The 143,638-nt window shown below is 45.3% G+C and overlaps 2 protein-coding genes and 1 long non-coding RNA gene across 18 annotated transcripts in view; all 3 read left to right on the plus strand.

Moving 5' to 3' along the window:
- LOC118014426 (quinone oxidoreductase-like protein 2) overlaps nt 1-17,968 on the plus strand; it is a 42,164-nt gene extending 24,196 nt beyond the window's left edge. Inside the window, exons 9-11 of one of the 10 annotated variants that reach the window (XM_035010723.1) lie at nt 2,638-2,685; nt 10,105-10,242; nt 17,206-17,968. In XM_035010723.1, coding sequence (XP_034866614.1) covers nt 2,638-2,685; nt 10,105-10,242; nt 17,206-17,325 — 306 coding nt within the window. In that variant the 3' untranslated portion in view covers nt 17,326-17,968. Of the gene's footprint in view, nt 1-2,637; nt 2,686-6,790; nt 7,266-10,059; nt 10,243-10,760; nt 11,244-13,927; nt 15,853-17,205 lie in introns of those variants that run through there. The other 9 variants (XM_035010725.1, XM_035010724.1, XM_035010728.1 and 6 more) reach the window with 9 other exon arrangements.
- Nucleotides 17,969-20,580: 2,612 nt separating this feature from the next.
- On the plus strand, nt 20,581-78,861 carry SEC16B (SEC16 homolog B, endoplasmic reticulum export factor). 7 transcript variants are annotated; one of them, XM_035010717.1, is made up of 26 exons: nt 20,581-21,013; nt 39,284-39,622; nt 41,390-41,502; nt 42,925-43,015; nt 43,773-43,881; nt 45,593-45,737; nt 46,393-46,544; nt 46,914-46,975; nt 48,536-48,671; nt 49,141-49,371; nt 54,705-54,802; nt 56,873-56,954; nt 61,596-61,713; nt 62,921-63,032; nt 64,721-64,826; nt 66,457-66,597; nt 67,750-67,893; nt 68,966-69,038; nt 70,340-70,609; nt 71,401-71,468; nt 74,701-74,853; nt 75,025-75,120; nt 75,430-75,532; nt 75,668-75,747; nt 76,818-76,916; nt 77,778-78,861. In XM_035010717.1, exons 2-26 carry the CDS (start codon nt 39,342-39,344, stop codon nt 77,844-77,846), a joined length of 3,132 nt encoding a protein of 1,043 aa, XP_034866608.1. In that variant the 5' UTR covers nt 20,581-21,013; nt 39,284-39,341; the 3' UTR covers nt 77,847-78,861. The 7 variants fall into 7 exon arrangements, with proteins under 7 accessions (XP_034866608.1, XP_034866611.1, XP_034866612.1 ...); XM_035010720.1 differs by lacking the exons at nt 20,581-21,013; nt 39,284-39,622 and having other exon boundaries at nt 41,041-41,502; XM_035010721.1 differs by lacking the exons at nt 20,581-21,013; nt 39,284-39,622 and having other exon boundaries at nt 41,421-41,502; nt 42,918-43,015.
- Nucleotides 78,862-110,771: 31,910 nt separating this feature from the next.
- On the plus strand, nt 110,772-114,948 carry LOC118013721. Its single transcript, XR_004680101.1, has 3 exons — nt 110,772-110,795; nt 114,200-114,464; nt 114,825-114,948. It is a non-coding gene; the product is annotated as an uncharacterized LOC118013721 (long non-coding RNA).
- Nucleotides 114,949-143,638: the final 28,690 nt, after the last annotated feature.

Here is a 143,638-nt window from a genome sequence, read left to right on the forward strand (position 1 = left end):
TGCTTTGGTGTGGTACATTTGCTACAATTGATAAACCAATATTGATACATTATTATTAACTGAAGTCTATAGTTTACATTAGGGCTCACTCTTTGTGCTGTACAGTTCTATAAGTTTTGCCAAGACAAATGTATAATGTCATGTGTCCATCATTATAGTATCATACAGAATAGCTTTATTGCTCTAAGGTATTCCCTGGGCTCCACGTATTCACCCCTGCTCCCTACCCCAACCCCTGACAGCCACTGATCTTCTTACTATCTCTATAGTTGTGGCTTTTCCAGACTGTCATATAGTTGGAATCATATAGTATGTATCCTTTTCCGACTGGCTTTTTTACTTAACAGTCTGCACTCAAGATTGTCCCATGTCTTTTCGTGGCTTGATAGCTCATTTCTTCTTATCACGGAATAATATTCCATTGCCTGGATGTACCACAGTTTATTTACTCATTCACCTACTCAAGGACATCTCTGTTGCTTCCGAGTTTTGACAATTGTGAATAAAGGTGCTATAAACATTTGTGTGGACCTAAGTTTTCAGTGTATTACCTAGGAATGTGATTGCTGCATCACATGGTAAGATTATGTTTAGCCTTGTGGGAAACTGCCAAATTGTCCTCCGAAGTGGTTGTACCATTTTGTATTCCCACCAGCAATGAATAAAAAGTTCCTATTGCTCTGTATCCTTGCCAGCATCCACTGTTGTCCGTGTTCTGGATTTTAGCTATTCTGAGAGGTGTGTGGTGGTATCTTGTTTTTGTGTGCATTGCTTTAATGACGTATGATGTTGAACATCTTTTCGTGTGCTTTTTTTGCCATCTGTCTGTCTTTATGGATGAGGTGTCTGTTCAGATTTTTTGCTGCTTTTTTAATTGGGTTGTTTGTTTTCTTACTGTTGAGTTTTTTTTTAAATAAAGATTTTATTTTTAAGTCATCTCCACACCCAACGTGGGGCTTGAACTTACAACCCCGAGGTCAAGAGTTGCACACTCCACTGACTGAGCTAGTCAGGCACCCGATCTTATTGTTGAGTTTTTTTTGTTTTTTAAGATTTTATTTATTTGACAGAGAGAGAGCACAAGTAGCCAGAGCAACAGGCAGAGGGAGAGGGAGAAGCAGGCTCCCCACTGAGCACGGAGCCCAACATGGGGCTCGATCCCAGGACCCCGGGATCATGACCTGAGCTGAAGGCAGCTGCGTAATCGACTGAGCCACCCAGGCACCCCTTATTGTTGAATTTTAAGAATTCTTTGTATATTTTAGATACAAGTTTTTTTTTTAAGATTTTATTTATTTATTTGACAGAGAGAGACACAGTGAGAGAGGGAACACAAGCAGGGGGAGTGGGAGAGGGAGAAGCAGGCTTCCTGTCGAGCCGGGAGCCTGATGCGGGGCTCGATTCCAGGACCCTGAGACCATGACCCGAGCCAAAGGCAGACGCTTAACGACTAAGCCACCCACGTGCCCCTATATACAAGTTCTTTATGAGACATGCATCTTACAAAGATTTTTTCCCAGGCTGTGGCTTGTCTTTTCATTCTCCTGAGTGTTTTTTGCAGAGCAGAGATTTATAATTTTATGATGTCCAACTTAGCAGTTTTTTCTTTTATGGATCATACTTTGGTGCTCACTGCCAGATCCAAGGTGATGTGGATTTTTTTTTTCCTGTTTTCTTCTGAAAGTTTTATAGTTTTGCCTTTTACATATAGGTGTCAGATTGATTTTGAGTTAACTTTTGTGAAAGATATAGGAACAGTGTGTTGATTCATTTCTTTTGCATGTGGATGTCCAGTCATTCTAGCACCATTTCTTGAAAAGACTATCCTTTCTCCATTGAATTCCCTTTGCTCCTTTGTTAAGGATCAGCTGCCTCTACTTGTGTGGGTCTATTTTTGGGCTCTAATCTGTTCCATTGATCTGTTTATCTATTCTTTTGCTGGTATCACACTGTCTTGATTACTGTGGCTGCTTCTTAATTTATGTTTTATAACCTTATACTTCTAAAAAATAGGATTTGAGATAGATTGCAATTTCGGTTATGCTGGAAACAGGACAATTTTTTTTTAAAAGATTTTATTTATTTATTTGAGAGAGAGAGAGCACATGAGGGGGGGAGGGTCAGAGGGAGAAGCAGACTCCCTGCTGAGCAGGGAGCCCGATGCGGGACTCGATCACGGGACTCCAGGATCATGACCTGAGCCGAAGGCAGTCGCTTAACCAACTGAGCCACCCAGGCGCCCTGGAAGCAGGACAATTTTAATAAAAAGATAAAAATTGTAAAATGTTAAACTATTGATTCTTCTGGCAGTGGGTATATTCCTTCAAAAACTAGAACACACAGAAATATTATGATAGAGCATGGACAGGCCTGAGGACTTCTTCCCTGCTGTCATTTATCTGACAACATTGAAAAATATACCTTAGACAGAAAAATTCCAAGGTTGGGTTATTCTTAAATTTTTTTTTTCCTATGAGTTTGTGGTGATTAATTATTTAGTTAGTATGGCAGAGTTAGTTGCTATAGTTCATTGGAGACACATCTTAATATTTTAGCTATTTTAAGACTCCAACTACCAACAACTGTTTGTTGAAATACACAAGTGTGACCACATTTTTTCTTTTTGAAATTTTTTAGGTCAATGATGCCTTCCTTCATGTGATACAGCGCAAATCCACGGGCAAGGTGCTTATCTCCCTTAAATAAATCCTCACCTCAGCAGCCAACTCAGCTTGTCCAAATCCAAACTTACCATCTTTCCAAAAAACCTTATTTCCCTCCTGTGTTTCTAAAGGTGTTACCACTTTCCTTATTAATCCAGGTTCAAAGTCTTTTTTTTTTTTTTTTTAAGATTTTATTTATTTATTTGACAGAGAGAGACACACGAGAGAGGGAACACAAGTAGGGGGAGTGGGAGAGGGAGAAGCAGGCTTCCCGCGGAGCAGGGAGCCCGATGCGGGACTCGATCCCAGGACTCTGAGATCATGACCTGAGCCGAAGGCAGACGCTTAACCAACTGAGCCACCCAGGCGCCCCTAGGTTCAAAGTCTTTTAAAAGAGTCACCTTTGATTCTGTTTTCTTATTCCTCATAATTAGTGTGACATATACTTTATTGCCCTAACTTGGACGTCTTTGAGAGTGAAAGGGTGCTATTAGTAGTTAAACCAGGAAGGCAGGTGTCCCAGGCAAAGCGGGATGTATGGTCATCCTGTTCATAATACACTAGTGGCCAGGTTCTGTCATCCCCACTCTAAGATATCTCTGACCTCCATATCCTCTTTTCCATTCTGCCTAATTATGTCTCATCTGCTAATTCCAGTAATTTCCTAACTGGCTTTCCCACCTTTAAACTACCCCCACTCCTCCATCCTTGTGATGCACTGTTCCCATGGTGACCTTCCCAAAGCACAGCTGTAACTGTGTTTGACTCAAAACCCACAATGGCTGCCCGTTGTCTACTTGGTGGAGTTCAGACTCTTTGAGCTGGCATTTCTTTATGTCCTTGATTTTGCCCCACTCTGCTTTGCAACCTTAGGTTACACGCTGGAGCCCCTCTTTACGCACTTACATTTTTGGCCAACCCGCCTTTGCTCTGCGCAAACAATTACCTCTACTCCCTTATCTCTGTCAAATATAAGCCCTCCTGACCTCCAAGACTGACCTCTGCCATGAGCTTGTGGCCTGAGGAGGGCGGTCATTTCTTCCCTCCACCTTCCTATAGCTTTTCCCCCAGGATTTGTCACATTCTGCCTTGCACCAAAGGGAGCAGCTGGTCCCTAGAATGAACACAAGATTCTGCATCTACGATGTGGGTTTGAATCCCAGTCTCACCTCACTTTGGAGGTGCTTATTGAAGGTCCTTGAGACTTCCTTTTCTCCCTGTAAAGTGGATATTACAATATCTTCCTCATAATGTTGCCATGAGCAATATGTGCAGTGATTGGGGAAAGTACCTGGTGCATGGTAAGCTATTAGCAAATGCTAGTCACTTTTACTTCTTTCTTTCCTCCTTTCCCAGTATAGCGTAAGTTCCTCGAGAGCAGGTACGATGTCTGATTCACCTTTGTACCTCCCACAATACCTAGCACAGTGAGTTGCCCTTATTAAATACTCAATAAATGGAATTGATTTTAAATTATCTGCAAGTCTAAATTGTGGGAATAAGTTAAGACTACGTTACCTTGGTAACCACCCAAATGTCCTTCAACAGATGAATAGGTATACAGAATGTGGTATATCCAAACAATGGAATATTATCCGGTCTTAAAAAGGAAGGATGTTCCGGGCGCCTGGGTGGCTCAGTCAGTTAAGCGGCTGCCTTCGGCTCAGGTCATGATCCCGGGGTCCTGGGATCGAGCCCCACATCCGGCTCCCTGCTTGGCGGGGAGCCTGCTTCTCCCTCTCCCTCTGCCTGCAGCTCCCCCTGCTTGTGTGTGTTCTCTCTCTGTCAAATAAATAAATAAAATCTTTAAAAAAAAAAAAAAGGAAGGATGTTCCGACACATGCTACAACATGGATGAACCTTGAAGACACTATGCAAAGTGACATAAGCCAATCACAAAAAGACAAAGATGATATGATTCCACTTACAGGAGCTACTGAGAGGGGTCAAATTCCTAGAGATAGAAAGTAGAATGGTGGTTGCCAGGGACTGGGGGAGGACACAATGGGGAGTTACTGTTTAGTGAGAACAGAGTTTTAGTTTGGGAAGATGAAAAAGTTGTTTTTTTTTTTTTTAAAGATTATTTATTTATTTATTTGACAGACAGAGAGGGAATACAAGCAGGGGAAGTGGGAGAGGGAAAAGCAGGCTTCCCGCGGAGCAGGGAGCCAGATGTGGGGCCCGATCTCAGGACCCTGGGATCGTGACCTGAGCCGAAGGCAGACACTTAATGACTGAGCCACCAGGCTCCCCAATGAAAAAGTTTTTGAGGTGGATGGTGGTGATGGTTGCATGACAATGCGAATATACTTAATGTCACTGAACTGTCCATTTCAAAATGGTTAAAATGGTCATTAAAAAAAAAGATTTTATTTATTTGAGAGAGAGAGAGAGAGAGAGAGTACAAGCTAGGGAGAGAGGCAGAGGGAGAGGGTGAAGCAGACTCTCTGCTGAGCAGGGAGCCCGATGCGGGCCTTGATCCTAGGACCCCAGGATCATGGCCTGAGCCGACGGCATGTACTTAGCCAACTGAGCCACCCAGGTGCCCCTAAAGCGGTCATTTTTTGTGTTACATATATTTTACCACAATAAAAAATGTTAAAAAAAAGCACAACATATTACCCTCACATCTAAGTGAATCCATTAGGAGAAGAGAACAGAGTGTGAGTAGAGCGCCCAGTGGAGGTTGAAATAAGCTCCAGTCGCTGCTTACAGTCTCTGGTCTGTGGGGCGAAGTCCTCTATATTTCTTAGTGCTAAACTCTGTTCTCTACTCCTCCTGCTCCAGGAGTGATAAATTCCCAGAAAGGAGAGTGGTGGGGTGGTGAGAAAACGGACAATTGACACCACAGGGATGGGTGTACCTTATCCTTGATGAGGTTTTCTTCCAATAAATGTGGTAAGAGGCTTTGTTTTCTGCTAAGTACCTCAGACCATTTGGAAACACCAATCTTCTTAGGATCTCTTCACCAAAAAAGCTTTTGGAAAAATTGAATTGTAAAATAGGAAGTGAACATTTGGGGAAAGAATTTGAAAACGAGAAAGTAGCAGAAGGAGGGGGAGGGGAAACCACCCTTGTGTCTGTTGTGGGCCCACGTGGTGCTTCCGTGAGGCTCAGAGTCCACGCTGCGCCTCTTCCATGCCTTCTCGAGCTGCCTGCCCTGAGGTTCCATTTAATGGTCTGCCTCTCCTTACCTGCTCCCCTGACCCCCGCAAATTACTTCTTCTTAAAATGAGCTGTTGTGTATTTAAATGAAAGTTGGTTTTCAAAAATATCAAGACACAAACTCTGAGGCTAATTTAAGAATTTCCTGACACCCTGTGGGATAACTGAAGACATGCGGGGCAGATCCCAGAGAGATCGGGAAAGGTGCGAAAGCCCAGCGGGGAGCCCCCTTTCCATCTGTTCAGAGCTGATCAGTAGGTGTCACTAGCCATAAAGATCGATTGTCCTCAGCTCACTAATGTCAAAATGACTTAGATTGAAAGAGGCAGTCATTAAGGAGAGTGAATTTCTTCGGGTTTAACCAGTACTGGTCAGAACCCCTAATGACCTGCTCTCTGCTTGCCGTGTCCCTGCTTCATTGGCATGATTTGGAAGCATTTGACTCATATTTTAGTCACCGTTTGGTTGTTCCACCATCTGAGCCGTTAGTCTGAAAAAAGAATCAGTGCAGCTCCAAGTGCCAGCCATTTATTCCATGTTCACAGACTTTTCCCAGCGCTTCCTTGCAGGCTGGCTGCTGGAGAAATCATGCCCACACACCTGCCTCTTCCGGTTTCCTGACTGTGGGCCTGTCCACCTGCACACACTTCTCAGCAGCCGAGGGAGGTTTCATGCTGGTAGCTGTGGAGTCATCTTGTCTCCACATCGCCAGTGTATCTGTCCCTGCTCCTTCTACAGTCTGTGGCTTCAGGAAGCTCTCTTGTCCCTTGGAGCTATGGTGAGGACCACAAAAGATTTGTTACTTAGCAGGCGAAGAGAAATAAAGGTGTCCTCGCGTAACTACTTGTATTCAACAACAACAAAAAAACTCAGAAAAATGTACGCTGTTCCTTCACTTATCTTCCTTCTCAGATTAAGTGAATCAAAGAGCAGTGATTTTTCAAAATACTTATTGTTTATAGAAGTCACGTGAAGGGAAGACCCAGATGAAGCAAACAAATGCTGGCCTGCCTGATTATTCTCTTCCTCTGGCATCTTTGTCACAGCCTATGCTCGACTGAAGCTCTGGGCTGCAAGTGTGCTGGCCTCTGGAACTTGCTATTGTTGAGGAATCCCATACGAAGTGATAGTTATTATTTTTATTTTTTGCTGTATTTAGAAACCGTTTCCTAAACTTCAGTGAGTCGCCTCATTATTTTTTAAAAATGGATTTTGTTAAAATCATTAAAACAATACCACGTGGCCACTGAAAAAAGTCAAAGCAGCAAGCAGTTTATTAGATATTATTATGCTATTTTTCTCTAACCTGTCTTATTCCCCTTCTCCAGGGAAAGCACTGTAAGCAGTTCGGTGCTAGTCTGCAGACCCTTCAAACACATACACATGTATGCATACACAGAGGGTTTTTTGTTTGTTTTAAGATTTATTTATATATTTGAGAGAGAGAGTGCGTGCACTGGGTGGGGCAAGGCAGAGGGAGAGGGAGAGAGAATCCCAAGCAGTCTCTGTGCTGAGCATGGAGCCTGACATGGGGCTCAGTCTCATGACCCTGAGATCATGACCCGAGCCGAAAACAAGAGTTGGATGCTTAATCAATCGCACCACTCAGGCACCTCTAGAGTTTTGTTTTGTTTTTTTTTTAAAGACATACATAGGTTTTAAAAATAACTGATCATAGTATGCATACTATTGTGTAATGTACAGCTTTTAATCAATAATATGTTATGAACACCATTCCATATTAGTAAATATAGATGTCTCATTTTTTAACAGCTGCTTATTACTGTTCCATAATGAGGATGTGTATCATATGCAACCACTTCCTTGTTAGTGGGCTTATTCATTTATTCACCTTGACGTAATAAACATAGCTGTGCCTCTGGGTGCCAAGCTCAGCACAGCACAGGGAATATATGACGGTGAGCAGAAGCTTATAAATCTAGTAGGGGAGACGGACATTAATTAAAATCACAAAACCATGTCAGATTAGTGCCCTGCAAGATGTAATGGGGGAACGTAACTCAGGGAGGTCAAGAGAGGTTTCCCTGAGGAAAGACCCTTCAAACTCTGTCTGAAGATGGAGGCTTCTGGAACATTTAATTCTAGGAATTTAAGGACGGAGGGAAGAAAGGGAGGAATGTTCTAGGGCCCTGTGGCAAATGAAAGCATGTGAGGGAGACGGGCTAAAAGAAGGGCAGTGGGGCTGGAGTGGGAGCAATGGAAACAGGTGTCATGAGATGAGGCTGCAGGCAGGCTGATGAGGCTGATGATGGGGAAAGAAATGGACGGGATAGAGAGCTCTGCAGGAGGCAAAAGTGGAAGGACTTGGTGTTAGATTGGATACGAGCAGGGTTGGTGGAGGGGAGAGGGAGAGAAATGTCAAGATGATTCCTAGCTTCCTGGAGAGGTATTTGAGAGGAGGAACATCAGAGGAGAATTGGGTCTTGGCAGTGGCAGGGGATATGATGGGGTCAGAAGATGAGTTTTTGAACATATTGCGACATCCAGATGTCAACTGTGTAGTTTTATGTACTTGTCCGGTGCTCGGAGGAGAGGTGTGGCCTAGAGATACAAATTTGGGTGTCATGTGCATGGAGGGTACTATCGGTACCTGTGATAAGATTGTAGAGACAGCATGGAGAGAGAGGGGACGAGGGTCTAGACCAACCGTGAACGTCCTTCCTCTCAATAGGGCTATAGAGTATTTTGTGACTGCACTGAGGACCACCGAAAGGGACTTGGAGAGGGCTAGTTGCTTTAACAGAAATCACATGAGGTTATCAGGAAGGCTGTATTGTATTGCACAGTGGATAAAGCACGATTCTCTCATTGGACGACCAGCAACTCAAGCTCTACTTCCAGCTGTTTGACCTTGGACTAGACTCATCTTTTCAATTTTCTCATGTAAAAAATGAAGATCATAATACGTTTTTTCTACCTTGCATGGTTCATGTGATGGTCAACTGAGATCATGTATGTGAAAGCGCTTTGTAAATTGTCATTTTCATGATAGATTATGAGGTTGTCTAGTACCAGCCTGTTGAAATTCAATTCAGAGTTGAAGCAAAATGTATCTTTTTTCAGCATATGTTGGGCTGACATGGAGCAAAGGAATGGTTTGATTTTTAAAAGTGTCTCTCAAATATTTCTACACTTTATTTTAGCTGAAGTCATTGTGCTCTTTTATACAGAGTAATGGAAAAGTGATGGGCGCCAATGATCTGATGTACCTCAAAGACATACAGAACCTAACAAGGTCTAGGGAAGGATGCCTAAATTGATCCAGAGGGTAGAGACGGTTCTTTTGTGAGGGATGATAAAAGAATTATGGCTCTTCATTCTGGAAAGACAGCCTGAGAGGAGAATATGATTGAAATTTATAAAATAATGAAAATCATAGAATAAAAATATGAACTTATTAAATCCCAGAGCTAGGGAAGCTTTATCATTTTAAAGAAATAGTTTTAGGGCAAAGTAAAAATAGCAGGTTTTTACATAGGAATAGCACACATATGGAACTTACTACTCTCAAAGATTGCTAGGACCAAAATCAAATATTATAAGAGAAAGATGTGTATTTCTGGAGGATAGTTTCATAGAAGATTATAAAATGAAATTAAAACAATTTGGGGGGGCGCCGGGGTAGCTCAGTTGGTTAAGCGTCTACCTTCAGCTCAGGTCATGATCCCAGGGTCCTGGGATCGAGCCCCGCCTAGGTCTCCCTGCTCAGCAGGGAGTCTGCTTCTCCCTCTCCCTCTGCCCCTCTCCCAGCCCCCTCTCGTGCGCTCTCTCTCTTGCTCTCTCAAATAAATAAATAAATTAAAAAAAAAAAAAACCAATTTGGGTAAATCTCCCTGATCTTGGAGGATGGCACCATAGAGAGTGGTCACGAAGCTTCCCTCTTCCCAACTGGTGTCCTTGTCCAGTTCAAGATTCCTGAGTGGATATGCTGGAGAGGGCAGAGCACAGAATTAGAGCTCAGTGGGCCTGGCTGCAAGTATTACCTCTCTGACCCTAGAGAGTCACTTCTTTTTTTTTTTTTTTTGGTACCTCAGTTTCCTAATCTTCAAAAAGAAAAAAAAAAAGGTAATAACATTAAAACCTGCCTAATTATTGTGAGAAATTCAACTGAAGGGATGTCTGTGGAAGTGTTTTGTAATTGATAAACATATCCGTATAAGCGTGAGAATTTCCACTTTTATTGTTGCATTTCTAATTCTATTTCCTTCAGGTGGGTTGACCTTCACCCTGTTCTTTCTGATCCTGGCCTTATTAGGGAGCAGTGTTTCCCAACTCAGAAATGAAGGAGAGCACTGAGGGCAGGGACAATCCCCTGTCCTCAAGGGAGGTGGAGAGAATGCAAATCTTTCTTCTTTCACCCCCTTTTCCTCCCTGTGAAGGTGGAGAAATAAAGGTAAGGAGAACTTTAAGCATCTCTCTTTCCACTTTGGCTGTTTTGGGTGGTAAGATGCCACCTAAAGACTAGGGTGTACCTGGCTGGCTCAGTCAGTAGAGCATGCGACTCTTGATCTTGGGGTTATAAGTTTGAGCCCCACATTGGGTGTAGAGATTGCTTAAAAAAATGAAAAAAAAGGTTTTTTTAAAGATTTCACCTATTTATTTGACAGAAAGAGAGATGGAGAGAGAGAGACAGAGCACAGGCAGGGGGAGCAGCAGAGGGAGAAGGAGAAGCAGGCTCTCTGTTGAGCAGGGAGCCCAATGTGGAGTTCGATCCCAGGACCTTGATATCATGACCTGAGCCGAAGGCAGACACTTAACCAACTGAGCTACAGCTCTTGCAGATCTTAGGAAAACTAAAAAAGGCGAGTACAGGGCTAGATGAGAAAACCATGAGGATTGGTTTCTTAATGGCATCTGTAGGTTTAGAATTTAAGGGAGAGAGAAAAATAATGACTGAAATTTCCTTTCAAGACGGCCACTGCAGTTCACTATGCCGGAAAGCTGATGGAGATCTGGAGGGAGAGACTGTGTCTTGTCTGGAGGGTCCTCTGAATCTCCTGTGTACCCTAAGGAATCCGACTTTGGCAGAGGAGATCCAGGAACAGCAGGAAGAGAGAGCTGATAACAAATAACTTCTTATTTCCACCATAGCAAATATGAACTGCTTTGCCTGGCTTCCAAGCACTCCACCCACCGTACCACCTCCCCTGACCTCATTTCCCATGGGGTAGAATGGAAGGAGAATGGCCCAGAAGCCAAGACAGCCCTCGATTTGAATTTTGGCCTCAGCACTCATTAGCTGTGTGAGTTCAGCTTCGAGTCCATAAAACGGTGGTAATAGTAACCCCCTTATCCTTGAGTTGCAGTGAGGTCCGATGAGGTTATATTTGTGAAGCACTTAGCATAGTGCCTGGCACATCATAGGCCCTAAATAAATGTCGGCCTTTGTCATGACTCATCAGTACTCTTTATTCTAAGGAGATGGACTGCTAGATAATGAGCTCCGTGAGTGCGGGGACCAAGATGTGCTTTGCTCACTATGTGTCTGTGGTGTAAGTACACAGAGCCTAAAGAAATGAATTTCTCTGCACCAAGCCCCTCTCATTCCTTTTCTGTGCAAGTTATATCCATTCAGGGCCCCGCTGAAGGCTCATTTCCTCTGGGAAACCAGCTCATATTGATCTTGCTCACTTAGGAACTCCTGTAGCACATAATTCAGCCCCTAGAGAGACATGGATTTGCATAGTTGTCTTTTTGCATTGTATATGTTAGTCTTAGCCTTCAATGACGTTCAGCATCTAGTGAACATTTGCTATGATCAGGGCCTTGGTTTACAGATGCAACCAGGGAGAAGTTCCTTCGTCTCAGGATCTTTATCTGAAGACACTTACCCCTGCATGGGACCCAGCGTAGCAAAGTGCCCATCTTGCTGTTCTTATGTGCTGCTTTGGACACGTGACACAGTGGGATGCTTTGCAGGAACTTCTCCCTTTGAGGTCCTGGGAGACATATGTTCTGGCACTTACTGCGTCTTCATTCCTGGTATCTTTCCTGATGGGAAAGCTGTGCAGGGGGTTTGTATTATGGCTCATTTGTCTCAAAAGACATAAAGCAATACTCAGAATACTTTTTTCTCATAAGAGCATCATTCCCATATCAAATGGTGTCATTCTCACTTTACCCAGGGCAATTGCTTAAAAGATTCCTCTTCCTTTCCTTTTGTTCTGAAATATGCAAAACACCAGCGTAGAAGCTGGATGAGGCCCACCTGACTCTCTTTCTCCATTACTTTTCTGAGGAAAGAATCAAGGGCAATGTCTTTTTTGAAGGCAGGTCTGGGGAAGATGTCTCCTGCCATTGGTTTCTGCTCCTGTCTCAGACTTACTTTCTGATGTGGTTTCCAGGCCACCTTTCTCGGTTCTGATGGAGCCGGGGACCACTGTGATCCACCAGGGACCCCTCCCTGCAGCTTGCAAGTCAGGGTCAATCACCTAGCTGTTCCCATTGAACAGTTCCCTTTTGACTTCAGCTTGTAAAATTTCTGAGATATATATATATTTTCATTTTTATCCTCTCCTTTTCTTTAAAGGTTATTTTAAAGTTAAAAATAACCATAAGGAGACCTTGTGATCCTCTTCTCACTGACCCAGATATTTTAAGAGTTTAAAACAGCAGCTCCACATCTGGGGATATAGGCTGGCTCTCGGGAGCCAATTAGCCAAATGTAATAATAAAATATTAATCCTATTTCCCACACATAAAACACTCCTTGTTTTTCCCTTGCTGATCCAAACCCTACTCACCCTTCAATGCATTGTACAAAAAGCCATGGACTTGAGGATAAAAAACTTGGGCTTGGTCCCTAACTTAGAAACCTGCAAGCTGTCTGACCTTGTTCAAGTCACTTTATGTGTGTGGACATTGGTTTCTTCCCCTGGAAAACCGAGATGCTAACTGTCTCACAGAGTTAAGGTTGAAGGCTTTGGGTCCAGCCTAGTGCCTGGGGTCCCCAAAACAGATTCTAAGGAAATACTTATCAAACTCCAGGAAGCCCAATTTGAGTAATCCTGGGATCATTAATCTCTCCTATTTAGGGATTTCTGTATTACTGAGTCTGTCTACACCATAAATTTAACAGTTGACTAGACCTTGTCTTTCATCTGTGGCTCTAGTGTTTTCACATCCTCAACTGCTGGATAGGTTCCTTTGCAGGATGGTGCCATGTGTTTTATTTTTCTCGTGTCAATGTTGCAATAATAGGCACTTAATCCTTGATAATTGATTGATAGAGTACATCACCCATCTTACTAAATTTGGGTTCTGTAGCACAAGAGAGGTTATTTTCATTGTCTTTATCTCTCTAATTTCACCGCCTGATGCTAGTGGTGAGATCGTAGGAAATCTTTTAGGCTTTCATTATCTTGTCAATTTTGGCTTCTCATCACATATGTGCTATCATTTGTTCAGGATACTGCTGATCTGTGATGAACACAAAGTTTGTTTGAATTGCTTATCCACTATAAGGATGGGTTTTCCGCTGAATCGGCTTTGTTTTTTCACTCAGGCAGGGTTGAGGTCCTGGTGAGACCACCAGCTTTCACTGCCCTGGAACTGAGGTCTCTAAAGCAGGCCTATAGTTGCCCTCTTCTGTGGTGACAGGCTCTCAGGGGAATTAGAGATTTATTTATTTATTTATTTATTTGAGAGAGAGAGAGAGCATGAGCAAGTGGGGGTAGGGGCAGAGGGAGAGAGAATCCTGAAGCAGACTCCCTGCTGAGCATGGAGACTGCCTTGGGCTCCATCCCAGGACCCTGAGATCACGACCTGAGCCAAAATCAAGAATTGGCTGCTTAACCGACGGAGCCACCCAGGTGCCCTCTCAGTGGATTTAAGAGCAGCCCCAAGAGCCTGTATTCTTGGGTAAGAACAGTGCCCCGGCTGTCATATCCCCTCCATGAATTGCCCCATGAATGGTTGTGGGTTCAGTTGTGTCCCCCCCAAAAAAAGGTATGTTGAAATCCTAGCCCTCAGTACCCATGACTGTGACCTTATTTGGAGATAGGGTCTTTGTAACTGTAATCAAGAGGAGGTCACACTGGATTAGGATGGCCCTAACTCCATGATGGTTACCCTTATAGGCAGAGAGAGATTTGGACACAGAGGAGGATGGCCATGTGAAGACAGGCACAGAAAATGGAGTGATGCAGTCATGAGCCAAAGGATGCCAGGGATTGATGGGAGCCACCAGAACCTGTGAAAAGGGAAGGAAGTATTCTCCCCTAGAGTCTTCAGAGGGAGCATGGCCCTGCTGACACCTTGATTTTAGACTTTAGCCTTCAGACTTATGAGAAAATAAATTCCTATTATTTTAAGCCACCAAGTTTGTGATAATTTGTTACAGCAGCCTTAGGAAACTAATATACCACCCAAGAGTCTAAATATAATACAAAAGGGAGGTTTTAATTGAAGTCAATTACCCATCTTCCCCTAAAAGGCCTTGCTACTAATCCCATTATGCCTTGTGATTACCCTTGTGATTCCCTCAACCCAGCGCTCCTGGGTCTCCTTCCCCATGCAGCTCGGTACACATCCTTATTTGACTTTATCTCCCACCCTCTGCCCCCCACCCCCTCCCACTATGTCCTAAGCCTCTTCTCTAAATGTCCCTCTCACTGTTCTGCTCTGACTGATACCCAACTCACTCCTGAGGACATGGAGCTACCCCTCAAGAGTCCTAGGGCCTGATGGTGCGGCCGGTGTCTGCTTTGCTCATCATGGCCGCTCCCGGACCATTGCTCCTCCCTGCCCCTTCCCCACTGCTCTGAAGAACAGGCCATCCAATCTCCATAAACCTCCCATGCTGGGCCAGCCACCAACCCGAGGTCACTCCTCCAGTGCAGCCCAGAGCCCTGCTGGCTCACGTCCATGCTCTTCACCACTCCTCTCCTCAGGCCTGCTGGTTGGCCTGCTTAGACCAGTCAACTCCAACCCTGGCTGCACTTCAGAATTGTTTGGGAAACTTTTAAAAAACCTCGGGCACTGCCACCCCCACCTCTGAACCAGTTGAGCCGGAATTAGAGGATCGGAGGCCCATGTATATTTTAGGAGCTCCCCAGGTCATTCTAGTATGTGGCCAGGTCTGAGACCCCTGGTATGGGAGATCAACAATGCCTTCTCAGCCAACTAGTCTTACAGTAACACTCTGTTGCTCGTTAGTAGGACTTGTACTAGTACTAGTACTTGCGGATTTCTGGCACCCCTCTCTGGCTGCTACCTTCTCACTTCCAGCTTGTTCCCTCTGGAACCCCACTCCAGCCATTGTTGGGTCTCACTGTCTCCACCAGGCCATCATCCCTAGACCTTGTCACCGTCCATCACGGCCCTCAGGCCTTGCCCTCAGACACTCACCTGAGTCCATGGAGCAGGCTCAACGCCCTTGCCTCTCTCCCCTCTACTGCCTTTACCTGCCAAACCCCCAGAACTGGTAACACTCTACTCACCTGCTCAGGTCTGCATCCAAGCACCAAATCTCCAAATGTGGCTAGATTAAAAATACGAAGCAGGCTTGCAGGTCTTAATTTTATGAACTCAGAGCTCGAGTGGATTCTCAGCGGTGCCTGGCAACACTGTCTTATTTCCCCAGTTAATTCACTTCCCTATTATTCAAGAGGCTCTCTTACACCTTTTCTCTCCAAACCAGCTCCCACCAGAATCCAAACTTCTCACTCCTCCGCTAGGCCAACCTTGTTCCTGTCTCAAGACATTTGCACTTAGAGTTCACTCTACCTTCCACATTTTTCCCCGGATCTTGCCATAGAACACCCCTCATTGGTTTTATCTCACCTTCTCAGGGAAGTATTCCCTGATTCTTCTACCTAAAATAAGCCTCCCACCTCGATCCTGACACTCCATCTTCTGACTTGTTCTTATTTTCTTTATAGCACTTACCATCATCTGATAGGACATGATGGGTTTATTTTTGTTTGCTTATCTGTTTCCCTAAGAAGCATACAAGCTTTATGAAGGCAGTTCCCTTCTTTTTTTTTTTTTTTTTAAGATTTTATTTTTAAGTAATCTTTATCATGGGGTTCGAACTCATGACCCTGAGATCAAGGGTCACATGCTCTACCGACTGAGGCAGGCAGGCACCCCTGAAGGCAGTTCCCTTCTGATCTGCCTAGTTCATGTCTAGATCCCCAACACCAGGTCCAGTGCCTGGCATGCTGTAAGCTCTTAGTGAATGAAGGAGTGAATGAACAAACAAAGGAATGGGTCTATGTTGTGTATTTTTGAACTGCTGACTTGGGAGGCTGTGAAAACAGTGATTAATACATGTGCTGGATCCAAAGTCTGGTTCGACCAGGGCTGGCTGTGGGACGTGGAGTGCATTACTCAGTCTCTCTGAGCTTCCATTTTCTGATTTGTAAAGAGGGGAGGATCTTCTTGGTTGGTGAATATGTGGAGATACAGGGGGAATGGCATGCGGAGAGAGGGCATGGAATAATAATAATAATAGTAATAACTAATATTATTAGGCTGCAGTTATAAACCATAGACTGTAGCACTTTTCTAAGTACTTTACCTGTAATGACTCAGTTGCAGTTGACTCTTGAACAACATGGGTTTGAAATGCATGAGTTCACTTATACATGGATTTTTTGGATAAATACGGTACAGTGCTGTAAATGCATTTTCCTTATGATTTTTTTCCCTTATGATTCTTTTTATTTTTATGGTTTTATTTATTTATTTGACAGAGAATGATACAGTGAGAGAAGGAACACAAGCAGGGGGAGTGGGAGAGGGAGAAGCAGGCTTCCTGTGGAGCAGGGAGCCCGATGCAGGGCTCGATCCCAGGACCCTGGGATCATGACCTGAGCCGAAGGCAGACGCTTAACTGACTGAGCCACCCAAGCGCCCCTTTCCCTTATGATTCTTAATAACATCTTCTTTTTCTAGCTGACTTTATTGTAAGAATACATATCGTAATATAATAACATACAAAACGTGTTAATTGACTTTTGTCGCTAATGCTTCTGGTCAGTGGTAGGCTATTAGTAGTTAAGTTTTGGGGGAGTCAAAAGTTATACATGGAGGGGCGCCTGGGTGGCTCAGTCGTTAAGCATCTGCCTTCAGCTCAGGTCATGGTCCCGGGGTCCTGGGATCGAGCCCCACATCGGGCTCCCGGCTTGGCGAGAAGCCTGCTTCTCCCTCTCCCACTCCCCCTGCTTGTGTTCCCTCTCTCGCTATGTTTCTATCTGTCAAATAAACAAAATCTTAAAAAAAAAAGTTATACATGGAGTTTTGACTGCGCAGGAGGCTGGGGACTGGGCACCCCAACCCCTGTGTTCTTCAAGGATCAACTGTACTCTTCCCAACAACCCCTGAAGTAGTTACTATTAACCCCATTTTACAGATTCAGAAACTGAGGTCCAGGGAAGGGAGATGCAGTGATTTACCCGACATCAGTGGATCCAAAGAGTGGCAAAGTCAGGACCCCAGCCTGGTGGTGTGGCTTCGGAGCCCGGGCACATGACTGTTGCGATATACTGCCTCTGCTCAAAATCTTCTTGCATAATCTCTCCTGGGGAGTTCAAGATGTTTTCCCACCACGTGACAGTCTTGTGGTGGGAAAACATAAGATTTTGGGGCTGCTGTATGTAAGTAGTTTAGTTGAAGGGATGGAGCTTACAGTTCTTTCGAGTAGAAACATTTGTACTTGTTTCCTGCCATGAATTTTGGTTTTAGTAAAGTCAGAGCCAATACCTTCAATGGGTTGCTGATATTTGAAAGAACATGCCTATGAGACCCGAAAGGTATGTATTTGGGACCTAACAGTCATTGCATTTTTCCACATTGTATTCTGTTGTTTAGTTACATACAGTTCTATAACTTCTCCAATTTACCCAAGATATCTGAGCCAAGGAAAACACAGGTTTATGAATATATGGATGTATGCTTTTTGCACATTTTCCAAATGTGTCTTTTTTAAGTCAGGGAAAACAAGACTGCAAGATTGTCATCAGATCAGGGTCACGAGTCCTGTGTCACTTAAGGCCCAATATCATCAATACTAGCCTGAACAGTAGAAGTATTCTTAAGTAAGAAAGCTCATAATTTGAGGGGTGCCTGGGTGGCTCAGTCGTTAAGCGTCTGCCTTCAACTCAGATCATGATCCCAGGGTCCTGGGATTGAGCCCTGCCTTGGGCTCCCTGCTCAGCCAGGAGCCTGCTTCTCCCTCTCCTGCTCCCCCAGCTTGTGTTCCCTCTCTAGCTGTCTCTCTCTCTGTGTCAAATAAATAAATAAAATCTTAAAAAAAAAAAGAAACCTCATAATTTGAATATTCTTTCATATTTCTTTTAGTATTGATTTCTTTTCTCACCCCCCTCGAAATTACCTTATGCTTCTCTCCCTCTCCTTTTCTCTTCTCACATTTACTACTGACATTCCACATTGGGCACTTATTTACATTCTCCTTTTTATGGATCTCTCTATGTATCCTTCGTTTCTTATAGTCGAATGATTATTATCAAGATAAAAGACAGTACACTAATCGTAAGACAAGGTGGCAAATGCAGTTCATATTTAACTATTCTTTGCGTAAATCTAAGGAGGTGTTCTTTGCATACAAAGCAAGAATATGGTAATTAGGAGTGTCTTCTCTAGTTATGACAAGTCACGTTAGGCAGGATCTATCCTTAATATTTACAGCACAATGTTGTGGGATAATGTCTGAGAACCAGAGCCCTAAGTTCTCCTTGTGTGACCTTGGACAAGTTATTTAAGCTCTCTGAATCTCCATTTCTATCCAAAATGATGGGTGGAAATAAAAATCCTTTTAGGATTAAAAAAATTTGACTCTACTGTGGGTTATTTTTGTAGTTGAAAGTGAAAGAACATTTCTTTTTAAAAAGTTGTTTTTAAGACAGTTCTATAATTCAGAGATTTTATCTAAATCAGTCATTTTCCTCATTTAAGTTTAAAATCAGGAGCTTCCCCATTTCCAGGATAATGAATAAACACCAACAAGATATGCCTTCTGATTCATACACATATCTACTTGCTACACAGCCCTTATGGAGAGGGGACATCCTGAATTTTCTATGATTGCCCCAGTTAAGAAAAACTCTGTGTTGTTGTTTACACAATAAAGATAATTTAATGTCTAAGTATATTCATGTGTCTTGCTTTATTTTAATCCAGAAAATGGGGCCAGTGACTACCTAGTGACCTTTTCCATGTTTTAATTATGTAAAATGTATTGGTCACTTGGTCACTGATCAATAAGTGCTCATTTCCCAATCTCTGGCTTTGTTACTGAAATGTAGGGATTGGTTGGTCAATTCCAGCTTCTTTCTTTTTCTCAATAATTGGCATGTTCATAAATGATTCTGGCCATCACTACAGGCATCATCTGGGACAGTATGGATTACAGCATTCGGTAACATCGCTGTGCATGTGTGCACTGTGGAAACTTCCCTCTGCACCCACATCATGGAAGGGGGAAGAAGGGACCCACCTCTGACATCACCCTCAGGGAGAGGAGAACTGTGTGAGGTCTGGGCTAAAAAGTATTTTACATTTCTCTTTGGCATGGCTTCTCTTCTCCAGAGAAGCACGAGAACATCTTTAGAATTCTTGAGTGTTTTGGGGACACACAGAGAAAAAAAAAACAAACCCAGATCTATTTAAGATTCAGCAGAGGGGCTGAATAGTTCAGCCCCATAATAGTTCAGGCAAGATACCACTTGTCATAATTTTTACACAATAAAAATAGCTTTATTGTTTCTTCTGATGATATAAATAAAAGTTTTTCCTTGAAAAAAATCAAAGTATTGGGTGCCTAGGTGGCTCAGTCGAAGCATCTGCCTTCGGCTCAGGTCATGATCCCCGAGTCCTGGGATCGAGTCCCGCATCAGGTTCCCTGCTGGGGCGGGGGGTGGCCTGCTTCTCCCTCTGCCTGCCGCTCCCCCTGCTTGTTCTCGCTCTCTCTCTCAAATAAATAAAATCTTTAAAAAATTGAAGCATATATAAAATGATAGAGAATAAAATCAAAGTCAGATGGCATTCCAACACCTGAAGACATCTAATTAACACTTTTGTGAACTTAACATGTACTTCTCTTTAAGCACACACGTCATTCACATACATACAATTTTACAGGAGTGATGTAATAAATGCTGCTTATTGTGAAGCCTTTAAAAAAGTTACTTATGCCCTTACCCACTGCCCTTGCACGTTCTCTCCCTCAAACAAAGGAAGTATTTTAACTGCCCAGGATGTACCTTTTATATTCTTTTGTCTATGTAGATACAGAAATACTCATATAATTATATATACATATATAATAACATATAGGATAATATATTCCTTTTCGCTCAAAAGATTTCATAACAACCCCAAATGGGATAATATTACATACTTTTTTTTGCTTGGTTAATATGCCATAGAAACCCCTCCAAGTGAACTGCTACAACTCTAATTTACTATTTACTAGATATCCTAATATTCCATGACATAAATGTCGCATAATCTATTCAACCATTTCCCTATTCATGAGCATTCACTTTCTTATTTTTTTGAAATGAAATTCACTTTTTTGAAAGGAAATTCATTTCACTCCAACCTCATGATTTTTAATTATTTATTTTTTAAAAAGATTTTATTTATTTATTTGAGAGAGAGAGGGAGAGAGACACGCAGACTCCCCCCTGAGCAGGGAGCCCGACACGGGGCTCAATCCCAGGACCGTGAGATCATAACCTGAGCTGAAGGCAGATGCTCAACTGACTGAGCCACCCAGGCGCCCTCCAAGCTCGTGATTTTTTAATGAACTAAAATCTGTAATACTGAATCAACGTCTCTAAATTTTACTCTTTCATTTTCGAATCCTGCCTTTTTTGCTCAGTTGTTAACTTGCTGTCATGATTGTTTAGAAAGTCGACCCGATATATAGAGCAGGAAGGGGTATGTGTGGTTTCTTTCTCTCATCTCGGGTAGTGGCCTCTTTTACTAAGACCTTCTCAATATGGCGGTCAGATCATGTTTCCAGCCTCAGGGTCCACACAGAGAATCGTTCCGTTGGGAAACTGCTGCTCAGGCAGAAAGGTTCTGGGCGGCTGACGTGGCATCCCAGTTTCCAGGGTCTACCAGCTGTGAGAAACAGCAGGCTGTCAGGATGGGCTATAGCAGCAACAGCAACTCCTGATTTAGGGGCAAGAGATGTAAGTACTTACTTTCGCCACTAACCAAACCAAACTCAAACTGAGGAATGCTGAGAGGGAATCCAATTCCCAGCAGAGACTCTTCTAACAGATTCATTTGAGAAGCATTTGGTCTTAACCAGAGTAGAAAGGCATCAAGCTGGCACAAGGTCTGCAGCCAAATGAAGAACCTCCCAGGGTCTTGTTTTACAAAGCAAACTTCAGCTGCGGCTAATGTCCCTTTCCAACCCCTTAAAGGGCCTGCGTGCCACTGCAGGGGCTGTCCCCCGTGGGATGGCATGCGTTGCTAATGTGTGAAAAGAACATGGGATTTCAACTTCCATAAAAATTTTAGGCAGGTTCGATTATGGGACGATGAAAGGAGCCTCCGCAGTTACAGTGTCGGGGGGAGAGGAGAGAGCCTGTTAAATATTTTAAGGAGGCTTCAAGTTGGTGAAAGCTGACTTGGAACGTGGAAAGCTGAACGTGGAAAGTTCTGCGTTCTCGGGCTCTGGCTTGGGGTGTGGTGTCTGCCAACTCAATGACAAATGAAACCCTGATGTGGATCCTTTAGCAAGCAGTGGCTCTAGGGCCCCTGCAGGGGCGGGGGGGGGGGGGGCGCGCTTCCTTTATGAAACCTACCTCATGTATCACCTTCCACCCTGGAAGGCATGTCCAGAATCTCTGGTGTTTTCCGAGTTCACAAACCATGTGTTTATGGGATGGTGATTTCTCTTTCTTTCTGTTGAGACCTTTTACTCTGATGTTTGGCTCTGCATGAAACCTCATAATGACCAGTAGCAGACTGCTCTGAGTGTGGTTAACTGACTAACAGATATTTTTGCTTGTTGCCTCTATGCTGGGGATATCTAAGTGAACAATATGGAAGAGGTTTCTGGGCCCGTGGGGTTTGCTGTCCAGCAGGAGAAACAGATGTTATGACAGGACAAATGAGCAGTGGGTGGAGAGTCAGGAGACCTGGAATCGGGTCCTGGCCTTGATCCCAATGAACCAGACAGCACTCTGGGCTTCGGTTTATTGCTGTAAAATGAATGGGTTGGGGAGGATGGCCTCTTCAGTAATTGATTCCTCACCTAGTGTGAGTTTTTCCCTTGCTGAACAGATTTTCACACAGCCTTGAATTTGCGCCACATCCAATTTGGGAAGGGGGCAGTTTGGCGGTGGCGGCGGCGGGGGGAAGCGGGGGAGGCTTTCTTTATGAAACCTACCTCATGTATCACCAACCAGTCTTCATCAGATCATGATTTTCTTTTTTTTTTTTTTTTTTAATATTTTATTTATTTATTTGAAGAGAGAGACACAGCGAGAGAGGGAACACAAGCAGGGGGAGTGGCAGAGGGAGAAGCAGGCTCCCCGCGGAGCAGGGAGCCCGATGTGAGGCTCGATCCCAGGACCCTGGGATCATGACCTGAGCCGAAGGCAGACGCTTAACGACTGAGCCACCCAGGCGCCCCCAGATCATGATTTTCTGTAACAGAAACTTGAAGGACAATATCTTTGGTAGGAGGAAAGTTTGCTTCAAAGAAAGAAGTCTTAAAGGTAGCAATTGCATACAGACTCATCTTAAATATCTGAGTTTCTATTTTCAAATGGTTATTGATTGGAACAAGTACTTTTCCAACTGCTGCTGATTTTTGAGGGGAAAAGACACAAAAGTCTGACACTAAGGAAAATGAAAATTGCTTGAAATAGGTGTGATTCACAGGCTACAGCCTGAAAGAAATTAAACTGAGTAAAAAATAAGCCAGGCTGTGGTTTCAGATAGAATAGAAAATACCATAAAAAAAAGAAGAAGAAAGAAAAAAATAAAAATACCCATCTTGGTGACTGAGCAGTGCATCCTCAGCGTCCAGAAACTTATCACCATCAGCTCAGTCGTTTTTGGCTTTGAAAATTGTGGGAGTTTCGTTGACGTGTTTTAATAGAATGATAGATAAAATCAATTCCTTTAATATAATTAGCATGCATATTTTCTTTCCCCATCAGCCTTGCTTAGCCTAGGTCACCAAATTATCCACACGGGCATTCATACATCCCTCGCTGCCCTTTACCTTCTCAATGGCATAAATGTACTTCCTGACCCCTGAGTAATCCCTTCTCTTGGGCTATGAACTCCATACCCACTGGCCTCCTGGGGGGACCACATCCATCAGTCATTACCTTTACTAACCCATCTCTTCTCTAATTGGCTTTCCACCATAGTGTCTCCCGTTTTATACCAAACAACCAACCAACCAACCAACCAGTAAGCCGATGAAAACCCCTCATAGTTTCTCCTTACTGTCCTATCCCTTTTCAGATCATTCCACCAACCCTATGGAATCCAGGGGATACTTTCAAGTTCTTATATAACTTGATCTCTTACTATATTTTTTCTTTTTTTTTTTTTTAAAGATTTTATTTATTTATTTGAGAGAGAGAATGAGATAGAGAGAGCATGAAAGTGGGGAGGGTCAGAGGGAGAAGCAGACTCCCCGCTGAGCAGGGAGTCTGATGCGGGACTCGATCCCGGGACTCCAGGATCATGACCTGAGCCGAAGGCAGTCGCTTAACCAACTGAGCCACCCAGGCGCCCTATATTTTTTCTCTTTACCTCTTCCTCTTTCTTGACACACTCTCCTTCCTTGACTTTCTTTTTTTTTTTTTCTTCTTCCAAGATTTTATTTAAATTCAAGTTAGTTAACATATAGTGTAGTATTGGTTTCAGGAGTAGAATTTAGTGATTCATCACTTACATATAACACCCAGTGCTCATCACAACACATGCCCTTAATGCTCATCACCCATTTAACCCATCCCTTCACCCACCTCCCCTCCAGCAACCCTCAGTTTGTTCTCTTTAGTTAAGAGTCTCTTATGGTTTGCCTCCCTCTGTTTTTTTTTTTTTTAAGGTTTTATTTATTTATTTGCCAGAGACACAGTGAGAGAGGGAACTCAAGCAGGGGGAGTAGGAGAGGGAGAAGCAGGCTCCCCGTGGAGCAGGGAGCCTGATGCGGGGCTCTATCCTAGGACCCTGGGATCATGACCTGAGCTGAAGGCAGGCATCCAATGACTGAGCCACCCAGGCATCCCTCCATCTCTGTTTTTATCTTATTTTATTTTTCTTTTCCTTCCCCTATGTTCACCTCCCTGTTCCTTAAATTCCTCCTTCCTTGACTTTCTTGATGCTGTTCTAACTCACGCCTTCACAGTCCACATGGACTTGTCTTTCTCTGTCTTTTACCTTAAGCTATTTTTTAAATTTATTTTGAAGTCTGTGCTCTTCCTTGACAATCTCATCCACATCCATGATTTTAATGATGAGTTGTGTGCTGATAACACTGAAATCAAAGCACATACAAATCTTCAGGAAAGAAGAAACGTATAAACAAATAAATCCCACCCACCACAAATGTGAGTTCGTGCAGACTTCTCTCAGGAGCTCCTGACTCATTCACTGCCTGAGACAACTCTGGTACATTGTCCTGCAGGCAACTCAACTTACCATGGCCACCTGAACTTTCCTTTCCACACAAAACCTGCTTCTTCCAGTAAAAGACAGTTCAGTCTTGATCAGGGACATGACCAGGCCAGAGCTGTGTAAATTCAATTACCCTCTAAATCTCATTTATTCTGCTTCTTTGTTCTGTCTTGGATCTGATGCCCACCCCCTGCTCACATTTGTCTTTCCTCCAGAGCTTTAGTTTGGCTTGCATTGACTTTAACAAGGAAGATGTTGGCAACTGCATTTTAAGGCTCACTCTGCCTTCAGTCTGGCACTCCCCAAACCATTCTCTACATGGTGCCTTGTGCGATTTTTTAAAATGCTCTTCATAGTATTTAGCAAAAATTCCAGATCTTCGTGATTCATTCCCAGCTTGGCCATACGGACTCCTTTCTCCCATTCCCCTGAATGTGCATTAGCCTCTAGTCTGATTGAATATGGTGGGTCACCAGAGCCTGCCCAACTGAACATCCCCTCCATGCCTTTGTACTTACCGATTCCTCTTCTGGAATCATAACCATGCCCCAATTCACCCTGGTTAGTGCTAATTATCCAGCAAGGTTCAGTGAGCGTTTCTACCTCAGGAAGCCTTGCCTGAGTTAGCTATCCTTCCCAGATGACCTATTAATTTTTGTAACAATTATCACATTTTATTAAAGTGATTCATTCACTTTATTTGCCTTTCCAGTATGTGGTGAAAATCTAAGAAACAGAATTATGTCTTATTTCTGTATCCCTAATGCCTACAACAGCATGGCACATAATTGTTATTCAATAACTGCTACTGAATGAATGAATTGTGGACAGACGGCTGCCTGAAGCTCCAGGTTGATATTCTATTATTTCAATCAACTCAAGGAGAAACACACTTCTTTCTCAGTAGTCCAAGTGTAAGTTCAGAGAGGATGCTTCTTGGACATGTCCCTGGGCATGGGCTAACTGCTGAATTAATCACTGTGGTCAGGGAGCTGTGAGACTCTTACTGTCCAGGTATGAATTTTGTGTTGATTCTTAGAAGGGGGGTTGTGGGGGTCAGTCCTATATGTGCTATATAAACTGAGAGGGGGCAGGGAAGTTCATCAGAGGTTAGGATGCTGGGGAGGCAGACATAACAATGTTCACCATCGTGTGTGCAAACAGTGTAGGTACTGGGGAGAGCTAGGGAGACCGTCTGCTCCACGTGGCTGGCTAAGGCAGCTAGGACAGTCTCTTCAGTCTCAGCTCTTACCACTGCTGTCTTAGTCTGCTCGAGCTGCTATGACATATTCCACAGTCTGGCTGGATTATTAACAATGGAAAATTACTCCTCACAGTTTTGGAGGCTGGGAAATCTAAGATCAAGTTGCTGGCAGATTCAGTGTGTCTGGTGAGGTCTGCTTCCTGGTTCATAGATAACCTGTGTCCTTGTGTCTCTCCATGAACTGTGTCCTCACTTGGCAGAAGGGGCGAAGGAGCTTGCTGGGGCTCCTCTTAGAAGAGTACTCATCCCTTTCAAGAGAGCTCTATCCAATGACCTAATCACCTCAAAGGCTCTATCTCCTAACACCATCACATTGGGGATTCGATTTCAACATACAAATTGTGGGGGGACGCAGACACAGTCTTCAGCAACTTCTTTTTGTGCCTGAGGCTCCAACCACACTGCACATAAAACCCAGTGATCTTATGCTGAATACACAGGCCCTCCTTTACGTCTGAGCCCTTGTCATAGGCAGCTTTCAGTGGGGAACACGTTCTCTCTTGCTCTCTTGCTCTCCTTCCCCTCCTTCTAGGCTAATGTACTCAGTTTCTCACCCATTTCTTGGTTATTAAATAGGAGCAGGGACTTTTGGGGATCCTCTTGCTTTATCAGAGAAAGTATGTAGAGTCAGCTTACATAGGAGAAAATATTTTAATTACAACAAATAATGAATTAATATTTGTCTAACATATTATTTGTTGAATGAAGGAAATAATTTTATTTATTTATTTATTTATTTATTTATTTATTTATTTATTTATCAGAGTGAGTGAGAGAGAGAGAGGGGCAGTGAGAGAGGGAACACAAGCAGGGGGAGTGGGAGAAGGAGAAGCAGGCTTCCTGCCGAGCAGGGAGCCCGATGCGGGGCTCGATCCCAGGACCCTGGAACCATGACCTGAGCCGAAGGCAGTCACTTAACCACTGAGCCACCCAGGCGTCCCTGGAAATAATTTTTTTATAATTTTATTTTATTATGTTATGTTAGTCACCGTACATTACATCATTAGTTTTTGATGCAGTGTTCCATGATTCATTGTTTGCCTATAACACCCAGTGCTCCATGCAGAACATGCCCTCTTTAATACCCATCACCAGGCTAACCCATCCCCTCACCCCCCCTCCCCTCTAGAACCCTCAGTTTGTTTGTCAGTGTCCATAGTCTCTCATGGTTCGTCTCCCCTTTGATACCCCCCCTTCATTTTCCCCTTCCTACTATCTTCTTCTTCTTTTTTAACATATAATGTATTATTTGTTTCAGAGGTGCAGGTCTGTGATTCAACAGTCTTACACAATTCACAGCGCTCACCATAGCACATACCCTCCCCAATGTCTGTCACCCAGCCACCCCGTCCCTCCCACCCCCACCACTCCAGCAACCCTCAGTTTGTTTCCTAAGATTAAGAGTCTCTTATGGTTTGTCTCCCTCTCTGGTTTCATCTTGTTTCATTTTTGGAAATAATTTTTTTTTCACTCCAGGGGTAAGGCTATATACTCCAGTCAGTTTCACTTAATGACATCATTCATTCAATAAATGACATTCAGACCAGCACCAGGTCATGGTGGCATAATGTCAATGTCATACAAAGTATTGTATCTTTAGTGAGAAAGGAAATATTCTCGGGAAGCTTGTACAGAAACCACATCGCAGAAGCAATGTTGGGAAAGGCAGTAAGTAATTACTCAGCATGCCAAGAATCTCTAACATTCGTTTATGGGATCCTCCCAGAAAATAATGAACTTTGGCCATCTCCCTTGTGATACCTGCAGACATCCATGCTTAGAAAAGAAACTTCTCCATCATCTTGACATGCCCTTCAATGTCCTCCAGAAAATGAAGTTTGAACTTTGATTTTTGGCATCATAAGTGGCTCCTATGGAAGTTGCCCTGATGTGCTAAATTCAGCATTAGAACAGCGCTCCTGGGGATCTTTGAATAAGTGACTACTTATTCCAAACTGAGAGAACAGGGATGTGAATGCCACTAAAATCTGTGTGTGTACAGGCATAGGCTATTTCTGTCCATGGAACAGTGGGCAGAGGAGGAGAACCAGCAAAGGATTGTGCACCTTTATTGACCAAAAAGGGGACAAGGAGAAAATACAGAAATTAATCTGAGTTCTTATTTTTATGATTATATATATGCATATATACACACATATATATATATATCTCGGGTTGAATGAACCTATTTACACTGACTGATAGCTTTGAAGATTGTAATTATTGTATTCTCATGGAATAGCTTTCTAAATAATTGCATTTTTTGCATTAAATGTGCCACATGGCTATTCCTAACAAGTATGCTTTTCTGAACAAAGCTTTTTTTCTTTTTAAAGATTTTTATTTATTTATTTGAGAGAGAGAGAACGATAGAGAGAGAGCATGGGAGGGAGGAGGGTCAGAGGGAGAAGCAGACTCCCTGCCGAGCAGGGAGCCCCATGCGGGACTCGATCCTGGGACTCCAGGATCATGACCTGAGCCGAAGGCAGTCACTTCACCAACTGAGCCACCCAGTGCTCCATGAACAAAGCTTTGACTGGAAGTCCTGTGGTTGATTTTTCCTCCACTTGATGACATACTGACACTGTGTGAATTTGGTGAAATCTCTTACCCTTTCTGGTCTTGCTTTTATTGTCCCTAAATTGACGAACTTTCATTACCACTGGGTAATGAAAACAATGAGCCAAGGATGGGCATAGATGGGGAAGACAAGCTATGAATGTAATGGATAATTATGATGAGAGAGAGGGCAGAATAAAAACGGAAACCAGTAACCTCAGATTAGATTCTAAGCCAATAATAAGGGACAGCTAGGATAAAAACTAGATATGAACTGCAATGATGAATGCTCAGTAAGAACAAATACCTGAACAGCCCAGAAGCTAATTCTACTGCTGTGCTCTTTTAAATAGCAACGTTCACAACAAGCATTTGTCGAACACTTGCTACATGTAGGTGCTATGCTAAGAGATTTTCCTAGGTCATGCATGGATTTATTCAACTATTAATCGAGCACCTATGAACAGTACATTATCTCACTTATCCTACAACAACCTTGTGAAGATATCTGTTATTATACTATCATTTAACACATGAGGATGCTTAGCCTGAGAGGCTAACTAACTGGCTTGAAGTCTCCCAGCTAGTCATAGAGATATTGGGACTCAAATCCAATTCTGACTGCCAAGCCTGAGCTCTTAACCGCTGTTCGGCACCATACTCATGAGCTGTGCATGCAGTTTAGCTTGTCACACCTTTAACAGAATGTAAGGAACCTAAAAGAGGAAAGGCAAAGATTTTTTGAAAACCGACTTCCCCCATTTAACAGGCACCTTGGTGTTTGTCCTTGTATCATTTCATTTCACCCACATTACAGCCCTGTGGGGGTACTTTCTAGATTTCATTTCATTTTAAAGATGAGGAAACTGGGTCTCCTAGATATTGAGTGACACATGGCTGGGAAATGGCATAATTAAAACGAAATCCAAATTTCAATTCCTATTTTCTTTCCCCTGGGCCTTTGCTACTCAAAATGATTGAGGGAAGGACATTTTATAAGGAAATATCAACGTGATGGGAAGGAGAAGGCTGCTGAGCGCCATAATGGCTGCTTTCGCCTATTCAAAGAGTTAAACGAGAGTTTGAGTCACACATGTGTGTTAGACAGGAAGGGCATCTTTTTTTTTTCTTTTAAGATTTTATTTATTCATTTGAGACAGAGAGATACAGAGAATGAGAACATGAGCAGTGGGAGAGGCAGAGGGAGAGGGAGAAGCGGGCTCCTCGCTGAGTCAGGAGCCCGATGCGGGGCTCAATCCCAGGACCCTGGGATCATGGCCTGAGCCGAAGGCAGATGCTTAACCATCTGAGCCACCCAGGAGCCCCAGGAAGGGCATCTTGACTCTAAAATATTGGGGCATGTTTCTGTAAGGAGCCTGAGGACCCACCTTCACTGGAGAGACAACACATCCTGCCCCAGGTAAACTGAGAGAGAGTCCCTGGGCTCCTGGGTCTCTCTGGTGTTTTATGCAACAGAGAATCTGAGTCCAGCAGGGGAACTTGGAATGCCAGGGGTCTGCAGATGCGAAGAGCTGAATGTGAGTGAGGACTTCGCCTGATTCTCCCTGGCTTAGATATTGCTTCACCTGCAGGGATGGATGCTTTCTAGAGATTCTTTCCAGCTCATCAGTTAGGTGTCTGAATGTCTGCTCTTGTTCAGAATGAGTCTCTTACACATTTCTAGCAAATGGCAGGAGTGATCTGGGGGGTGCAGGGTACGTGGGTGTGAATGTGTGAGTGCATGTGGGTGTCTATTTGTCCCATTGCAAGTATGAAATTTCTTTGAAGTCTCATGCTTCATAGTAAAAAATTAATGCAGATTTGAATTGTATTCCTTAATACTCAATAATACCATATTTGCATTTGTTTAAAATTAAAATACATTTAAAAATTGCTTATACATTAAAACTGGTGCCTATTCTGTGGCATCCTGCACATCCTTCCTGGGGCTGCAGGTACTTTGGTGTGAGAAACACTGGGCTGTACTTTGTCGGAGTTTCTAATTCTGATGATCTTACCTTAATCCATTCTTTTTTTTTTTTTAAGATTTTATTTATTTATTTGACAGAGAGAGGCACAGGGAGAGAGGGAACATAAGCAGGGGGAGTGGGAGAGGGAGAAGCTTCCCGCCCAGCAGGGAGCCTGACGCGGGGCTCGATCCCAGGACCCCGGGATCATGACCTGAGCCGAAGGCGGACACTTAACGACTGAGCCACCCAGGGGCCCCTACCTTAATCCATTCTTTTTGTCCTATGTAGTATTTGACATAATTTCCCCTGATCTCCTGGCTCAATGGGGGGTGGGCGAGCACTGGATTAAGAACCTGTGGATTTCCCAGCAATAATGGATACTCAATTAATCCCTTCCTGATGACTTGGGCACACACAGTTCCTAGGCACTTTATAGCTTTTCCACGGAAATAACAGTTAACAGCTATTGAGCATTTACTATACCTCAAACACTTTGGAAGTGTTAATCTAATTAGACCCTTATAATAACGCTGTGAGGTCACTTCTCTTCTTGTCCCCATCTTACAGATGACGACAAGGAGACGCAGAGTAACTTGCCAGTTCACTCAGCCAGCAGATCGTGAAGCGGGAGCTGAGATTCACTCCGAGGCAGGCTTATTCTGGGGCCGCTGGGATAAGTTGTCCTGCTCCTCTGAGGAATTTATGTCCTATCAGCCTCGCTGGCTCAGAGAACGCTCTGAGGATATGACAGCCCTTTATGTTGTGCGGTGGCTGTGTGAGTCACCTCAGCCCGTTGGCACTTGATGTGAGGTCAGAAATCACAGCAGCATCTAGATGCCACCCACTCATAAAATGGGGGGTGGTAAAGTGAGGGGAAGGTGGGCCACCTCTGCCAGCCCGGGGCTGCTAGGGAAGAATGGAGTCATTCTTTTTCTTGAGTGATGTGCTTCTGCCAAGAGCTAAGAAGTAGGATGCAGGGAGGGCGGGCTTGCAGGCAGCCAGGTAGGTGGCATTTAAAGGACTGTGCATACACAGTGTTCCTCGGTCCTGGAGGAAATCTACTCTGTGCCCAAACGTCCACTTCTCAGAGCCACAGTCCCAGGGTTGGCAGGTGGCTGATGGTGCCTGTCCCAGCCTAATTGTCTCTGGCCCTCAGACCATGTTTTCCTGGCACACTTCTCCCTGTTAACTGGAACTGCTGACTGGCACACATGCTCTGCTTCTTGCCCGGCACCCGGCTTGCCTGGAGGAAGGGGTCAAAGCCTTGGTGGCCAATGACTGGCCGAGCCCATGAGCCCCAGATCTCCAAGGCTGGCTCCTAGTGGTGGCTTTGCTGGAGTCAAGAGGCTGCTCTGCCCTAAACCTTCACCCCTTGACTCATTCTTCGAGTCAGAGATAGGCGATGCTTGCTCAAACGTGGTTGGAAATGCAGGTGTGGACGTTATCCAGTCATGCCCACTGTGACTAAGAGGTTTGTTTGTTTGTTTGTTTTTTTTAATTGTGATTTAATGTTCTTTCCCCCCCCCCACCATCCCCTTGGAGCATGTCTCTTAGATATATGTAGGGACCTCAGTTTAACAAGGTGTGCAGATAATTTGCATCTGTTTCTGTCTCGTCTCCACATGCCATCCCTTTAGCCACTCTCTGGTCAGTCCCCTGAACTTACTGCCTCAACATTTTCTTTTCCTTTCTCTAGAAACTCCATGTCAAAGTTTGGTTCTATGCTCAGGAAGTGAAAACTACTGGCTAGAATCAGACGGTTAGACTGCTGCTGTCAGTGCGAGGTGTCCGCTCATCTATAAATGAAATCTTTGCTGAGCCTGTGTCGCATGTCAGGCACCGTGCTGTGCATGGTGGGCGGGTGTAGCGTGGAACGAAGCGCAGCTGGGCAGGCTGCCCGTGGAGCTTCAAGTTCATCTAGGTCTCCGGTAACAGCTGCATTTCCAACCCGCTTGTTCCTCTGAGCACACGTTCGTGAGAAAGCCCATTCCCACCTTCCACGCAGGCTGATCCAAACCCTCATTATCAAGTCCCTTACCAAATGCTCCCCAATCTCTAGCCAGTGGAACTTGGCAGTTTATTCCACGGAGAATTCTCCATAGCTGGTGCCCATCTGTGCTCAGCTTCACCTCCCTATCCCTTTCTTAAAGAAGAGGTGTCCTTCCTCTTAGCTGGGTTCACTTTTTGCTCCTATACTCCGCATCCCATATAACCAGCCTCTTTGGGGATTTACTCCTTCTGTAACTGTTTCTTTTCTGTATCTCCATGGGCATCAGCATGGAACTCTCTTTCGTCTTGTCCACACTAGCCTGGTTCTTCCAAGCTGAGCGTCCCGTAGCAGCCCCAGCGATTGCCCCTGTTCTTCACACCCAGGAAAGTCCCAGCAGTCTCCTTTTCCTTACCTTCCATTCTCTGCATAAGTGACTTCTTCTTCTTTTTTTTTTTTTTAAAGATTTTATTTATTTATTTATTTGAGAGAGAATGAGAGACAGAGAGCACGAGAGGGAAGAGGGCAGAGGGAGAAGCAGACCCCCCGCCGAGCAGGGAGCCCGATGCGGGACTCGATCCCGGGACTCCAGGATCATGACCTGAGCCGAAGGCAGTCGCTTAATCAACTGAGCCACCCAGGCGCCCTGCATAAGTGACTTCTGTGCTGAATTCCTCACTCCCTTGGCCATCGTTTGGTCAGGTTATGATCATCAAATCTCCTGGTTGCTGAATCCACTGATGTGGAGAACACTTCCCGCTGGTTGCCTTTCTCAACATTTCCAGAAGTTTGGTGTTACTGAGCACGCTCCTGTTTTAGGAGCCATCAGCTCCCCTGGCTCCCAAGACACTATCCACCCCTGGCTCTCTGCCTATCTTCCCGGCCCCTCCCTGTTCTCCTTCATGGGCTCCTCTTCTGTATCCAGCTCTTAGATGTCAGCGTTCCTCACTGGGACCTGTCTTCTAATACCCAGCATTTTTTAGGCAACGCTACCCATGCCTGTGGCTTCAGTCACCCTGTTTCCCTCCTCAGACCTTTGTCTTGAGCTCTAGATTCTTAGCGTCTACTTCTTCTTTTTTTTTTTTTTAAAAGATTTTATTTATTTATTCATGAGAGACAGAGAGAAACAGAGGGAGAAGCAGGTTCCCAAGGAGCGGGAAGCCCGATGCGGGACTCGATCCCAGGACCCTGGGATCATGACCTGAGCCGAAGGCAGACGCTTAACCATCTGAGCCACCCAGGCGCCCAGCGTCTACTACTTCTTGACCACTCTTACCGCTGCCCACAGACCCCTCAGTTAGCAAATCCAACACAGGAGGTATCTCCCCCGCCAAAGTGGCTCCTCTTCCAAGATTATTATTCCCACCCCCCCCACAAAGGCAGCATGGTCCCCTCTCGACAGCCTGGAAACTTGGCATTGTTTTCCATTTCTCTTTCTTAATTTTCTACATTCAACAGAGTATCATTTCATGTCAATTCTGTTTTATAAACAAAAATACATATATATGTACGTATGTTACACACACACACACACACACACACAGCCTGTGTGTATATATGTATTATTTCTCCCCTCTTCTCCATGTCTGAATGTCTACTGCTCCACTGGACTGAAAGCTTCTACAGGGCAGGGATTATACCTTATTTATCTTTATCTCCTATGCATATGACAATGCTGGGCATATAGTGGATGTTTAATAAACATCTGTTTAGTGAATGAATGACTTCTGGAATCTTCTTTCCAGAAGAGCAGGCTGAGCACAGTTAAGCAATCTTGGACACTTTGGGGAGTTACTGCCCCATTTTAGCATAATTGTTGCATATGGGTGCATAATCGTTGCTGACATGACAATGACACTTTTGGCTTGAATACTGATTAAAAATAATGTCAGTTGATTTTTTTTCTTTAAAAATAACATGTTTATTGCGGAAGAGCTAGGAAATATGGACAAGGAAGAAGAGAAAAATAAAATCATCCACAATCCCGTGACCCAGACAAATAATTGCTGTTAACTTGTTGACATAGGACCTCTCAGTCTGTTTTCTAAATTTTTATTTTTAGTAAAGGAATGGGGTCAAGCCTGGGGCACGTCTCAGCCGGTGGGTTGTCCCTTGCAAGAGTAAGCAGTCATCTATTCACATCTATCAGCACTAGTCCGGTGGGGAGAGATTAACAGCGTTACTAGCAGCGATGATACTTTTGTTAGACAGGTGTCAAATCAGGGTAGTTACTCCTATGTGAAGCAAGACTTTCATCAGTGGCCTGGCGTTTGGAAAGGGGAACAGAGATTGGGAAAGGAAATTCACATCAATTAGCAAGCGGCCCGGGTTCCAATTCCAGTGGATAGTTAGAATGAAGAGCAGGAGTCAGACATGAGGACAGGACACCTGGGGAAGGGGATAATGTGAAAACTGTAGCTGTTCCAGCATGAGGAAACCTATGGGATCATGCAAGGGCATTGCCACCAGGACTTGGGGTGACGGGACTAATTTTAGCCCACCTCCTGGTGGGGACAAGCTGCTAATGTACTGTCAAGCTGGGAAGATTTGGTTAGAAACCAGGAGGAAATGAGCTGCTAGGTTAAAAGATTTAGTAACTGTAGGTATGTGGGGCTGGGAAAGGCAGAGATTGATAAATCCCAAACCTTTGAAGCGGTGAGATCCCACCACTATTTATTTCATTCCATGACCCATATAACTGTTGTATGCCGTATGTCAGTATGAAATAATTAAAGCTAATTAAAATTAATTTTGGTTGGTGAGTGTTTGAAGAGTTTCATAATAACTCTTGAGATAATTAGAGATGCTTTGGGATGTCACAAAAACAGCATTTGGAATAACTGGGCTAGATATTTAAACGAGAGATGTGCAATGAAAGCTAGTAACAGAATGATAATTCTGTAGTTGGAAGAACACTGAATCAGGAAGGAGGACTTTGGGGTGTCCTCAGTATCCTGCTAAACTGGCCCTCTGAAATCAACAACAACAACCTGGCTTTGTAGCATTTGGGAGTTTCTGTGTAAATCCTCCCACCATGGTGGATTCCAGATTAGCGGTAGTTTAACTACTGGCTCACACCATTCCTGAATGTTCTTAAATCGGCTCTTGGAAGCCCGGCGCAAGGTAACTCCAGCATACCACCGTAATCCTGACTGAGCCAGTTAGCTTTGCGGTCTTGGGTAAATCACTTCACTTCTCAGGATCTTAGTTTTATCATCAACAAAGTGAAGTCACTAGAATAACCTCAAGGTCCCGCCAGAGTTAACATTCCAGGATTGTAGCTAGCTGGTGCTCAGGGCAGGACCAGCACCATGTCATAAGCCAGAAGAGTTACATCAGATTTTCAGGAATATTATTGTGATATACTGGAAAACATAATTGGATACCTGGGTCTGGGTCATAATCAGCCCTCTTCTGATTCCTGCTGCTAATGTGCGTGTCCTTCTCTAGTACCTCTTCTCAGGAGGATTAAAGAAGCCAATGGCTTACCAGTGGAGTAAGAAACCATTCCTGCGGTCAGAGAATTCTACACCCAGCTGCCAGGCCCTAGGAGTCAGCTGGGGGTCTGAGACAAAGTCTTATAGTTTAGGTATGTTACCTTCTCTGACCATGAGACCCACCCAAGCTGGTCTTCCCTGAACTAGTAGCAACATGAGAGGTTAACTTGTTTCTGCTTTTTGAAGTCAAGGACTGTGTCTTTCATAGTTACCTGTCTCAAGTCCTGGCAGGTAATAGGCCCTCAGGAAGTGTTTGTTGAAAGAATGTGTGATTTAGGCCCTTTGAGCAAATTCTGAATTCTATTTATTTTCCCCCCACCTTTATTGAGATATAATTGAAATATAACATTATGCGAGCTTAAGGTGTCTAACACGATGATTTGCTGAATTTTAAAACAGTGATTCAAAAGTGGACATAAGCTTCTCTATGTTTGCCTGAAGAAATGCATTTTTAAAATGCAAACGATGATTTTCTTTTTGTAATAGAAAACTTCTCAGTGCCTTCAGTGCAATATCGGGCATTTGCCTCCCATCTGCTGCCACAACCAGAACCCAACAGAGAGAAACACGAATGAGAAAACCCCGAACCAGACAAACCAGGTGGTTACCACCCAGCAGTGAGGGCTCTGCCTGCCTCCACCAGTGGAATTAGCTCATCTTTTTTGAAAGGAAAAGCATCCTACTTATTTATAGAGCATATGTATTTCTATATCATGTGCCAATTTACTAACATCCAATCCTCATAATGACTCTCAGAAGCTAAGTACTGTTACTCCTTTTTTATTTTACTTTTTAAAAGATTTTATTTATTTATTTGAGAGAGAGAGAGAGAGAGATCATGCGGGGGAGGGGCAACGGAAGGGGGAGAAGCAGACTCCCTGCTGAGCAGGGAGCCTGATACAAAGCTCCATCCCAGGACCCTGAGACAAAGACCTGAGCCAAAAGCAGACGTTTAACTGACTGAGCCACCCAGGCGCGCCCCTCTTATTCATCTTTGAGAGAGGAGGAAGCGGACTCCGAGGTTGAGCACTAGAACCCGCAGTGGCCGTGAGTCAACACCCCACAGGTGGTGCGCTTCTCCCCAGGCCAGGCCGCCTCAGGCTTTCTGCATTTCCTCTCCCTGCTGTCTCTGTTCCTTGTTTGCTCTGGGATTTGGATGCCAGCGACAAGGGCTCAGCCCATGACCGGGCAAATAGATGCACCAGCCTCCGGCGGGGTTCTGAGCAAATGCGCCAGGTCAGGCCTGTCCCAGACTAAAGTAGTGGGGCTGGACTTCGCCCTAGTGAATCAGCTCCGTGGAGGCTGGGCGGTTGCAACAGGCACCTGACGGGCTGGAGATCTGAAGGCCAGGTAAGTCTCAGTAGATGTGGCACCTGGACTTTGACATTCCCCAAGAGGAGAGAGACGCTCTTGGGCCTGGAGAGTGCTGGAGGAAGCGGCGCTGGAGGAAGGGGGGAAGCCACCCAGCAGGTGTGTGGGGACGCTAGCCCCCTTGCTCTCTTTCTCTTGGCTGTGCTGTACTGTCAGATTAGGAAAAGCAATTTCACCCTTGCTGGGGCCTGGGAGGGTCACTTACGTGAATGCAAAAATGTGGCTTGTCACCGTAGATGCGAGGTCTCCACTTTGAGAATCGTGGGTGCTTTTCATTTGGGGTCCTTAATAACCTGAGGCCTAACCTATGGGAGTTGATATGTCAGCAACAGAATGATGTGATTTCAGCCAAGGGATCGGGTATTGTGCCTTTGAGACTGAAGAAGGGCTGTCTAGTGAAAATATCTGGGGACAAGGCAAAAGAGCCTTTCTTCTTGTTGAGCTTACTTGCGTCCAAATGGTATTAAGTTCCACGGACCTTCAGGAAAGACCCATGTGCCCTTTCACTGTGTTGGGGCATTTGGCTTTTGCTGGGATTCGCTGGAAAAGGCTTGTAATGCACCTGGCTATTTTCAAGGGAGGGGGCTGACACAGGAAGGAAGGTACAAGTTTTTCTGAGCTGTAATTGATCTTGAGGTGGAAGGCACTTCTCTTCTCCTATGTTCTGCTTACAGCTTTGGCTCATAGCTTCATAGCTGTGGACCCTGGCCCCGTGGCATTCAAGCACAGTGATATCTTGATATCAACATATACCCTTTGACCTTTTGTTCTGATACAATTTTTTTTATGTTAGACTGGGAGTTTCAGGAGTGAGAGCAAGTTAACTGTATTTGATCAGAATCTTTCAACCTAAAACAGTTCCCAAGAGAGAAAAAACATGGGGTCTGACTGAGCTAATATATTCTCCTGAGGTAGGAGAATCCCCAAGCTTTCCCTCTGAAGGCAACTGGCAGTAGGTGCCCCTCTGTGATATGGAGCAGAGGAACTTGGAAGACGATATGTCTTCAGAGCTATTTCTCATGTTGAAGAATAAGTGGGGAAAATTAATTTGATGCTGGGAGACTTCCAGATTTAAAAATTTCCAGCCGGGAAGATCATGGAGATATGGCTGGCTAGCGGGTCATGAGAGCAATCCCAAACTTGATTCCCTTGGAGGAGGGGCAGCCAGGGCCACATTATAGAGCCTTGTTCTTCTAAGAGGTTAAGGATTCAGAAAAGATGTCTCTTGAGGTCAATTTAAGCTTCTTTTTGTTTAGGAAATGTCTTCCTCCATTCATACTGCCCTAATCTTAGCTCTGATAACATCAACTACTGTTACAACCAACAATTACCATATACCAGGCAGTGTGTTGGGCGCTTTTCATAAGTTATCACCGACTCTGACAATATCCCTGCAAAGCCAGTCCTTCTGGTCCCCATTCTATTTCTCAAGGAAACTGAGGCTTGAAAAAATTAGTGAATAAGTGGCAGAGTTAAGATTTAAACTCTGGCTAAGCTCTCAGCTCACCTGTTTCTCTGAGAGCCGAGGGCCTCCGCAGTAATTGTTGAAGGAATAATTGCTGGTGGGATAAATGAACAAACACGTATTTAATTAGAATACTTTGATAGTGTTTTAGAGCTTTATCTCTGTTTGTTCTCTGTCTCCCCTGCCTCCCACATCTATTGTTGCTCCAAATATATATATATGTATATTTTTTTTTTTAAAAAAGATTTTATTTATTTATTTGAGAGAGAGAGACTGAGAGAGAGAGCACATGAGAGGGGGGAGGGTCGGGAGGGTCAGAGGGAGAAGCAGACTCCCTGCCGAGCAGGGAGCCCGATGCGGGACTCGATCCAGGGACTCGATCCAGGGACTCGATCCAGGGACTCCAGGATCATGACCTGAGCCGAAGGCAGTCGCTTAACCAACTGAGCCACCCAGGCGCCCCACTCCAAATATATTTTTTAATTTTTAATGCAACACCAGTATAATTGTCTAGCCTGTTATTTCATGTATCTGCTTGACATTTTTTCCCAGATATCTCTATATTAGTATCTGTGTGTTTTGTTTTAGATAAAAGATTTGAGGACCGTAGGTGCTTTTTTCGCAAAACCTAATCAGTCATCACGTTTGGATATAAGCCTAAAATGGTGACCTTTTTATTTTATTTTTTCGTCTGCAGGAAGAGAAAATAACTACACAACCGATTAAAAACACGAGAGTAATTCTGAGGGTCAGGGATGGAATTTTGGGCTCCCCAGTGGCCACGGCAGCCATGGGGGAGGCCCACAGCACCAGCAAAGGATCCAAGCCGAGGGCTTCGGAGAGATGGAATTCATCGGCCCGTTCCTCACTCTTGGCACAATGGAGAGAGGTACCACGGGAGCCCCCCGTCACAGCAGGACCCCAGGACAGACCACCAGCAGCCCTGTTATGTGTCCAGGCCTGGGGAAAGGCATCATCAGCCTGTGTCCAGGGTTGACTATTATGAAGGTGGTTATCCCAGTCAGTTGTATTCAAGGTATGGTTCTAGAGCTTGGAATTCACCCAACTCCTAAGTGCTTCTGAATAGACTATTCCTTTCCTTCTTCCTTTTCTTTTTATTCCTGCTCTTTTTCTTTTATTTCCTCCTCTACCCGATTACATTGACTTCGCCAAACACTTTCCTCTCCCGCATTGGAGTTATGTGACGGAAAATAGTATTTCTCTCCTCTATGTCCCCTCGTGGGGCTTCTTGAAGAGGCTATGACAATGTGACTGGGTGTTGGGGCCCGGGCAGAGGGTAGAAAGAATGGTGGATTCAAGGCAGCAGATGAGCCCCTCTTACTCTGGGATTGCAAAAGGTAATATTTGTAGATTTCGGAAAAGTTTGTCCTAGAAATTCCTATAAAAAGTTCTTAGCATTGTGAGCGTTGACACCACCAGAACCAAGAAGAGACCCTGTGCCTAGAACAGAACTTAGGGTGTGATAGACACACAGAACACATATGTATTGGACGAATGCATGGAACATTTTAGAAAATGAAATCAACCTCAGAGAATGCAGGTCTAGGGTTGCAGGCTCCCAGTTCAGAACGAAGAGGTATCAGTGAGGTGATTCTAGAAGAATCTGGAATTCCTACTCCCGAATTCTAATTGACAGCAGAAGATTTAATATTTTATGGAATATTTGAAGCCATCTGTGTTCCACTTTGGCTTTTCCAGGTGGGATATTCACCTGCCTACAGATTTAGGGTTGAAATAATGACAGTTACTGGAAAGCATTTGCTCCTATTAAATACTAAAGAATTAGTAATTGATAAAAAGACTAACAGCATGATATTCCTTTCCCCAATCTTTTTTTTTAATATATATATATTTTTTACAGATTTTATTTATTTATTTGACAGAGAGAGACACAGCGAGAGAGGGAATACAAGCAGGGGGAGTGGGAGAGGGAGAAGCAGGCTTCCCACTGAGCAGGGAGCCCGATGCGGGGCTCGATCCCAGGACTCTGGGACCATGACCTGAGCCGAAGGCAGACGCTTAACGACTGAGCCACCCACGCGCCCCTCCCCAATCTTTTTGTATTGAATTCTCAAAGGAAAGTATGTTAAGGGCAGAGGCAATAAAGGCAATCAGATTTAAGAGAGTCCAATGTGACTTCTTCATCTCGTTTCCATCTGTATGTAATATGCGTGGGAATTACAGTGGTGTATCGGGTACCTACACAGTCATCTGAGGAAGGGGCATTCTAAGATAACATCAGGGCAGGGTAGGGGCGCCTGGATGGCTCAGTCAGTTGAGCATCCTACTCCTGATTTCGGCTCAGGGCGTGGTCTTGGAGTTGTGAGATCAAGCCCTGCATCGGGCTCCGTGATCAGCACAGAGTCTGCTTCTCCATCTCCCTCTGCTCCTCCCCCTGCTCACTCTTTTGCTCGCTCTCTCTCTCTCAAATAAATAAATAAATAAATAAATAAATAAAATCTTTTAAAAAATCAGGGCAGGGTTTTCTAAGATAACATCGTGTATTGTTGGATGTATTTGAAGAGTAGGAGGAATCACGGGGAAGGAGAGTGAGACACTTGGCTATGGTTTTGCTATAAAAATCCCAACCTTGTTCTGAAACAAAGGCCCTACTTCTGCTCTGATTCTGCATCTTCTGTTTATAGGATCTAGAATTAACTGTGGTTTTAAAGCGGGTTCTAGACTGAGGTCACAGTTTTGTCCTGTGAAGTTGTCCAGTCCTCCACTGGTTTCTCTTTACCATCTCATCCTTGACTGGCTGGCCTTCTTTGCGGTATTTTAGGCCAGGCATGGAGGATCTGTATCGGAGCTATCATTCTTCAACCCTAAGGGAAGAATATGCTTATGGAAATTATTACTACCATGGACACCCGCAGCAGCTGCAGGAAGAAAGAGGTATGGAATAATCTCCACGGAGCCTTTGGGATGGTACAGCTGATCTGGTAGGCAGGGCCTGCTCAGAGCCTCACCTTGGCTATCCTGCTCCGCTGAGGTAGAGCCCCTGTCCTCACCTGCTTCTTTCTTGGCCAGATGAGGCCACAACAGGTCACAGCAAAGACACTACTGCTAGATGTCTTGAGAAGAGACTGAAAGGAGCCATTTTTCTTGTACGTGTCGGTGATAGTACTGAACCTACCATTACGTTACCAGGATTATGGATAGTTCACACTTCAACCCCATTTTTTCTTCTGCTCCTCCTATAGCCAAGATTATAGTCTCTGACCAAGTAACAGTGAAGTCATTTCTTCTTTTTAAATTTAAATTCAATTAGCCAACATAGAGTACATCATTAGTTTTAGATGTAGTGTTCAATAATTCATCAGTTGCATATAACACCCAGTGCTTCTCACATCACGTGCCATCCTTAATGCCCATCACCCAGTTACCCCATCCCCCTACCTACCTCCCCTCCGAAACCCTCAGTTTGTTTCCCAGAGTCAAGAGTCTCTCATGGTTTGTCTCCCTCTCTGATTTCTTCCCATTCAGTTTTCCTTCACTTCCCCTTTCATTCTCTGCACTATTTCTTATATTCCACATATAAGTGAAACCATATGATAATTTTCTTTCTCTGATTGACTTACTTTGCTTAACATAACCCCTTCCAGTTCCATCCATGTCGATGTAAATGGTAGGTATTCATCCTTTCTGTTGGCTGAGTAATATTTCATTGTATATATGAACCACATCTTCATAATCCATTCATCTGTCAATGGACATCTTGGCTCCTTCCACAGTTTGGCTATTGTGGACATTGCTGCTATGAACACTGGGGTGCAGGTGCCCCTTCGTTTCACTACATCTGTATCTTTGGGGTAAATACCCGGTAATGCAATTGCTGGGTCATAGGGTAGCTCTATTTTTAACTAGTGAAATCAGTTCTTAGCAATGCGGTTGTCCAGTGTGGCTGGGCTGTGATGAGTCTGACCATCATCGACCTTGAGGGTGGCAGATATGCACCAACAGGAATTTATACCCATTACTGATACTAAGGTTCTAGGGATGTGCTGTTGGCAGCTTCTGACCTGCCAGCCAAGGGAAATCTGTTTCAACACTGAACACACACACACACACACACACACACGATCTCCATGCTTATACAATTGTATTGAGCCATGCTCATTGGTTCAGGGAGGACTGAGAGGTGTCTTGTTGGCCTCCATCATTAGCTCTCACTTCTCTAGCGTATCCAATTTGGCAAATACGTTTTCATACCTATGGTGCTCCAGTAACTCAGCTTCACAGCTCGAGGCTGGGAGGCCTGATCTTTTAGGAGTAGGAAGTGACCTGCCTTCATTTTTGTTTTCTCTGAGGGTGCAGTGCCAAGGGGAGAGAGTCCCTATATCTGGCAGGAAGATCACCGAGATCAGAAGTACCGCAGTGAGCGGCATCACGACAACCAGAGTCCTCTGTAAGTGTGAAAGGGGAGGCCAGCTCAACATGGTGCGGCCAAACTCAGGCTATGTGAGGCAAGTCTTATGGCGTCTGGTGCTTGTCTCTATCTTCAGAACCCTGTCTGCTTCTGTTCTGGCCATAGGGATGTGGAGTAGCCCAGGGTGACCCAGGCCAGCTTTCAGTGGAGTCTTAACTTTGACAGGCGGCTCCCAAACGTGGGGTCATCTGAGTCCTGGTGAGGTTACTTGAGGTCCACCCCACAGGAGGGCCTTAATTCTATGTTGGCCTCAGAGCAGAGGTGCCCTTGCAGAAGTTGTCGGAATTGGGTCCTGGCCGAAGCTGGGGCATTTCTCCTCTGCCCACTCCTGTGCCCCGAGAATGGGATGTGCCCTGGGGTAAGGTGGGCAGAAAAGAGCCTTTTGCACAAGCACCTGCCCCGATGACCTTAGGCCTAGTGCCTTTACCTTGTCTGCCCAACTCGCCAACCCAGCTGCTCTGATTTAAGTCAGTCCAGGATGACTGGCTGTAGGGACCAGCCCCTTTCCACAGGGTTTGGGGTGACTTCTAGTAACTGCACTGTGGAACCCACGAGCTCCTGTTTTTCTCGTATTCATAGATCAGGGGAGCAAAGGGAGGACAGCCCTTTTCCCTGTGGCACTCAGGACAGCCTGATGCTGCCCACACTTTGCAGCCCAAGAGCCTCCGTGGAGAGCAGCTCAGGTTTGCTAGCTTACCCAGGACCCCCCTTACCTGCTGCCGTCATTTTGCTGCAGATCCAAGAGTCAGAACCCTTATAAAGACAGCGCTGCTTCTAACACTGGACAGGAGCGGCCTGAGGACCTAGTTCCGGAGAGGCTGCCACCTGGAACCCAGAAGAATAAGGTAATCTGAAGTGATGTGGGGGCTGTGGGCTGTGACAGTCACAACCGACACTGAATCAGTGGCAGGGCGGGGCCTTTGGGAGGGGGTTGTCCAGCGGCCAGCAGTCTGAGGAGTCCCATCCTCCCCTCTTTGCAGAGCCTCCCCTCAGACCTCCACCTTTTCCTGCCGCCCTGTTTCAATCTTATGGGTCTGGGGCCCCGATCTGGCCCTTTTGCATTTTTGTCAAATTGACTGCAGCAGGAAATGTCACCCAAGTCGCTCCGAGCTGCGGGGCAAGAGGAGAGACTGTTGCCAGTACCCCAGGGGATGGGCAATTTGGTTTACCTGGGAAGCGGGGTGCTGCTAGAATCTTTTAATTCAGTTCTGAAAAGCAGAGCTTGTAACCTGTCTGGACTCTTCCAACTCTCCTGAAATCTTACCGGGTATACCAGTGGGGCCACAAAATGGAGTTCTTAAATTTTTAAAAATAAACTTTTAATTTTATTTATTTTATTTTATTTTTTAAAGATTTATTTATTTGACAGAGAGAGACACAGCAAGAGAGGGAACACAAGCAGGGGGAGTGGGAGAGGGAGAAGCAGGCCTCCCGCTGAGCAGGGAGCCCAATGTGGGGCTCGATCCCAGGACCCAGGGATCATGACCTGAGCCGAAGGCAGACGCTTAATGACTGAGCCACCCAGGTGCCCCTAAACTTAATTTTAGAATAATTTTAGATTTATGGGAAAGTGGCAAAGATACTGCAGAGACAAGCTCTTGATTTTTGACAGTCTTATATTAATTTTGTTTCCATGATGCAATCTGTCTGCTTTTTTTTTTTAAGATTTTATTTATTTATTTGAGACAGAGAGAAGAGAGAGAGAGAGCATGAGCAGGGGGAGGGGCAGAGGGAGAGGGAGAAGCCCCGGGATCGTGACCTGAGCCAAAGGCAGACGCTTAACTGACTGAGCCACCCAGGCGCCCTGAGATCTGTTTGCTTTTGAGAACATTTTCTTCTGTAAACCTAATGCTCAACAGGGCAGGGCACACACTGTGCAATATATGCCGACAGGAACAACAGCCACACACAAGAACAGCCCTTTACAGTGTGCAAAGGGCTTTTGCATCTATTTTTTTTAATCCTCCTGGGTTGTAAGTTCCATGAATTTCTTGTACACCTGTATCCCCGGGGAAAGCGCAGAGCCTGGAGCATAGCAGGTGCTCATTCAGTAGCTGGTGAATGAATGACTGAGGAAGTACTTGAACTCTACAGGGCAGATATGATTATATTACAGATGAGGGTGCTGAACTTAGACAGCCTAAGTCATTCATCTAAGGTCACAGCAGGTGTTGAAAAAGCTGGGATCTGAAGATTTATTTATTTTATTTTTAAGTAATCTCTACACCCACTGTGAGGCTCGAACCCACAACCCCAAGATCAAGAGTCACATGCTCTACCGACTGAGCCAGCCATGTGCCCCGCCCAACAAAGCTAGGATTTGAATTCAGGTCCCCTGGCCTCAGGGCCTACACCCTTTCCACTAGGCCATCGTTCATTTTTTTCACAAACACCTGTTGATTAAACGAGCACTTCTTTTCCTTGCGACACATCCACATTTGATGTATTTATCTGAAAGTTTTGATTTTGCTGCTTTGAAGGAACACGTGGGTAGGACCATCTCTCTGAAAGCGCTTCTGGGTCTTCCCATGTGTTTTCATTACCGGTAACTTCCAGCCACCACTGGCCGACGAGTCCAACCTTCTGCAGCAGCACGAATCTGGTCTCAGCTCCAGCGCCTACGAGCTCAGCCAGTACATCGGCGATGCGTCTGAGATGTATGAGCCCAGGGCACCAGCAGCTTGGAGTCCAGTTCAGGCCGGTGGGTACTGAGGTGACCTAAGGAATGGGTGAAGTCTGATGAGAAGAGGGCCGGGTGGCAACCTCTGGGAAAGTCACCCTCCCTCCGTCCTTCCAAGAGTGGCTCACTGCCTGCCTCAACCACGCGTGGTGGTCTCCTGGGCAGAGGCGCCATTCTGGCTCCATTTCTCACCTTTTCTCTTGTCCTGGAGATTGCATCAGAGCTGATTCTTGGAAGGGAACCCTGCTTCTAGCCATCAGGGTCAGGCTGGGAGAGGAGGCACCGGAGATACTTTGATGTAACAGGTGCAGAAAGTGAAGACCAGAGTCAGTTTGGTAATGCAACGGCAGGCATACAAAACATAGCATGATTGTTTTGCTTGGAGGTAGGAGACGGGTCATGAGTACGGGGGCCACGAGAGTCAGAGTCCCCAGCCTCTCGCCATCAGGGGGAGTCTGGGCCTGGTGCTTTCCCATTTGGACCAAACCATCGAATCCCCACCTTATACTCTGACATATTCTGAGAGGCTTAATTCTGACTTGGAGCACATGCTTCTTCTAATTACTTATCTTGGCCCAGGTGGGATTTGGATAGAAGCATGTCTGTGGTGTCCTTCTGCGGTAAAGACAAGCAGTCGCAGGAATGCTAACAGGGTGCCCCTGTGTCTCTTGGTCAGGGGATGTCTCGGCAGCTGGTCCCAAGGAGCCCATGAAGTTCTACATCCCTCATGTGCCAGTGAGTTTTGGGCCAGGAGGCCAGCTGGTGTGTGTGGGTCCCAGGTCTCCCAGGGATGGACAAACAGCCCTTGTGGAACTGCACAGCATGGAGGTAAACGAGATTCTGTGTCCCAGGAAGCTGGCAGGCTGCTTTCTGTTTCCCTCTGCCTGAGCCTGGGCATCTCTGGGAATGGGGTGCTCTTGGGGGGTAGGGGGCCATGCACTCCATGGATGGGGGCATGTCTTGGGAAGGAAAGGGTAGGGATCTTCTCTCAAAGAAGTGAGGCTAGATTTATGTTTCTCCTGAGATGCTGTTGGCTCCCTTTCAGCAACTGGAGAACTCACTTTTGTCCTCCTGTGTCCCCCACAAGGCACTGAGCCACATCCCAGGACGGCAGCCATGGGTTCTGATATTGGACTTGACTGACGGGGGCCTTGGGTGGACATAGTCTCAAACGCCAAATCTGATTTTTCGTTCCAGGTTATTCTTAATTACTCCGAGGAACAAGAAGAGCTGAGGACTTTCTCAGGACCCCTAATCAGGTAAATTATCTTAAGAGCTGCCAAGTGAGGGTTTTTGAACCTACAAAATCTGCCTGCCCAGATCAGCATTTTGGGGATTTGTTTGGCTTCCTTGAAAGAAAATGTCTATCCCGCGTGGAGTAGAATACTCTGTGCAACAAGATAGAGACAAATGTGGCCTGAGCCATTTTGACAAGCAATTTGATAGTTGAAGGGCCGAGAGAAAAATTAAGATTAAAGATCTGAAAACAGTTCTATTTTGCAGGAGCTACACGGTAGGAGGTTTTAGCATTCTGAGAACTTAATAGGTACTGGTAAAAAAGTGGAGCACAGCCTGGGAAATCACAGACAAGTGGTTTAGAGTGGGAAAAAAATTCTTGCCTTTTTTCTGGAGAGAAATAGCATGGTTCCTGTTGAGTTTCTGGATAGTGTGCACGTCTGCCCTCTGCAGGATTGAGCTAGAACTTCTTTTAAATTCCTACTCCTGTTTCTGATAAATATTCAGGACACTCTTGCTGTGGAGAGAGTCCTGGCTGGAGTCAGAGGACCCCGGTCCTTGGTCCCTGCATCCTACTAACTAGAGGTCCCATGGCGGACAGGTCAGTTAGTCCTCTCTGAGCTTTAGTTTGCTGTTTAGGAAATGAGATAACACCACTGTGCCTGCTTTAAGTGTAGGGAAGCCCTGTATATATCATCACTACCATATAAACTTATTCTTATCCTGAAGCTTCTGCCACCAAGAAAAGCCCATAGTATTTTTTTAAAAGAATTTATTTGTTTACTTGAGAGAGAGAGAGTGAGAGAGCAGGAGAGAGAACACAAGCCAGGTTCGGGTGGGGGAAGAGGCAGAGGGAGAAGCAGACTCCCCACTGAGCAGGGATTCCCGAGGCAGGACTTGATCCCAGAACCCTGGGATCATGACCTGAGCTGAAGGCAAACACTTAACCGACTGAGCCACCCAGGTGCCCCAAGCCCATAGTATTTTGACAGTTCCTTCAAGTAAAGGTGAACAACGAATCTATTTCTGCACACAGGTATACGGATGTGGGGTAGATTGCCGAGCTAGGTGTGTGGACGCTAGGGGGCTGGTCCCAATTTGACTGATATTATTGAATGACCTTGACCAAACAATATTTGCCCATTTATTGATTACTTAGTATATGCTACAAAATTTCCTAATTCCTTTTATATGGAGGTAGTTTTTTTCTCATTATCCCTATTTTAGGGGAAAAAGCAGAGGTTCAGACAGGATAAGAACCTTGTATAAGCTGAGAAGTGGCAGGCTGGATTTAAACCCAGGGTTGTCTGACTCCAAAGTCTGTGCTCTTGCTTGCTGTCCCATGCAGTCCCTGGGCCTCAGTTTCTTCATCTGTAAAATGGAGAGGGTATACGAAGAATCTCTGAGGTCCCTTCCTGTTCTACAAGGAAACTACAGACTCAGTACTCCAGCCCTGGGTTATCTGGCTTCTCTCTCAGTCCCCCCACCCTCTGCTGGCATCCTCATAATGCAGAAGGAGCCCGTGGTCCTGTGCAGAGAAAGAGTCTGCCCCTCATTCTTTGCTCCCTGAAATCTCTCCATAGGGAAGATGTACACAAGGTGAACATCATGACATTTTGCCAGCACAAAGCAGCTCAGAGCCTAAAATCTGAGACAGAGAGGAGCAGAGACTCAGCTCTACTGTGGCAATTGTTGGTTCTCCTTTGTCGGCAGAACGGGGTAAAGTATTATCGCTCTGGTGGGTGGGCAGGTGCAGGCTGGATTGAAATTGAAGTCTTTCTGGGATAGAGAAGATTCGGCTTATGGCATGATTGTAAAAGATAACGTTAAAGAAGCAATGAATGGCCCACAGGGGGAAAAATTGCTCAGGTGTCAACCCCATTTGCTAACCATAATCTTTTCCCTGCCCTTCTCCACTGGCCTGGGGTTATCGTACAGTTCTTGGGTCACTGTACCAACCACATAATACACCTGTAAGAGTGTGCATAGTTCTGGTAATCTCTGTGGCTCCCGATAGGCAGAAAGTACCTGAGAGTGAAGCTGAAGTTTGAAATACAACAATCCAAGAAAGGAAGGTCTTGTGTTTGCATGTCCTCCTCCTCATGGAGAAGGCAGGTGCTCTGGTGCTGGTACTGTGAGCACAAGGACAATAGGATTCTCCCTCAGGCTGACCCTCTTTGCCTTGTAGTCCATGGTGGGGTCTGACATCGCGGAACTACTGATGCAAGATTGCAAGAAGCTGGAGAAGTACAAGAGACAGCCGCCGGTGGCCAACCTCATCAACCTGACGGATGAGGACTGGCCGGTGCTGAGCTCAGGGACCCCGAACCTGCTCACCGGGGAGATTCCCCCCAGCGTGGAGACACCTGCACAGATCGTAGAGAAATTCACTAAACTGCTCTACTACGGAAGGAAGAAGGCAAGTGTGGCCCCTCCATGCTGGTTTTTAAAAAATAACCACACCCCCACCCCCAATTATATGAGTAATATATATTCATTTTTTGGCACTTAAGATGTTCAGTAAGGTACAAAGAAAAAAATTATATAGTCTTATCATTAAAAGATAACATCTTTTGGGCCGCCTGGGTGGCTCAGTCGGTTAGGCATCTGACTTCAGCTCAGGTCATGATCTCAGCATCCTGGATTGAGCCCTGTATCAAGCCCCGCATCGGGCTCCACAGAGAAAGACATGTATCATATGACCTCACTGATATGAGGAATTCTTAATCTCAGGAAACCAGCTGAGGGTTGCTGGAGTGGTGGAAAGTGGGAGAGATGGGATGGCTGGGTGATAGACACTGGGGGGGGGGGTATGGGCTATGGTGAGTGCTGTGAATTGTGTAAGAGTGTTGAATCACAGATCTGTACCTCTGAAACAAATAATACATTATATGTTAAGAAAAAAAAAAAGAAGATAGCAGGAGGGGAAGAATGAAGGGGGGAAATCAGAGGGGGAGAAGAACCATGAGAGACGATGGACTCTGAAAAACAAACTGAGGGTTCTAGAGGGGAGGGGGGTGGGGGGGATGGGTTAGCCTGGTGATGGGTATTAAAGAGGGCACGTTCTGCATGGAGCACTGGGTGTTGTGCACAAACAATGAATCAAAAACTAATGATGTAATGTATGGTGATTAACATAACATAATAATAATAAAAAAGATAAAAACAAAGAGAAAACAAGAAAAACAAAACAACAACAACAACAAAAAGGTTCTTCACATATACACTAAATTAGTTTCCAGAAAATTTGTTTACAGATGATGTCCCCACCAGCTATATCTAACGTTTGCCTACCAATATTGGATACTTTAACAGATGAAGTGATGTCTTGTTTATTGTTTGATATGTAAATTAGACAATTTTAATCTTTATGTTATTTATTCAAAAAAATTTTAATTGAGGTATTTGACAAAATTATAGGATATTTAACATGTACAACATGATGATTTGATATACAAATATTACAAATACATTGTGAAAGGATCCTCCCCATGGAGTTAATTAATAACATTCATCACCTCACATACTTACCTATTTTTTTATGCCTTGTTTAATTTTGAAGTTGAACTCACACAAATAAAGATTTATTTATTTATTTATTTATTTGTCAGAAAAAGAAAGAGAGAGAGAGCACGAACAGGTGAAGAGGCAGGCAGAGGGAGAACCAGGCTCCCCACTGAGTAGGGATTCCGATGCGGGACTCGATCCCAGGACCCTGGGATTATGACCTGAGCCAAAGGCAGACACTTAGCCAACTGAGCCACCAAGGCATCCCTCACATTTTACAAAAGTCTTAAAGGAAACGTAAATATTTGAATATATGACGGAAATCAATTTGAATCAATATGATTCAAAACTCAAAAGCTAAAAGGGATATAGTGGGGAAAATGATGCCCCCATCCTCTCGGCCACTGAATTGCTATCTCTGAAATATCCAGAGATATTTTCTGCATAATTATTTTCTCCATTTTTAACAGCTTACTATATACCATTTCTTTTCTTTTTTTTTTTTAAGGTTTTAAGTAATCTCTACACCCAACATGGGGCTCGAACTCACAACCCCAAGATCACGAGTCTAAAGCTCTACAGCCAGGCACCCTCTATCTACCATTTCTTCACTTTTTTTTAAAGATTTTATTTATTTATTCATGAGAGACAGAGAGAGAGAGAGAGGCAGAGGCAGAGGGAGAAGCAGGGTCCCTGCAGAGCAGGGAGCCCGATGCGGGACTCGATCCCAGGACGCTGGGATCATGACCTGAGCCGAAGGCAGACGCTCAACTGACTGAGCCACCCAGGCATCCCCACTTTTTTTCATTTAACAAAATACCTTAGAAAACACTCTATATTGGGATTGTTTTCTGTAAAAGGACAGACAATAAATATATATATATATACACACACATACATAAAATGTTATTGATTTAAGTAATCTCTACACCCAATGTGGGGCTCGAACTCCTGACCCCGAAATCAAGAGTCAGATGCTCTTCAAACTGAGCCAGCGAGGCGTCCCAGACACTAAATGCAGGTTTTGCAGGCCATTTGCAACTGCTCAGTTCTGCTATTGTCAAGTAAAAGCTGCCACAGACAATATATAAATGAATGGGTGTGGCTGTGTTTTATTTATGGACATAGAAATTGGAATTATATATAATTTTCACGTGTAATGAAGTATTATTCTTTTTTTGATTTTTTTCTCCAGTCATTTAAAAATGTGAAAAGTTATCCTTCGTTTGTGGGCTGTACCAAAAATAGACCGTAGGCTGAATTTGGCCTTCAGGCCACATTTTCCTGATTCCTGCTCCTTTTAACATATAAATACCTTCTTCATTATTTTCTATGGCTGCACAGATTTCTAAAGATAAATTATAATTAATTTAACTAAACCCTGATAGATTGACATGTAGATGATTTAACAGTCTTTTGCTATTACAAATAACACTGCAATGACAACGAAAGTCATTTTGCCATGTGGGAGAATATACATATGATTTCTAGAATAGTTCCTGGAAATAGAAGTGTTGAGTCCAAGGGTATATAGCTTGAAATTTTGAGGAAGTGACAAGTTGCCTTTTTAGAGGTTTCACCGATTACTTTACCAGCAATACACGAGAGTGCCCGTTTTCCCACTCTCACCAACTCGATGTGTTTCCAAGCTTTTAATATGTGCCAATCTGAGAGGTAAAAAAATGTATATATAATTTAGTGTAGTTATTTTCATTTCCCCTATTATAAGTGAAGTCTAATATCTTTCAATCTGTGAATTTTTTTGTGATGGATTTTCTACGTTTTTTCTGTCTGATTTTTGATCTCCATTTATTGATTTGTAGGAGCTCTTTCCTTTTTTAGGACTTTCTGTACAAAATTACTTTTTTGGGGTGATATTTAGAAAGGCTTTCCTAGGGGCACCTGGGTGGCTCAGTTGGTTAGGCGACTGCCTTCAGCTCAGGTCATGATCCTGGAGTCCCGGGATCGAATCCCGCATCGGGCTCTCTGCTCAGCAGGGAGTCTGCTTCTCCCTCTGACCCTCCCCCCTCTCATGTGCTCTCTCTCTCATTCTCTCTCTTTCAAATAAATAAACAAAATCTTAAAAAAAAGCTTTCCTACTTTAAAATTAAGTTATGAAAATAAAGTTCAAGTACTTTTGTGACTTCACCTTTACATTTGAATTTTTAATCTCTGTTTACTTGTATATGATGTTATATTTTGTTTATCTTTAAAAGATTTTATTTATTTATTTGAGAGAGAGAGGAGCACAAGTGGGGAAGGGGGCAGAGGAGGAGGGAGATGGACAAGCAGACTCCCTGCTGAGCGAAGAGCCAGATGTGGGGCTTGATCCTAGGACCTTGAGATCATGACTTGAGTTGAAGTCAGGCGCTTAACCAACTGAACCACCCAGGCGCCCCAGTGATGTTATATTTTAAAATGAATGCAAGGCATGATACTCAGTGAAAATCAGTGGGATCATATGCTAGCCATCCCCTGTTCACTATATAGTAGGGACCTGCAATTTCACCAGTGATTTATTTATTCAGTAAACATTTATTAAGCAGCCACTACTTTTTTTTTTTTAAAGATTTTATTTATTTATTTGACAGAGACACAGCAAGAGAGGGAACACAAGCAGGGGGAGTGGGAGAGGGAGAAGCAGGCTTCCTGCAGAGCAGGGAGTCCGATGCAGGGCTCGATCCCAGGACCCTGGGATCATGACCTGAGCCGAAGGCAAACGCTTAATGACTGAGCCACCCAGGTGCCCCAAGCAGCCACTACTTCTAAGGCATTGAACCCCATGGGGGATACAGAGATAAATCAATAATAATCTCTTTCCTTAAGAAAGATTAAGTAATGACCATAATAACAATAACAGTAACAAAAGCAAATATTTAAAAAAATTTTCTCTGTACCAGACACTTACTTAACATGTTCCATGCATTGTCTCATTTATCTTCATAGAAACCCCTGTTAGATTAGGTTCTATTCTTGTTTTATGTACTTACAAATGAGGAAAGTTACTGAGTAATAAAGCCAGCATTCAAATCTAGGCAGCCTGATGTCTGAGCTTGGGCTTCTAACCATCCGCCACACTACCTGTCATACCTGGGCCCAAAGGTGAGCCAGGAATAGGAAAAGTACTCTGGGAGTTCAGAATGGCTCATGAGGGGCTGGAGACCAAAATATCTTTCATATCTTTATTAATATTTGACTGGAGTCTCATCTCTGCCACTGTGTGAGATTAATATCCTCAAGGTAATTTCCCAGTTTCTCCACTTACTCTTAAATTATATTTTTGGAGATGCAAATTTGTGAGCAAAGTGGTGATACCCAACCAATTATTAGTAATTCCCTTAAAAAAATACTGTTGTGAAATAGTTTAACATGAAAAGAGTAACTCAATGTCATTTTTCCTTGTAGCGGATGTGAGGCTGAATTTCCTAATGGTAGTGGTTTAAATTTGTTCTCTCTCTTCAAATAAGATAGTGTGGGAGATGTTGGGATGATCAAAGAAATTTGCACCTGGAGTTCAAGTTACCTCATTAGTGACTTCCTGTCCAAAAATCACATTATTTTTGAGTACTAAGGAAATTATTAACACCAGGTCAAAACCTCAAATATAAATTAAGCTCTTACTAAATAATTCTGAAAATTGAATGAAAAGATGAGTGTGAGTGTGTCTTTGTGTGTGTTAAAATTTACAGCTTCTTACTGATCTCACCAAGTTAGCGGTGTCATTCATTTGGCATATGAAGTTGATAGCTAACAAACACTTGGTTGTTAACAAGCAATTAGTTATAATATTAGGTGGGGCAGGTTAACTGCTATGCACACTGGCTTAAACACTTCTTTCTATTCACATGGGAGCCCTGGGCAGGTGAACAGAACGGCGGGGCAGCCCTCCTCCACGGAGTAGTTCAAGGACTCCACGTGGAGGAAGCTGTACCATCTGAGCATCTTCCGTCCAGCCAGCCCGATGGGGAAAAGGGCATGCGGGACTGGGCAAGGGGCTTCCAGGAGCCAGACGTGGAAGAGGCACACATCACTTCTGTTCTCGAGGGAAGGCTGGAGAAGGGACAGCGTGCCAGTTAGAGCCCCCTTCCCCACTGTTGCTCTGGCATACTCACGGTTGGGGCTCCGAGTCTTCCTGGGAGCCCAGCGGGCATGGCTCGGGGGCGGCGGTACCCAAACACCGTCACGTGTTGTCAGCAGAGGATGATGAGGAGGGCCATGCTGAATGCGATGTGTTTTTGTTTTCAGGAAGCCTTGGAGTGGGCCATGAAGAACCACCTGTGGGGTCACGCTTTGTTCCTCTCCAGCAAGATGGACCCAAGGACCTACAGCTGGGTTATGAGTGGGTGAGTGAGCTGGGCGCTGGCAAAGGAGACCAATGGAGCAGAGAGGCCTCCCCCCAACCAAGGGAGGGGTGGTGGGGAGAAATGCAAGATGCGCTGGGAAGCCCCACACACCAAGCATCCTTCCAATTTCTCTTTTCTGACCCGGACGTAGGATATCACTTCTCTAGGTTCTTATAACCTAGACCTGGACACATTCTTTCTACCTGATTGATAAACATTTTAGTAATATTTCTCAGGGTGTGTTCCAAAGTTACATAGGTTTCTACAATCTAGTAGTTCTCTTTGGGAGGGGCTATTCTAGATAGTTCCACCAGTGAGGGAATAGGTGACTCTTATGGCTAACTGGCAGGAGCTTAGACCCGAGAGTTAGGAGTTGTCTATCACTTAGTCTTGCAGTGGGGAATGTGGGTGCTGAGAGGAAGGTCAGGATATGGGCGGGCAGTAGGAACAGGCTTTATAGGACTGGGGATTGGATGCGGCAGTCTTCATCTAGGGCAGGGGGACATGACAAGACCCAAGGGATGTTTTTTTTTTTTTTTAAAGATTTTATTTATTTATTCGAGAGAGAGAGAGAGAGAGAATGAGAGAGAGCAAGCACATGAGAGGGGGGAGGGTCAGAGGGAGAAGCAGACTCCCTGCCGAGCAGGGAGCCCGATGCGGGACTCAATCCAGGGACTCCAGGATCATGACCTGAGCTGAAGGCAGTCGCTTAACCAACTGAGCCACCCAGGCGCCCCCCAAGGGATGTGTTTAGTCGGAGATCATGCCGGCACATCGAGACCAGGAAGAATGCCCAAACCAGGACGAGACAGGATGGGAGGTTCACTACATGGCCAGGAGTTTGGAATAAGGGGGAGTAGGTGGAAGAGCTGGGTGTCGGGTGCTGGAGAAGGAAGGGTTTCTGAGCAAGCTCAGATCCATGGGAGGGCAGGGACAGACATATGGTGGGGTGGAGAGGACTGTAAGGGGCAGGCTTGGATCTGACAGGGAAAAAGGATGTTCCCTTAAAATGTTCATCTTCCTGTGTTGGTGGAAGCTGTGAAGCTGTGAACCTCTCAGCTGAACTCAAGTTTAAATTGGCCATAAATGGGCAGTTGGCTGGGAAGATCACACTTGCCTTCAAGGCTGTCATGTTACCCTTCTCCATCCGTGGATTCTCTTTTCTACCCTAACCCTCAGTCTTCCCAGGGACTAGGAATGCCTCTGAGCACTTCATTATGCTCAGGGTGGTGAGGAGCACTGGAGTTTTATTATGATAAGTGCTCCGAGCTCCCAAGGCAAGGGTGCTATTAAGTAAAAGACCATATTCTGAGGGATGATTCTCCTTTGGGTTTTGGAAATGAACATCCTACAACCCCACGTTAGAGCATACATCTCTGCTACAGATTTTTGCCTTGGGCCATTGATTTTTGATGGGGCCCAGTGAGTTGTGAAGAATAGCTCTTACTGAGTGTGCTTAAATCTCAAATCAGCTATGGAGCTTATTATATCCTTGTTAAGCATATCCCACGGTTTGTCATCGGCGGGATCATTTCTGGTCCCTGTTCTACGCCTCTTTGGTTACTGGACACGGCTATTTAGTGCTTGTGCAGAAAAGCACTGCCGAGCCAGTCTAGTCGTGAGCCAGAGAAGCCAGCCTGAGCGCCCTGGGTGGTGCATGCGGGGGGCTGCTTCAGGGGAGGAGGAGCTGAGGGGGACAACTGGGAGGAGGGGCCCACGGAGAGGAAGTTTGGGTTAACTGCTGGGGCTCTCCGGGGACCTGTGAAATTTGGGGCATCATTTCCATGACAAAGAAAGCCTAGAGCAATGGTGACTCAAGAGTTAGGGCGTCAGTGCCAAAGTACAGGAAATACCCCCAATAGTGAGCTCTCGGGGGGGGTGGAAGGAAGATCCTGCCAAGCCCCCCAAAAGTGGGAGGTAGCAGAGGCACAACTGAGAGGCAAAGAGAAATTTGTATCCCAAAAGTAGGTGCTGAAATCAAATAGAAATATACGGGAGCTCTTGCGCCACTGGCAATGGGTAAAAGGCCCTCTTGGCTTGGTCACCACTAATGGTCACCTCTCTCTGCAGCTTCACCAGCACGCTAGCCGCCAACGACCCACTGCAGACCCTCTTCCAGTTCATGTCGGGGAGGATCCCACAAGCAGCCACGGTACTCTTTGTGACGGGACTCCTTCAATACCCCAGCATCCTAGGGGTTTAGGGGGTGGGGACAGCTCGGGAATGAGGTGATGACTTCAACGATTTTTCTTTTTATTTTTAGAGAGGGGATAGAGGGGGAGAGAGAGAGAGAGAGAGAGAATCTCAAGCAGACTCCCTGCTGAGCGCACCTACCGTGCACTTGGCCCTGTGCTGAGCACTTGGCTTCATATTATTTCATTTAATGCACAGAGGTAGGAATTATTGTCCCCGTTTTGCAGATGTGGAAACTGAGGTGCAAGGGTTAAAATGACCTGAGATCACAGAGCTTGGAGAAGTGGAGCCAGGATTGGCTCAGGTCTATCTGATCCAAAGACCTTGCCCTTTCCACGGTCGCACAGCTGCCTGCATGGTGTGCATGGATAGTGAGAGAGCGCGCTGTTCCCAGGCTTCCCACAGTGAGGCTGCCCTTCTTTCCCACCGCTGCACACGGAGCCTGCCAAGCTGGACATATTCAATCTTACACGTTGTCTGGAGTTGGATATAGCTCAGGAGAAGTCTGAGGCCAGCCTAATGTTTTTCCCATGAAAACAGACTTGATCTTTTTGCCCCAAAGTACCCTTCTTTATCCTTGAAGTCGGTAACCTTACTGGGATCTATCTTAGTGTTGACTATCCGGGTCAGTTTTTTTTCTTGGTACACAGCATGCTCTTTTAATATCTGCGTTCATATTTTACAGTTCAGGAAAGTTTTCTTGAATTATATCCTTCAATATTTGTTTTGTTCCATTATTTTGGTTTTCTTTCAGGAATTCCATGTATGCAGTTTTGTATATATATGAATATATACATATACACAGGCAGATTATATGTATATCATTTTCTCTTTAATTAAAACATTTTTTGGGGGGCGCCTGGGTGGCTCAGTCGTTAAGTGTCTGCCTTCGACCCAGGTCATGATCCCAGGGTCCTGGGATCAAGCCCCACAACGGGCTCCCTACTCCTCGGGGAACGTGGTTCTCCCTCTCCCTCTCCTCCTGCTTGTGTTCCCTCTCTCATTGTGTCTCTCTCTGTCAAATAAATAAATGAAATCTTAAAAAACAAAACAAAACACTTTTTGTTTCCTTCCTTCCTTCCTCCCTCCTTCCCTCCTTCTCTCTCTCTTCATCCTCTTCCCCCCCTTCTTCTTCTCCTTCTTCTCCTCCTCCTCCTTCCCCTTCTTCCTCTTCTTCTTCTCCTCCTCCTTCTTCCTCTCCTCCTCCTCTTTTTCTTCTTCTTCTCTCATTTCCATCCTGTGTGTCCCTTACTGTGTTTTCGTCAGTGTCTCTTCATTGTTGTGCTCTTGCCATTTTTGTCTTGATTTCTTTGATTTTTTCCACTTCTTCCCTGAGCTCTGCAGGTCACATTTACCTCTTCCTCTTGTCCGCTGTCTCTTTCTTGAGCTCTTGTAACTTAGCTTTAGGCCCTTGCTTCATAAGAAATTGTTTCATTACTTTACTTAAATTCATGATGAAATGTTTGCTGATACTTTTTTTTTTTTAAAGATTTTATTTATTTGACAGACAGCGAGAGAGTGAGAGAGGGAACACAAGCAGGGGGAGTGGGAGAGGGAGAAGCAGGCTTCGCGCTGAGCAGGGAGCCCGAAGCGGGGCTCGATCCCAGGACCCTGGGATCATGACCCGAGCTGAAAGCAGACGCTTAATGACTGAGCCACCCAGGCACCCCTGCTGATACTTCTTTATTTGTTTCGTGGTTAACATTTTTCCAGTGAGCGTTTTTTTCTACCTTCCATTTATTTTTTCATGTTACTTCCCTCCTTTTATCTTTATAGTGAATTTGTACAGATTCTGTGTTTGATCCTTGACAGGAGTGAGTCTTCCCTGGGCCAACTGCTTGGAGTAGGTCTGTGCTGGGGAGGGGCCAGGGCCACAGTGCAGGCTGACTGGCATTTCCCACATGATCTGGAGGGTTCAGTGGGTATCTGTGTAGCCTTGGCTTCTCCCCAGCCAGTGGAGACGGCTGTGGGATCCTCTCCTTCTGGAGTTATCTTTCTGCTTCCTCCTGAACTCACCTTTGTTCAATCTCTACTATTTTTGGCAGCTTTTTCTTGCATTTCAAATTTTGGGTTTTTGCTGACACCTAGTTTTAATGAAAATGGACTTCACACTTTTGCTTTTTTATTCTTCTTATTGCTTCTGGACAATTCCTAGAAAAGAGAAGAGAAATGATGACTTTCCTGACCATGGTCAAGCCCACTGGCTATATGGGAACACAGAGTGCTCACGAATCCGCTGAATGGCTGTGCACGGCCGTGAAATTGCATCATGTCATGAAGCAGGAAATGATGTAATCAACATACGGTCCACTGGGTCTCCCAGCAAATGCTAAATGCTCCCTGCTGTTAGGTGAGAAAACTGAGAAGCCAGAGGTGATGTGCCAACACACAGTATTTGATCTTAGTGTTTGAGCGTTGCTTCGCATCATGGCATCCAGTAAGAGGCTAGTCTTTAGTTACTTGGAATGAGTGGAAAAAGCATGGCAACCAGAAAACCCAGCTGTGGGCTTCCATCATAGGTGTAACCAGAGTCTGCTCCTTCCTGTTCTGTGAACTTGGCCTTCTTACTTAATCTCAGAATGTCAGGCTTTCCTCTTTGTGGGCATTTTGATGCCTCACCAATAGAGTTATTGTGCAAATTACAGGAGAGAGAATATCTGAACACATATCAACCACCATGCTTGACCCATTGAAGTTAGTTAGGTGTTCGCTCTCTCTTTCGTGATCTTTCTCTCCATAGATCGGCTTTACAGTGGGTTTTTTCAAATCACCTAGGGAAGAGACAGAAGAATGACTTCTAAGTGTCTGTTCTTTTCAGTAAGGATTTTTCTTTGCTCGTTCCTTTAGTTCCAGCAAGAAAGGGCCTGGCCGAAATGGGGATAATAATAGTACCCAATGCATGTGATTGTTCACAGGAGAAATGCTTGGCACTGGGTATGGTTCACGGGCAGAGCACAGTGAGTGAGAACTGCTATTCTTGTGATTTATTATCATCATCCCCCTCATTCACACTGCATCACCCAGATAAACAAAGAGCAACCATCAAATGCAGTTGGATAAAGCATCTTTTGTTCCTTGGGATAATTACAAAGACCAAATAATTATGAATTGTTCTGACCTCCAAATCTTAGCTATTACTACCGTCCATTTCCTTCCTTCCCTCCTTCTTTCCTTCCTTCCCTCCTGGGGAAGGGAGCGGGAAGGACGTCCATTTCCTTCCTTCCCTCCTTCCTTCCTTCTTCCCTCCCTCCTTCCTTCTCTCTACCATATTGTGTAACAAACTGGGAGATGGACCGGTCTGCAAATCACCTTTCCTTTTGCTGGTCTTCTCTCTCCGTGTGTGTGTGTTTGCACCTACGTGTCAATTATAAAGAGCAAACTAAGTGCAAAGCACTATGCAATGTGCTTTACTGCCTATCTTATTTTATTATCAACACTAACCCTGTTAGGTAGAAATGATGATCTCTATTTAAGAGATGAGGGAAAAAAAGGTTTTGAGAAACTTGCTCAAGGTCACAAAGCTAGTAAGAAGTTTTTTAAAAACTCCAGGGGCGCCTATGTGGCTCAGGCGGTTGAGCAGCCAACTCTTGATTTCGGCTCAGATTATGATCTCAGGGTGGTGAGATAGAGCTCTGTGTGGGGCTCTGCATTCAGCAGGGAGTCTGCTTGGAATTCTTCCTCTTCCTCTGCGCCCCTCCCACCCCACCCCCACACTCTCATGCTCTCTCTAAAATAAATAAATCTTAAAAAAAAAAAAAAGAGGTAGTTGAATCCAGGGCCCGAGTTGTTTCTGTGATGTCATACTGTTTCTTTATTGAGATTTCCTGTCCTGAAATCCCCCTTCATTCAGGAGAAGGGAGACCCAAACCCCATTCTTTGTGTGGGGTATTTTCCCACTTCCCCAGCTCTATGTGCACCCTACTGCCCCCTTGTGGAGCTCTGCTGCTCCTGCACGGTTGCCAGAGGGAATGGGTGCAGCCCTCAGCTGAGAGCAAGATGAATGGGGACTGGGTGCTGGGCTGGGCCACGTGGCCTGCTTTCTTTGTCCTTCGAGTGGCGACAGGAATTCGACTTCTAGGGTTGTTGTGAAAGTTAACTAAGGTGATGAGTGTGAAAGGCCTTTGTAAAACCAGAAAACACAAGCCATGCGGTAAGGTATTAAGGGTCTAGGGTTCCCCTGACTTCTAACTGGCTAATGTAGATTCTTCATATGAGTCAAGGATGTTTGGTCCTCCTTCTCCCACTGAAACATCAGGGTTTGTTCTGTTTTGTTTTTCTGGAAGTGGGCCCTCGCTGTTGGGATCAGGAGCAGCAGGAAGAAATTGGAAAATCAGGAAGTGATCCATAGTGTCATTTTATTTACCTACCTCCCGATACTCCTCTGAATGTATGTAGGTGCACGTGTCTGTCTGCTACCCATCCTTCTAGGAGTCTTGCTTTTTAAAAGGAGATCTCGAAATCAACGAAGGACAGCACCGCAGGAAGGTGTAAGCACACATTCCCTGAACTCCGAACTAGGAGATGGACAACTTTCTTCTCCTACACTCTGGCTAGCCCTACGTTAGTCAGTAAATCTCCCGTTTTGTCTGCTGCCTTTCAGTGCTGTGCGGACAAGCAGTGGGGAGACTGGAGGCCTCACTTGGCTGTGATTCTGTCGAATCAGGGTGGGGACCCGGAGCTGCTTCAGCGAGCGATTATCACCATGGGGGACACCCTGGGTAAGCAGAAGCCAGCCCTGCTACCCTCTTCTGTAGGGAGACAGACAAACATCTGTCTGTAGGCTCTTAAGTGCTGTGCTGGGCCCAAGTCTGCGCCTCAGGCTCTCCTTTGACCCATGGGAGCCTCCGTGTTTGGGGGACAGAAACTCCAGGGAAGGGAGGGTCATTCTTGCCTCCATTTCCCAGAATTTCTGCTGCAAGCCAATGCAGCCCAGACCCCCGAGATTTGGGCTGTGCGGCTAAAAGAAGCAACAGTTGGCTTTCTATCCCTGGTCAGATTCCCCTGAAGACGGAGTTAACACTGGGGGACCTCGGCTCCTGTTATGGTTAGTCGTACAGTGACCCAGCTCGGCCAGATAGCAAGCTCTGTCTTTGCCCGAACTACCCTGGGTAATTGTCTAATCTGTACTTGTATTCTCTCTCGTGAACGTGGTCTTATAAACACTTAGGGGCTATTGGATGTTCCAGATCAGTGGTTCTCAGATTTGGTTAAGGGGCAGAACATCTAGAAATCATGATAGTCTTTGTAAACGTTGTGGTATAGTGCTCTGTTAAACTGAAAATAGCTGTGTGTAGGGTTTGCCAAGTCAGCTAGCAGGCTGCTCACACTTGGGCAGAAGGGGAAGTAGGATTTGTTTAGTCCCTCCTGGGTGCCAGGCACTGTGCTGGGTACTTTACCTACTTGAATTAATTCAGTTTTGAGGTAATGGGAAATGTATGGGAGAACATTCTGGAAATGGGAACAAGGTGGTGATTATTTTGAATTTTATGAGCCCTGGGGAAAGTTTCCTATTGTTTGACTTCGGCAAGAGAAACATTAGTGCCCCAAGAAGCCTAATTTAAAAACGGCTACTCCCCATGGCCCCCATCTTTGCTCAGGTGTATGCATCTGCTTCCTTTTCACCCTCAGGAAGGACTAAAATGCTTAGCAAATTCCTAATGACAAATACAGGAGGGGAACAGGAATTAGTGACCTATTCTGACCGAAGAACATTGGTGTGTCCAACTGAGGCCAAGAACGCGGGTGGGAGGGGGTGTGCGGTTTGGTGCATGTGACTCCTGATGAGAGCCGTTCTCCCCTGCGCCCCCTTGAGGACTCTCCCGTCTGACCCCCGAGCACCCCTGCCGGCCCTCTCCCATCCCGCCCAGAAAGTGGGTCCCCACACGGCATGCTCTGTGACTGGGGCTTGCTCTCCTCCTCCCGCAGCGGGGAAGGGGCTGGTGGAGGCCGCCCACTTCTGCTACCTCGTGGCCCACGTGCCCTTCGGCCACTACACCGTGAAGACAGACCATCTGGCCTTGCTTGGCAGCAACCACAGGTGCGTTGTCCTCTGGGGAAGGGAGCGGGAAGGGAGCGGGAAGGACGTTTTCTGGGGCATTGTTTTAGCCCGGGCTGGGTTTCTCGGCTCCCTTTTCCATTTTCCCCTGTGAATTTCAGCTGCTGCTGCTCCCTTCCTCGGGGTCTTTCCTGCCCGGAGCCGGGCAGGCAGGTGCCCGGTGGGTGCAGCATCCCACCACCAGGGGGCCTCAGGCCCCAGTCCTGCTCCCCCAAACTGGCTTGTGTGCCTTTGGGGTGTATTGTGCCCCTCTGACCACTGGGTGGCACCCTGGCTCCATGAGCAGAGGTCACCTCTTGTGACTCGTTAGTGCTATCCGCGCGGCTTGTGGCTCCGCGTTAGGCAACCCTGGGCGGGCCCAGAGTCCGCCCTGCGCGGAAGTGGAGATCGGAAGACGTTTATGCTTTCTCTTTACACCCCTTCACCGACTTGGTGCACAAGCTACTCAAAGTCCCACCTGTTACTTATTCTTTGTTGGCTGTAACATCAGGCTTTTCACGCAGAAGGATCTTCATAATCCTGTAGACAATGAATAAATGGACAGAAAGACCCGTTTGCTTCCTAGCAGTCCTGCGTGTTCTGGATCTCTCTTCTCCCCTCCCCGTAATAGTTAAGATTTCCTAAGCCCTTACACTGTGCCAGTCATTTTATTTGCACTGTTTCCTTTAATCATTACAGATTGACCCTATAAATAAGGTATATTTTTAACCTTCACTTGATAGAGGAGGGGAACCAAGGCACAGAGAGGTTAAGTAACTAACCTGAGATAGCACAGCTAGCGTGGGGTCACCCTGGACTTGGAACCCGGGCTGTCAGGCTGCGAAGCCCCGACTGATCAGTGTTGCACCAAGCAGCCTACCTCTGTGGAAACGGCGGTCTCGTGGCGGGCTCTCTCCTGTCATGGTCTCCGATGGTGTCTAGTGGGCTTGTCACATCCCATCTGTGCCCAGTGTGGCAAAAAATGCGTAGGGCTTCATTTGTCTCTCTCCTATGTTTGTGTCGCATGAGGGCATTTCTGGGGATAGCCGGGAGGGACCGTGAGTTCAGATACCACAAGCTGTTGGGGCACGTGGAGGCGTCTGGAAGCCCCTTGGATCACCTTCGCTCAGCCCACTTCGTCTTTGGCTGAATGGACACCTGGCTCAGGGACTGTCATTTGATTTTTGGCTCAGCTGTCCTCCCCATTCTTGGCCACCTTTCTCGGTGCTCTTGGGGCCCCACATCACTCCCTCTTCTCTTTTGTTCAGGCCAAGAGTGGCCTCTCACAGGTGCACGTTCTAGGCCTTCCAGGCACTAAGGTTCGCTCTCAGCATGTTTAAGAGGAGCACCCAGTGCCCCGCCGAGGCAGGAGGGAGAGCAGCTTGCCTTAGGGGACCCTCCAGCAAAGAAGGTGGAGGACCCCACCCTTTTCTGCAGTCTTTGCTCCCCAGCACCTCTGGTGCAGGCCCGTGTTCTGTTCCATCTCCAGCCTCAAGAAGGTGGAACGAGAGGAGGCCAAATATTCACTCTGGAGGCCCAGAGCGTCTTTCCTGCCTGGGAGCCTTCCCAGGGATCAGCCCAGGGCGGAAGCTCTATCACAAACGGGTGCAGCTGGTGTTTGTCTGCTAGGATTGAAACCCCTCCCCTCCCACCATGCCTCAATTTCTTTTATTATTATTCCCTGGTTTTAGTCAAGAGTTTTTGAAATTTGCAACGACTGAGGCTATCCAGAGGACGGAAATCTTCGAGTACTGTCAGATGCTGGGCCGCCCCAAATCCTTCATCCCTTCTTTCCAGGTAACGCACGACCGTCAGCAGCTGGATTTCCAGCTTTACTATTTGGCATGGAGTAGCCGGGCTAAGTCATCGACAGCACTTTTCTTCATTAGCTTGAGTGTGGGAAGAGTTAGGATTTCTTCCTAGGTCTCCTAAAGGTCTACATTTTAAGATATGAAAGCAAAACACGGCAGCGCCCCCTCTGCTGGAGGCTCCTGCCTCCCACCTGACAAATGGAAATCAACCAGTGTCCTGGGGTCTCTGCTCCTCACATCTGCTTTGCAGCAACTTCTGCTCTGCTCTCGCGAAACAGCTCTCCCTTCTCCTCTGCCCCTTGGCCATCCTGCCGGGGGTGGGAGAAGGAGGCCCAGCCCAGGGGCTGCCCAGCCTGCTCCCTCCGTCTGACCTGCTCCTGCCCTCTCTTTTGGACCCCTCTGTCTTTGAGCTCTGAAAGTTCCTCCTGGCTCCGTCCCTGGTCCTCACCCTTCCTTCTTCCCCTCGGGGCTTCAGCTGTGCAGGTGGAGTGCAGGCTGCAGGTTCTCCTCTCTTCTCTCAATTTCTCAGCTGGATGCCCTGTTGTCACCTCGGATTCATCAAGACTCCTTCAGAGCCTGCCCCCGGAGTGCACCCAGCCACACACACACACACACGCTCACCCCACAACACAAAGCACAAAACCAAACCTTGAAAATGAGTGAATTAGTTATGAGAAGGGAAGTGACCCCATTAGTATCTTCTTTCGGTCTTTTACCGAAGACTCTCCTTCCCCGACAAAGCCATGCCAGACCAGCTCCCTCTTGAACAGTCCTTTCATCCCTCTCTCCCTTCTTGGGTCATCCCCCCCTTTCAGTCTCCTCTGGGCTGAGAGTAGGGGATTAGCTAGTTTTAGTGAGTACGCTCTAGGTGCGGGCATAGCGCTTTTGTGTTTTTAGAGTATTACTTCTCATCCCGTGAGGTGTGCATGATTACCCCCCTTTCCCAAAACAGGAAACTGAAGCTCAGAGGAGTTACATGCTCTTGGCTCACATCTCTTGCGTACCATTTGTTCCAAGACCTTTGCGTGGATTATCTAATTTAATCTTTACAACAGCCAAAGGGTAAATAGTATTATTATCCCCATATTAGAGTGAGGAAACTGAGGCACAGGGGGGTGGGATAACCAGCCCAAGGTGGCACACCCAGTGTGGAGCTGGGATTTGACCTTGGACCTGTCTGATTCCCAAACTGTCATGCTCCATCTTGCTCTACCCCTCATGCTTCTGTGAATACCCGCCTGCTCTGCGTCTGAGTCATTTCTTCTTCCTTTCTATGTCCCCCCTGGTGCCTGGTCCTCCACGCCACCTACACCAGGCTTTCCAGGTGGCTGGGCTTCCTGATAAGAAGTAAGTAGTCTGGTGTATTTTGATGGGGACTTGGTCTATGGAGACTGAACTGATGGTGACTCCCATCACTCTCTCCATGATGCGGGATCTGCAGGCTGGATTTGAAATTGTGCCCATACCCAGATAGGATGCCCCAAATGGCACAAGGCCCTCCTTGAGATTTGGATGGCAGAGTTAATGGGAGCTGGCTTCCAGGAAGTCTTATCTGCGTTCCTCTCCTTCTATGCCTGCCTGGATGGACTCCTCACCGGCCCTGTTCCTCTTCACAGGTGTATAAGCTCCTTTATGCTTCCCGGCTGGCAGATTACGGCCTTGCGTCCCAGGCCTTACATTACTGTGAAGCCATTGGCGCGGCCCTCCTTAGCCAGGAAGAGAGCAATCACCCAGTGCTATTAGGGGAACTCATCAAGGTGAGTTTCTCAAAGGGTTCTCTGCGGGTGTTTTATCTTCAGCATTCAGAGAAAGCTATTGTAGAGTAGCTTAGACTCCACATCTCCTTGGAACATGCCGGAAAATTGGAGCCCATGGCTGTCTTTGACCACGTACGCGTGCCCAGGTGTGATAAGCCGAGTCCTGACACCACACAAAGAAACAGGCAGTGGGCGGACGGTGGTGGGATTGGGAGACGGGAAACCAGGCGTGTGCTCTGCCAGAAACTTAGTCTTGCAACTGCTTTTCTGGGACAGTGAAACTGCACGTTACGGTGAACCGTTCTAATTATAAACGCCGGACTTGGAAAATATATTTTAGTGATTAAAACAGGAAATGATCCTTATTAAAATGCTTTTAAATGCATGGAATATTTTATCACATGTGGGATACATTTAAAAAACAAAACAAAAACAAATCAACTCTTAGTTCCTGGGGAAAAAAACAATCAGGCAAATAGTAGTTCCAATTAACCAAAGAAAAATCCATTAGCTAGAGAGTCCAGCAGCCCACGGTCAATTTTTGCTTTGCTTTAGATGAGTCCCGAGGGTTGGATCCTATAGCCAACCCATCTCTAGTGCCAAGCCCCCTGCCCCTGAGGGGTCTGCCAACAGGCCGGGGGCTGTAGCGCCTCAGGGACCTGGCATGGAGGAGCTGGGAAGTTTGGGGACTTCATAAGGGAGTAGAATCTTGCAACACAAGGTAGCCCCTCGACCAGCAGTGTGGGCATTACTTGGAAGCTGGTTAGAAATGCAGCATCTCAGGCCCCACCCAGAACTCTGGGATCAGATTTAGCATTTTAGCAACAGTCCAGGTGGTTCCCCAGGGCACTGGAGTTTGGGAAGCCTCGCTAGAGGCTCTACCCCTCTTTGCAGAGATGCAGAGCTGGGTAACAGTTTCTTCTTACATCTTATGGAGGATCTAACATCAAGATGGGTTAATTGTTTATGTTGCAATTTCGGGAAGGTACCTGCTGAATTTGCTACCTCTCGGTTATTCTTTGTAATCTAATTGGCAAGGGCGTGAAGATTGTCTTTATCCCATTCCCTTATTGCCTCGTTCCCTATTGTGTTTCTGTTTCTCCTTTCCCCTCTCTTACCTTCACCCCTGACCCCGCTGGAAACCTGGCACAGCTAGCAGAGAGATTGAAGCTGTCAGATCCCTTGGTTGTAGAGAGACACCGTGGAGACAGGGACCCGGAGCCAGCCTGGCTGGTGCCCCTTCGCAGGCGATTCGAGGAGCTGGTGCCCCTTCGCAGGCGGCTCGAGGAGCTGGCGGTGAGTGGGGCTGGAGCCGGGCCAGGGGCTGAGACCTTTGTTTCTCTCTTCGCTCCCCTAGCACCGAGTAGGCAGGCACTGACCTTGGCAAGTCCCCGACCCCGTGGAGGGCCCTGAAGTCCCCCAGCACCCACGAGGCACAGGTTGACCCGGGCAGGGGTGGCGCTCAGCCTCCCAGCTTCCCCCCCACCGCCCCGGTCCCTGTCTAGGGTGGAAAGGGTTTCCTGTGTCAGCCTGTGAGACCTGGGGCCCTCTTGCCGATGCCCCTTGCCACCCTTCTCTGGGGTCCTAGAAGATACATTTTATGACCATTAAAGCTTTCATCTCTCTGTTAGGATCTACGGATCACAGTGGACCCATGTCACTTTCATGGAATGTAGGGCAATTGCTTAAAAGATTTCCAGGCCTTTCCTTTTTGTTCTGACAAGTGCAAAAGCTGCCAGCGGTAATTGTAACATAATTGGAACGGGGCTGCCTCCATTCTCTTTCTTCCGCCGTCTCTGAAGACAGGACAGGGTGGATTTTTCAAGGCACACGCAGCCCTGATTCCCGCCCTGTGCTATGCACACGGGGTCCTGGGCCCCGCGGTCTGGTCCCTTCCACTTGCCTCTTCCTCGGGGAGATGATGGATGGCGCTGGTGTCCTGGTCCCTGCCTGCTCTGAGCAGGGCTGAGGCCTCCCTCCTGCCCATGTGCCTCTCCCACCAGCCCTTGGCATTCAGGCGACATTCCCCTACCTTGCCACTCCCTCTGAAGTTTCTTTTTGACTTGATTTTTATTTTTTAAAATATTTATTTATTTAAAGATTTCATTTCTTTGTCAGAGAGAGAGAGAGTGCGCGAGTGCACTTGAAGGGGGAGCGACAGAGGGAGAGGGAGAAGCAGACTCCCCGCTGAGCAGGGAGCCCGATGCAGGACTTGATCCCAGGACCCCGGGCTCATGATCTGAGCCGAAGGCAGGGGCGCTTAACCGACTGAGCCACCCAGCCACCCCTTGACTTAATTTTTAAACTGTTGTTCCCTGTTCTTGCTTTTCTTTGTGTGGCTTAAAAAGATTTTACTTTATTTTACTAGCACAAGGTAGCAGGAGACACTGGGGATCTTCGTTCTGCTCACTCAGATACTTCGGGAGCCAGAGGGACGGCAGGTACCCACGCCGACGACCTGAGTGTGGGGAGGGCTGACGCTCAGCACCTGGTCATACGAGATGCAGACCTTAGGGAACACTCTGCTTGCCCTTCCTGGAGCGCTTCCTTGCCTGTTTCAATCTGATCCATTGGTCCAGGCACCTTTTCCCCACAGCTCCAGCCGGCCACAGGCATCCCAACACTGCTAAGTTCCCGCATTGTGAGAGTTTCTGCCTCACATTCAGGTTTTAATCCTCATTGTATTGTGTTGTGATCTCATGGTTTCGCCAGCCTCAGTAGCTTCCCCCCAGAGAGGAAGCCAGAGATGGTGGATTGTCCATACGTCATGTAGGTGTTGGAGACATAAGAAGGTTTTTTTGAGCTATCAGTTTGAGTTTTGAGCATTCGATTGCTATACACATGTGACATACGTTTCAAATTATTTTCAGCATGTCCCTCCTTTCCCCTCAGGCTTCCTCTGGGCGCTGGGTCGGGCAGAAAGTATTACCCCCAGCTGGTTCTGCGCCCTTTCCTCCAGCTACCCCCCCATAGTGGGGTCAGGGCAGGGCTTCTTCTCTTTACCTCTAGCCGTTTCCCACCCTTTAGCACTTCCTTCACGGATGAGCAAGGGGAAGGCCAGGCAGTCAGGCGAGGTTTCTGCACCTGGGCTTTGGTGCTATGTCACGGAACCTGTGAAGGTCACGGGCTGGAGGGGAGCCAGGCTGGGTGTTTCTGAACACCGCTTCTGCTAGGAGGCAGCTGTGTCTCTTGTCATCCAGCTGAGCATGTGGGCCAGCAGCCCCAGCAGCCCCGTGACCTTGGGCCCATCACGGCACACGTCCACACCACCATCCATCTCACTGGCAAAATGGCAGAGCCCGAAGGAATACCTCCACGCTTGCTTCCAGGGCAAAGCCATCATGTCTGTGGTCCAATTCGGGTTTTAACTAGAAACTGTTCAAACACCCAAGTCCATGAGGAAATCCTTAAAGGGGAAATTTTATCCCAAAGTAAAAAAGTATGGCATTAAATGAGGTGGTAATTTCTATCCCCTCAGTGCACTAATTGCTCCCTTAAGGCTCGGAGATCATACACGGGAGTGAAGGAAATCATTTTGTCAACTCTAAGTCATAAGCAGTGAGAGGCGTTCCAATCACAGCTGGGTTGTACTTGTCATTGCATGAACGGCAGCCACATTGAGCGGCCTGTCTTTGTGACTTCTTTCCAAGGAGGACGTGGGCAAGAATGGTTCTGGTGTGATTGGTCCATTCTAATGCCATATTTCAGGTCTCAGCTCTTCTTCTTTGCCCTATGTCCTTAGAAAGCACTTTCTACCATGATCTTTCGGGACATCAAAGCGACTCAGGAGCCCTTGGGGACCGCTCAGCCTTGTGGCCAGCCCTAGAGCAGACGTGGCCGTCCCAGCCCAGCCTGCAACAGCCCTTTCCCCACCCAGCAGGAGGAAGTGTGGGGCAGACCGAGGTCCCTGTGCCTCTTTACTCAGTTCCTGGGACTGGTGGCAGCCTGGCCGTGACAGGGACTCCTGGAGGAGGAGCCTGGGAGGAAACCCAGCAGATACACCCACCCGTTGGTAAGACCTGGGTGAGGAGTTTTGAAGGGGAGGAAGCAAAGAGGGAGGTGGAGGGACCAGTAGGAGGAGGTGGGGTCAGAGCCGATAAAGCCCTGAATGGTGTGCGCCTGACTACGCGGCAGCCCTGGGGCTGGTACTTTGCATGCGTCCGAGGGACGCTGCTCCCTTCCTTTGCAGTCTGCCTCTCCACTGGGACAAACGACAAGGCCAACAGCAGTTCCTCCTGCCCTCCTCTTGGATGCATAGTTTCTAGAAGAGAGGTTGCAGGGTGGAGGAAGGAGGGAAATGCCATCTGCGCCTCCAGCTGTGTCGTCCTGCACCCAAGAGCTCACTGTCAGGGGTCGCTAGCAGAGGCCCACTCTTCTGTCCTGCTCCCAAGGGTGGTGATGGGAAACAGAGGGGCTGAGTGTGGTGAGCCGTGCTGAGTGACACCAGGGGACCTCTGGATTAGATCTTCAACCTTCTAAGATAATGTCCTGTCCAAGACAGGAGGCTCAAATGGAGGAAAGTCGGGAGGATCCCTGTGATCTAGTTCCACGTGGCCCTGGTTTCCAGGATTCCTAAGGAATGGCTTGGCTTGGAGTAGAGGTCAGGTGACCAGCATGTCTTCAGGCGGCTGGAATTGAGAGGGTTTTGTATGTGGACTTCACATTAATGTGACCCACTTGGAGTCATGGGCTTGGACCTGCAGCTTCTTGGCAATTAGAAAAGCTGACTGCGTCCCATTCTTTCTTCAGGTTAGATAGGAAAAGCTCAAGTTCAAATCACGGTGTTTGTGTTTTGTGCCATAGGAGAGAACACAGTGTCTCAAGGAAGTTTCCAGCATCCTGATGGTCAAAATGTTGTTTCCCAACCCCAGGTGAGAAGACAAAGCACAGCAGATGCCTACTCTAATGCTTCCGGTTTTTTCCAATGGCCCAGCTTTCTTAGCCATGTGCAGACTCCTTCTTCTGCCTGGTACCTGCTCTCCCTTCCACGCTGTACCTTGTTTCACCAAATCGTAGTGGTGGGGAGGAGGGCCATGTTCCTGACACAACCAGTGTCCAGGGGGGGAGGGGTGGCGGGGCCGAGTTTTGTTTTGGCCTCAGAGATCTCTCACATCCTCTCCTCACCTGTTGCACCACTCACCACATCCTGCCCTGTCATGGGGGACTCTTGATGCTTCTTTCTTTTTTTTTTTTTTTTAAAGATTTTATTTATTTGAGAGAGAGAATGAGAGACAGAGAGAGCACACGAGAGGGAAGAGGGTCAGAGGGAGAAGCAGACTCCCCGCCGAGCAGGGAGCCCGATGTGGGACTCAATCCTGGGATTCCAGGAACACGACCTGAGCCGAAGGCAGTCGCTTAACCAACTGAGCCACCCAGGCGCCCTGATGCTTATTTCTTTATTGTAATTTTTACCTCACTTTTTTTTCCAAGAAGGATTTATGGCCGCTGTGTCTTTTCTCCTCAGTTAGGCTGGAAGGTCTTGGAGGTGGCCCTGCCTAATTGACTGTGTTAGCTAGACACTTAACCCTTCCCCCAACAATGGGTATTTGAGATGTTCTTCAGTTTTGCCTGAAGGCTGGAGGGTTTCATTGTATAAATTTGATCACATAAATAGTGGTTACATCCTATAAATGTCTCAAGTAGTAATGGGACTGTAGGACTTAAAAACTTTTATGCTTTCCTTATTTTTTCCTGACTGAAATGTACTGTAGTACATTACTGTTATAGAAAACTTGAAAAATAAAGAAAAAGTATCATAAATTATCAATCAAATATTACTCATATGTTTCTGAATGTGTATAGAAAACTTTATTTCCTATTTGTTATTTAATACTATAAAATGAGGTTTTCCATGTCATTCATAAATGATTTTTATTTTTATTTATTATTTTATTGTTATTTTATTTATTTTTAAAATTTATTTTATTATGAGAGAGAAAGAGAGAGCATGCCAGCCCGAGTGGGGGGGAGGGGCAGAGGGAGAGAGAGAAGCCGACTCCCTGCTGAGGGAGCCCTATGTGGGGCAGTTAGATCACATAGCATAAAATTAGCAAAAAAATGTGGGGCAATTAGATCACATAGCATAAAATTAGCAAAAAATCACCCAGGATCACAACCTGAGCCGAGGCAGACACTTAACCAACTGAGCCACTCAGGCACCCCTATTTTGTTTTATTTTTTAAGATTTATTTATTTGAGAGAGAGAGAGCATGAGTGAGCATGCAAGGGTGGAGGAGGGGCAAAGAGAAACTTAAGCAGACTCTGCGCTCAGCATAGAGCCGTCCATGGGGCTCCATCTCACCACCCTGAGATCACCACTTGAACAGAAACCAAAGTCAGACGCTTAACCGACTGAGCCACCCAGGTGCCCCCATTAATGATTTTTAATATTGGTATGATCAAGTCCATTATGTGAAAGCACCATCATTCATTCATTCATTCATTCATTCATTCACAAATCCCAAGTTCCTATAATGTCCCTAGCACAGTCACAGGGCTGGGGACACATAGGGAACCAGACAAAGCCTACTCCCATGTGCTTCTGTTTAGTGGAGGTGACTTAAATAAACAACTGTGTGCATGAGGGATTTTACTTTAGATGGGCTGGCCGGGGAGGGCCCCTCTGGGGAGGTCTTGAGCAGAGGTCAGAATGGGGGGGGCAGACATTTCAAGTGTGTCTCTCTTCCTTTTTTCTCTTTCCTCCTCTCTCTTTGATTTCCTTTCCCTTCCCCTCACGTGTAAAACACGGTGGTGGACATTCTAGTGATGGACGTGCAAGCCTTGTGTATTTCTTGAATTACTCAACCGGGAGAAAGTCCTAGAAAGGGAGTCAGACTGCTGAGGTTTGAATCCTTGCTCTGCCATCTCCTAGCTGTGTGGCCTTAGACAAGTTGCCTAATCTTTCTGTGTCTTAGTTTTCTCATATGTAAAATGGGATGATAATAACCCTCCTCACAGGACAGTTGTAAGGATTAAACGAATACTATATATAAGTGCTTAGAACAGTGTTTACTACCTAGTAAATGCTGTACTCAGAATAAAAATCGAAGCTTTTTCTAGATTTGCCAAAGTATTTCCAAGGGTTGTACCAATTATGCCTTTTTGGAGTATAAAATGTGAATATAACACAGAAGGACAAATATTGTGTGATTCTGCTTATATGAGGTGCCTAGAAGAGGCAAATTTATGGACAAAAAGAGTAGAGGTGACTAAGGGCTTGGGGGGAGGGGAAAATGGGGAGTTAGTGTTTAGTGGGCACAGAGTTTCTGTTGAGGTTAATTAAATGTTCTGGAAATGGATTATTATTATTTTTTAAAAATATTTTATTTATTTGACAGAGAGAGACACAGCGAGAGAGGGAACACAAGCAGGGGGAGTGGGAGAGAGAGAGAAGCAGGTTTCCTGCAGAGCAGGGAGCCCGATGCGGGGCTCCATCCCAGGACCCTGGGACCATGACCTGAGCGGAAGGCAGACACTTAACGACTGAGCCACCTGGGTGCCCCTGGAAATGGATTATTAGTGGTGGCTATACAACATTGGGAATATATTGATGCCACTGAATTGCACACTTAAAAATGGTTAAATTGGTGAATTTTATGCTATGTATATTTTCCACCCCCCCACAAATATAAAGGCACATGGGCATATTTTGCCCTTCTCTGTTGCATTTGTTCGCAGTTGATCTTGAACAAGTCTGCTAGGAATGAGCTCTCAGATGAGTGAGGGTCAGTCTCTGTCCTTTTGGGTGTGTAGGTACCCGTGGGGTGTGTCCTGTCCCGCTTCCTCTCCACCGGGGGCCTTCCACATTCTCTGCTCCAGGCTTCAGCATAATTCTGGAACTTTGATGTGGGGAGGGAGCACAGCGGCCGGAAGCCCAGAGGATTAGGGGATAGCACAAGGATGGGGATGGGCTCTGGCCTTGTCCTGCGGCCTTCGGCAAATCATTTCTCCTAGCTAAGCCTGATTTCCTCGTCAGTAAAATGTGAGCCTGTAAGGCCATCCCAGTGATTTACTTAGCGGGGCTGGTGAGGGAGAACATGTGATTTGCCCTCATAACCTGTCAAGTGCTATAAAAACGTTCGTTCTTATGTTCTTTAATTCCAGGTGCCAGCGATTCCCAGATCACGAAATAATTCTGAGAGTTCCACTGTTTCAGTCAAGGAGGATGAGGAGGAGTCCTCCGATGAGGCAGATAAAAAATCTTCCCAAAGCCTGGCACAGAAAGAAAAGCCAGGAGACGAGAAAGAGAACATGAAGGTGGATGGTCTTGTTCTGCCGTCCCCTTCCCAAATGGTGTGGGGGGCAGGCTTGGGAACCTAGGCTTTGGCAGGGCCTCCGACTCCCCAGCATCGTACTGGGGTGGGCCTGTCTCCTAGTCAGTGGGAGAAGCACACCTGTAGGCCCTAAATCTCCTCCTTTCCCTTCCAGAGCTCCGGGTTTGGCTGGTTCAGCTGGTTTCGCTCGAAGCCCACCAACAATGCATCCGCCTCTGGAGAAGACTCATCTGACAGTCCCAACTCTGAGGTAAGTGAGAGGGCCCCAGGGGCAAGGACCCTTCCTCTCCTGTGGGTCCATTGGAGGAAGTTTCCTCAGAGCCTCTGAGGCCCAGAGCTGGCATCTGGCAATTGGCAAAGGCCAACTGGGTCTTAAAAATTAGGACGAAGAATATTAACTTTAGGGCACCAGTAGTTGTTTGATTACTGAGCGGAGGGGTGGCACGAGAGTTTTGGGGCGAGTCCCCAGCCGCAGGTCACAGGTTGGGGCCGCTGTTGTGGGCATGAGTTTGTTAGCAACCAGTACCTCCAACTCTGCCTGTCTTTCTCCACGACGCAGGAGACCTCCAGAGCATCTTCTCCCCCTGAGGCTGGCCCTGGCTTCACATTGACCTCTCTCCCGGAGCCCCAGTCTCTGCCGGACACCTTGTCTGGAGCGACAGGTACCGCCAACCTCATGTCCTCTGGGTCTGTGGGCTCTCTGGGTCTGAGGTACCTCGGGCCTTGGGGGCACCTTCTGAGAGCGGGCCTTCCTCAGCCCTGAGCCGTGGAAACAGCTCTGACTCATTGCTTTCCAGGCGAGGGCCAAGTCCGAGGTTCAGCGTCCGGTGGGAGAGCAGCTGAGGGCGCTGGGAGTGAAGGCCTGTCTGGGCCTGAGGTGAGCAGCCCCCGGGCTGGAGCTTAGGGCCCCACCAGAGGCCTGCGTGTGCAAGGACTGAACATTCAGTGTGGGCTGGAGGTGCCACCCGGTGAGGGCAGAAAGCTTCTGTAGTAGTCTGTTAGGGCCACCATGACAAAATGTCACAGGCTACAGCTTAAAGTGATTTCCTCACAGCTCTGGAGGCTGGAAGTCTGAGGCAGGGTGTTGGCAGGGTTGGTTTCTCCTGAGGCCTCATTCCTTGGCTTGTAGATGGCCATGGCTTTCACAGGGTCTTCCCTCTGTGTGTCTCTGTGTCCAAACTTCCCCTTCTTATAAGGACACCGGGCACATTGACTTAGGGCCCACCCTAATGCCCTCATCTTACCTTAATCACCTCTTTATGTTTTTTTAAGATTTTAAGTAATCTTTACACCCAACGTGGGGCTTGAACTTACAACCCCGAGATCCAGAGTCACATGCTCTACTGACTGAGCCAGCCAGGCGCCCCCTCAAACACTTCTTTAAAGACACTACCTCTAAATACATTCTGAAGTACTGGGGGTTAGAATCTCCACATAGGAAGTTTCAGGGGGACATGATGTAGCCCATAACGACTTCCTTAGGTGAAGTCTAGAGAACGGCCTCTTTCCGTGTCCCAGAGCTCACCAGGGACTTTGGCAAGGGCTGTAAAAAGTTCTTGATGAATCGTCCACATGGTACAGATTTCATGCCGATTGCTAGGAAAACATTTTTATTTTCTTGTGGTTGGGTTAGAGCACTCTTGCAGTATTTTAGGCCTTTCCGAGAATATGATACTACTTTTTATGGTGCTATCAAGAGAATTGACAGTGGCTTTTTCTTGTCACTCGCCAGGTGCAGCAGACCCTGAGCCTCTGCTTTTGCCACCCCAGACCCAGGGGTTGGCCGTGCCCACTTGAATCACGTTTGTTTGCTTGAATTCCCTGAGGTCTATCAGGAAATCCTTTTCATCGGTATCTCTTGACCAAAGTTGACACTCGAGGGAAACCCTTGATGTTCTGGAACCAGAAGCAGTGACTGATAGGATTTTCTATTATTTTCCATCACAGGCTGTTTCCTCTGAGCTTTACTTCAACCCTGGTGTTCTGCTTCCCCCAACTCCCTTGAAAGGAAGTGTTCCTCTCTACAACCCATCTCAGGTCCCCCAGGTAAGGGAGCCCTGAGGGAGAGGGGTTAGGAGCACAAATTTTGGATGAAGGCAATCCAAGTTTATAGTCCTTGTTTGCCACTTAGTGTGTGTGGGTTCTTGCACAATGACTTACCCTCTATAAGACTCAGTTTCTGCATCTGTAAAGTGGGGTTAGTAGTAGCCACCTCGCGGGGGTGGGCGTGAGGATTAAATGGGAGCATGTGTGTGAAGGGCCTCATGCATGGAAAATGCTCAGTCAGTGTCACTATTAGTAATACCACTCTTGACCCTTCACAGGTCTTGAGACTCTGAGAGACACATAGGTGTTGGTACCAGTGGTGTGGAAATACCATCACTCCACCTGGGGGTGTCAGGGATCATTGCAAACTTTGAGAGAAACTAAAATCCCTGCCCTTCAGTGACTTGGGAGTAGATTGATTGCTCTTATGTACCCATTTGGCCTTGTCTCTCTCTTTTTTTTTTTTTAAAGATTTTATTTATTTATTTGAGAGAGAGAGAGAGAGAGAGCACATGAGAGGGGGGACGGTCAGAGGGAGAAGCAGACCCCCCGCTGAGCAGGGAGCCCGATGCAGGACTCGATCCCGGGACTCCAGGATCATGACCTGAGCCAAAGGCAGTCGCTTAACCAACTGAGCCACCCAGGTGCCCTGGCCTTGCCTCTTAATAAAATTGAATTTCTTTTGCTATAGTTAAGAGGTGCAGATGTCGGGTGAAAGTAAATAATTAGAATATCACCATGGGAAGCCAAATGCAGCCTGAGTGTTCTAGACTCAGGATGCCCTAGCTCAGTCCAACCAGCCAGCCCTGGATGGAGTCCTGCTTGGAGCTATAATCTCAGGCAACCTTTTTTCTTTTCCAGCTCTCCATGGTTAGTAGTTTGAACCGACCGAATCGCCTAGCTCAGCGCCGCTATCCAACCCAGCCATGATGATAATGGCCACCTGTCCCAGGCTGGTCTCCTTCCTTGATTTCCAACCCCTCTGCCATATTGGGGCCCCCCAGAGGGTCCTGCTGGCCTATTGCCTTCACTGGGACAGGGTCTTCCAGGACACAGCTCAGTCCAGTCTCAACATTAGCTTCAGAATGATGGCTAGTACCACGTCGGATGGAAAAGCTCGGTAGAACAGCAGACCGGAGGTGAGCAGGATGCCATGGCGGGAGCATTCAGGATGGTAGCTTCAGATCCTCAGGAGAGTCAAGCGAACTCGGAATTCCCTCAGCTGGAATCAAGACGAATCCACTGGGCTTTGCGGCAGGAAATTATTTGGGGGAGGCGCCCAGAGCGATATTCGTGACCAATGTTGATGCATTCCTCAGTCTTAGTTAGAGACCAATTCACAGCTCTAGTTAGCAAAGTTTATATGCTGAAACTTGATTACTGCTTCCCAGCAGAGCTCCCTCCTCACTGACATTTCAGCAGTTTCCCTCTTGGTCCTAGTTTTGTGCACATTTTTATGTGCTTCAGATTAATTATATTTCTCTCACTTTCTTAGCTGGTCCTATTTTTTCACATTCTGGCATCTGGCTATCAAGTTAGATTGCTGTAGGCATCATATTGTCATGGTAACTACTGAACCTAATGATGCAGATGGATGGAACATCAGTGTAATAAATGATGGGAAATGTTTCCTAAAAATTCACCCCTTCCATAAGAGAGGAGAATGAGTGCCTGATAGTGTTAATACCACCCTTCCTACCTCAGGCCTTTGCAAATGGATGTTGGGAGGGTCACTGGAGCCAGAGGGAGGAGGGGGACATCTCGGACATTTCCAGTTCTCTTTTCAAACCCAAAATAGGGATGACTCTTGCTGTTTGTCAGATTTGCTGAAAATTGCTCCTCACAAAGAAAGTTTTTTCTATGTGTAATTGTACATATGGGTTTTGTACTCTAATGTACTACAGTTCTGATGTTGATAGTGATTAAACCAGATAATTTTATAGCAGATGCTTGTCTCTGGCTGATTTTTGCAGAGGGAGAGAGCACACCGAGCACACTCTTCCCTGAAGTGCTTCTAATAATGGTTTCATTGTGTGATAAGGTGCATATAGCTGGAAAGAGCCCTTTGTTAACGAAGAATCTGGGGACTGATCCTCTTAACTTCCAAGTCTACTCTAATGTTATTTTTTCAATTTAGAAAGTAGAGACAAAACACCTCTGATACAAATCAGTCACTCCATTAACTATTGCATTTTCTGTTCTCTCAAAAGTTTCTTCATCTCTCAGATTAAATTAGGAAATGTATGCATAAGTGTTTTTTGGACTGAGACGGCCCTTGGTAAATGCCGTTGCCTTATTTCCTCTAAAAGACCTCTGCCTTCGGTTTGGTATGCTGACACCCAGTGGCGGTACTATGGCAGCTGTGTGTGAGTTTGAGAGGAACCAAACGATTTTGACTGGGATCTTAGCACATCCACAGTTCACCCACATCAGGCTCTCTGCTCAGCAGGGAGTCTGCTTCTTCCTCTCACTCTCCAACTGTGTTCTCTCTCAAATAAAATCTTTAAAAAAATTATTAGTAAGCAATCTAATAAGTACAATCCAGACTGTCTCATTGCCTACCAAATTAAATTCTGGATCTTTCATTCATGATATAGGTAATGGAACAGTAATTCAAAACTACTTCTTGGGGCCCCGGGTGGCTCAGTAGGTTGAGCATCCGACTCTGGGTTTCGGCTCAGCTCATGAGCCCAGGGTTGAGCCCTGCATCAGGCTCTGCACTCCGTGGGGAGTCTGCTTGAGATTCTCTCCCTTTGCCCGTCCCCCTGCTTGTGTGTGCATGCAAATGCTCTCTCAAATAAATAAACAAAAATAAATCTTAAAAACCCTACTACTCAATAGGTATCCTAATTACTAAGCTAGTTTCTCTTCCTGCATCCTGCCACCAATGCTAGGTCATGTGGCTTAGTGCCCCTGGGAACAATGGCAGAAGGGAAGGCCTAAGAAGCTCTTTAGAGGAGGAGAGTGAGGACCGAAGAGGAAGGCAAAGACCTCAGAGGCCTGTGTACTCACTTCCTCCTCCCATTGGGGAAATTTCTGGAAAATCCATGACTGAGGCATCACTAGAGCCGGCACTGAACTGAGTTACCTCCTAGGCAAGGGGCTACACAGCAGTGAACGACATTTCTGAGGGAAAGTCAGGGGGCTTTATGTGCTAGAAAGGGAGGAGGTCATGAGATTTATGCTAATTCACGATGGACAACTTGTGCTCTGCAAAGTCAGAGTGCATCCATTAATCTGCATGTGGTTGGTTGAAACAAGTCCCATTGTTCATTGGGCAGGAAAGAGCCCTCAGCTGGGTCCGGCAAGGTCTGATGACCAGGGTCATTCAGAGTTCTTGGTTGTTTATCAGCTTTTTTTAGTGGTGAGTTTGCTAAAGGTCCTGATTCTTTTATAGCTTCAGCTGGTTCGAACCAACTGTAGCGAAAGCAAGTGCATCTGTTTCCTTCTTTAGGACGTGAAAGCTTGGGGAGCAGAGCAGGTTGTGAGCGGAGCTGCTGGGGATTGGGGAGCCTGAGAGCTTGGGGCCCTTCCCTTATCCATAGCTCCGGGAAGGCTGCCAGCCTGGAGAAGCTGGCTCGGACCTGGCAACTTGTCCAATGTGGCTTGAGAGTCATAGAAGCTTGGCCTCGGGGCTGGCCATGGCCTGAGGCAGAGCTGCTAGCCCCCACAGCCTGGCATATGTGGATGACTGCAGGGAATGATGGCCCAGTGTCCCTCAAGGCCACAAGGGACCAGCTGTGCCCCTGCAAGGCAGGGCAAGGCTGAGCCAGATCAGCCACCTGCTTTCCCATCACCAGGAGCCGTTTTGGGGAGTGAGGATGAACAGAATTCTCTAAGGAAAGCCTTTACCGAGAGACCCTGCTTGAAAGAGAAGAGCCTGAGATATTATCAGTTGGCAAGTTTGTTTTCTCCCCTAGTCTTCAATGGGGCGTGAGCTTGGAGGAAGAATACTTACAAGGAACAAAGAAGCTCCATTTTCCTTAAACTGAGTGGTGATGTGCAAGCGAGATCCTGCAATATACATATAATTTAATATTTATATGAAAACATTTAAACTTAATGTTCAGTAATTTGGAAGAGAACAAACCATTACATTCCATGTACTTGTCTTTATCACATATCACCATTCCAGGCTTCTGTCTAATCCCCTTATTCGGCCAGAAAACTGCAAACCAGCCCGGCTTCCTCAGTCACCTGCGCACCCTCCCCTTTCAGCCTTAACTCATGCTTTAGGTTACTCAGGATCAAAGCCTCTGCGAGCTTTTCTTCCCCCCCACCGGAAATCTTTTTTTTTTTTTCTCTTTGCTCTCTTCCTCTGGGCAACCAAGACGAAGAGCAAGAGGCTGCATCCACCTCTTCACTAAAATCAGAGTATTTTCTTCCGAAGAGGAAATATGCAAAACAGTCTTCTGCTTGAAAAGAATAATAGGTGTATAATTTGGGTCTGTGCACTCATAGGTGTTTCTCTGATACTCCACCCCCCACCCCCCCCACCCCCGGACAGTGGACTGGAAGGGACTTTTCTCCTCTTCTGTTTGCCATCTTAAGCTGGAAACTGCCAACATCATGATCTGCACACCACAGGATGCGGGGCACTCACCTGAGGTTGCCGCTAAACGGGGCCCCCAACGCTGCCGGCTCTCATGAGTGCTCGAGCCAGGCCCCTGCCTTTCAGGGTCCTCCAGAAATGGCTCAATGAGATGTGAGGTTATTATTTTTTTTTTTTTAAAGATTTTATTTATTTATTTGACAGAGAGAGAGAGAGACAGTGAGAGAAGGAACACAAGCAGGGGAAGTGGGAGAGGGAGAAGCAGGCTTCCCGCTGAGCAGGGAGCCCAATGCGGGGCTCGATCCCAGGACCCTGGGATCAGGACCTGAGCCGAAGGCAGATGCTTAACGACTGAGCCACCCAGGCGCCCTGAGATGTGAGGTTATTTTGAATGAGGGTTAACAGCATATTAAAATGCTTTTTTTTTTAAAGATTTTATTTTTTATTTATTTGAGACAGAGAGAATGAGAGAGAGCATGAGAGGGAGGAGGGTCAGAGGGAGAAGCAGACTCCCTGCCGAGCAGGGAGCCCGATGCGGGACTCGATCCAGGGACTCCAGGATCATGACCCGAGCCGAAGGCAGTCGCTTAACCAACTGAGCCACCCAGGCGCCCCATATTAAAATGCTTTATTACAAGCTCACTAAGTAGAGGAATCTGCCTTCCATACTGTCTTCCTTTCTGTATGAATCTTTCCAGGTAATAGCTCTTCACCGGAACTAGGTCAACAGCAGCATAACTGGACTGACCTGAACAAACTGTTACTTGAACGTGAGGTGCTTTCCTGGTCTTTATCCACCTTAGAGCCGATTAAGTATTCAATTTTTAAAGAATCTCAAGAGGGGGATTCCACGGCTGCCCTCCAGGCAGCCCAGACTTTCACACCCTCGAACATTAGGAAGCGATTCCTAATACTTTATACCCAAATCACTCATGTGGCTCTTTAAGACTCTCAGCTCGTCCTCAGCAGAGATGGGGAGCAGCTGCTTACCACCACCTGTGCCCTTCACATTCTGGAAGGCCATTAAATCCTGTCTCAGCTTATGAAATGAAGGTTCACAAAATGGGACTTTCTTGACTAGAATTGGGGATGAAACGACCTAAAGGCTTGGAGTTTTCTGGTAGCTTCAGTGGCCGGACACCCTGAATTCAATAATAGTAATAATACTGAGTGTTTACTTTGTGTCAGGTGCTGTGGAATGCATTTAGTGCGGTGTCTGATATCATCGCAACATATTAGAGATGGAGAATCTGGAAACTCCAGAGAGATTGAGCAATTTGTCCAAAGGCACACAGCTGGTAAGGAGGGAGCTGGGGTCAGAATCCAGGTAGTTTTATTTTATTTTATTTTATTTGACAGAGTGATAGAGTACAAGCAGGGGGAGCTACAGAGGGAGAATGAGAAGCAGGCTCCCCACGGAGCAGAGAGCCCGACGTGGGACTCGATCCCAGGACCCTGGGATCATGACCTGAGCTGAAGGCAGATGTTTACTGACTGAGCCACCCAGGCGCCCCTACAATGAGATAGTTTTGGCACTTAAACTACTCACAGTCTATGGAGGGAGACAGACATGTAGACATAGAAATTACTACGTAATGTGAGAATTTTATATTTAAAAACGTATTCAAAGAACTTGGTACCTTGATATCCCTTAATAACAGACTGGTTTCATCTATTTATATAGCTTGGGGGCTAATATGTAATATGTTCACATTGTACCACCTCTCGTAGGCTAAGCTCAAAGTTCAGTTCGCTGCTCATGTATCCAATAGGACATCTGTCAGCTGACGTTTGAAGTGGCACTAAGGTGGAGTCGGTGTGCAGCCCGTCTGAACGAACAAGAATAATAGTGTGCTGGGCTCACAAGTACGAGGGAACAAGGACATCTGAAAGAGAGAATCTGATTTCAACTTGCCAGACTGCCACACAGCATCCCCTCTGGCTTCTTCCTGCCCTTTGCAGGATTCTGAGGCAGGACAAGACTGACTATTGCAGTGGAGCTCTCGGAAGGGAAGGGTCCCAGGCGGGGCATGTGTGATTGTGTGTGCGTGCACATACGAGGTTGCCATCCCGGGAAGATGCCTTCTCAATGTATTTCTTCACCTAGGCTCCACCCCGGCCTTTGATTTCCTCTTCTTCACAATTCCTGTTTGCTCCCAAGAGAGGATCATTGAGAAGCTTCTTCATTAAGCATCATCCAAGTGGCTGATACTATGTAGATACCCATGGAGTCCCATTGACTAGAATAGGATGTAATGGATCCTATGTCAATAATCCAGACATTTGGCTGGAACATTTTAGCTCATTTCTTAGGTTCCTGCAAATGGGCTCTTGGAAATCAAACGTCTTGACTTCTAAAACTTGTCTCTGAGTTCTAGGAGCCCATTGGGGAAAGTAAGAGATGATCACTGACTGTTTTTTGATTTAATATTTCACTGTTCTTGTGTTCTACAATCATGATTTAGGATCACAAGGAGACCGCATTGTCCTGGAGCAGAAATAATTTGAGTTTTGGGCTTCAAGATCTCATTGCCATTTCTTTGGATATTTAAATAAATACCCATGGATTAAAGAACAAAGCAGGGCCTCCCAGTCACAACTTTTTAATGTAATTTTTCAGTTTCTTCTCCTTGCAGACGGGGCAACAGCCCTCCAGCCCACAGAGGGTGTTAGCCATTCCGATAATACATGTCAGTTCATAGGGGAAGTCAGGACCCAGCTGCACGTGCCTTGTGTGACACACATGTCGCCGACAAGTTGCAGATACACTGACATTCGCTAAATCAGTTTTTTAAATGCACTAGGGTAGTTTGCAATTTAAAGACTGTTCATGTTAAGCCCCTGAAAATAAAGAATTATTTGCAAAGGACACAATCACTCCCAGCTTAACACTCTGGAGAGAATGACTTTGTAGTCTGAGGGAAGGCAATGTAGCCAGAGTAAGAAGACGTTCAGTTCTAGGCTCACATCCCACTAGCAAACCTGGTGACTTGAAGTAAGTTAATTGAATTTCTCAAAGTCCCCCAACTCCTTAGTCAAAACCTCCAATCTGCCCATTCAACCAACATTTATTTAGGACCTCCCACGGGATAGATAGATGAACGTCAAGTACTAGTTCCCAAGGCTCACAGATGAGTTGGGAGGCTGTCACCAAGGATGTCCCACGATGGTTGTTCCAGGTGCTGTTGATGTGTTGCACCCTGATTCTGCCTCCCAGGAAGGAGGTGGTGGGGAAGGTTCTGGAAGAGGTAACTTTATCCAGGAAAAGACCACGGCCCAGAGAGGTTGATCAATTTCCCTAAATCCCTTTAATTAAAATTCTGATTTCCAGGCTTTTTCCTTTGACTGTGAAAACATAATGTAAAATGTAAAGCTTTTTTTTATTGCATTGGGGGTGTGTTTGTAGTAATAAAAACATCAATAATAATAAGTTTTCGTGCTAGGCATTGATACAAGAGTGTAAGTTTACATGTGTTTTTCATTAAATTCTCAACATACAACGAAGTGGGTATTTTGTAGAAACGAAGCACACAGTTCCAAAAACTTGTGTAACATTGCACAGCCAACGATGGGGCTGGGCAAGCATCATGTTTGGTGCCTCTTCTTTAATCCTTAAAACAACTTGAAGAGGTGGATTTATTAGCCTCCCTTCTCGGAAGAGGAAATAGAGGCACAGAGAGTTTAGTAATTTCCTCAAGATCACACAGCATGTAGAGGAGCTGGGATTTGAACCTGTGTTGTTTGGTCCCAGAGCCCAGGCCCTTACCTCTTGTTCACTTAGTTTAAGGTGGTCATGCCTGTTTTGCAAACCTCAGCGGGACCACTGAGCCTTGTTCCCAGTCTCAGCCAGGGTGAGTCTCTGTTCCTCCATTTCCCATCTGCAGCCGAGGGATATTACTCATGATCTTGTGTGTTTATGCACATGTCTATTTTCTCCATTAGGCTTGTGACTTCTTAGGGACAAGGCGATGTAACTTACTCATCTTTCGATTTCCAGCACCTTGCGTAATGCCTATGCTTAATAAGGGCTCAAAATTCAAAATAGACCTGAATGAATAATTTCCTATCATGAGAACCTCAAAACTGTAAGAAAATGCCCCCAAATGACTTCCGGCCTAGAGGTTGCTATGTGAAGTCATCTTATTGTTAGAATTTGATCCATCTCTGCATCTTTAGAAGCTGAGATAGGTCCTGGTATAGAGTAAATGTATGAATGGCTTTGTAAGGGAGGCCAGGGGCACAAATGAGAGGATCATTGCTGCTTTTGAGAAGCTGTCCATGGGAGAGACGATAGATGTTTGGAAGAGGAAGCCCGGCGCCCCTTGCAGAAACCCCCAGGCAGGCAGGTTTATGGCAGCTGATGGAAGAAAGGTGCCCCCGCTTGAGGTCAAGGAGAGTGATGTCCTGCATTTATAACCCCTCATTTGACCCTCAGGGGTGCATAATTTTGGCAGAAGCATTTCTTGGTTTTAAAAGATACTTCCCCCCTTTACGACCTGTGTAATTGCTGTTGGAATGCTTTGCCCAGTAGTGTCTTAATTAGGTCAGATTTTATACCAAGGGCTTTGACTTAATCCTCCTGCATCTGCAATTCTAAGGTCCCCTACTCTTGGCATTGCCAGGAAACATTCAAATTTTCTAGACATGGGACACGCTGACCCAGAGCCGGTTTTTTTTTTTTTTTTAAAGATTTTATTTATTTATTTGACAGACAGAGAGAGACAGCGAGAGCAGGAACACAAGCAGGGGGAGTGGGAGAGGGAGAAGCAGGCCTCCCACTGAGCAGGGAGCCCGATGCGGGGCTCGATCCTAGGACCCTGGGATCATGACCTGAGCCGAAGGCAGCCACTTAACAACTGAGTCACCCAGGTGCCCCCAGAGGCTGTTTTTGCACTCTTCCAGGGGGTGGGGGTGCAGACAGGGTCCAGGAGAGCTGGGTGAAAGGAGATGTATGTGCCAAGAGACTCATCTAAATTCTTCTAAAAAGAAAAATCCCATTTCTAAGTTACCCTGCTCCAAGCACTGCTTGGATATTGCTTGGATAATTGTAGGATTCAAGGCTCTTCGGGTTCAGTTAAATTATATACTTTTGCACTCCTTGCATTTAAAAAAAGCCACCTTTTTATTATCTGCCTTTTATCAAGCAGAACGTGCCCCTAGAGTTACATGATTCCTCTCCCCACCCTGCCACCCAGTAATAAGAAGTAAGCCATTTGCCAAGAAAACAAACACAATATAAAAATTACACGAATACATAATCCCCAACCCAGAAGGAAAGAGCAGTTGCCAGTTGGCAGTTTAATATTTATCCAGAAGAGAAGTTCCCCCAACCAGCTGTAATTCCTCTGTGTGATGGGGGAGGCTGAAGGGAGGGCAGTGAAGACAATCACCTGCCCAGGGCTGGTCTAAATAGGGACACGGTGGAAATCAATTCAGCGAGCTCGGTGTTGCTGTCCCCTGTTCCGGGTGCAGTCGGGAGGCACCTGAGGAGGCCATCAATCTGTCTTGTGAAAGGGGAGACGTGGGGGGAGAAAGGAGGTAATTGGAATTGAGCTTCACTTGGGACTCTTCCTCCAGCGGGAAGTGTGGCCATCCCCAAGGTAAGGTGAATTGGGGCTTGTGCCCCGGCCTTGGGGAGCAGTGTGGTGAGGAATGAAAATCTGTTCTGGCTATAACATTTCAGAGAAACCTCTTTGCTAACTCCCGGTCCGATCCTGGGTTGGGATCATGTTTTACTCCTCCCGCCTGAGAAATGCACTTCCCGTGGCCTCAGTTGACTCGGGGCTCGGCTCGCGCTGATTTATATATAACTTGCATCTAATTCCTTAATCAAATGCTCTCTGAGTGAATAGAAATTGCGTTATTAGAAATTGTGCAATGCATGGAAGCTAGTCAATCTTCCGTTTTATTGATAAATTGGAATTTTCAAACAACCGTGCCAGTCGATACGACAGCTCTTTCTAAGAAAGAGGCCGTTAACAGAGCCATGTAAATCAGAAGTGTCCCGAAACTGTGGTTGGGGAGACATGATATGGCAAAATGTCTACCAATAAAGTGGAGTATTACAGCAAATTACCCGGTTTGTACATGCAGGCAAAGCTTCGTTTCTCATGCCATGCTTGAGAGCCAATTAAGCTTGCAAATGTGATGGGAGCCACTATTTCTGCCTCTGTGCAGCTGTTTATCAGCAGCTTTTTAACACATTTTCACATATTAATGAGGTGGCATAGCAGTTCCAGAATTAGAACAGTGGGATGTATCTTTGTCTGCCTTATCTGAAGATATGCCTGCTGTCAGCGTCGTTACCAGGGTGTGCACAATGGAAATGGAATTTTGGTGGGTGCTGCACATGCACACAGCCCCTCCTTCCCCCCACCCAAGCCCCCCAGCTCTGACTCTGCTTGGAGAGACGCTGGCGCTGCGATCTGCCGTGTGCTGCATTGTCGCCCTTGCTCCGTGATGGATGGATCAGTAGGGCTCGAAGATTCTTCTTTGCTTCCCCGTTTCCTAAAACAGACCCCGGCATTCAGGAGGTGCTCCATAAATGAATGAATGAGTGGCTCGGTAGATGGGTGAAAGTGTTTGTTCTTCCCCAGCTGTAGTTCAAGAAAGAAAAGAAAAGGAAAAAAAGTGTCCCCTCAGTGACCACCCTCTGCAGGCACAGTCTACCTGTCACTGTGGCTTTAAGAAGCAACATAGGTAGGGCGCCTGGGTGGCTCAGTCAGTTAAGTGGTTGTCTTGGGCTCAGGTCGTGATCCCAGGGTCCTGGGATCGAGTCCCACACTGGGCTCCATGCTCCGCGCGGGGAGCCTGCTTCTCCCTCTCCCTCTGCCTGCCTACTTGTGATCCTCTCTCTCTCTGTCAACTAAATAAATAAAATCTTTAAAAAAAAAAAAAAAGCAACAACATAGGTAGATGGCCAGGCTTTCCCAATGGCGAAGTGGCGAATGAGGTCTCTAAGAGCTGTCAGAGACATAAGGAATTCCCAGACACGGTCTGCAGCTGTGGCCAGAACATCGCAAAGTTCTCGCCAGCCTTCAGTGAAATGAGAAGAACAAGCACAATGGAGTGCATTTTCATAGAGCTACATGAATTTTCTGTTAGGTTTCTGAGATTAGGTCCTTCTACATTATTTGACATTGAAATGCCACTTCTTTTATAAAATTATGGTAATAGACGATAGCATTTAAAAAAAAAATGCCTTTACTTGCCCAAACAAAAAGTTTCGGAGTTCTTCACATTTTTTTTTTTTTTTTTTTTTGGTTGGCGGGGAGGGGAGGTTTAGTTGTTCTGTGAAATCCCAAAGTCTGGAACCATTGGTTTAACTCATCTCTGTCACTTTGAAAAAAAAATCACTGAAATCACCTAGCAGCCTTAAGTGAGACATTGGACTACTTAACATATTGGTTCATTTCAGCAAATGATAAGACAAGTCAAGTACTAGAGTACCTCTCTGTCTTGTCTCTTTGCAGCAGGGATCCAGGCTGGGTCACATGAATCTTGTAGAAATGCCATCACTGAGCGATAGGAGATTTCTTAAATACAGGTCAGTTGCTAGAACAGGAGCAAAGAGGCCGGTCTGCTAATGTCTAATGCATTCTGTTCTGCTGCAGATGGAGCTACATTTGTCTTTCGGTGGGCCATGTATATGCCCCCACTGTGCAAATGCAGAGCGCCTCTCAGAGCTATGCATGCGGATTTGGCTTGGTGTGAACTGTGAGAAAAGAAAGCTCTGCATAGACACACCTTCACTATCAACGTCTCCTTTCTCCAAACTCGCCTAGCTCTTACCATCTACGCCGCACAGCCTAGTCCTGGGTTTTTATACTGTCGTCTGTTCTGTGGTTTTTATTCTTATCTCTCCTAAAGAAGAGGAACCACACAACTCGAGTCCTGTTCTTAATTGAGAAACTCCTTTTTTCCCCCTTTTTTGAAAACACAATCTTTTCTGGAGGCTGTTGGCAGCTCGTGGTTCTCCACGTGACGGAGAGATGTGAGTTTCTGTTGACCTGGTTTCCAGCCCTGGCTCTGTGACTGACGGATGACACTGGACGAGTGAGGGCTGAATCTCACAGACCCCAGATCCCTGTCGCTAAGAGGGAATGACAGGACTGACCTGCCTCACTGAGAGATGTGTCCTATGCATTAACTGCCTAATGATGCTAATGCTCTTCGAGAATATAAATGTGAAACATTATCATTATGGTTAATGCTAGTCTTCAGTTTTTACTTTTTTTTTTTTCCTCAAAGGGGAGAGGCAGAAAGATTATTTAAAGAAATAGTGAATAAAAGGCTACAGTTTGTGCTTAATTCATGACTGACTTTGATCAGAGCCACATAAGCAGTAGGACTGTGGTCTTGCAGTCCTGAAGGTAATTATTTCTACTTCGGGGCATGAAGTCTTCTCTTTCTCCTCCTCCCATCAGGGAAAAAAGAAAGAGCGAAAAAGCTAGGAAAGCTAATGCTCTTAAAAAATAAGACGATTTCTCTATGTCAGGTCTGGAAATTGTGTTTGCTAAAGCCCCTGCTACAAAAGGGGTCCAGCTGAGTCGATGGGGACTGGGGCAGAGCTGGCCTCCGCCTCCACCATCTTGCCACGGAAGGAGCCAGAAGGTAGAAGAGGCTACAGTGATTTTATTTTTTTAAAGCCCCTTTAGTTTCTTAGCATTTTAAGAGTAAAAGGAGATCCAGTAATCCCTGTCCAGTGTCCTCTCTACTTGTGACTGACATTCCTGGTTCTCCGGGTGTATGAGTTTCCTCTTGTTGTTATAAGAAATGACCACAAACTTGGTGGCTCAAACCAGCAACAAATTGATTTACAGTTCTGGAGACCAGAAGCCTGATAAGTCTTAGGGGGCTAAAATCAAGGTGTTAGCAGGGCTGGTTCCTTCTGGAGGCTCTATGGAGACTCTGTTCCTTACCTCCTCCAGTTTCTGGGGGCTGCCTGCATTCCTTGGCTTGTGGCCACAGCACTCCAGCCTCTGCTTCCATTATTATGTGGCCTTCCCATTTTCTCTGGCGGGTCTCTCTCTCTCTCTCTCTCTCTGTCCCCCCCTTGTAAGGAGTCTTTGATTACACTGGGCTCACCTGGATAATTTTGAATAATCTCCCATCTCAAGATCCGGCCAAGAAAGTGGCAAGTGTAAGGGTCCTGAGGTAGATCGTGTTCGGTGTGTAACAGTCAAGAAGCCAGCATGCTGGGGTGAAGCAAGGGGAGAGGGCAGGAGGAGAAGAGCTCAGAGAAGAGGGCAAGGGCAGGTCATGTAGGATGTCTTTGACCTCTACTCCAAATGAGAGGGAAACTCCTGATGGGTTTTGAGCAGAGGAGTGACTGACATGATCTGACCTACATTTTCCAAGGATCACTCTGCTTGCTGGGTGGAGACTAGATTCCGGGTGGGTGACAGGATGCTCTTGCCACAACCCTGGTAAGGAATCATGGAGGTAGGACAAAGGTGGTCACTGTGGAGATGGTGGTGGGAAGTGGTAGAATTCTGGATGTATTTTCAGGGTTGAGGTATTAGAATTTGCTGAGAGGTTGGCTATGGGGTGTGAGAGAAACAAAGGAGTAAAACCTAGGTTTTGGTGTCTAGCAGCAGGAAGGTGGGCAAGACCACAGGAAGAGCAGGTGTGGGGAAAAGATCGGGAGTTTGGTTTGGACATATTAGGCCTGAGATGTGTATGGGAATTACAAGTGGGGATGTGCCAAGTCCATGTAGCTGGATTTGCTAGTCCCAAGTTCAAGAGAGAAGTAGGTGAAAGTCTTCAGAGAATACTCAACCTAGAATGTCTGCTTATTTGTCAAAGGACACAGACCATGTCCTTTAATATGACATTTAAGATTTTCTATGACCTGGTTTCAGCTTCATCTCTCATTGAGCTTCTCCTACAACCAATGTTTCAATCACTGATATTCTCCAAACCCTATGCCTTTCATGTTTCATTGTCTCCACTCATGTTGTTCCCTTGACCTGGAATGTGCTTCCCTCCTTTGCCTACAAAATCCTGTTAATGCTGATTGCTTCTTCTGATTGCTCTAGTTGAAAGCCATCATGCCCTCCTCTGTGTTCTCGGGTAGACCGCGTGTCCTCTGCCTACTTACACCTGACTACTTGCATTTAAGTCTATATTCCCTCTAAATTGTATGTTCCTTGATGGTAGAGAAGGACCATGGTTCATTGATCCTTATGTCACTAAGATGTTTCCAAGATGGAGGTAGACATGGCAGGTTTCAAAATTCTGAAAACCAGAATTCTCAATTAGTCTCTCTTCACCACTATTGGTTTTGAGGCAGATCCACATGGAGGACATGGCCAGGAAGTAGCACACTATTGATAACCACTGGTGTCAGTCAAAACCCCCATGAGGAACTCATGGCCTAGGTGAGCTGGCTTCACCATATATGAGTCACAGCGTCTGCCTCCTGAAGAGCTCAAAGGCTGGACTAAAAACTAGCTTCCTAGGTTCCTTTCTCTGAGGCCCGCCTCCAAGTCTTGACAACTCTCTGTGAAGGTAGAGGGCTAGGACAACTGAATCTAACAGAGAGAAGGTCTAAGGAAATATGGCCTAGAGCAGAGCTGGCCTAAGTCATGCCCCTGAAAGACTTGGGAGAGGGGAGTTGGTAGGAAGCTGGAGGCTTAACTCCTCACACTTAATCAGATATGAGGACACAATCTGGAAATAAAGTCAGGGACTAAATAAGGAGGAGAGAAAGCAGGTCAGGCAGGGATGCAAGAGCATCTAACTTCTTGTTCATTGCACAGGATATCCCACTCTGCATTATGGTACAGCAGTGTCCAAAGCCATGTCCCACATCTGGGGACCGAGCTGCAGTGGGGAGAGCACTGAGTCCCACCACCAGGCGGAGCCTGTCTTGCATCTAACCCTGATTTCCTCCGGGCAGGTGCCGAATAAGGTTTCATTGGCTCTGCTGAATTGAATAAAGCCTCAGGAACACACACATGTTCCCAATGGAAAGACAGAGCGGTTACTCTGTGTCAATAACAGCAAGTGAGAGAAAAATCTAAGAGGCTTTCCCTGTGATCCTAATATAAGATACAGTATAATGGAGCAGGTAGGAATGAAGGCTCTGGAACTCTGTGATCTTGGGTAAGTTAAACCTTCTGGGGCCTCAGTTTCCTCATCCATAAATGGGAGCAATAATATTTCTCACATCATAGAATTTTTTGCATTAAATGAGCTAATACTTCAAAATACTTAAAACAGTGCTGGGCACAGAGGTGATGTTGGATACATTCTAGCTATTTAATGAAAGTGAGTTAGTTATAGAATGGCAGAGAGTAGCTATGTCAGGGGACATCTCTAGGTCTTTGTTCGAAGAAGGTTTGAAATTTCCAAGGAAGAAAGACGTAGACTTTATCACATTGTTAGTGTCTTTTACCTATTTCTCACTGCCACGTGGCCCATTTCTTGGCAGCATGAATGACCCTTCTCATCCAGAGGGACCATCTGATTGGAGCTGGTTATGTTATTTGGGCAGCTGATTTTTGGCATGATCCCAAGTGAGATGTTTGAGCTGGCTCTTTCCTCAGGCTCCAAAGTCACCTGGCTGACGTGAACGCTGATGGTCCTGGGATGCTCAGCTGGCATCTCCGGCTGGGGTTGCACCGAGCAGGTGGTCTAGGACCAAGGGTGCAGCTTTGGGAGCAGTGGCTGTTGGCAGGTTAGAAAGGCCTGGGAACGTTCCCGTCAGCTTTCATGTGTGGCCTCTCCAGATGGGTCAAAGGGCTTGACTAGGAATCTTTGAGGCAGTATTTTCTTCCCTGCTTTTCTGGCTTCCGTTGTTCAGGATTTCATTTTTGTCGGGGTGGTTGGAGGGTGTTTTGCCCTGCAGCCCTCTGCTCTTCCTCCACCCTCTTAACACTTGTCTGACCAGTTAGAACTCTGACCTGGGAGCCCTACGTGCCTTTCTGATGGTGTCCTTTGAATTCTTTTCTTTGCCTTTTTAAACCACACCCCCTCCATGCTTATTTCTGAGAAGATCATTCATTGTACGAGGCAGCTGGAAGGGGCAGAGGGACTCTTAGGTAAATAAAGATTTTTTTTGATACCTGATTAATTCAACCTCCCCTCTCCCCATATTCTAGTGTCAGTAACTCCCACCACTTTCTGATTTCCAAGAGGAGATTTACTTTTGGACTCAGAAAACAAAAACAAAATCAATGCTTAAAGCCTTCTCCGTTTTTGAACCCAATTTAGGTGGGTCAGTTATAATCTTTTATTTCCATGATAGGTTTTCCATAAGAACATTCATTCAACAAATATTGACTGTGTGTTGGGGAGACACAATACGTGCTGAAGTGGGAGATCAGAGCGAAGAAAACGCCGGGGAATAGCGCCCTAGGACCTCAGGATTTGTGCTCAGTTTGTAATAAAGGAACATCTTTGCTTTCTCCAGGGGTGGAAAGAATTCTGATGTCATTTATGTGTGAAGACTCATTTGTCCTTCCTAGTGTGCTCATTCAGAGCAGGTACCCAGATTTAAACCCTTCCCGGGGCATTGTGGCTCATGGCCCATGAGCCCTTTGGGGTGGACTCTGTGGCTGCCTACGGGGTCCTCTGCTTTCTTCTCAGACAAGCAGTGCAGTATGAAGCAGATCGAGACTCCACTCCTCCTCATCCTGCTGTGTGCCTTTGGGTGAGTTACTTAGCTTTTGTGAACCCCAGTTTCCTCGTTTGCAAAGCAGAGATCGTAGCACCTTCCTCGTGATCTAAAAATCAAAATGAGACATCTGTATCCTACATGGGACATAGAAAATGAGCAGTTAATGTAAATTCTCTCTGTTCTCAAGATTTTCCTTCTTTCTTCTCTCTCTCTCTTTTTTTTTTTTTTCTTTTCTTTTCTCTTTTAGTCGGGGTGAATGTCAATTAGTTTTTCTAGGTTCCAGGCACATCTAAGATTAATATCAGCCAGAACTTGAACCTGGTAGCCAAATTGTAAGCTCCTTATGCTGACATGTGGACCACAGGAAGGGACTTTTCTCAGTGCTAGGTGATGCAAATTGCCATCTGATCTGAAGCCAGAGTTGCTTTCCTTTGTTTAATAATTTATATCTTCTCTGAGAACACTGAGCTAAAGTTTAAGATTACAGAAGGGGATGATTTCTCTAAATGCCAACAAAGCTAAACTGCAGTAAAATCACCCAAACCCCACTCTGTGGGCTGCCACTCACTCACCGCCTGAAACGCCAGGTAGCGTTTGAGGGAGTGCACACGCGAGGCAGTAAGAGAGTTGAGCTCCTGAGATGTTCGGTCTCGGTCAAGGCTCGCTCTGTGGGAGTCATGGGCTCCTGCTGGCGCAGAAGCCTGGCGCGGCTCATGGAATGAGCACACGACAGCCCCGTGCCCCATGACCTGTTCCTTCCTGCACTGTCGTTTCCATTTATTCTTGTATCTGGCATTTACTGAGTACTTACTACACGGCAAGCCCTCTGCTGGGCATCCTCATGAGGCTGGAGATGGGTACTCTCGAGCTGCTCACAGCCAGGGTGCAGAACCTCTACACGAATGGCCAATGACCCCTTCCTTCCCCCTCTCCATCCATGCTCCCAAGTAGCAACAGAACAACCCCTCTTCCAGTGTTTTCCCTCCTTTGTGGCATTTTGGAAGAGTGGGAGTTGAGGAAGGTGAGGGAATCCGACCGGAAGAACACGAATAAGCGTTGAAAGCCATTGCCATGTGTCAGGTAGAGTACTAGGCACTATCTCCATATATATTTCAGAGTGTCCCTTCCTCATCGGATTGAGAAACCCAGTTTCACTCCACAAACATGCATTAGTTAATAAAGGATTGTGCTTTGACCTTTGTGGGAAACTTGGTACCATAAACTAACCTTGACCACTCAGGGGCTTGACTTCTTCATTTTAGTAGGACTGACACCTGTCCCTGGGGCATCACCAGTTCGAGCACAGTGAAAATGAGTTCATCTTTGTGCTTTCGGTTCCCTGTCTCTGGAAGGCTGTTCTCCAACATCCTCATGGCTGGCATCCTTCCTTCCTGGGCTGACTGCAAGGATCCCCACCTCTCAGGCAGGAGTACCCCTGCTCCCTGACATTCTTGCCATTCAGTTTTTCTCCACAGCACAGATCCGCCTCTAAGATGACATATTTTACCTATTTATTTTGTGTGTTCATTTGTCTTCCCCATAAAAGGCAAGCTTCACGCGGCCTGGGAGTCTTGTGATGTCTGCCCCCTGCGGTATTCCCAGGCTCTAGAACAGGCACCTGGCCCAGAGCACGTGATCAATAATTATGTATCAAATGAATTAACCTTGGTGCTATTAGGAAGCAATGACTGTGCTGCCGGAGGGTGGAGGGAGGTCTTTCCTACCCGCAGGATTAGGGAACGGACCATTCATTCACTGATGCATTCATTCCCCAGGTATTTATTGTCCCAAGCACGGTGCTGGGCTTTGGGGCAGTAGGTACAATGAGAGGCGGTTTCGGCTTCCAGAGAATTCAGTCTACTGAGGGCCAAGGACACAGAAATGATGTGAATGGTAATGATGATGGTAGCTCACACTGAAGGGAGCGTGCTGTGCACGTTCGTGTTTGCAGTATTAACTCTTCGAACTCTTTAACACAACGAGGGATTGCCCTTTGGCTCCTTTTGCAGATGAGGAAACAGAGGCACGGAGGGGCCACGTGCCTAATTGTAGTACAGCGTGGGGAGTGTTCTGAGGCGTGAGTGGGGCGTGTGCACACAGCTCACGTTTTAGGGGGGTATGCCCGGCGTGCGACACCTGCATGTCCTCCTCGCTCTGCTGCCTGGCCCCACTGACCGGCTCTTTTGGTTGTTGCCCACCTCGACCCTCCCGCACTCCCATTCCTGCTGCCATGCACCTGGTCTCCCCTGAGCTCAGCAACTGCTCTCATTCTGACCCTCGTGACTCCTGGCCGTTTGGACGCTGAGTCTGAGGCCCCTCCAGTGCTCTGAAGCAGGCACGATGGCTCGGCCCAGATCTTCCAGTTTGCCACGCTGTTCTCTCAAAAGCTGTGACCTTAGACACCCCGTATCGAGTCCTGGTATCCTCTGTGAGAGGGGAGAGACTGGGAACAGCCCCACATTCCACAACTGCTCGCTTTGCAGGGGCCCGTGAAGGTCTGCATTCACTGCAAGGGTCTGTTGGGAGTTTCCAAAATGAGAAAGTTTAACACCTTAACCTCCTCACCCTGTTTGCTTTTCCCTCACTCCCTTCTGCGTCTTGGGCAACCACCCTTTGTGCTTCAGAACTCTAGGAGGTCACTTGTCTTCCTCACCTAATGTTGTGTTACAGAAAACAAGCTTCCATTACTTGCAAAAGTGTGATGGGAACATGAATATTAATAACTCCCATGGGTTTCCTGCAAACATCCATCACCATGGCTTAGAAGGCTTGTTCTGACTTGCCTGGCATGGGGGTAACTGCTCAGCAGAACAATGATAAAGCATTCATGAACCCAGCTTAGGCGGAGCTCTTTCTGGGACTTTGAACTCCAGTGCTTCTGTGGGACTGAGGGGCAGAATGTGCTCTCCTCCACCTGGGTTCCTGCATGAAGATGTTTGACTTTTGTCAGGGACAGGATCCTGCAGATATGTCAGGACCCGGTGGAGCGGGAGCAGGGGGTTTTTCTTTATCAAAAAGAAAGTTCTCCTTGTTGACAGCATCTTGGTGAGCAGGTGCATTTGATTTTAGCCAGGTCAGGTTGGAGTGATGCTAAAATCCGGAGCTGGAGAGATGGTCCAGCACAGATTCGTAGAACTGCAGAGCTCAGAGACCATCATTTTGGGTAAACTGAGGCCCTACAAGCAAGAAGAAAATCAGAAGCAGGGCCAGGAATAGAGAATCTGGAGGTGACCATTTCCCTTGGAGAATCCTAGGACAAGAGACATCAGGACAGTTGTCACCCTTGTCATTTATCCAGGGTTTCCATTGAAATCTTTACATGTCTTCTCAGTGAAAGTTGCTGCACACCTCATTCTTTTGTAAATATCCAAATACATGGCATTTTCTGCACCTTGGCTCTCCAGATCCTTCCTGAGGATCTCCTAGGGTTGACCTGGGCTGTGACAAAGCTCATAGGATTCCTGTCTCAGGCAGGCTTGTTCTAGTAAAAAGTGGTCTCAGCATCTGAAGGGAATTCCTGACAGGATTGTAGAATGGCTACAGTACTAAGAGGTTGGGGTTCCTGGGTTGAGAAACATGACGGCTCCGTTTCTTGAGTTCTGTTGCCCCAGGAACCTTATGTGATCTATGGGGATCGAGCTCCTGGTTTGATGGCTGTTCGAGAACACTACAGCCTGGGTCCCCTAGCTGAAAGCCACTGATAGAATGTATTTGAATGTGTATTGTGTGTGCCTTTTTAAAAAAATTTAAGACTTAAAAATCATATCTCTAGCTCACAAAAATGAAATTAAAAAATCTTTTGGATTTTTCTCGAGAAAATGATCTTCTTAGGTAATTTCAATGTGATCAAGGCAGCATCTGTTTTGCTGAACTTTAGGTCACTCATCAAATCTATGGTATTAATGAAAATGCTCACTTTCCTGGGCAGAAGCATGCAAAATCTTTCCGCTGTACATTTAACAGTGTTGGGGAGATATGCCATTTCTTCTAGCTGTCAGATTCTCTTGTAGCTGGAATTCCAACATCTTGCATAGGATGCAACCATACAGATGAAAGTCATCGAAACGGTCATGACTTTCTCCCTAAAAGACTTCACTGCAGGAGGCCGTTCCCCCGGCAGAGTTCTGACCTAGGTTGCTTTGGGTCATGGCCATTTCTGCCTACCCATGTTTACTTGGGACGCAGCTTGGTATCATCGTGGAAGGAGTGAAAGAGTCAGAACCAAAGATCTATAATGAGAATCCTGGCCCTGAAATCTGCTGGCTGTGTGATTCTCTTTTCTGAGCTTCAGTTTTCCTGTCTGTAAAATGAAAATGTAGTAACAACAGCTCTTTGCACCTTATAGAATTGTCCTGACGATAATAGGAAACGTTTGCATTGCTAAAGGGTTGTTGTTTTGTTGGATATTGTGTAGAAATAGAGTCAGGTGAAAATTTTCTCAGGATATCCAAGAACATTCTTTGAACCACCCATAAAATAGTTACAGGTATATGCAATTAAAGCTGATTGTATGGGAAGAGCACTTTCCCCATCAAAAGGGGGAAAAAATTGCCACAGTGATTATAGCAGATAACGTTGGCTCTGTTCTCTCATCACTCCTTTCTCCTTTGTGAAAGAACCCTGATTTTGTTTGCACATACCTCCTCCTTCATCATAACCACATGTTTCTAGGGACGTGGGTTTTAAGAAGAAGTAACTCTTGCTTGGTCTCAGCCAGTGGTTCCTAAACTTTAATGTGTACCAGAATCTCCGGGAGGGCCTGTTAAAATACCAATTGTTGGGCTCTGCTCCCAGAGTTTCTGCTTTCGTAGGTCTGGATGGGGTCAGAGAATTTGCATCCCGTGATGCTGATACTGCTGGTCTGAAGACCACGCTCTGAGCACTACTGCCTAAGCCACTCATGGTGGTCCCATTCTCCTTGCCAGGCACTGGTCAGGTAAAGATGCCTGACACGGTGCTAACCAATGGGATGTGAATAGTCTGCTGGGGGCTTATGGGAGAGGTGTCCCCACTCTTCCAATGTAACCCAGGGAAGAGATGGCTTCCTTTTTACCTCTGGACCTTGTCTCCGGGTGGAGCACCTGGGACTACTGCAGAGATTTGGGACTATGAAGGAAGCAACCCTAAGGACAAAGGGGGCATCCTGAGAATGACTAAAAAAGAAAGATTAAGAGCATCTGGGTCCTTAATAATGTCATTGGGTTGTCAAAATCACTGGAGCTGTACATCTCTTATTTGTTGAGACACTTTGAGTTGGAGTTCTCTGTTACTTTCAGTCAAAAGGATCTTAATGGATGAAGTGATGATGTTACAGTTACTTTCCCCTCATGGGGACATTGGGGTAGGTTATGTGACAGGAGTGCTGAACCTTATTTGAGGTGATGGGAGAGGCCTGGCGCTAGTGATTGTAGTCACCAGAAGCCATGTACCTATGTCAAGGTCTAACGGGAGGAGAGTCAGGAAGGGAATGATTTTAGGGAGGGGTGGAGGCCGTGGGAGCGAAGGGCTCACAAGCTGGGAGATGCGACCATACTGGAATAGGTTGGGGGCACAGAGTGGGTGGAGGGTGCCTTAAGAACAGCAAACTCTTGAGGACTTTGTGGTCTGGGCAGACCATGATGGGTGGGAAGGGGAGCCCAGGGTTGGAAAGGACAGCTAAAGAAAGGCAGGCTAGGTGGGTCAGAACTGGAAAACAGAAAAGAAAAACATGGAGAGGGGACTTCAAAGATTATGTACTGAATGAGATTTTTATGTCCCCAAATGATACATTCTTTTCTGCTGTTTTGACACTGGTAACATTTTTGTCCATTAAAAGACAGCGTGGGGTCCTGGAGTGGCCTTTATCCAGTGGTATATATATGCCATCCGAGGCAGCCAGTGACTTCACAATAATTACTAAGAATTCTCCTTTCCTCAAACTCTAGCACTTGTTGTAAATGTGTATGTTCTGGTGTGTTCCATCACCAGAAGCCTTGATCTGGACCCTTTTGGTATTTGTCCCATTTCCTTCCTCTTACTCTTTTACCAACCCTGCCTGGAAGCATTACCCACCGTAGGTCTGCCTTGCCTCTGCCCACTGCCAGGCCCCGGGGGTCCTCGTTCTCAGCATTAATGATGAAGCAATGAAAATACGAGAGCCTTGTTCTCAAGATGCTCAGGCCAGGGTAGCACTGTCCAATCGAAATACAATACAAGCCACAAATGTAATTCTAGAATTCCTAGTAATGATATTAAAAAAAGTAAAATGGTAAAGAGATATTCATTTTAATTATTTTATTTATCCCAGTAGTTCTCAGCCAGGGAAGATTATTTTTTCCCCAGGGGGCATTTACGAATATCTAGTAATGTCACTTGACAATGTCATTAGGCAATTTTAGGTTGTCACACCTGTGAGGGTGCTGATGGCCTCTAGCAGGTAGAAGCCCAGGTTGCTGCTAAGCCTCCTATGGGGCACAGGTCAGCCCCCCACAGCAAAGAATGATGTGGCCCCAAATGTCAATAGTACCGAGGTTGAGAAACCCTTACTTAACCCAATATATCCAAAGTGTTTCATTTTGATATGTCATCAAATCTAAAAAAAATCATGAATCTGATATTTTGCATATTTTAAGGTTCTAAGTTCTAAAATCTTGTGTGCATTTTATGCTTACAACACATCTCCATTCAGGGCGATCATGTTTCTTTTTTCTTTTCTTTCTTTCTTTTTTTTTTTTTTTAAGATTTTATTTATTTATTTGAGTGAGAGAGAGCACAAGCAGGGGGAGTGGGAGAGGGAGAAGCAGGCTTCCTGTGGAGCAGGGAGCCCGACGCGGGGCTCCATCCCAGGACCCTGGGATCATGACCTGAGCCAAAGGCAGACGCTTAATTGACTGAGCCACCCAGGCGCCCTGGGCTGTCATGTTTCAGCTGTTGAGCTGCCACACGTACCTAGCAGCCATAGCCCAGGTGTAGGGAGTGTCTAGTAAAATTGAGACGGCTCTCCATGACTCCGGTTTTGTGGGCACAGCAAGTTTGGTGAGACGCAACATCCTCTGGGTGAGATGCAGGGTCCTACCACCGGTGGCAGATTCACATGATGAGGAATTGGGATAAAAGGATTGCACAGGGTCTCCTGGGTTATTAAACTAGGTAGGCCTGCAGGTGTGTCTCTGGCAACATCTATGCAGCTCCTTGTGTTACTTCCCTGCAAAATGCCATCACGACGCTGTAGTTTCCTGCTCTCTGGAGGCAAAGGTCAGCCTACCCCCTTGGGAGATTAGTGAGCGAGAGTTTGCTTCGATGCAGCTTTTAGGATTTAGGTATTGACCACTAAGGCTTTCATGTAGTTAAAACAAACAACCAAGCAACACCCTTTGCCTCCTCTGGAGTACTCTATAATTTCATCCATTTGAACGATGAGAAATAAAGGTTTTCAGGTTAAAGAGAAGGTGATTGTATAGTAATCAGAGCTTTAGAACAATCTCAGCCGAACTTGGTGCCCCCTGCTGCATGGTGTGATCCCCAGTTGGAAGGCTTCACAGCATCTCATTAGTCTGGAGGAGCGGCACAGATAATTCTGTATTGAGTGAGGAATTAAATGTGACATGGAAGCAGGCGAATGGTTTAGCGGCACACCCAGGGGTCCCTCGGAGGGGGCCTTTCCTGTCTCTGCCCATGAGGGAAGGCATGGAGAAGCTTTGCAGAGCCCTTTAGCAGGGAGCTGTGGTGCCAAGACCCAGCAAGATGTTCCGCGTGATCCCCGGGCCAGGGCAGCGAGCCAGTCGGTGTGGGGACAGGGCCTCAGGGAAGGACCCTTGGGGAAGCCAGGCCCCGTCTACGAGGCAACAGGGCCACCTCTGTGGTGCTGCTGATCCTTCCTGGGCTACGGGGAACCTGTCCTCAGCGTTTCCTCAATCGGACAGGAGACTGCTGTGTTTACCTTAAATGAGAGTGCAGAATGCCACCAATTGTTCCAGAACCCTCTGAAACCTGAGCACATCTGACAAGCCAGGCTTTGTCTCAAATGAAGGAAGACAAAAAGAGCATTTTCTCATTTTTATAGTATTGATAGGACACCTATTTTCCTAGAATGGTAGGCTTTCTACCTACCAGCAGTTACCAACTTGTTAGGCTTTTCCCACACACCTAAAAATCTACCCTATTTTTCCAAGTCTGTCAGGGAAGGAGTTTATAAAAATCTTTTTGGGAACAAATTCAATTTCTCATTAACTCTCAATGAAGATACATCGAGCACAGACTTTGTGCGGGGAATTAGGAGCCAAGAGATTAAAGGAAAGGGAAGACACAGCTTCTACTTTTAAGGAGCTCATGGGAGAGACATAAAAAATGGGTGACGAGTGCCAAAAGAATGGCACAGCCATTAAGACCTGTAGGGCTTGAGAAAAGGAAGTTGATTTGGGCCTGCTGTGGGGAGGGACTTCCTGTGGCAGATGAACTTCGAGTTGGTCTTCTAGGGTTGGGCAGAGGGCTCTCCCTACCTCTGTCCCCCACTTTTAAGTCGAGTTTCTATAATGTTTCGGCAGCAAAGCCAGACACCACAGCTATGCTGTAGATCAGGCTCTGTCCCAGACTCAGGAACTCACAACAGACTGACGCAAATTCCCAGAAACTTGATCTTCAATAGAGATGGGACTCAGCCTTACCTGCTCACTCGTTCAGATATTTGCTGAGCACCTGTCCTGTGCCTGGTCCTGTGCTTGATGCAAAGGATACGGTGGGAAACAGGACAGACACCAGCCCTGCTTTATAAAGCTCATGGTCTAGGGGGGTGGGAGATAAATAATTACAAGTGTGCTAAGAGTTATGAAAAGGGCTGGCAACAGGTCCTATGGGTTGTACAGAGCAAGCTCTTCAACCTGGTCTGGGAGGAAAGGCTTCCTGTGGGAAGTCCTGTGTAAGCTGGCAGATGAAGGTGGAGAGGAGAACAATGTGGGAAGAATGTGCCGCTCAGAGGGAGGAGACTACACAGAAGACCAACTTTTGAAAAACCGAGAAGTTGTCCAGGATGGCTGCAGCAGGGATGGGATGAAGCCCAAGAGTTTGGGCTTGCCCTTTTTGGGCTGGCAAGGGACCATGTGTTCCCTTGGCACAAGGTCAAAACAAATCAGAGCTAAAATAAGCATCCTGTCTTGTGTCTCAGCACTAGGTGTCGGAGAGGAGGCTCCTTCCTTGCACAGCTGGAGGGCCAGTGAAGACCATGTGGGTCTCATCTAGGAGGGTCCCTTCCCTGGTCCCTGCACCTGTTGCCTCCCCTCCTTCCCCATCAGCCTCTTAGCACTGGACTCATGGATGCCCTCCACCTATAAGCTCCACTCCACTGGTCCCTGGATTAATTTTGACCGTGAAGGACATGCTAGGAGACAGATTTTCTCGAGTGCCTGGTATGCAGGGCACTGATCAAGTCTGTGTCTCTGCTGTGCCTGGAGCAGTGCCTGGCATTCAATTCTTTCTTGCGGTAGGCTGAGCCCTGAGTAGCCAAGGAGGCTCCAGGTGGCAGTCTTTTGAAATGCCACTGAGTTCGTTCATAAGTGGGCTTTTGCCTCAGTTTCCCTGCTTAATATTCCAGTTACTTGCCAAGGTTGGAGATTCGCCCAGAAACTCGAGTCTCCAAGGTTTACTGAGTACCTGCTGAGTGCAGAGACAGTCAGGATGTCGAGGATGGCGTACAGAATAAAAACACATACCAGACGACCTGGCCTGTGACCACATACACTGAGCATTTGTAATAATTTAATGTGCTGGATTATCATTAGTGTTTTGAAAATGTGAAAATCATCTTTTTCATTACTTCAAAGGACAAAGTGGTTCTTAAGATAAATATGACTTTTAAGTAATTTCACCCTTTTTTAAAAAAAAATCTGGTGGGTGTAGGTGCCAACAATTGCTTCTTTTGTCTTCCAGTTGACGGCAGTTCCAACGTTCATTATATTTTTGTTTGTGGAATCCACATGAGGTGGAAAGTGGCACTAGTCAGGAGATGGAATAGAATCTAGCCTTCTGGATGGGACACTCAAAGCTTTCAACCTCCTTCCACAGATCCTCTCCATGTTCTCCACCCTCCAGCCTTCTTCACGATTTTGCTCAAACCGCCCCCTTTGCCTGGAATGCCCTACACTTTACCTTCTCTTCCATGAAGCACTCTTCTCTCCCATTTCCGTTTGCTTTCCCTCTTTTCTTTTTTCTCTAACTTCTTCTTCTACCCCTGGTTTCCATATTCTTTCTCATCTTTCACCGGTCCTCTGCGTAGATGCCTGTCCTCATAAATCAGCTATGTACAGTTAACACTGATTTTTGTGGGCTAGCCTAGAAAGCTGACAAAATATCTTCCTGAATGTACAGTTCAAACTGTTGATTTTTAAATTTAGAGAGTACGGAAGGTTGAAAAACACAAGGGTCTCCACTGACCATGGAGGAGTGGTCAAGAGCACGCACTTCAAACTTCAGCTTTGTGATGTTGGGCAAGATACTTAGCCTCTCTGAGCCTTTGTAGTCTCAGCTATGGATGGAAAGGGTCAACCTCAGGTTGTGGGCTCACTGTGAGTATCTCATGAATATTACATGGCAAATGTTTAGCATAGTTTCTCACAAGTAATAAGCACTCAATACTTGGGAACTATTGTTATAATAACCATGGTAACCATTTCAAACTCTTATTTATAATGTTACTTCTATTAAAAATGCTTTGCAGATTCCAACCAACAATCTTGTGAATTAAAATTTGGATCCATTCTGAGATCAAGCTGTGGACTGTCCCTTCCCCCAGAATGGAGAAGGGACTCGCCTTCCATCACAGAAGCATCCGTGGTGTCGGCAGGAAGAGGAACAGACATACTTGACTTTCTTGTCTGTGCCTGACAATTGTATCAGGCAGCTGAACAGTCATTTTGGTGTGAAACCAGCAGAAGGTGAGTACGGAGGGTTCAGTCACTTGATTCAGTAGCAGGTGCTGTTTATAGCACTCAAGTTCTTTCCAGGAACCTTCGTGACATGGGCCATGTGCTAGGAAGACTGCAGGCGTACCCTGTTTTCTCACAATGGGATGCACCAATGGCAGACACAGCCTTTGGTTTAGACAGCATGATGGAACCATGGGCTCCTCCTCATCCCACCCAACCTTCTGCCCTGGGCCACTAAGGCTGGATAACTGGCTCGCATCCAGTTGGGAAGAGTTACCATGACCACTAATTGGGAGTTAGGGACAGCGACAGCATTCCAGTTTATAAACTAGTGAATAAATAACCGTTTATCAGCCCATCACTTAGAGGACATGACATGGAAGATGTTCCAAGACTTCCAAAGGCAGAGAAACCATATATCATAAAGGAGCATAAAAGTTACGTGTGAATAGGCTGTAAAACTGAACAACTGTATACCTCAGTGAAGGTTTTATTTACATGCCCTCCAGCAGATACTTAGCTGTACATCGTATGAGTCTGCGGATCACGGCTTCAAGCAGAGCCTGATTAAGTGGAGCTGCGTCGGGTAGATGCCAATTGCAGTCTGATTTTAGGGGCCCAGAGAAGACCTCTCTGGCTCCCTCCAAAGCTCATTTTGCCTGCGTGATGCTTAAAATTTCTCGAAACTAAAGCTTTATTTCTATGATTACAGAAAATTCAATTTGACAAATTCAACACTGAAATCAATACGAAACACACAAATAGCTACATTCTTTACTGAGTGCTTCCATATGTGGACTCTTCCTACTCCTCAAATGCTCCAGTAAGTCAGATCATTGCCCCCAGTTATGAGGAGGAACCTGTGACTTGGAGAAGTTAAGTGACTTGTCTGAGGGCACATGAAGGTCACGGCAAAACTGCCTCATTTGTGATCTTTCCACCAGAGCAGGCTCCTGCATTAAAGTTCACGATTTAAATGCGTACCAGCCTGAGACCCAGTTTTGAAAGGTGGAGATATGAATGGGAGAGTTGGTTCAGCAGTCTTCCGGGGCCCTGCTCAGCTGGGGCAGGTCCCGAGATCCCCTTCTCCTCTGCAGTGCTCCCTGTCCATTCCTGGGCTGACCCTACCCAAGGCACCCACAGACCGTGAGTGTGCACGCACTTCGTCTGTGCTTGCTGTGTTCATCTCACCCCATGTTCGCATTCCTTGCTGGGACCAGAGTCCTGTTCTGACCCCCGGTCTCTGTGGCTGAAGTCCTGGACACCTGCCTCTTCCCTGCCAGTTCTCTCCCCTAGGAAGGAAGCTCTGTTCCTTCTGTTCCCACTCTCAGCTGGGCTTTTATTCTTCTGGACAAGTCTGTCAGAAGTGAATGCTGATTGGATGCTTATTCCTTCTGACTCCTGCTATTGTGGGGAACTGCCAGTTCCTTCATTCACTGAACTCATTTTTATTGAGCACCTGCTACATACAAGACACAATCCAGAGATGATTTCCCTTGGCTCTCTAGGTAACCCTAATGAAACAGGAGTTTGCCACCTGCCTTTGTGCTACTGCTGACTAGCTCACCAGATGCCCTAAGGCTGGGCCAGGGATCCCTACATCTCACACTCACTGTCAGTCATGGGACCTGACACCTTGGTGGGGACACTGAGAGGGCTGGAGGTCAGGATGGGTGATGGCTGGGAAATGGGTTCTAAGAAACCTTTAAGACAATATGGGGATTTCATTTTTTTCTTTCCTTTTTCTTCTTCTTTTTTGCATTAGTTTCAGAGGTAGAACTTAGTGATTTATCAGTTGCATGTAACTTAATATTGCCAAGGCCTGGATGCCCGCAGCTCCAGGTGACTCAGTGAGCAAGTGACCCTGCTGAGTGACAGTCACTGAGCCAAAGAGAAAATGGGATAATTTATAGAAAAGGGTAATAAGGAATGACCTTCAACCCCACTGTTTAATCATATTACTTCACAAGCTGCAACCCTTTAACTTCACAGATTCCAGTCGTAGGACTTGAATGAATCTTATCTGAATTTCTGCTTTTTTTTTATTTCCCCGCTAGCTTCATTTCCCAAATCAGCTTTTCTGAATGACGACTCAATCAATTCAATAACACACAATTTTACACAGTAGGAGCCCAGCCCCATATCCCCCCTCATACTTGTAATTGTCAGCTGCTTTCCCGAACAGCCTGTGGGTGTTTCAAAGCCAAGTTATTTTCATCTCCTGACTCCCGAGGTAGAGTGACACTGTGGGATGGACATGATTCTGACTCAAGGCTGAAGATTCCCTCCTCTCCCCCTCTTTGTTCATGGGCATCTCTCGCTCATGCTGCCAGCACACGTTCAACTTCCCGTCAGTCCAGTTGTGTTAAGGAATCAACGGCTTGGTCAGCAGCTTCATTTTAGAAGCTTTCTGAGAGGGTGGGGGTTTGTACTTTGCTTCCCATGCTTTTGGAATGCTGCCCAAGCAAATGAAGGTAAAATTAACATGTAGACCTTGGCTTTTTTTTTCCAGGGCTGGGTAACGTGATGGACAGGATTGTATTATGAGAGGAATTAAGGAGGAGATGGGCTGCATACATTGGTTGATCCACAGAGTCTGTGGGTAATGAACTGGGAAAAAAACCTGCTGATTGAAAATTTGAATCATTAAAAGCTTTGAAATCAACAGCTTCTTTTAGAATTTCAATCTTCCGTGATTTGCTTAGAGTCGTGCTGCAGTGGTCTGAGCCCCGGGCCGGATGGTCAATCAAAATGATCAGGGTTTGCTCACGGCCTCCGTTGTTTCAGAAATTACATTAAACACTTAAAAATGCTGCAGTAACTCTTCTAGGGCACCAGAGTGGCCATCACTCTATAGCACTCCCCGGACTTACATTGATTTAAAATTTGCATTTCTCATTATTTGCAAATGACCCTCCAGGTTCAAAATATATTATAATTTGTATTTTTGTTGAAGCATGAATTAGAATTGCACTTGCTGGCCAGGATGCTGGAGAATGAGTCTAACACCCTGCCCCCAGCTGCTCAAAGAAACCATGTTTTTCACTCATTGTATATGCATGTTATGGGGGAACTTATGTGATCGAGTGGAACTTTGTGACTTGGGGAGATTTATAAAGGTCTTGGAAAGAATTACTCTTGAGTGTCATGCTATGCTGTGGGGTATATCTTATTGTAATGAAACCAAGTACTGCAATGCCCTTCTTATCTGGATCCCAAGTTGATTCATATAAACATATTTCTTTGGTTTAATTTACCATGTTTCTGGTTCCCTTGATATATTATTGGTCACTTGGATTTCTCCTTCTAGGATTTGTCTGGTCATATCCTCGTCCATTTTACTACCGGGTTTCTTGTCTCTTTCATTAATTTCTTAGAGTTCTATGTCTATTTAGACATTAATTTCTATGAGTTTTAGTTGGTACGAGTTTATTCTGATATCTTTTGTTGAGATTATTTTGTAAATGGCAAATGTTTCATTTTAGAATAATTTTAGATTTACAAAAACGTGTAAAGATAATATAGAGACTTCCCATGTTCCTTTTACTGAGCTCCCTCTAATGTTAACCATCTTATATAACTTGGCACATTTGTCAAAACCAGGAATTAATGTTTGGTATAATACAATTAACAAAACCACAGATTTATTCAGATTTCCGTTTCTTTTTTTTTTCTCCCCCATTGATGTCCTTTTACTGCCCCAGGATCCAATCCAGGATATCACATTGCATTCAATTGCCTTATCTCTTTAGTCTCCTTTGATCTATGACAATTTCTCAGTCTTTCCTTGTTTTTCATGATCTTCATAGTGTTGAAGCATTTTGTAGAATCTCTCCAATTTGAGTTTGAATGCTGTTTTCTTTATGATTAGACGGGGCTTATGCATTTCTTGGAAGAACACTGAAAAGTAAAATGTGCTTATCATATATCAAGGGGTTTATGATATCAATATGACTTATCACTGGTAAATGTTAACCTTGACCACTTGGGGGATGTCTGCTAGTTTTCTCCATTGTAAAATTAAGCTTTTTTTCCTTTCCATATGCTATTCTTGGAAGTGAGTCATGAGGTTCAGCTCACACTGAAGGGGAGGGGAATTAAGCTTCACCTTCTAGACCTTTGAGTATCTACATATATTATTAGGAATTCTATAAGGAAGAAGGGATTCTTAATTTTATTTTTTTATTTTTATTTTTTAAAAAGATTTTATTTATTTATTTGACAGAGAGAAAGTGAGAGAGCACAAGTAGGCAGAGCAGCAGGCAGAGGGAGGGGAGAAGCAGACTCCCCGCTGAGCAGGAAGCCCAACATGGGGCTTGATCCCAGGGCCCCAGGATCATGACATGAGTCAAAGGCAGATGCTTAACAAACTGAGCCACCCAGGCGCTCCGGGATTCTTAATTTTAATGTAATCAAAATTGCCAATTTTTTTTTTACCATATGGCTTGTGTTTTTGAGGTCTTGTCTTTAGAGATACAAAAAATTGAGGATCTTGAGATGAAATTTAAGGGGATTACCTAGATGGGTCCTAAGTCCAATGACAAGTATCCTTACAAGAGACAGAAGAGGGAAAGATGGAGACATACAGAAAAGAAGGCCACGTGAATACAGAGGCAGAGAGGGAGTGATAGCCCCAGCCGAGGAAAGCCGAAGAATGCTGGAAGAGGCCAGGAATGGCTTCTCCCCTTGAGCTTCCAGAGCGAATGTGGCTCTGCCAACACCTTGATTTTGGACCTCTCGTCTCCAAAACTGAGAGAATAGATTTCTGTTGCTTTAAGCCAGTTTGTGGTAATTTATTAACAGCAGTCCTGGGAAACTAGATACAGATATTGATGGATTTTGCCCTTTGTTTTTCAAAATTGTCTTTAATATTCATGGACTTTTGTTCTTTCATACTCATTTGAGCATCAGTTTGATGAGATGTTTAAGAAAGCCTATTGCAATTTTGTCTGTAATTCCATTAAATTTATGAATTAATTTGGGGGGAGAATTTATACCTTCACAGTATTAAATAATCTCATCCATGAGCATTGGGTTTTTCTCCACTAATCAGAACTTATATGATTTAATGGGTTTTAAAAACTTCTCTATAAAATTTTTAACATTTCTCTATAAAATTCATGTGTGTTGCTTTTGAAAACATTTACAGTTTTGCTTTTTTTTTTTTTTTTAAGATTTTATTTCTTTATTTGGCAGAGACACAGCGAGAGAGGGAACACAAGCAGGGGGAGTGGGAGAGGGAGAAGCAGGCTTCCTGCTGAGCAGAAAGCCGGATGTGGGGCTCGATCCCAGGACTCTGGGATCATGACCTGAGCCGAAGACAGACGCTTAACAACTCAGCCACCCAGGTGCCCTACAGTTTTGCTTTTTTCCCTTACAATCTTCATGCCTCATTTCATTGGCCAAGACACTGAGAACGCTGTAGAGCCCCTGTAGCAATAGTGAGCACCTTGGTTTTATTCTGGTATTAAAAGGAATGCATTTAAAATGCATTGATTATGGGGGCGCCTGGGTGGCTCAGTCGTTAAGCTTTCTGCCTTCAGCTCAGGTCATGATCCCAGGGTCCTGGGATCGAGCCCCACATCGGGCTCCCTGCTCTGCAGGAAGCCTGCTTCTCCCTCTCCCACTCCCCCTGCTTGTGTTCCCTCTCTCGCTGTGTCTCTCTCTGTCAAATAAATAAAATCTTTAAAATGCATTGATTATGATATTGTAATACTGTTGTATGTGACAGATGGGAGCTACACTTGTGGTGAGCACAGCATAATGTATAGAGAAGATGAATCATCATGTTGTACATCTGAAACAAGGTAATATTTTGTGTCAACTATACTCAAAAGAATTAGAAAAAAAATGCATTGATTATGTGTGAGGTTTCCTCTGGGTTTTGGGGCAGATCTCCTTTCTCCTTTATCAACTTAAGGGATTTCCTTTTTATTCTTGATTCAAAGGGATGGGAAAATAGACCCTACATCTTGATAGGAGTAGCTATGTAGCAAAGTTACATTGCGAAGGTCAAGGACATAGTGACAAGTGGAAAATTGTGATCGTTTCTGCCCATTGTGACCATCTATCTACAACACCCCCACTGGGTAAGTTAGTAGCCGTACTTGGCACAGTAAATTTCTGGGTGGAAAAAAGGTGATGGGACTGGCAGTAGTGGCATCAGAGACTCCTTCATCATGAGAGAACTATCCAGAGCTTAGAGATGGTGTTGATGAAAGCTAACTAATCACAACAGGGACATCATAGGGCCAGAATACTGCAAAATATTTTGTGATGAATTTTTTTTTTTTCAAAGAGTAGATTCCCAGGAAGTAAAACCTTTTATGCTGTGGAATTGGCCAACAATTTGAGCACCAGTCTATCAGCAAATATTTAATAAGTCATTACTACAGGCAAGGCACTATTATAGTGTCTGGAGAAATACAAAGAAAAAGACAGTTTGCCCTCAAAACACTTTCCATCTGTTAGGAAGGACAACAGTCCCCCAAAGGGGCCAAGTAATACAAAGTGAAACGTAACAGACATCAAAAGAGAGGTCCATAGAGATGGCAATAAAACATTCAGCTTTTCAGAGAGATTAAAAAAAAAAAACCTTGAATATATCTTCAATATAATGAAAACCAGTGGAGAGGGCAATTCACTTTTCATCACTAGGCCTTCAAAGTATTTAAATGCCAAAAGCAAGGGACATTTATATTTAAATTTTGTCACCAATGGCACCCTACTAAGTGAATGTCCTAGAGGTATGAGAAAATTATTGGGACTTTGAAAAGAGCTTCCCACAATTTGGTTCTTTGAATTAAATGTAAGAGACATGAACAGGTTTCCAAATCTTCTGGACTTGAGTCTCTCCACTGGCAAACCACGAATAACAAAACTAACTCAATGCATGTGTTGACATGAGAATTAGCTAATAGAAACCATTGCAAAGCACTGTGGAAATCTTAAGTGCTGTGCAACTAGGTCAATAATGGATGTTGGCTTTCCTCCAGTTGCTCCTGAATTGAGGGAGGAGTTCGATGACAGTTGAGTGACCATTTAACCTGCTAATCAGGCAACTGGCAGGATGCCTGGTGATAGACAGAAGGAGAAAATTTATGGAAGACAAAGATAGGGGCAGCAAAAAGAGATCAAATATCATGCCTCTCACCCAGGGCACTGCAGGCATTTTGGGCAGGATGAGTCTTTGCATGTGGCTTCTTAGTGTCTTGAGGATACTTGGCATCACTGACTTCTGTGGAAATAAACCCCAGTTTACCTACCTCACTCTCCGCCCCAACTTGTGAATATAGCAACTATCTCAATAAGAAATGCCAACTGACTTCCAAATCCTGTGCCTCTCCTCTGTTGAAAATCATTGAGACAAGAGAGTTAGAAACTCTCAGGAAAGAATATTGTCGGGGGTTTAGAGGGACCAGAGTTTAAAGATGCAATTAATGGGGAAAGTGAAAAGTCGAATTAGAATGACAACAATAATTCAGTATTTGAGTGGTTTTTGAGTCAATTCATTTTGCCCAGCTCTGCCAGACTGTTCTTAAAAATTCGCTTGCATCTCATCATGGCTTTGCTCTAAAACCTTCAGTCACTCCCTATTGCTTACAAATACAGACCACATCCCTAAGCCTGACATTTCCAACCCCCCATCTTCCATTTTCTCATGTAGACTTTTCTGGTTCCAGTTAGTAGAACCTGACCAAAAAAAAAAAAATGAATGATCCAGAATGACCAAGATGGGAAATCTTGAACTCATGTTGGACTATTTTATGATTGAAAATTTTATGAAGAGTTTCAAGTAGGGTCAGCCCCAAGGCGTAGTCCTTCATCGCTCTGGTTTTGGGACTTGTTAGCAGTAGTGCGGTCAAGTTGCAGCAGTTCACTTGCCCACTTTCTCCAGTGTTGTTCTGATCACATTCCCACCATTGGGACCACAGGCATTTATCCTGTACCAATATGACAGTCTTTGCTTCCAGATGGATCTTCCCCTTCCATCTGGTCTTCTTTTTAGAGGTTGTCATCTCCAGGGGACTGGACATCAGTAGTAGATGCTTCAATTGAATACAAGATCTATTGCTACCTGAAAAACTTGTCCATCTGAGGCTTCAGTATCTAGAAATAAGTATTTTCTTTGTTATCCATTTGGTATGATGAAACCTCTATTTAGCATTGTCTGAAATTTGAGAATATCTGTAATGTTGCACAGAAAAAGTATCATATAAATCTAAATACTCTTTTTTAAAGATTTTATTTTTAAGTAGTCTCTACACCCAATGTGGGGCATGAAATTACAACCCCGTGATCAAGAGTCGCATACTCCACTGACTGAGCCAGCCAGGCACCCTAATACTCTTAGGATTTCTAACTTACCAATCAAATCTTGACTTTTCATTCATGACAGAAATCTGGGACTCATTCATCGCTGCCTCCTCTCCCTTCTCTTCCTAACGAGTCCCATATCCTGATGATCTCACCTCCTAAATAGTTCTGAAATGTCTTCACTCCTTTCAATCTTACCAATAGGTCTTAGTTCAGATTCTTACCAGCTCTCACTTGGGTTAACAAATAAACACCAAGTGTGTTGACTTTGGCTCTCACACCAACCCTGCAAGGCAATATTAGCCCTGTTTGCTGATAAGGAGGCAGTCTCAGGCAGGTTAAGTGATGCGCTCAACTAATGCCAAGCATTAGTAAGTGTCTGAACTGGGGTTTGAATACAGTTCTACTTAATTCCAAATCCTTTCTTTTTAACCCATACTCACTGCCTTTCCTGTATCATGCCTTCTCTTCTCTTTTCTTTTCTTTCCTTTTTTTTTTTTTGGCTAGAACTTCCTTCTGAATCATTGAGGGAGAGCTGTGGTCTATTTAGTGGACGACACAGTGGGAACATTTTTCCAGGATCTGGGGGAGTATCAGAATAAGGAGCATCATGATATGCCACATACAAAAATAGGGTAGAATTCACTTTTAACTCCTAGATGTCTGTCTGCACTAAGAATCACCTCAAATACTGTCTTTTTAAAAAATTTTTATTTATTTGAGAGAGAGAGAGAATGAGTTGGGGAGAGGGAGAAGCAGACTTCCCACCAAGCAGGGAGCCCCATGTGGGACTCAATCCCAGGACCCTGGGAATTATGACCTGAGCTGAAGGCAGATGCTTAACCAACTGAGCCACCCAGGCGCCCCTCAAATACTGCTTTTTTTTCTTTCTCAGGTTTTCCACATGCTTGGGAAGTCAGTGTGTGAGCAAGAGCTGAGACTGCAGAGCCCAGAGCACTCCTATGTGGCTAGAAGGAGGATTCAGTGGATGCCCAGCTGGTGGGGGGCTGTGAGGCCCGATGGTGGAGATCCTGCCCGGCAGCTGGTATGGAGACGTCATCCTGAAAGCAAAGGGCACTCACACAGTATTGCTGAATTGGAGAGTGATGAAATCAATATGTGGATTTTGATGGATTTTATGTGGATTATTCCAGATTCAGGTACATGGTGGGTGGGGTCGGGAGAGACTAGGAGACGAGGAGGTCCTGCAGGAATGGAGACAATGGGATATTAGGTGGAAACTGGGTAATGGAGTGGGACAGATGGGAAAAGCATTAAGATGCCACAAAGAGGGAGTAACGGGACTTGCTTTGTTGTGGGGGGTGATGTGCCATGAGATGAGAAGAATAAAGCATCATGAGAGAACTGGGGAGATCAGAAATGGGAACTTATTTGGGGAGGAAAAGAGCTTAATTTAAAACAGCATTTTGGCTTAGGGGGGCATTTTGGGGGAGAGAGGTAATTTAAAAAGGATCCAGTTGGAAGTATTTTCATTGCAGAGATCATCCCTTGTCTTTCAGAGATACCACCATTTGGAGAATGTGAATCTTTTACCCACCTATTCAGGACTCCCTAAGACAGAGATGAGCCTTCTGTTCCCAGTGATCACGGGGCCCCCAGATGAAGCCAGCCTCAGGATAATAAACCGGGTAATTATCTCCATCCTTCCTGTGACAATAATGGTGTTGAGGCAGGCAAAAATTCATCAGAGGCGGCTTTGCAAGTCCCCAGGGAGACTCAGGATAAAGGGGCTGATTGTCAGAATCCGCCTCTGCAGCATTACACCAGGGTGGCGTGATGACGGCCGAGGGCCACATGGTGCCCCCAGAGTAAAGCAGTGTGGAGATGAAAACGAGAAAGACACCTACATCCCAGCCCAGCACCCCACCAAGTCTGCGTGGATGGTCTGGATCTGTAATTAGAAACACGGTGCAATAAATATTGAAAGAAACTTCTGTAAACATTCTAGAGGACAATGAAATTAGAAATAATAAGCAGATGGGCTTTTATTCAAAGCATATCATGCCAGATGGACTCAGTACCTCTCTTCTTTCTTTTCTTTTCTTTTTTTTTTTTGGATGAAAGTACAAAGTTGGTGGATGAAGGGAAAATGGCACGTTTGATGTCATATGTTTGAAGATTGTTAAAACATTTGAGTCTTCCAAGAAGTCTGATTTGCAGAATTGGCTCAGAATGCCTGGAATAGAAACACACACCTGATAAAAAAAAAGTTGGGTAAATGCTGCTAATTGGGCAATAGAAAGAGCTGGAACACTGGGCTGGCAGGACAGCCTCAGGAGGGGTCTTCCAAGCACCACACAGCTTTGGAGCCTGAAGGTACCTTCGAGATCATTGGTCCCAACCCTCTCATTTAAGCATAAGAAAACCCAGTGGAAAGGAGACAATGACTTTGCACCACCGGGACTAGAACAAGGGTTAGGTGGTGATTAGCTCTGCAGTGTGGGTGAGAGGTCTCCTCCCTACCTGGCATCTCTCTTATCTAGGGAAGGAGATAAGTCAAGTACAATTCTTTTTTTTTTAATTCAAATATAATTATATGAATATAATTATATATTTAATTCAAATAATTATAATACAGTGTTGTATTAGTTTCCAGTCAGGTACCATTCTGAAATAATTGGACCCTGGACAAATAAAGCTTGAGATGTAGGTGGTGTCCCCCAAAGAGGGTGGGGCATCAGACAAAGTGGAGATGGTGGTTGAGAAACCATCTGGAAGCTTCACTACAGACCATGTTCCCGAGCCCATGTGGTTTTCAAACCACCTGCAAAGGTAGTAACTCATCATTGCAGTGAAGCAAAAAGTGCCCATTTTGCAGGTGAGACAATGGCAGGACTGGAGGAGATTCAGTGATGTGCCTAACTAGGGTCGGACAGCAAGCATGCAGCACAGCTAGGACGAAAGCCGATGACCCCTGATTCTAGTCACACGGCTCTCACCCAAATTTGGTCTTCCGGAAATTCTGAAGGAGGCCCAGCCTGCCTTCCTGCCCTGGTCTTCCTCCAGAAGGCTCCTCTCTTCTTCTGCTTTCCCAGCTCCTGTTGCTGCCCTGAGGAGTTCCCCCAATGCCCTGGAATTCCTAACTTCATAGTATTCTCCGGAACTTCTCCTATTCCCTCCCCGTGCCTCAGCAAATGTTTCGGTCTCCTTCCCCACTCCTGCCAAGCTCTGTGTTCAGCCCTAAAAGCATACAATTTGTATAAACTGAATTCCCACCATTGCATTTACAGATCATAGTCTCACCTTCAGGAAATCATTTTACCTTTGAGCCTGTTTCCTCAGTTAAAAAATGATACACCACAATGATGCCTAGCTTGTGACTCACGGCGCGTTGACTTACAGTGAGGACCGTGTGTGAACCCAGCCAGTCAATGCCATTGACGAGAAGACACTCAGTATGCGCTTAGTAGGAGGATTTTAAGTTGGGAACTTTCCTCAAGGCCGCTCTCAATAGCTCTTCCTTCCTTCCTTTCTTTTTCTTTTTCTTTTTTTTCCTTTTTTTTGACTCGAATAAGGTGGTAACTCCAAAAATCAGATTTCTCCCCTTCCCTAGTGTTTACTGTTTTTGTTTTTGCTGAATTTTTGTTTGATTGTGGTCGGTGGCCTCTGCTGAGGACCAGCCTGAGCTGTGAATGTAGGATATTCTCGGTTGTTTTCTGATCCCGTGCGCATGCAGCGACTTTCTGATTTTCCCCCATATACACAGTTGCTTTTGAATATCTTAGTCTTTGATGTCTGGCTCTAAAAATTGGAAAAAGAGAAAAATAAAAGGGGAGAGAGAAGTGTGCCAGCCCTTTAAACCCCCCGGAAGTCACTTCCGCTGGAGGGGAGAGGCTTGCAACAGTGGAGGGTGGTACAAAAACAATGGCCACCCACCATTTTGTCTGCACCTCTGAGATTAAAAGTAGCCTTCAGCGAGCAGAGCACGGATACGCAGCATCTGAAGGACAGGGTCATTGTTGCCCACCCTGGCTCCTGCAAGCTGTGTACAAGCTGTGCCAGGAACACTGCCCAGCCACCTGCCATGGGAATAGCTCTTCCTGTCTTTTTTTTTTTTTTTTTAAAGATTTTATTTATTTATTTATTTGAGAGAGAGAGAGAGAGCGCGCATGAGAGGGGGGAGGGTCAGAGGGAGAAGCAGACTCCCCGCCGAGCAGGGAGCCCATTGCGGGGGCTCAATCCTGGGACTCCAGGATCATGACCTGAGCCGAAGGTAGCCGCTCAACCAACTGAGCCACCCAGGCGCCCTAGCTCTTCCTTTCTTATGCAGAGGAATCTATTGCCCCTAACTCCTATCTGAACACCCCTACTCTACCCGTTAAACAGAGAACCTTCTGGCTATCAGGATCTAGTCTTCTGGGTGGTGGCAGGTTGAAGTGGGAAAGTGGGAGGTAGAATGTTAATAAATGATTTTGTTACTTTCACACATAAATTTCTCCCTGTCAGGGTACGGAGGAGTTTTTGCAACAGGAAGCTTTTTTTTTTTGGGGAAGAGGAGTCATGAAATGTAGGGGGGGGGGGCTGGAAATGGAAGCCTGTCTGCATTTCCCTCTATAGCTGAAAAATAGTTCCCTGGTCTTCACTAGTCCAGGTTTTCTGCTCTGGGTGACCCATGAGGCAACACTGTTAAATAAAACTCAAACGTATTATTATTATTTTTTTTTGCATTAAGCCTCCATGCATCCTGATTAGGAAACACCCCATTTGCCATCTGCTAGGGACTGAATATTTGGTCCTCCCAATATTCATATGATGAAATCCTAACCCCCAAGTTGGTGTTAGGAAATGGGGTGTTTAGGAGGTGATTGGGTCGTGAGGGTAGAGCCCTCATCAATGGCATTAGTGCCCTTAAAAAAAGAGAGCCCAGAGAGATCCCTCATTCCTTCTACCACATGAGGACACAGAGGAAAATACGGCTGTCTATGAACCAGAAAGTGGGTCCTTGTTAGATACTCAATCTGTTAGTGCCTTGATCTTGGACTTCTCAGCCTCCAGAAGCATGAGAGAGGGAATGTCTTGTTTATAAGCCAGCCAGCCTATGGTATTTTCTTAGAGCAGCCTGAGTGGACTAAGGTACCATCTGACATCGTATTATTCTTTCTTTTGCTTACCTTCCACAGAGGGGGCATGAAAGCTAAAGAAATTCCCTTTCCTTTCACCTGAAATAGGAGCCGTTGGAAAGAGCAGTGTCTGGGAATTACTAGACCTATATTTTCATCCCATTTGTGTCCCATGGGAGCCTCAGGCAAGTGTCTCAACCTCTCTACTGCAGCTGGTCCTGGGTCAGTAGAATTTAGTACACTATGACCTCCCCCAGGGTAGGAAATAACAGCTTGTTTATCTTTATAGTGCTTGACATAACAGGAACAAATTTAGTTAACATTTCGGGATCATACCTTTATGTGTTGCTGGAACACATCTTTATACACGCACATCCGTCACCAACAAATTTCACTGAATGGAGTGACCAATATAATCTTACATTATGTAACCTAATCATTATAAGAACTCTGCAATGAAAATACTATTATCATCACTATTTTGCAGGTTAGAAAACTGAAGCACCCTGAAGCTAATGTAACATTGTGTGTGTCAACACTACTTCAATAAAAACAAATCCCTGAGGCACTGAGATATTAAGCAAAGTCAGGATTTGAACTCAGGTCTAATTGCCTCTGTTCTTCTACTCTATATTCAGGATCTAAGCTCCTATTTAATAACAACACTTCACAATTGCAAAGGGTTTTTGACTTTTTAACGGTAACAGCCAAGAGGCTTCTTTGCTCAAAGATAGAGTAAGAAAGAGCCACAGATTCTTCTTTTTTTTTTTTTTAAGATTTATTTATTTTTTTCAGAGAGAGAGCGCTTGAGGGGAGGGAGGGGCAGAGAGAGAGAGAGAGAGAGAGAGAGAATCTCAAGCAGACTCCCCGCTGAGTGTGGAGCCCAATGAGGGGCTCCATCTCATGACCCTGAGACCATGACTTGAGCCGAAACCAAGAGTCAGACGCTTAACCAACTGAGCCACTCAAGCGCCCCTCACATTCTTTTTTTTTTTTTATTAAATTTTTATTTTAATTCCAGTATAGTTAACACACAGTGTTAGTTTCAGGTGTACAATATAGTGATTCAACAATTTTATACATTACTCAGTGCTCATCACAAAAGTGCACTCCTTAATCCCCATCACCCATTTAACCCATCCACCCACCACCCTCCCCTTTGGTGAGCATCAGTTTGTTCTCTGGAGTTAAGAGTCTGTTTCTTGGTTTGCTTCTTTCTTATTTTTCCCCATGCTCGTTTGTTTTGTTTCTCAAATTCTACATATGAATGAAACTATATGGTATTTGTCTTTCTCTGACTGGCTTATTTCACTTAGCATTATACTCTCTAGCTCCATCCATGTTGTTGCAAATGGCAAGATTTCATTTTTTTGATGGCTGAGTAGTATTCCATTGTGTGTCTGTGTGTGTGTGTGTATATATATATATATATATATATATATATATATATATATATACACCACATCTTCTTTATTCATTCATCTATCGATGGACATCTGGGCTCTTTCCATAGTTTGGCTATTGTGGACATTGCTGCTATAAACATTGGGGTGCAGGTGGCACTTCAGATCACTACATCTGTATCTTTGGGGTAAATACCCAGTAGTGCAATTACTGAGTCATTGGGTAGCTCTATTTTCAACCTTTTGAGGAACCTCCATACTGTTTTCCAGAGTGGCTGCACCAGCTTGCATTCCCCACCAACAGCATAAGAGGGTTCCCCTTTCTCGGTATCCTCGCCAACATCTGTCATTTCCTGACTTGTTGATTTTAGCCATTCTGACAGGTGGGAGGTTCTATCTCATTTTAGTTTTGATTTGTATTTCCCTGATGATGAGTGATGATGAGCATTTTTTTCATGTGATTATTGGCCATTTGAATGTCTTCTTTGGAGAAATGTCTGTTCATGTCTTCTGCCCATTTCTTTTTTTTTTTTTTAAAGATTTTCTTTATTTATTTGAGACAGAGAGAATGAGAGAGAGAGAGCACACGAGAAGGGGGAGGGTCAGAGGGAGAAGCAGGCTCCCTGCCGAGCAGGGGGCCCGATGCGGGACTCGATCCCGGGACTCCAGGATCATGACCTGAGCCGAAAGCAGTTGCTTAACCAACTGAGCCACCCAGGCGCCCTGTCTTCTGCCCATTTCTTGACTGGATAATTTGTTCTTTGGGTGTTGAGTTTGATAAGTTCTTTAGAGATTTTGGATACTAGCCCTTTATCTGATATGTCATTTTCAAATATCTTCTCCCATTCTGTCGGCTGTCTTTTGGTTTTATCTACTGTTTCCTTTGCCGTGCAAAAGCTTTTTACCTTGATGAAGTCCAAATATTTCATTTTTGCCTTTGTTTCCCTTGCCTTTGGAGATGTGTCTAGCAAGAAGTTGCTGCGGCCGAAGTCACAGAGATTGCTATGTGTTCTTCTCTAGGATTTTGATGGATTCCTCTCTCACATTTAGGTCTTTCATCCATTTTGAATTTATTTTTGTGTATGGTGTAAAAGAGTGGTCCAGTTTCATTCTTCTGCATGTCATTGTCCAGTTTTCCCAACACCATTTGTTGAAGAGACTGTCTTTTTTCCACTGAATCTTCTTTCCTGCTTTGTCAAAGATTAGTTGGCCATAGAGTTAAGGGTCCATTTCTGGGTTCTCTATTCTGTTCCACTGATCTATGTATCTGTTTTTGTGCCAGTACCATACTGTCTTGATGATTATAGCTTTGTAATATAGCTTGAGGGCCTTTTTTCTTTTTTAACTCCACTTTGTCATCCTATGTCTTTTGATTGGAGCACTTAGTCCATTTACACTTAAAGTAATTTTTGATAGATATGCACTTATTGCCATTTTGTTACTTGTTTTGTGGTTATTTCTAGAGTTTTCCTCTGATCCTTTCTTCTCTTGCTCTCTTTCATGGTTTGCTGGTTTTCTTTAGTGATCTACTTGGATTCGCTTCTCCTTATCCTTTGCATATGTATTACTGGCTTTTCATTTATGGCTATCATTAGGTTTGTACATAACATCTTCTGCACATAGTAGTCTATATTAAGTTGATGGTCACTTAAGTTTGAACCCATTCTTTAAGGAGCCACAGATTCTTTTTTTAAAATTTTTTATTGTTATGTTAATCACCATACATTACATCATTAGTTTTAGATGTAGTGTTCCATGATTCATTGTTTGTGCATAACACCCAGTGCTCCATGCAGAACGTGCCCTCTTCAATACCCATCACCAAGCTAACCCATCCTCCCACCCCCCTCCCCTCTAGAACCCCCAGTTTGTTTTTCAGAGTCCATCGTCTCTCATGGTTCGTCTCCCCCTCTGATTTCCCCCCCTTCATTCTTCCCCTCTGCTATCTTTTTTTTTTTCTTAACATATATTGCATTATTTGTTTCAGAGGTACAGATCTGAGATTCAACAGTCTTGCACAATTCACAGCGCTTACCAGAACACACACTCTCCCCAGTGTCTATCACCCAGTCACCCCATCCCTCCCACCCCACCCCCCACTCCAGCAACCTCGGTTTGTTTCCTGAGATTAAGAATTCCTCATATCAGTGAGGTCATATGATACATGTCTTTCTCTGTTTGACTTATTTCACTCAGCATAATACCCTCCAGTTCCATCCACATCATTGCAAATGGCAAGATCTCATTCCTTTTGATGGCTGAAAAATATTCCGTTGTATATATATACCACATATTCTTTATCAATTCATCTGTCGATGGACATCTTGGCTCTTTCCATAGTTTGGCTATTGTGGATATTGCTGCTATAAACATTGGGGTGCACATACCCCTTCGGATCCCTACATTTGTATCTTTGGGGTAAATACCCAGTAGTGCAATTGCTGGACCATATGGTAGCTCTATTTTCAACCTTTTGAGGAACCTCCATACTGTTTTCCAGAGTGGCTGCACCAGCTTGCATTCCCACCAACAGTGTAGGAGGGTTCCCCTTTCTCCGTATTCCCACCAACATCTGTCATTTCCTGACTTGTTAATTTTAGCCATTCTGACTGGTGTGAGGTGGTATCTCATTGAAGTTTTGATTTGGATTTCCCTGATGCCGAACGATGTTGAGCACTTTTTCATGTGTCTGTTGGCCATTTGGATGTCTTCTTTGGAAAAATGTCTGTTCATGTCTTCTGCCCATTTCTTGACTGGATAATTTGTTCTTTGGGTGTTGAGTTTGATAAGTTCTTTAGAGATTTTGGATACTAGCCCTTTAGCTGATATGTCATTTTCAAATATCTTCTCCCATTCTGTCGGTTGTCTTTTGGTTTTGTTGACTGTTTCCTTTGCTGTAAGGAGCCATAGATTCTTAAAAGGAAGCTCCAATGGATATTGATTGGCAAGGGGAAAAAATCTTGTCCTTGAGATGTTTATCTCTAGAACCATCCCTCCAGAACCCCTCTGTCCCCTAGTACTTGACCCCATTTACCTTGACTGGTGGGCTGTTTCAGGGTTTGCTCCCCTCCTGGGTTCAGATGCTCTCTTTCTCCCACTCAGCTAGAGACTTCTGTGAAGTCAGCACTGTTATTTAGCCCCTTAAATACATGTTGTATTGGCCCTGAGGATACCCTGTGAACAAGATATGCCTTTTCTGTTTCTTCTAGGAACTTACAATCTAGCGGGGGGCGGGGGGGAGGGGATGAAGAAGTAAGCAGTTTCTAGGAGGATATTCACCCTAGTGATTATAGGGTGCTAGGCATGCACATGGTGGTGTCATGGAACTCAACCTTGGGGAGCTGGGGAACTCAGGCTATAGGAAGTGGTATCTGTGCAGAGACCATAGGATGAGTAGGCTAGCGTGGGGTGGGGCAGAAGGAACCATCTAAACAAAGCCTTGGAGACCACAGAGAACATTTTAGATTTAGAGACTAGAGTTTTCTTTGATCCCGAGCTGCAATATTCCAGGAAAAAAATCCACCCGTCCTTCCACCACCATTCCTCAATTTCATTTAAGAAGGCCACTGTACTTATTCTCTGGCTCTAAGATCAGACGCTCCATCTCCTCCTCCGCCCCCAACCGGTAGTGTTTCCAGACCTATCAGGCACCAACTCCTAATGAGATGGGTTAGTCCTTTAGTAACTGACGGGCTCTATGGCACACCTGCTTCATACAGAATTTAGCCTCAGAACAGTAATACCACCTGTGGGAGCTGTCAGTGTATTTATCTGGCATATATTTTTACTCAGTGACAACTGAGTGCTCAGAAGTAGGCTATGATACTCAGCTTACATGTTTTTTTTTTTGTGTGTGTGTGTGTAGAAGACACATAAAGAACATCCCAGGTGGCTTTTGCTCAATTATCATGTTGCCTCTTAACCTTCACACGGCTAATAGTAAGCAAATCCTATATATATTTTTTCTCTCAAATCTTTCATTGCAATCCCCAACTGAAGTTTTTTTTTTTTTTTTTTGTACTACTTTGATAGGTTTGATTAATGTCTTTAGAAAAAAGAAAGATTAATTTTTCTCACCCCATAATTAGCATTACTGCAGCAGGAGACAGAAGCTGGAACCCATGAAAGCAAGCCTTGGACAAGGGCTTCAGCTGGTGTGTGACCCCCACGCACGTTAATTAGGGCAGCCTCACTTGCATTGAATCTTCAAGTCTGTCCTAGTCCTTTGCAGCTAAAGATAAAATTCGTTCTATTTTTCCCTATGCTAGGAGAGGTGTCTCTCCAAATGTCCTATTGTCCCCAAAGCAAAAAGATTCCTCACAGTGTGAAATATTGCACACACAACTTTTTCTGCTTTTCTTTTTCTCTTTTCTCCCTCCAGGTTTTGCAAAGTAACTCTGAAACCAACTTCTGCAGTGAAGTGAATCTGCCCAAGGGATATTTTTTACCCTGAAGAAACACAAACTCCCCTAAGAACTGAAGAGCTTCTTTTTGCAGAGCTATCTTATTGTTATTTGGGACTGATGGACTGTCAGTCTTTTCTGCCAGAAATACAAATGCTAATCAGGCTATCAGCGTGATGGGACTGGGGACTCACACTTCCATGCTTGGCTTAGGCCCACGTGGACAACAGTTTTGCTGAATCTTGTTTTTGTAGGTCCTTCTGGAGATGCGGTCAGTTAGAAATTTTGGCAATCGAGAGAATGTTGCTTTAACTGAGCTCATTGTAGTACATTTTTCACCAAATTACATTAGCATATAAAACTTGGGTTATTGATTTCTTCTTTACTTGTGATTTCAGGGCAAAAGTCCAGTTTATAGAAGCAAAGATAACATCCACACACTTGAGTGGAGAGTCATTCCTTTCTTTTAAATGTGTTTTCTTTTTTTTTTTTTAAGATTTTATTTATTTGAGAGAGAGAGAATGAGAGACAGAGAGCATGAGAGAAAGGAGGGTCAGAGGGAGAAGGAGACTCCTTGCTGAGCAGGGAGCCCAATGTGGGACTCGATCCCAGGACTCCAGGATCATGACCTGAGCCGAAGGCAGTCGCTTAACCAACTGAGCCACCCAGGTGCCCCGAGTCATTCCTTTCTTTATTTTCTTTACTTTAGAGACGGGTGACATGGTCCAGGAAAGTACCAAGTGTGACTTGGTACTCTGATTTTCTCCACCTAACACCTGCATCAGGCTGTACTCAAGTCTTCCACGGTACAGGCCTTCCAATTTGAATCCAAAACAGAGGGGGAGGAACAGGCATTTGCCAGGGCAACCGATACCCCGCCCTCTGTGAAGCACCTGATGACGTGTCAGGCAGTAGATGGCGCTGTACTTACAATCCCTCCCCTGGTAGGTAGTGTCCTCATTTTGCAGATGAGGAAGTTGAGGCTTGTTGAGGTTGAGGGGTTTGTTCCAGGTCACCTCAAAGCAAAAATGCAAGGTTGGTGGCTATTCACTTTGGAAAATGATCTAGCGGATCCTCCAAAGGTTAGACATAGAGTTACCAAATGACCCGGAAATTTGACTCCTAAGTATAGACCCAAGAGAAATGAAAACATACGTCCCTACAAACACCTGTACACCGATGTTCACAGCAGCATTATTCATCATAGCCAAAAAGTGGAAGCAACTCCAAAATCCATCAAGGAATGAAGGGATAAATAAGGTGGGGTCTACCCACGCAGTGGAGTATTATTCGCGGTGAAAAGAAACAAAGTACTGATCCATGCTAAGCCTGGGCGAACCTTGAAAACATCGTGCTAAGTAGAATAAGTCAGTCATAAAGGACCACATATTGCATGAGCACATTTACACGAAATGTGCAGATTATAGAGGAAATAGATTAATCATTGTTAGGGGATGGTGGGGGGAGTGTGGGAGAAACAGAGAGTGACTGCTAAGGGTTACAGAGCTTCATTTTGTGTGATGAAAAGTCCCCCAGAAGTGATTCTAAGTTTGGTTCTAAATTGGTTCTAAAAAAGAATTGGTTTTAAAGTTGATTGCCATGATGGTCGTACAATCCTGTGAATATACTAAAAACCAATGAATTGTATACTTTAAATGGGTGCGTGGTATGGTGTGTGAATTACATCTCAATAAAATTGTAAGAAAATTAGTGGCTACTGTACGCTGTTCTCATGGAGAGGCAATGCCGCTCAGATTGGGGAGTGACCCCAGATGCTCCTGACGATAGAAACCCACGTACCAAATAACAATAGCCGCATCCAGCTTTCAAGGACTTACTGAATGCCTGGCACTGTGCTAAGTACTTTATATGCATCATCTAATTTAATCATCACGTAACCCCATGAGCTCAGTGTTACTCTTACTCTCATTTTCTAGAAGAGGACACTGAGGCTTAGAGAAGCTTAGTAATTTTCTCAAGGTCATGTGTCTAGTAATGACTGCAGCTGCCTCCTACTGAATAAAAACCCTGGAAACAACTGGTTTGGTTGTTTGTTTTGTTTTGTTTTGTTTGTTTTTTGTCTAAGTCCCAGCATTGTATAGTAATGGCTAAGAGAGTTGGATCCAAAAGTAGATGGCTTGGACTTGAATCAGAATTCTGTCTCCTGGGTCCTGCATAAATGTGAGCAAGCTGTTTAAACTCTGTACTCCATGGAGAAAGTAGGAACCTCACAGAGTTGAAGATTAAGTAACACACGAGAAGGATGTGGGGCAGTGCCTGGCACATAGTGAGGGCGCAATACATGTGAGCAATTATTATTTTTTAAATTTTTTATTGTTTTTTTAAAAAAATTTTTATTGTTATGTTCATGTGAGCAATTATTATATGCATTCTCTTGTAGGGCTGGAGGGGTGGGAGTACAGCAAAAGAGAAGTCGCAGCTCGTGGTTCAGCCGCAGTCCGGTGGGGAAGACAGATGTAGACCCAAATGGGAAACAATGGCGAAAGTGGGCAGGAGGCTGAGCCGCATCTCGGAGGCAGAGTGACTTGTGACTGATAAGGGCCCTTCAAGCCTGTGGTCCTGGATCTTTCGTCTTTCCGGCGCTGGTAGGAGCGTGTTTACAGCTGCAGGATTTTCCTTCCTTTCCCTCAGGTTTCACACATACACAAGAATTAGGAAATCTAGTTGGGAGTTTCATGATTGTGTTTTTCCTGAAAGCTTGGTCCAATTTTAACACTTGAAAGGGCAGGGCCGAGAGAGAGTAGACACAGTCTTTTATTTGGGCTCCTTGAATATTTAAACATCGATTTGATCCTTAGGCTAATACAATAGAAACTTGATCAGGGGAAGAAGTTGGGAAAGGAGAGTGTGGGAGGTGTGCTCGTTCCTTCTGTGGGGGTTTCCTCATATTCTAATTACACGGAACCTCAGGAATATGTTGGAGATTAGCTCTTTATTGGTGAGCACGAGCTGTACGATCTGTAAGTGGATGTGTCTGTGTTGATGTGTCATGTATAGCAGTTGAGAGAGAGAAGGATTTCAGAACAGAAAACTAGGCTTCCGAATCCAAAGGGGCAGAAGGAGAGGATTAGCAAGTGGAGACACCGATGTACGCGCACTGGCCTTGGTTCCCAGCAGCGCATCTGTCTGGTGTGTGGCAGGCAGTCACCAAATATTTGCTCACTCTGAATAAATAGATGGTTTATATTCTCGTTCATATGTTGAGGATGACCTCTATGACTGGCCGATTCTGGATTTGTTTACTCTCTGAGAATTTATTCAGGAAAACAAGGGATAAGTGAGACCACCTTTGTCAGAAGTTCCCTTAGAGCGGTCACCTATCCTTGCGAAGAATGACCCAGAGGACTTGGTGGGGGGAGCATCTGGTAGCCCACCCTGGCTGTGGCTTAGAATCACTTGGAGAGCTTTTGAAAACACATGGTTGCCAGGCTCGACCTCACCCCAGACTGATCAAATCAAAATCTCTGGGCGCAGGGCCTGGGTGTTGACATTTTTCTTTTCAAGGACTCCCCAGGCGATTCTAATGGGATCCAGGGCTGCAAAGCGATGGACAAAGACGTCTGTAGATGGGAAGGTGGGTGGCATCTGCCAGAAGGCTTGGTTTGCAGTTGGCCAGAGGTAATAAACTGCAAGTGTCACCTGCATGAGGGTGGAAGTGTGTCGGCCACCACTTAGGCTTCCAGGATTATTTCCAAGAGACCTCTCTGAGCTTGGACTGAAGACAGCCCAGCACAGGGACAGGGAAGGCGCTGGAAGGATGGCTGCAGAGGAAGGAGGTAAGCTTTAGTAATTGGAACAGCCACTGAATTTTCAACTACTTCATTGCCATAATTTTGAGATTTCCTATAGCCTGAGGCTAAGTACCTGGTTGGGATGGGGGGGAGTGCGGGGGTGGGGGAGATGTAAGGAAGGGGAGGGGTGCTCAGGTATCCTGGAGCCCCACACCTGGTCTCGTTGAAGGCGCTGGGCTGGGTCAGCAGAAGGCTCCATTGTGTCTTGCAAAGGCTGCCAAAGTTCCCCTGAGATCTGGCTCCCCTCAGCAGCGGTACCGCACCCTGGGACTCTCACTGTCAAGCCCATTAAGATGATCAAAGAGTCACTGGAGAGTTGTGAGAGCCTCTGAAGAGTTTGTGGAGTGTGACTGTGACCATGGGAGCATATTTCATCTTGCTCTGAACCGAACTGCTGAGGGATGATTCACTTGTATTTTCAACAGGACGAAGGTAGCGGTCAGTCACACAGCTCTGAGCACTCTTCTGGTTAGCAAACAGCATCCTAGAAAAGCTACCTGAATTTCTACAGGCAACCTGTCTCCTTCAGGGTGTAAAGCCTCCCTCAATGTAGGATGTTTCAGGGTTCCTTACTGAGTTTGAGGAGACCAGGGAAGATGTAGGCCAGGGAAGGAAAATTTTCATTGTTCTCGAAGCAGGAAAATTAGATTATCAACATAAACCCTTCTCTAAAACGCATTTGAGCCAGCACTCTGTGCTTCCTACTGCCTGCCTCCTCCTCTGGAATCCTTCTGCAACCCTCCCCATCCCCACCCCATTCCCTCTCTCCCGCTCTCCTCCCGAGGACAATTCTATCTCAACCGTATGCACTTGATAGAATCTCGCACACAGGCGCATTTATTATTGATCGGCTTCTTTATCTTGGATAGTATGTCACAAGTAGTCAAGACTATAGCTCTTGAAGGTATTTTCACAGATTTAAGATGAAGAAACAGTATCCATATAGTTCCGGAGTCAAGGAGTCTGATAGCCAGCCAGTGCGAGAAAAAAAGAAAAAAAAAAAAAAAAAGAAAAAACGTGTAAGACTATTGGAGAGTGGAATTTTACTCACTGGAGCCAGCTTGGACTTTAGATATGAAACATTTGATTTATAGTTTCTATTTCACTCTGATAGAAAACCCTGCTTACCCTTATTGGAAGGTCGAATGTGTTAGGTTCTTTAGCTAAGGTAGCTGTTAAAATTTATTTCACATTCAAGGAAAGGGGCACTTGTTATTCACCATGTTCCCATTTTAATTATGATTTTCCTGGCATCATTTTTAACAAGAATAACCTAAGGCCTGCAAGGAGTGATTTCCCCTCATCAGTTCCTAAAGCCGCCCTCCCCCTCCAACGAGCCGCCGCTGTTCTATCGCCACAGACGAAATGAAATGGGGAATTGAGCAATTACCTGGTGAATCTGAACACTGTAGAGTCAGCAGTCAATTAGAATAGTTCAATTACAAAAATCTTTTTTTCTCCCTTCTTCTTTTGCTCTGTAGACTTATCACCTTAACTCCTGCTACTCCATCTGCCCTGCGTGGAGGCTCCTTCTCATCCTTCTGCCTCTGCTGACCCTGGAGCCCTCTCAACTGGACGGCCGCGGCTCCTCGGCCCACCTAGCCCCCCTCTCCACTCCTTTCCGGAAGAGGCCTCACGGTCATACTCCCCCAGAGAGAGCGGGCTCAGAATTGAGCACCCCCTCGTGTCAGGCCGACCCCTGAACTGTCACCTCATTTCCCAGGTGGGAGCCCACATCCCCATTGGTTTCTCAGACTGGGGGCATGGGCTTCTTTGCACACCCCGTTGGCTCCTCGGACTCTTAACTCCTACAGGGATGCTGTTTATTCTTGCCAGCTTCCCTCACCAGGGCCTGGGGCTTCACCCTAGCCCATTGTGACGAGGGTATCTGCTCCCAGGCACAGACCTCACAGGCCTTTTCTGTGTGTCTCTGCCCCCTGCCAGTTTGGGGCTTCCAAGGATTTCTTCTTCATCACAATGTCAAGCACCTGTCTGCCTCTTTTTTTTTTTTTTTTTAAAGATTTTATTTATTTATTTGACAGCGCAAGAGAGGGAACACAAGCAGGGGGAGTGGGAGAGGGAGAAGCAGGCTTCCCGTTGAGCAGGGAGACTGATGAGGGGCTCGATCCCAGGCCCCTGGGACCATAACCTGAGCTGAAGGCAGATGCTTAATGACTGAGCCACCCAGGCGCCCTCAGGGTTCCTTTTTCTTCACATCCTCACTAAGAAGAGTTAGCTCTCATCTTTTTTATTCTAGCCATTCTAACAGGTGTAAGGTGATATCACATTGTGGTTTTGATTTGCAGTTCCCTGATGATGAGTGATATTGAGCATCTTTTCATGTGTCTGTTGGCCATCTGGATGTCTTCTTTGTAAAAATGTCTATTTAGGTCCTCTGTCCATTTTTAAATCAGTTTGTTTGTTTTTTTGGTGTTGAGTTGCAAAAGGTCTTTGTATATTTTGGACACTAACCCCTTATCAGACATATCATTTGCAAATATCTTCTCCCATTCTGTAGTTTGCCTTTTCATTTTATTGATGGTTTCCTTTGCTGTGCAAAAGCTTTTCATTTTGGTGTAGTCCCGATAGTTTAATTTTGCTTTTGTTTCCCTTGCCTGAGGAGACATATCTAGAAAAATGTTTCCATGGCTGATGTTAAAGAAATTACTGCCTATGTTTTCTTCTACGGGTTGTATGGTTTCAGGTCTCATGTTTAGGCCCTTAATCCATTTGGAATTCATTTTTGTGTATGGTGTAAGAAAGTGGTCCAGTTTTACTCTTGTGCATGCAGCTGTCCAGTTTTCCCAGCATCATTTGTTGAAGAGACTGTCTTTTCCCCATTGTATGATGTTGCCTTCTTTGTCATAGATTAAAGTTGGCCATATAAGTGTGGGTTTATTTTTGGGCTCTCTATTCTGTTCCATTGGTCCATGTGTCTATTTTTGTGCCAGTAATGTACTATTTTAGATTACTACAGCTTTATAGTAGATCTACAAAAATCTAGGATGGTGATGCCTCCAGCTTTGCTCTTCTTTCTCAAAATTGCTGTGGCTATTAGGGGTCTTTTGTGTTTCCATACAAATTTTAGGATTATCTGTTCTAGTTCTTTGAAAAATGTTGTTGGTATTTTGATAGGGATTGCATTAACCCTGTAGGTTGCTTTGGGTATATGGGCATATTAACAATATTGGTTCTTCCCATCTGTGAGTGTGTAATATCTTTCCATTTGTGTCATCTTCAATTTCTTTCATCAGTGTTTTATAATTTTCAGAGTATAGGTCTTTCACCTCCTTGGTTAAGTTTATTCCTAGGTGACAATATATACTTCTTACCCTTAAGGAATCTGTATTTGTTTGCTAGGGCTTGCCTAACAAAGTACCATAACCTGGGTGAAATTTATAGCCTCACAGTTCTGGAGGCTAAAATTCTGAGATCAAGTAGATGGGGGGATTGATTCCTTCTGAGGGCTATAAGGAAGAATCTGTTCCAGGCTCCTTTCCTAGGCTTGTTGATGGCCATCTTCTTCCAGTGTCTTCATATTTTCTTCATATTGTCTTCCTTCTATGCACGTCTATGTCTGTGTCCAAATTTCCCCTTTTTGATAAGGACACCAGTCATATTGGATTAGCGACCCATTCTGCTACAGTATGACTTCATTTTAACTTATTACATCTACCATGACCCTGTTTCCAAATAAGGTCATATGCTGGGGTGCTGGGGGTTAGGACTTCAGCATCGTTTTTGGGGGACACAATTCAACCCATAAGAGTATGCCTCATTTTATGGGGATGATAACGATAGTGAGAGATGTTCATATATGTTCACTGTGTACCCAGTATGGGGAATCGTTCCCTTTTCTTCACTTTTCAGGCCGACACGCCCTCCAGACAGCTACCATTTATCAAGCAGTAACTATGTACCAGGAACTGTTTGTATTTCTTGAGCACTTTCTGTGTATTGAACACTATTTGGTGATTTACGAGCATTGACACCATCCTATGAAGACACTGAGGCCCAGCGGGGTCAATACATAGCCCAGCTTCACATGGTAAGGAAAGAGAAGCAGATCAGGTGTATTTTGTAGGAACTGAATTACTTAATCATTCTACCCCTACCTTCCTGCAACACCAGGCTCTCTATGGAGGATCTCTCCATTGTTTTCGACCCTGCCCCTCCCAGGGCACAGCTGGCAGAGATTACTACTATGTGCAGAAGCCCTATTGCCCCAGGCTCTAGTCCACATGGTGAGAGCCTTACAAATAAATCCTATTTATTGCCTTCACTGTATCTTTCAAATAGAATTCTTTTATTCACTTGCTGACTTGCTTATTGTCTGTCTTCCTGATAGAGTGTAAGCTCCATGAAGGCAGGGACCAGCATTGCTGGTGCCTAGCACCCTGCTTGGCCCATAGAGGCATTCCAGAAAGACCTTTGAGTAAATGGATTCTGTTATGGAAAAAGCATATTTCTTTGGAACCTTCTCAAAAACAGGATTATTTTAAAGCACGGAATGCAAAAGGACTCTAGGAACACATATATTAAATAATTGAGTAAAAATGAGACATTTGGGGCATCATTGCTTGTCCCTAGCACAGATGTGGAGGACACCGAAGACGTGGCTCTCTGCACTAAAGTCATATTACAGCATTATTGATAATTATCATCCCAACTGAAACAAAGAATGCTTATATAGCTCTAGCAATGTAGCTTTTAGGTTTCAGTTTCATGGAGAGTACTGACTTCTCACCCAGGGCCCCATCAACACCGTCTCTCCTAGCAGTGACCCACTCCCACCGCTTGTGAGAACAGGTCGCATATTCGAGGCAAACCTGACCGTCTGAGGTCACTATGTGGCCTGAGAACAGGCTGCATATTCGAGACAAACCTTACCTGTCAGAGTGTATGTGAATTACACCCTGCACCGCTGGGGTGGTGGAGCAGAGAGGGCGGGGCTGGCCATTGGAAGGCCTGGGTTCTCACCTGTGAGCGCCCACAGGCAGCTCGCAATTTATGTTCACATTGGGTGTCCTCGTTTGGAAAAAGGGGTAAATGATTGCTGCCCGGTCTGTCTCGCAGTCCATTGCAGGGTTCAATTAAGATAATGCACAGAGAAGTGCTTCTGACCCAGCATATATACATACAAAGAATAATTACCTGGGAGCCTCATGGCAGAGTGGAAAGAACAGGAGCATTGGGATCTGACAGACCTGGGCTCAGATCCTAATTCTACCACTTATTAACTGTGACTTGAGTTATTTAAACATCTCTGTGCTTCCCTTTTGTCATCTGTGAAATGGGGAGAGTAATATCAACTTTGCATGTTTATGAAGATTAAAGGGAATGATATTTGAGAAGCCCTACACACATCGTAGGTGCAGTAGTAATATTTTCTCATTTTATTTTGTCATTTAATCAGATGATGCCATTGTATCGGTTTTCTAGGCTGTCATAATGAATAACCACAAATTTTGTTACTTAATACATATTTATTATCTCTTAGATCTGTAAGTCAGGAGTCCAGTGGGCTCTGTTGGTTTCTCTGCCTGTCTTGCGAGACTGAATTCAAGATGTTGGCATGGTCTGAGGGATAATTTGCCTCTAGGCTCATTCATCGTGTTGGCAGAATTGAGTTCCATGGGGCTGTAGGACTGAGGTCCCATTTCCTTGCTGACTGGAAGCTGGGGAATTATTCTCAGCTGCTAGAGGCCCCCCACCTTGCTTGGCTTGTGGCCTCTTTCCTCCATTTTCAGAGCCAGCAACAGTTGGGGGAATCCTTCTCACAGTGCATTACTTTGACCTCCTTTTCTGCTTCCCTATTCCATTTTTAAGGGCCCATGTGATTTGATTATATTGGGCCCACCTGGATAATCTGGGTTAATCCACAGCCCTATCTTAAAAGTCCGTAACCTTAATTTCATCTGCAAAGCTCCTTTTGCATGTGACCATATTGTGCCAATGTAATACAGTCATGAGTTCCAGGGATAAAAACGTGGACATCTGGGGTGCCTGGGTGGCTCAGTCGTTAAGCATCTGCCTTCGGCTCAGGTCATGATCTCAGGGTCTTGGGATCGAGCCCCACATCAGGCTCCCTGCTCCACGGGAAGCCTGCTTCTCTCTCTCCCACTCCCCCTGCATGTGTTCCCTCTCTCGCTGTGTCTCTCTCTGTCAAATAAATAAAACGTGGACATCTTTGGGGGCATTATTCTTCCTACCACAACCAGATGTTGATGGCCTGTTTTTTATATATATTAATAATGTCTGCTCAATGAGATCTAATGTTCAAAATACTGAACTCAATGCCTGGTGTAGAGTAAGCTCTTGATCAATATTAGCTTCTGTTTTTGCTTTTGGTAAGCTCATGGTAATAAGTCTCTTATTTTCTCTGCAGGTCTTGGCAAAGCCACCTGATTAAGGGAGACCTCCTTTATGATCCCTCTTTAGTTTTCTCCAGAAAGTCTGATCCCAGACCTTGTCCACCAGGCTGGGTTCAGCGCTAATCCTCTGTGTTCCCAAATCACAGCACGTACCTTGTTTAATCCTTCATGTCTCTTTCCTTGCAACTCTTCCACCAGACCCTGAGCTTTTTGAGGACAGAAACTAAACACATTTTTTCTGGTATCATTTAGTAGAGTGTCTGGTACCTAGTAGGTGCTCGATAAATGTTTATTAAATAAATGAATGATGAGAAAATCTATTATTAAAAATAATTGATCAAATGATTATTGGTTGGAATCCATCCCTAAACAACACAAATATTGAAACATTCACTTAAGAAGGGGACAGTGTATGCCTAGAGATGCTGTACTTTTTAGGGAGTTGTCTTTACATAGAGGTTTCTTGAAAAATAAATATAGGTTGTGCTTTTGAATTGTTTAGACCCAGATCTTGTGGAGAAAGTCTTTTCTAAAACTGCCACAGGGGCGCCTGGGTGGCTCAGTGGGTTAAGCGTCCGACTCTTGATTTCGGCTCAGGTCATGATCTCAGGGTCGTGGGATCCGGCCCCACATTGGGCTCTGCACTCAGTGTGGTGTCTGCTTGTCCCTCTCCCTCTGCTCCTCCCCCCACTCATGCTCTCTCTCTCAAATAAATAAATAAATAAATGAAATCTTTGAGAAAAGGAAAATTGCTGCAGACTCCTGGTAACTACTGTCCATGGAACTTACTGAATGATCTTGTCACTTTTTTTTCTCTGAATGCAGCAGAGAAGAACACAATGAGAGCATTGAAATGAAGCCACATCAGTTTGGCTTCCTTCTCATTGGCTGGCTCACTGGGTCTTAGTATATCTAACAGCAAAATTGAACCCTGGTGCCCTTTCTCTTGGAAGTTCACAAGTAGCTCTTCCTGTTGCTTCTTTGTTGTTGTTGTTTTCCTTCACATGTCGAATGCTCATTCTCTCTCCCTTCTGTGAAATGTCCTAAAGATCCTGCATGGAGTGAGTGGTCAGTAATGATCAAATAAGAGCAATGTTCATAGGGTGGTATATTTACCATTGCTGCGTGTGTTTGTTTTCTGTATTTTAAAATGTTGTCTACTTTGGTTTGTCAACTTGCTCATGTTGACTCCAGATCAACCTGGGCCAGGATCCCTTCACAGCTGTTCTGAGCTTGGCTGGTCCTTTTGCAATAATTGCTCCCACTCAGGGACTTGGGTCTTTCGATATTTATTTTTAGGTTCAATAGAGTCTCCATTATTTTAAAGGAACAGTTTTATTATCTGAAACAAACAACCACAAATGAAAAATTGGAGCCAAATCACAGGTCTCAGGACCAAGATGAGGAATAAAGAAAAATTGTTTATAGCCATAAATGCTTTCTTTGCAGTTTTCCTTCTGTCTATCGGGCTGGGGCACATTTCCTACCATCACAGACCATCAGATTATGTCTAGATGTTATAAATGTGCTGCCCTCTATTGGAAGTCTGGGAATCCTAATTTCCTTTGGATTCAGGGCTCCCCTTTGGAGTCACAGTGCAGTTCTGAGGCTCACTTGGGCCATTGAACAGTTTTAGTGAAGCCCGTTCTAATGGCTACCTCTGATTGACCACCCTTGCACAATGACTTGCAATGCAGCAAATGTTTATTGAACACCCACTGTGAGCCAGACATCATGGGAGGTACCTGATAGACTCTCAGATGCCTAAAACATGCTTCCTGATTTCAAGAAGCTTATGACTGGCTAAAGGAGACAAACTTGTACACAAAGAAGTAGAATGGGAAGCTGACTCCATGAAGGTCTACAGCTCCAAGAAATTTTAAGCAGAGGCATGGCTGAAGAGTTAGGACTTAGTACTGGACCAATGGTTGTCTCAATGCCTGGCATACGGGAGCTGTTTCATATGTGTGGTATGTGTGATGTGGGGAAGGTGATATAATTAGAGCACATCGGAGGGGGGCAGCGTCAGGAAGGGCTGCACCTCGTTGGCATTTTCCTCTCCTACTTAGACTCTGAGCTTTACTGGAAACATGGTGTGTGACTTCAGCTCTGGCAAAGAGGGCGGTGGCTTGTTCATAACTTGTCTTGTGAAGTGCCCCATGAAAAAGAGATCTTTTAGAATAATAATTAGAATAGTTAGAAAAAAATCAATTAGAATAGTTAGAATAATTTGGGGAAATGCTGTTTACTCTTTTCTGTTCATTCATTTATTCATCCCTTCATTGAATAAATATATTTTATTTTTTTAAAGATTTTATTTATTTACTTGACAGAGAGAGAGACAGCAAGGGCAGGAACATAAGTAGGGGAGTGGGAGAGGGAGAAGCAGGCTTTCCGCTGAGCAGGGAGCCCGACCCGGGGCTTGATCCTAGGACCCTGGGATCATGACCTGAGCCGAAGGCAGACGCCTAACGACTGAGCCACCCAGGCGCCCCTGAATAAATATATTTTAAATATCTACTATGTGCCAGGCATTGTTGTAGGTACAGGAGACACAGCAGTGACTGGGAGAGATCAAAGTCCCTCTCCTCGTGGAGCTTACATTCTATCTAGTGTGACGGGCGATCAACGGAATAAGAACTTGAAGCATGTGGTATTTTAGAGAAAGGTATTAAATACTACAGAGAGAAAAAAATAAAGAGGGAAAGAATATTGGAAGTGTGGGGGAGGGGAGTGTTGGACTTTTGAAAGGGAGGTCAGGGACGTTCTCACCAGATGTTAGGTTTGAGGAGAGACACAGACAGAAGAAAGGGAGTGAGTTGGGTGTGTCTCTGGCTAACAAGCAGTCAGACAAGAGGGAGCTGTGAGCATTCAGGGTTTACAGAGGAGCCCCGAGCCTAGTGTGGCCACAGTCCAGGGAGGGAGGGGAGAAGATGGGAGATGTGGGCAGAGAGGTCATGCAGGAGCAGTATTTAGGGCTTGGGATCATAGTCAGGGCTCTGGCTTCCATTCTGAGTAAAAGGAGAAGCCACTTCAGGGTTTTAAGGAAAGGGGTGTGGTGACCTGTTAAAGTCAACGAAGCACTCTACTCGGGGGGATTGGGTTGGGAATAGACGCCATCAGGAAAGAGCAGAAGCAGGGACACTGGTTAGGAGGCCCTTTCAAGAATCTAGGTGAAGGATGATGGTGGCCCGAACTGAGGTGGCAGAATGGGCTATGAGAAATGGTCGAATTCTGGATATAGTTTGGATGTTGAGCTGATGGGATTTGCTGATAAACAAAATATGGGGTGTGGGAGAAACAGAGGAATCAAGAATGGCATTACGCTTTTTGACCTGAGTAATTTAACAGAACGAAGTTGCTGTTGCGTGGGGAGGCAAGACTGAGGGAGGCGGTTGAAAGAACGTCAGGTTTCAGATGTCACTCAGATATCTCACGGGAGATTGGGAATTGGCAGTCTGGAGCTCAGAGCAGAGTGTGAGCCAGAGATACAAACTGAAGAGTTGTCAGCATATATGAGTAGTTAAGGCTAAGAGACTGGGTGAAGTCACCCAGGATATGAGTGTAGGCGAGGAAGAGAAGAGCGCCAGGGCTCAGCCTTGGGATGCATTGAGTCACATTTGAATTCTCAACTCTGACCATCCCTGAAGAAACGAAACAGGTTGAGCCTGTCTTTTCCCAATCTATCTGACCACGGAACCCACATTCCTCTACATAACTGTGGAAATGATATTCCATTGAACACATTTTGAAGAAAGCCACTGTAGGCTTGGGAGGTAGCCTAGGGCCATGAGGCGAAGAACTTTCCATGCTGTGCTGGGGAGTTTGGACTAGATCCTCCAGGTGGGGGGTGCACTGAGGGATTTTAAGAGAAGAACTGTCAAGATTACATATTTTGGTGGCAGTGCGGAGGGTGGCTGAGGGAGGGGAGTCTGAAGGAAGAAGACAAGCAAATAAGCAATTGAAATAGCCTGGGTAAAGGATGACAAAGCCCTTAATGTAGCAATTGTGAATGGAGAGAAAGAATCAGATAAAAGGATATTTAGGAAGTTTAGAATCTATAAGATTTGAAGACCAATTAGATATAGTGGGTGATGAAAAGATTCCAGATAACCCTAAGGGTTCTAGCTTGGATGGAATTTTCTATAATTACCTGAATCCCTCAGAGAGGTCTACCAATGCAAGCTACAGGCTAACATTACATATAATTAACTTTTATTTTTAACATGGTTCAAGTTATATTTTAACAAAACAATGTGAATTAATGTCCAAATGATGGTGCCTTCCATTTTTGTTATTCATAAAGTCATATTCGTCTTTTGTTAACACAAAAGCATTTTTAAAAGGTACTGAATAGAGTATGATAAACTGTTTGAATGTGCAGGGGATTATAATGGCATTTTCTTTAATATTGATAGTTGTATTTTGGAATTGGTGTGTTCTAATCTCTTATATTTGCAGAATACAGATTTAAAAAGAAAAGAGACTATTGACTAGAAAAATGTTCTCAGTGGTGGGGCGCCTGGGTGGCTCAGTTGGTTAAGCATCTGCCTTTGGTTTAGGTCGTAATCCCAGGGTCCTGGGATTGAGTACTGCTTCAGGCTCCCTGCTGGGCGGGGAGACTGCTTCTCCCTCTCCCTCTGCCCCTCCCCCTGCTTGTGTGCGTGCTCTCTCTCTCTCTCTCTGTCATAAATAAAAAATTGTTCTCAGTGGTTGGGTTAACAACCTTGTATATATACTTAGGCCCCATGCCCCAACACTGAAGAAAAAGTGAGAGACATTTCCAACATTGCTTATTTTGATTTTTCTGTGTTTAGAATGCTGATTGGGGAATGCTGACATTCCTCTGGCTACTCCGTGAGCCCTAGAAAGAAAGGATGTTTCTTTAGTGTAGCTCTGGTATGTTTACAGCTTTTTACCTTTTTAAATAGCCTCTTGCTTGCAATACTGACATCTCCCAAATGGCTTACATTCCATATCCTGCACTGAGAGGCAGAACCAAGTCGTTTAGGGTTTTATGAATGATGCATAACGTCACATCTCAATTGCTAATGAAGCAGAGAGGAAAGACTTCCGTTCTGACATCTAATTAATTCTTGAGAAAACAATGGACATTTTTGGGGTAGTAAATACTGGTTCTGTTCACAAATATTTCTGATTCTCTTCCCTCTAGGCTGATTGAACTTCCCCATCTGCATTCGAAAAGACTCATCATATGACTGATTTCAGCCAATGAAATGTAAGTGGTAGTGACATGCTTCACCTGTGGATGAACAAAAGAGCCAGTTCAGGATTTGTCACATTTCCTTTCCCTTGTCACGGTGACCATGATGCTCCAGATGATGGAGGCTCTATTCATTTTGTTCCTGAGTGACGCAATGTGAGGATGAGCCTTTAGTGGATTTGCAGCCTTTATTGTTTTAAGCAACTGTGGTTTGGGGTTTGTTTGTTATAAATCCCATCCTGACTCATGTGCTTTTAATTCTTTATTTACACGTTTTTAAAATGCTGCTCCTATTTTCTGATTATCATATGTTCATCATGAGGAATTTTGAAAATACAGGAAAGTATCAGAAATAAACATGCACTGAAATCACCTAGAAAGAAATAATTTCTGTTAATATTTTGATGTATTTTACTTCTCTCTTTCTCTTATACATATATATTAAATATTAAAAACTAAGATCACATTATATATACAATATTGCTTTTTAAATTTATATATATCAATAGTCTTTAAAATATATACATTTGCTGCACAATATTAGTGAAGGAATGTTGTAATCTATTTTTATATTTATATTATATATTTTCTACTTATATTATGTATTTAATAACAAAGTAATAGTTTATTTTTGTGCCTTTTCTTTTTTTTTTTTTTTAAAGGTTTTATTTATTTGACAGAGAGAAAGACAGCCAGAGAGGGAACACAAGCAGGGGGAGTGGTAGAGGGAGAAGCAGGCTTCCCACGGAGCAGGGAGCCTGATGCGGGGCTTGATCACAGGACTCTGGGATCATGACCTGAGCCGAAGGCAGACGCTTAACGACTGAGCCACCCAGGCGCCCCTGTGCCTTTTCTTGTTGTAAACAACATCCCAATGATATATTTGCTCAGATGGCTGTTTATGTCCTTAGGGTAGAACCTAAAAGGGGAATTACTGGCCAAGAAGTAGGACTATTTTTAAGACTTTGGCTACATAGTGCCAAACTGCCCAGGAGAAAGGTTGTACCAATCAGCTCTGTAGCAGCAAGAGACAGGCCCCCTCACCGTCCCTGTTGACTGTTAGAATTCCTTTTAATCTCTGTTAATTTGATAGGTGAAAATGCTATCTTCTTGTTTTATATTTGCATTTCTTTGATTACAAGGGATGTCGAACATTTATTTCATATGTTTATGAGTCATTTGCATTTTTCCTCCTGGGAATTGTCTACACGGATTCTCAAGCCCCCCAAACACCAAACTGTTGAACAGAAAGCAACACAGGAAGCCAGCATCGCAACTCTGTTGCCACAGAGCCTCTGCTCGTGGCTTTGAAGTGTGAGCGTGGAACAGGCTTCTCTTATTCCCTCTCATCTTCCTTGTTTTTGATTATTTTCTCTCCAGTCATCTCCCTCCACAGCCTATGTGTCTCTCCAGCCTTGGCCACGCTCCAAGCATTTCATTGCACCAGGCGGCAGTCATGAATGAACCTGAGATTTTTGGAGAGAGAGAGAGAGGGACAGATGAGATCAAAGTTAGTTTTAAGGGGAACAGCATTACTGTGAAAAAACCCACGAAGTGCCTTCCTTATGAAAATCCCTCCCTACCACCTGATACGTCCCCATGACCATGACCAAAAGGCGGTGGGCACATCCTCTCTTCTATTGGGGTCAGGGATGAAGAGCCTGCTTCTCTCTGGCTTTAAGGCTGGAATCTACCATCCCTGGTGGTAAAGCTTAAGTTACTCTTCCCAGAAGCGTTCTTGTTTATTTCATAGACATTGCATTACCCCACCTTGTCTGTTTGGTGCTTTTAAGAAAGGAGGAGAAAGAATCTAAATCTCCCCAAAGTGAGTGTTAATTTTTAGCTAGTGTGAGATAAAAGACAGATTGAAATGGAGCCTGCAGGACCTGCCCTTCACCCTCCCATCTTCATCGGAGTTGGAAGCTCACATTGGTATGTCAGACAGCAACTGGCAAGCTCTTTTATCATCATTAATTGTCCACTGAGTTGTCACAAGGAGAGAGTAGAATTCAGGTTTAATTACATCTGTATCATCTCTGTTAAAGCTCGGGAGATTCTGCTGGTACAAAACAGGCGTGGGCCAGTGATGTGCCAAGGATACTCCATGAGGCAGAAGCCATGTGTATCCTTGAAGGGAAAAGGTGACTTAACTGAATTCCAAGGGGAGTAAGGCTTAGCAAGTCTGGGCAACACTCATGAGATACGGTGATGGGGATGAGGGGGAGGTAAGCTGCCAGTGGCAATGAGCAGGCTAAGGGTAGTTTGGTCTATTTGGGGCAGGTGTAGTGGGCTTCACAGGAAACAAGCAAAGATCCCTTCAAGGAAATTTGCTTGATTTTATGGACAGTAACCAACTGCCAGACAGGGAGCCAAGAAATACATTTGGTTTTAGATAAAGCAATAGCACTCCCCCTCCCATTTCCTTTATGAACGAATTCTCTGGATGGTCTCCGATTTAGTTCTGGAAATACCGGTGCAGAGTTAGGCTTCAGTGACAGGAGCTTTGGCTAAAATGGGAACTAAAGGGCAGCTTCATGGGAATGGTAAGGGGCAGGGGGCAGGGGAGCTGAGTGTGTCAGTAGTTCGTTCTTCCACGAAATAAGGCAGGAAGTGCTGAGAGCCTACACCACACTTAGGACAATGTCCCTTCTGCCCAGTGTAGCCCACAGGGTCTCATTCTGATCTGTTCTCAAGCCCTGGGGACGCCCCTGTCTGCTTCTGTTCCTCTCCTTATTGACTGACATCTGAACTTTGTATCTCAGAACAAAGCTCTGACCCCTGCTCATTTCCCTCTGTCAGAGCATGGATCTTGTGCTTAAGAATGTTAGCCACTTGGTTTCATCTTAGCTCACTTCCTGAAAGAAAATCTGAGGCCATTTCATGAGCTCTCTCTTGTGGAATTAAGTTTTTTCAAAGGATTGTATAGATTGGCCATCTGGCCCTCTGCTTTTCAAAAGGATAATTTCAGTGCTACTCCCATATCTTAGGAAGAGCAATTTATTTTAGTCCTCAGGCCCTCTTTCAGCATTTAGAAAAAAAAAAAAAAGTAGATCACTTAAATGCAACCTGAAAAATCTAAAAGTAATGATTGTATATGTGTGTGTCTCTGTGTACTGTACACAATAAAAGGGTTTTGCACACATTCTAAGTCTCTAGTTAAAGAAAAGTCTCCCTAATTTAAAGTTTGTGGTGTTTTATGTTAGGTTTCTCATTCAAACCACAAAACTAGTCTTTGCTCTGATTTTTATAGCCAGGAACAGAACTTACAGGGGTAAGTTTGGAAAAACAAGTAAATCAAATTCAGAACTCTCAGAATTTAAAATATGTTGACTAAGATACAAAAGAGGATTAACATTGAATACAAGAATATATATATATATGTCAAAGTTTACATGTGATTGCAAGTTGCTTGAAGCTAGAAGCTCTATATTTGTACTTCTATGCAATAACGCCAGGCACAGGGAGATGTTCGATAAATACGTACTGAATGTGTAGAGTAGTATGAATGTGTTCAACAGCCTTTGTGGTTACCAGATGCCCTGATGGGTTAATCATGTCAATTGAGGTGTGAGCAGAATAGATGCTGAGTGCCAAAACACGAGTTGTGGCTGAGCTCATCCTGGGTCATGGAACCCACCAGAGCTGCCCCTGAGTATGGAAGATAGAGGTATCTGCCCGGGCCCCAAGGCTGGGCCTTGGTGCTGCAGGAGCTGGTAGCTGGGTGTAACTCAGGTGGGTTTTCTACCAAGGTGAAGGATATATACATACATGTAACCAGGGAGGGAAGGCAGGTAGTCACTTGAGTTTGTCTCCTGCTGACTTTCTAAGTCCACTCTGTGGGACTAATTTTTCTTCTTTCACCCAGTTAAATACAGATGTGCCCTAGGACCCTTCTGTCCAAGCCAGAGTAACCCAGATGTTTCTCCCATCACTTCAAGGCACCAGCATCATCTCAGGATGGAAATCAGTATATCTGATCCCATATTATAGTTAAAACTCAAATTTTGGAGGTGCCTAGGTAGCTCAGTTGATTAAGC

Source organism: Mirounga leonina, unplaced genomic scaffold, assembly GCF_011800145.1.
Source record: "Mirounga leonina isolate KUSES-001 unplaced genomic scaffold, KU_Mleo_1.0 Mir_154, whole genome shotgun sequence".
NCBI classification, from domain to species: Eukaryota; Metazoa; Chordata; class Mammalia; order Carnivora; family Phocidae; genus Mirounga; species Mirounga leonina.

What these genes read in the sequence shown, in the direction of transcription:
- SEC16B (XM_035010716.1), top strand. Translation starts at nt 42,559, where the DNA reads ATGCACCAACAGGAATTTATACCCATTACTGATACTAAGGTTCTAGGG. An exon ending in TCCTTTGTCGGCAGAACGGG is followed by an intron (nt 48,672 to 49,140) that starts GTAAAGTATTAT and finishes TTTGCCTTGTAG; the next exon opens with TCCATGGTGGGGTCTGACAT. An exon ending in CTGACAGTCCCAACTCTGAG is followed by an intron (nt 75,121 to 75,429) that starts GTAAGTGAGAGG and finishes TCCACGACGCAG; the next exon opens with GAGACCTCCAGAGCATCTTC.